The 108,533-nt window shown below is 31.0% G+C and overlaps 1 protein-coding gene across 2 annotated transcripts; it reads left to right on the plus strand.

Moving 5' to 3' along the window:
- Positions 1 to 3,669: 3,669 nt before the first annotated feature.
- Positions 3,670 to 74,247, plus strand: IntS6 (integrator complex subunit 6). Of its 2 annotated transcripts, none has more exons than XM_035374769.2 (15): positions 3,670 to 3,947; positions 6,151 to 6,228; positions 24,685 to 24,924; positions 30,562 to 30,745; positions 30,831 to 30,962; positions 32,520 to 32,761; positions 45,851 to 46,003; positions 49,167 to 49,299; positions 53,048 to 53,142; positions 55,805 to 55,915; positions 56,116 to 56,461; positions 58,312 to 58,448; positions 58,760 to 59,051; positions 59,218 to 59,466; positions 73,967 to 74,247. In XM_035374769.2, the coding sequence occupies exons 1-15, from the start codon at positions 3,831 to 3,833 to the stop codon at positions 74,161 to 74,163; spliced, it is 2,706 nt and encodes a 901-aa protein (XP_035230660.1). In that variant the 5' UTR covers positions 3,670 to 3,830; the 3' UTR covers positions 74,164 to 74,247. The 2 variants fall into 2 exon arrangements, with proteins under 2 accessions (XP_035230660.1, XP_035230661.1); XM_035374770.2 differs by having other exon boundaries at positions 3,692 to 3,763.
- The last annotated feature ends 34,286 nt before the right edge of the window (positions 74,248 to 108,533 follow it).

Below are 108,533 nucleotides of genomic sequence, written 5' to 3' on the forward strand. Positions count from 1 at the left end.
TGCATTGGCTTTGCCCATGTACCTATCGATCTATTTTCACTCAAAAAACATCAGAGAATTGCACAACCTCAGATTTTCCAATCTTCTAAGATCGAGCCAAAAAGAAGTACAAAATATTAACAATAAGCAACTTTAATACGAACCATATAAGAAAATTTTTTTCACTTACTCTTTTGAAGAAAAATGTAAAATCTTTTTGAGTGGTTTTATATATGTATATTGAGTTTATCTCAGGGGGAAATCCTTTTGGATCACCCCTCATCTTTAAATAAATTTACTAACTTTTTATACTCCATTTCGTAATATATGCAGAAAAAAGGCAAAAACTCACATGGGGAAAAATACTCTATTAAAAAAAGAACCACCGCATAAGAACATTCAAACCGCAACAGAATTAACTGCTCAAATTAACAAGTAAAAATTTAAAAAAAAAAAAATCAAAGCTTTCAGATTTTACATTACATCCAAAGAGGCATTTTTTTAACGTTTTGTGTGTTACCTTTCTTTATCCAATATAATGTTCTTTACACTTAAACCATAAAAATTCAGTTTAACAGCAATATCACAAAATAATTTTAAAATGACACAAGGCGATAACATCTAGTGGCAACAGAATAACAACATAGCTTCAAAAGACCGGGTTAGCTATATTGGCGCGTTTATTGCTCATTGAAAAACAATCGCCAAGCAGTGGGCTAAGCTGCATTTCAACCTTACTTTTTTAAAAAAAATGCTATGAAATGGAAGTTGATCTGTCAGCACTATCCTTATTTTCAGGGCAGATGTTTTTATTTTATTCGGCTTATAATTCCTTACTAAATGTAGTATTTCATCTCGATGTACTCCGTCTTTGATATGATTTAAATCAAATTCCTCATCATTATAAATATCACGAATACACATCAAATCGTTTTCTGGTTGCAATTTTCTAATTTCGACTATGCGTAATGTATGCTTTATTTTTGCGCGTGTTGAAAGAAATGTTTAATAAAATAAACAAATAAATATTTAGCTTTTTTTTGTAAATTTTGATGCCCTTTAGATCATATTTGCTCTTTATTTCATAACTTACAGTTTCATATTTTTAATTTTATAATTTCTGCATGCCATCATACCAGATTTAAACTGATGATCTATAATCCGGAAAAACCGATAATCCGGAATCGTCGAAGTCCCGACGAATCCGGATTAAAGACTTTTGACTGTATAATTATGTCTAGATATATTTAATAATAATAAGATAATACATTAATACATTTAATTACTATGAATGCATATTTCTTGCCTTTGATGAAGCAAATTTATCAATTACTTCAACATTGATCAAGTTGATCATTTCAAATTTTTCTCTTTTCACACTTAAAAATGCTATGTCACTTTGGCAATCTTGTCCCAGCGTTGGTTGGACATATGTCAAAATTAATTTTAATTTGCTGAACGAACATTCACAGCTGGCAATTGATGCTGAAATAGTAAGGAGTATTTGAAGTGCGACTCCAGGTTTATAAAAACATCTCCATGCGATATTATAAACGTAAGCAGTTCTAATGGAGTTTTAGGTTCAATTTCTTTTCTATTGTAGAGTAACATCTTGCAGTCACATTTACTTTGCAACAATACAATAATAAAATTTGAATATTATCTATCTCTTCAATTATTTTATCTGAACACTGGTAATAATTTCACTGAATAACAGACTCATCGAGCAGATGTTAAAAAGCAAAATGCACATCAAAGAAATCTATAGTTATAGTTAGTTTACAAAAAAGATATCCCGTCCCTTAGATACAAACATTTTTTATAATCTAATAAATCTCAATTACTTTCTATGCTCCAAAGTTCCATATAACTAACCCTATAATATGTTTCACATGCAATATGCTATCCCCAAATTTTTCTGCTCAGAGCAGATTGCCCTGTCCTCTAGCTAAACCACTGATGCCAAAACCATCAAGAACTGTAGAATCTCTGATATATAAAAGTAAAATCTATGACAGATAGGAGTGACTGTCCTTCGAGATTAAGAAAGAAACATAATTTGCAAGCTGTACACGAAATATTTACCCAGAGTTTACAAATCAAGTCATGCCAAGCTGCTTATGAAGATGGTCTGTATTTCCACTTTCACTATCATGGCCAGTACCAGAATCGGGGAGGAGGGGGTGAACCAGATAGCAAAATGTTTAGAATTTAGAAAGGGAATGGGCAAAAGAATTTTAAAGTAACAGAGAGTTTGCACCAGGTGGTAAAAGGACTAGCACCAATCCAATACAGAACTATTTTAAAGAAGTTAAACAGGTACATTTTGTAATAAAATGGAATCTCACATAATCATGATTACTAAAAATGTGGCTTTGCTGCGATGAAGCTCAGCTACCTCTTTTATATAATCTGACAGGATTGAAATTAGTTATTCTTATAGTTTCAAGATTAAGTAAGTTAATGTGCTAAGGATGATAAATTTAAAAATTAATTTTACAAACTTCTCACTGTTATTTTTCCTCACGATTGAAAAAGACTAAAATGAATTACACGCAAGTTTAAATTTATGTACACTGTATTTATTCGTAAACAGAAAATCCTATAATTATCATATAAATTTCTATTGCAAATAATAAATGTTTATGAAATTACGTAAATTTATAAAAGAGGATTCCCATATTTTTTATATTACATTAAATAAAATGTAAAATGATAGGTGTTATGATAGCCTAACACTTGAATGAAAGGATTTATGGTTATAAGGCAGTGAGTCATATGATAGTTGGAAACATAAACAATTTTGTAAAATATTTTAAAATATCTCTTGATGCTTATCAAATCTGAACTTTTAATGATTTATTTTAAAACTAAATATCATAACATTTTATGGAAAACTTATTTAAATTAATCATTATTTTATTATTTACTTTTCGAAACTGACTAAATTTTATGATTCAACAAATACATTACTTGAACCGTATGACACTACCTACTTGTTTTTCTATATATAATATAGTTCTACACCCTCATTAATGTAAAAAATATTTATTTCTGATAGTTTTACGTTTTTTATATTCTACATGCCAACCTTTCTTACTTCATTACGAAAGATTCTAAAAGAACACAGAAATAAACGAAAATAAAAATTCTGTCTAGTACCGTAACTGTATTTGTAATACATATTTATTCGTATAAATTTAGTTTTTGCTGCATTTCTCTCCTGAACATTAAAAAAAAAAAAAAAAAAAAAAAAAAAATAGACATGCACATAGCACATCCTTACATCACACATCATTATTTTCGCAAGCTATGATAGCATTTTAGCTATAAGTTCCTATCTTATGAATTATCCATTTACAAAATAATACTCATAAAGTGAAAGTTTTTTTAAACATGACTACTATCACAAGCTTTCGACATGTACAATGTAAAACACCAATAAAATTACGCAACAAGTATTATAAACCTTACAATTACTACAGCTATTTTAGTTCACGTCTATCGTCAAAAAATCTTAATTTGTTTTCTTGGCAAACGAACCAGTAAAATGATAAATTGCCAATTATAGCTGTCGGATCGTAGCTGGAGTTACGTAGCATAGAACACTCCCGCCAGATGTCTGCCAGATTCCCAACGGAAAGCTGACGCCAAATAACTTGGCGAGAAAGTTGTCGGCAACTCTTCCTACAACCCAAAAAATCTTGAACCTTTCCACTTCCACTCGTGAAGATTTCCTACGAGTAATGAGTTTCGATGTTGACACATAGAGAAGTTTTCAAATGTATTAGACCTAATATATTACTGTTTTTTGTTAATGAATTAGTTGCCAAACGATTTGTTAATACAAAATGACTATCATTTTGTTTCTTATCGACACAAGCGCTTCTATGAACCAGCGAACTTATTTAGGTGCTAGACCTACTCTCTTAGATGTTGCAAAGGATGCTGTTGAAAGATTTATTAAGGTTTGTTGTATATTTCCGGAAGTGGTCAAAATACTGTGACTAGTTTATAAGAAATTAAGAAAATGGGGTTAATTTTTGCATCTGCCCCGCTTTTTTATAACTTAACTTTAAACAAAAGTGAATGGGCCAGTGATTTTTTTTTTTTCACTTTTTATTTTCTGATTGCTGTGCCACGAATTTTAAATTGTTTGTTCATTAATATCCTATGCACGATCATTCAGATTGTTATCGTATCAAGAAATTGGGCACATCTTTATATATAGGCATATATATATATAGTCTCTGGTATTGGTTTGTTGCTGCTTCTGAACGGATACAGTCCCTGCACACTGATAATTCATTCAAAATTTCATTTGTCGTTGAATGAGCGATCTACTTTTGTTTTTGTTTGTTTGATACGCTTATTTGTTTTAATTGCAAGTTTTTTTTGTGTACTCCTTTTCTTTGGCTGGCACTCTTTAATCATTACTCACAATGTCTATCTTACTAGTAATATGATTATTATTATACACAAAGTATTTTACAAATTTGTAAATTTCGGGATGTATAAGTTTTATTAATACAAGTATATGTTATAGGATGTATGTGTAGTGCTGCCAGAATTATATTTAATCTAATAATTAAAAGTTTCTGTAGGCAAACTTGGTAAATATATATTTTAAAATAGTAAGCCAAATACATATGTACCTACATATATACATGAATACATCCATCCATCACACCTTTCTGAATGTAGTCCTGATAACAGAAGAGTACCTTTCATTTTCATTTTGAGGGAAAAATCTTTTCTAATAATATTTTATGTGTACATGCAATATGGCAGCAAAATGTAAAAGCTGTTGATCAAACTGAAAATAAGCTTCATCTAACAATATTTTGCTACAATTCTGTTATGAAAATACAGCCACAATTTTATAAATTTTGAGCTAATTTCAGGAACATAAAATTTCCTTTGTAAGAAAAAAATGATTCTTTGTGTTATATTGAGAGTCAACTGTTTATTATTTGAAATATTAGCAATATTCGCAGTGATAAAAGAATAAAATTTGTTTAATTGCATATAATTTCTGTTGATGTACACATTAAGAGCTGTTGCATATGTAATTATATTAATCATTGCTTGTAATTATATCAAATTCAATGAATGGAAGTATGAAATATAAAATGAAGAATTTTATTTTAAATTAGAAATGTTTGAATACTTCAGTTTCTTCTTAGCGACTTCAATCCATAAATTAATGAACATTACGTAGACTGAAAAAATTTAATTAAAGTATAATATGTACAAACTTTTGATAAACTTAAAAACTGCTCAGCTGTTTAAAAAAATTATTCCATAGCAGAAAGTAATGTTAATTATTTAAAACTATGTCTAAAAAATATCCACATGTTGTATGCAGATTTAAAATATTATGTGCATCTCTAATAATCATTTGTACATCTTTGTCAATCTCTAATAAGTCTTTAGGTGTTTTTTAAACTAGACTAGAAAATAAAGCATGCCCTGTTTTCATTTTAATCTATTGAGAAACCTGCAGACTTAACAACTTTATTTAAAATGTGTTCATAAAATTTCTAGTTAGGCATACCTGTATCAGCAAATATATATGTGATGTACCAGCTTTTGTCCGGAATAAATAGATTGGTGAAGAATCATAAATGTAGTCGTAGCTTATATTATCAGACGATAAGTTTAAAAAACAGGATCCATTTATTATTATTCAGGAGAAATAGCAATTACAAAAATCTGATCTCCGGAGTAAATTGAAAAGAATTACTAATAACTTTTTGTATGAAGTTTACTGTATCATTACATTAAAGAAAAGACCCCGATATTCTTTTGTGAGTCCTTTTATAGCCTCTGAAAAGACGGAGCTTCCAAGAAATGACATCAGCCATTCCAGTTCGCTTTAAATATCTCCAGAACATTCTATAACTGTACGTGTAGAAAAAGTGGGAAAAACAACTTGACTACGGGGCTGTGGATTTAATTCCACGTACTTTCACATAAGAGACCGTCGCCATTAAAAAAATGAAAAGAACATACAGTTAGAATTTTAAGTGTGTTCTTGACTATGGAATTTAATTATTACATATATATATATATTAGGTTTCTTTTTCTGCAGATTTTTATGACAAAATGTAATTTTGTATTGTTATTTGTTTCATCTGTGTGTTTCATTGTGTTATTTTGATTTTGTAGATAAGGCAAAGAGATTCTGCAAGTAGAGGAGATAGGTATATGCTTTTAACATTTGAAGATCCCCCTGGAAACATAAAGGTTTGTATCTTTCTCAAGTATATATCATGGAGGTAGGAATAAAAGGAAGAGCCAACTTTGCACTACGACTGAAGCAATGCTCCCAGGCTTTGCTCTCTAGATGGGGTATTTTTTTGTTTATATCCAAAGCTTCCTTGACAGCATTTTAATAGTATTTCCACACACTACAGTTCCATTCATTCGAACTTCTTCACAAAAGAAACATTCATTGTTGGGTGGATAATAGCAATTTGTATAGTGACATTTACGCAAAAGTCACATCTTGATTATTTTTCGATAACATGCAACAGTGATTTTGATTATGAATTTGTTTTATAAAATTCTAAGCTACAAAAGTATAGATTTTAGAAAAAATGTTATGTGTAAAGAAAGAAAAATACCTTATGGTATCTTTAAACTTGTATACGTCTTTTGATACCCTTGATAGAGTATTCGCTACTTTTATTTCATGTTCCGAACATTAAAATGTTTTAAATAAAATATATTCTTTTGTAAATTACTTTACTTGAAAAATATAGTGAATGTCAGGACCGGATTAGGGGTTTTTCCGAATTATAGATCATCAGTTTAAATCTGGTAAGATGGCATGCAGAAATTATACAATTAAAAATATGAAACCATAATTTATTAAATTAAGAGCAATTATGATCTAAAGGGTATCAAATTTAACAAAAAAAGCTTAATATTTATTTGTTTACTTTATTAAACATTTCTTTCAATGCGCACATTCTTTACGCTCATGCGTAAAGCACACACACAAAAAAACACCTTTTGACACCTTTGAGGTCCGAATTATAGATCATTCTGGATAATGGACGTCCGGATTACGGGCTTTGTACTGTGTATATAGGTATTTATGCACATGCTTGCAAAAAGCATGTATGCCTTTAACGAAATACGTAAATATTTATTAAATTATTTTTAAATGTATTTGGAAATGAAGCATTTATTCATTTATAAACTCCTGTGAATGTTTCTGTAAAGAAATTTAGTTATTAAATATATCTAAATTTATAATTATTATAAATATTATCTAAATACATGCAGTACAAAGACCGTGATCCAGAATCATCGGGACTTAAGTGATTCTGGATTTGGGATTTTTCCAGATGTTAGATAATCAGTTTAAATCTAGTAAGATGGCATGTAGAAATTACAAGATTAAAAATATGAAACCATGATTTATGAAATAATGAAGCATTTATAATCTAAAGGGTATCAAAATTTACAAAAAAAAAAAAAAAAAAAAAAAGGCTTAACATTTTATTTGTTCACTTTATTAAACATTTCTTTCAATGTAATTTGTTTAAGATGCTTCATTTTTTGTGCTAATACTTTCTCTTTAATTCCGTAGACAGGTATAATTTCTTGTTCAGTTAAAGTTCCATTGTTCAAATCTAATTGCTGTTTTGAGAATTCTGACTAATTTTCATTGAATTTTTTTTTTTTTTGTTTTTTTGTTTTCAATAAAGTCTTTGTCACTTTTTTCACTATAGGTAATGCTTTTTTCTGGATCTAGAACCATGCTACAAATTTTGTCGTCTGTTGACGGATGATTGGGGCATTGTCATCGCAATGAAAAAGTTCTGTTATATCATGTTATATCATCTACATTTATTTCCGCTTCTCCACATTTCTTTACAAAATCCATTTATTGGAAAATTTCATCTTTGGTTTGAGATATTCGAAAACCTACAAATCCGTGGCTATCATCTTCAACATCAACCTCACCATTGTAGTTGCCATAAATTATGCCAAGCCTTTTTAAAAATATCTGGAGACAAATCCTTCTACAATCTTGAGATGCTCCACACAACCGATTTTATACTAAAATATTTAAAAAATTCTTGAATAGTCTTGCCAATATTCAAGAAATTTAACATGGATTTTAAAAATGTAACTTTATATTTGCATTTCAGCATGCACATTATTCCAATATCCATAGGCTGAATAATGGACATACAATTTAGAGGAAAGAATAATACAGATACATTATCTTTCACTAAAACTTTAAGTGAAGTATGAGCCGAACAGTTGTCTGTAATCAGGGCAATTTTCGCGTCATCAGGTAAACCAACCGAATTAAAATGTTGCTGAGACTCGGGTATAGAATTATTTTCAAACCAATCATTCATTAACTCTTGTGTCATCCATGCTGTTTTATTTGCACGATATATAACGGAGAAAATATTCACTTCTTTAAATGCTCGAGCACATTTATTCTTTCTGATTATGAAACATGTACACCTGTACGTTCCTGCAGTATTTTCACATGGTAAAATTGTTAGTCTTGCTTTGGAATCTTTTGATAGGAATGACTTAGATGGCAGATATATATTTTGAAATATGGTAGAAAGAAAAACAAACCACAAATGCACCTTAGATGTTTATTTTTGAGAGTAAGTAGACGGTTGCCATTCGGCAAAACTAAAAAGAGCTACATATGAATTGACAAACATAGAGTGCAAGATTATTGCATTGCTTTGGCAAAAAGAAGTTTTATTTCTAACATCTTTGACACCAGTTGTAGTCTTTTCTGTAGATGTTGCCAAAGTATCCGCAGTACAAATTGCCAGAAAAGACCTGTTTCATCAGCATTGTAAATTTGTTCTGGAGATAACTTTTCACTGTTAACGAGTTCAATGAATTCATTTTTAAATATTTCAGCAGCTTCAGTATTATCTGAAGCTTTTTTAATTGCCTTATACCATGGTGATTTTTATATTTGATTAACCAGCCTGCTGAATGTATGCACTTACCTTTTAAATACATTTCTTCATGAAATATTTTGGCTTGAGCCATTAGTATAGGACCTGTCAATGTATGCCGTCACTGTAACACGGTCTGATCCATTCAGTCATCACTTTGTCATGATTGTCACTTTTAGCATAACGAATAATTTTTCTGTTATTCATTGCAAGTGGGATGTTGGAATCCACAAAACATTCCTTTTTCTGTTTTCATATGTCGTATATCGTTGACCAATGCCATACTTCTCATGTAATTTTGAGACTGAGATACATTTATCCATTTTTTGCAGCAATTCCACTTTTTGTGTAATGGACAATTGCATGTTTTCGTTTTGTAGATCCTGTTGCAGCTCCAGAATTAGAAATTCATTTCGACATAATCGGAAGTTCAAACTTTAATTTTCATAAAATTGCTGTAAAAATAACAGCCCACAAATGGATCAAATCAGAAAGTTAAGAAACAGGAATTATTCGCGTACATATCATGACATTGGCGATGAATGGCAAGTTGTTCCGCTAAATTTTGTCTTGCTTCTATCGTGCACTGAGCCTGAATTGTATTAGTTTAGTTATTTATTATACTTGCATCTATTTCTTTCACATGAGCTTATGAGTCCTGAATAAATAAATTGTCACTACTTAAGGTTTATCGAGGGCTGGCACTAGATATCTTACTGATACAGTTACTGCGGGTCTCAAATTCTGCTAGCAAGCACCTCTCTAAGTTCTAAATTTTGGATCCTAATGCTTTCCCTAAACTCTAAAAATTTTGTCATACCTTAGTTTTGTTGCTTGATGCTTATCTAAATTCCAAAAATTTTGTCTTTCCTAAATTCTGTCGCCCAGTGTGCTATACAAGCTCTGATTCTGGGTTTATGGTGAATAACATATCAGTTATTCTTAGTTAAAATAGCACTAAATGTAATCTGTTGGCCTATGAGTTTCATTAACGAAATTTGTTTTTAGCATATGAAAAGAAATTTTGGTTGAATTTTTCTCTCATCAACGTTTCTTAGCACATTTAACTAAAATCTGTCATCGCCAAACGTAATGTCAATACAAAATATTACCATACTCTTTGTTATTCAATTACTAATATAAAAAGATGTTTAGGCATCGATTCCGAGTCCTCACTCAAGTTGTCATGTGTTGATAAACTTGCAGTGATGAAACCAAAATATAATAAATAATGATTCGTCAGGTTGGCATCAGGGATATAAAATATTAGCAGGTGTAAAATCAACGTACTATTTAACACTAAGGATTTTATTTAGTCCTGAAGTGAAATTAAGAATCGGGACTCTCCACATGTTTTACTGTGGGGGGGGGGGAGGGAATCAATTTTGCATGCATACAGCATACCACCACCCCCCAAAAAAATCTGAAAGGTTTCAGATTTTAAATGACATCTAAAGGGACTTTTTTTTTAACATTTTATATGTTACCTTTATTTATTAAATATCATGTTCTTTGCACTTAAACCATAAAATTCAGTTCAATAGAAGTGATGCAAAATAATTTAAAAATGAGCATATCGTTAGAGTTTCCGATACACCATTCCGCGCACTGGAGATAAAAATGCCCTCCCCTTCCGTAAGTGTTGCCATTGCTCACTTTGAAATTGTTGAGTTTGTTAATCAAAATTTGTTAAAGTTTTACAAAATATGAAATCGATAATAAAACAAATTCCAAATTTGGGCTTCCAGATGCCCATATCGAGTTTAAGATTACGCTATCAGATGCCTATATTCACAGTAGGATTACATCATTCAAAATTGGATGGCTCTAGGTACCGTTGTTTTATCATAATGCGAGAAACATACATACATTTATGCAGATTCTTCATTATTTAATTTCTTCAAATATAATACAGGGCGGTAGTATTTGGTGGTAACGATTTGAAAAATGATACGCTGTTTATAGAGTTCCGACGCAAAATCACAAAACGAAAACAATAGCCTTCAGGACAAAGACCCTTTTGACTTAAAAAAATCATTGATGGTTTTGGGATCTGTATTTGAGATGACTCCAGATATCTGGATCTTGGACTTTGTACTCTAATAACCTTAACATTTAATTATAAACATAAATTGAAATTATTTTGACAAATACATTTATAAAATTATTTCACCAAGAATTGTGCGTATCGAAAAGCAATCTCTTGAAATGCATTGTAAAGCAAATTCTTTGAGATGCGTACAGTCAAAAGTCGTTAATTCAGACACCCATAATCCAGAATGATCTATAATCCGGATCTCAAAGCTAAAAACTTTCTGCGCATGCACCGCGTTCAAACATGCGCATAGGCGTTTATGCGTGTGCGGAAGACCTTTACGACTGCGCATATGCGTGTGCGCAAGCGCAGAATACGTTTTCGCATGCACGTTTAATGTATAACGGGCGGTATAAGCTACAATTGTCTATTTCAGTTAATGTTGATGATTGTGTTGTTCTTTAATCTTCGAACTGGATCCGGCTTATTACTTTTTTCAGCCTGTAAGAGCAATTTTATAAAAGTAAACTTGAACTTTCGATTATGTCAAATAGAATTTCCGATGCTGGACCTCCCAAAGGATCTACAAAACGAAAGTATGTTTCGATGTCCATCAAACAAAAAGTGGAATTGCTGCAAAAAATGGATAAAGACATGATGAATGTGACAGAGAGGTTAGTGAAAACAAAAAAAATTTCGATTGACAAGTTAGTCGGTATTCTCGGCAGAACAATTAACGGGTTTTGAACAGCGGAACTTTGTAACTGAACAAGAAATTATGTCTGTTTATAGAATTAAAGAGAAAGTATTATCACATAAAATGAAGCAACTTAAACAACTTACATTGAAAGAAATGTTTAATAAAGTAAACAAATAAATATTAAGCTTTTTTTTTTGTAAATTTTGATACCCTTTAGATCATAATTTTTCTTTATTTCATAAATTACGGTTTCATATTTTTAATTTTAGAATTTCTGCATGCCATCTTACGAGATTTAAACTGATGATCTATAATCCGGAAAAATCAATAATCCGGAATCGCCGAAGTCCCGACGAGTCCGGATTAACGACTTTTGACTGTACTTAAGGAAGTAGTAAAGAAGAGTATTAAGGTGAAAAAAGTTTGATAAGCATTAAAAGAATTATTTCCTTACATTTTATAATAATTCAGTTATAAAGGTTTAAATAATATTTTTAAAAAAAATCTTTTTTTTTTTTATTCCCTTTCAGAAATTAGTAGAAAGTTAAGTACATAGAAATCAGCACCAATATTTACGGTAATTTCCGGTAGAAATGCCGCGGCATTTACGTGTTTAAAACTTTAATTTTCAGCGGGTGCGGCGTTTCTACCCATGTGGTGTTTAGGTGCACTAAAAAAAAAATATTTCCTATGATGGTCATTGTATGTAGTTTGGATGGCCTTGTCATTGTGCATAGACTGGGTGCTGTTCCCACACAAAAGACCACTCAGTTGCTTTTTGCGAACGTTATTTTGTTTACATTCTTTACCTTGAACGGACCTACATGCCTTATTTACCCTAAACGAGATCTCAGAACAATAACATTCGTCTCCCTTTCAAATCAACATTCTCATCAGTTTGAATAGTCTCTCTCCTCTGCCATTCGAAGAATCTTCCAGGACCCATCCTCTCCCCACCCCTGCCTTTTCTGCAATTTTTTTCAAAGGCGGACACGGCTCCACCTGCCTCGCAATAACCAACTCTGACGTATTTTCCCTTCAGCATGAATGGATTTTTCTTGGCATTTTGCCAAATACAGATCCCGTCAGTTTGGGTACAAGTACTTGTTGAATAGTTTTTAATTAGGGAGCGAAAATTTTTTGAAAATGTCTCTAAACGGCACAGAAGCTATACATTTCTTACCTTTAATTTATTTTTGAGTTATTGTTTTATTTCATGCATTTTTCTTAACTGGTATGTCATATATCAGGACGTAGGTTGAGTTTTTGCATCTACACGGCCCACGACGATGTCACGTGCAATTTAATCTATTGCGGCGTTTACGCTGATGCGGCGTTTCTGTGTAATTTAAATTTTTTTCCCGCCATTTTTCTCAAATGCGGGGTTTACGCTGATGCGGCCTTTCTTCCGGAAATTACGGTAATGTATTTCGCTATTAAAATGAAAGGTGCTCTAATTTGAAATGAACCCAATAGAGCATTAATTATAAATTGACTAAAATTTTCTATTTAAAAGATACTTCAGAAGCTAAAAAAAAATCATGTCATATTTGAGAAAGTATTTTAAGAAGAAGTTCTGTAAACAGAAAAGAAATAATGTGCAATTTTAATATTAATAATACAATAAACTTTGATCTTAATTTTTGTATTCCTTATAACCAAATAAAATCAAATTACATTAAATTTTTTTTCTAATGTAATTAACGAAAACTGGTGGAAATATTTTATTCAAATTAAACTATTCCGGAAAAAGTATAGCATTTAATTCCACTCAGAATGCAATGTTGTTTAAAAATGTATGCTTTTTCAGATACGTAAAACTGTGAAATATTGTAGGAAAAGAAAAATATATATTTATACGTATGTTTACGACATAATTGCAACATGTTTACATCCAATCATGTCAAAACCCATTGATCTTAATGGTAAGTCACTGAATGTTTTGGTCTCCACAAGGAGATCACCATTGCTTGAAAGCAGTGCTTGGGGAAAACCAGTTAGGCCCTCTCCTCTTACTTGCTACCTCCATGGTATATATGCAGTTAAACTACTGTAACTTTACAGTAAGTTATCTGGAGAAAGTTTCTTAAATGAGAATATTTTTTGTTGAACAAAAATTGGAGTATAATTTATACACTGTGTATATTGTGAATTCTTTTCCTTACCTTTTAGTATTATGAACCAATATAATTTTTTTTTTATAATTTATATTGGTTCACAATTTAGAAGTAACTTTTTTATGTTACTTCTAGATTTTTTTTAAGGTGTAAGAAAATTTAAAAGTTTAATGGTTCTTTAACAGCGAAATTTAGTTAATCTAGAAATTGTTTTTTTTTTATAGTCCCTTCCCCACCCTTTGTTTTATATATTAGCAATTAACCTTTTCGCGACGGCACACCTTTGTTTAAGATGCTCGTGCGGGACAGAAGGGAATCGAAGACCGTCATTGTACAGGACAGAGGTTTTGCATCGCTAAGCCTAATTTTCTAAAAAAAAAAAAAAAAAAAAAAAAAGTTTCACTTCTAGCCTTGTAATTTTTGGTATCATTTTAGATTATTACTTTAACTCTTATATATGTTAAAATTAGCACTTAATAACGTTTTTCTTTATTTTACATGAAAATATACTCAAAAATTTCCTTATCTTGTAAAATAATTTTCGGAAGCGCTATTCAAATTATTTCAAAGTTTTAATTGATAAATTCCATAATGCAGTCTAAAATTAATAAAACAACACAATAAAGACTATTTACAGTAAAAAGTAACAAAATTTAAAATGAAGACTGTGGTAAATCTCGAAGCATGGAGAAGTATCACTTTTTAACTCTTAGAAAAAGAAACACTTTTAAATCTTTAAAAAAAGAATCATCACTCTCATCTGCGTTAGTAAATGGCTCATTAACCATACGAGGGTATTCTTCCTCTGATAAATAACGTCTTCGCGCCATAATAGATTAGAGATGAGACTTAACGAAATAAAAAGAGAAAACAACGGGAATATATCTGAAGTCAACGCGAAATTGACTGGGCTGTCTAGTAACCCTAAAAGACCGCATATAGTAGAAGAAAAAATAGAATATAAATCAGGCATGCGAATATTTATATTACCACGCGGCAATTTAAAGAGCCCACCTCTGTTTACGCTTTCGCTTCCCCCACCACCACCACCCTCGCAACAGTTGATGAGTAAAATACCAAAGTGAGACGGAATATATCAAACTCAAGGTCAGGAACCTAAAACTGTGTTCATTTCAAACATAATGGACATAGAATGCCATCTAGTGGCCTTCAAAAAAATGTTCCAGCTTAAAATGCGTATATGCATTACCCGTCCTCTGAATGCAGTCTCTAGCGATGTGTGGATGGGACGCCCGGCTGTAAGAGATGTTCTTAGGGAATGCGTATATGGGACGCCCGTCCTAAGGGTTAATTTTCTTACTGGAATACAACCATTTATGATAACAAGAGATTTTGTTACTTGCATATTATCCTCTCAACCATGAAAGTTGGCTGTCATTGAAACATGAAAAAAGAGCAAAAATCCACCAAGGTTACGTGAATTGTTTCTGCAGAATTTTGAGCCGCATTTCTCTCTACAGCTTCTTAAATAAAACATTCATCAATCTCTCTACAGAATCTGCTAAATAGCCACTGTTGTGCAAGAATTCGAATTGCTTTGCAGAGTGGCTTTCATAAACTTCTATTATTTTGTTAAGCCTGCTGATTTTACCCAGAACTCTGTGCAGAAGGCCACAGGTAACTAACTATTTTATTGGCCGTTCTTTTTCTCCATTCAGATTATGTTAAGAGCAGCTATGAATGACCTGGACTGCAGTCACAAAAATGATTCTATTAAGAAACAATTGGGGTTATATCAAACAAAAGTACAGATGAAATGAATATGTTGTGACATCATGTTTATCCAAAATTTTTGCTAAATCGCACTGCTTGGTGACAGTTTCACTTATGTATGTACTGAAATTACTATAGAGGCCATTTCTAACAGTAAGAGAATTGTTTAACTTTTATGTAACTCCTTTGTAGAACAGACTTGAGCTAAGCTCTCATGGACTGGAATGAAACTGAGTGAAATGAGCAGTCAAATTTTTATCTTTTATGCACATTTTCAGCAAATATTTGAATAGCTGTAAATTTTGCCCTCTTCAAAAACAATTTCTGTCTTTTGGGAATCTGAATTCTTCCATTATGTGTTTCTAGATTTCATGATTAAATAATATTTATTGAGTCCTGTTTGGTTTAGAAACCTTTATTTGGTGACTATGAATTTTCGTACAAGTATTGTATATGATAGCATAATAATAATGATATTAAAATCATATTTCAGGAAACGTTATTGCAAAAACTTTAAAATTTTTCACTTCCATGTTTGAAAATATCTTTAAAGTTTATGTCTGATGTTTTTTGCTTATTTTGATAGTCAGATTGAAGTAAGTTAACCAGTGATAGAGTCTCAAATTTCCTTTTAGCAGAGGATGCATTTTGTGAAGTTTGCTCCTTGACAAATAACTACAAATGGAGCTGCAAAACCAATTGGATCAAAAATCATTGCTGCAACATGCAAGACATAATGCTTTGTGCTCTTCAATCTCTTTAAATTCTCTAATTAATCTTGTTATATCTAAAGAAAATTTATCATTTACTGGATTCCAGTTCAAGCCTAAAACCTTCAACTGACAATCAGAAATACAAGTATCGTTAAGTCCATTCTGCATCCGCAATGACCTCAATTTCTCAGAATTAGTATTTAATTTTTGCAAAATCACCCTTGCATCCTTTAAAATCAACACAGCTTCAGAAGACAGCTTAAATGCATCTCCAACACTATTTCCCCCAAAATATAAATCATCTACATTCAGTGAAGAGTTCAACATTTCAACACATTGAGGTTTATTATTTCTGTACTGCTTTAAGTGCCTTTTTATTGTTGCACTTAAAATAAATGGCGATGACTTACAACCAAACGGCAAACGTGTCATACGCATTATTTTGTAGTCTTCATTTGTATTTTCTGGTAACCACAAGAACTTTAAAAATTTCCTATCCTCTTCGGAAATTCCAATCATCAAAAATGCTTTCTCTATATCAGCACAAAATGCAATTTTGAATTTCCTAAAATTTAAAATATCATCCATCAAATTCGGCCCAGTTTCTAAATAATCATTCAAAGAGAGATTTAGTTTCACTTTCGAACTACAATTGAACCCCCCCCGAACTTTAGTAGTATCCTTGTTGGTTCTCACAACTGCTCTGTGTGGCATGAAATACTCCTTATAACAAACAAGTTTCGTATCTTCCATTTACAAACCTCAAATTATCTTCAAATTGTTTGATCAAATTCTCATCTGCAATTGATAACTTATTAGAATCTGTAATTCCTAGCGATTTTAAATTCCATAACATCTGCATATCGGTGGCAACACAAAAATTTGTTGATATTATATTTCCCCAAATTTTATCCTCAGAATTATTTTGTATTCCCTGCAGTGTAAAGTCAAAAACAGTTTATATGCAGTTTAGTGTTTTGGTTATTTTTTCTACTTTCGACTCTTTAATGACGTCCCAAAAGTAATCTGCTCCTATTAAAATGTGAATACCTTCATCTGAAGCCATGCTTCCCTCAGCTAAATTTAAACCCTTTTGCTTAAAAATATTTTGAATATTTATATTGAGGAATGCAATGGGTGCGGCAGTAATCATTTCATCTCAATATATTTCTTAGGATCGTTCCTATTCCTCAATGTGAACTTTACTACACTGTAAGTTTTATTTATGGCTTTCGTAGACTCGAAAGCATAAACCGACAATCCTTCCTTTTGAATGGTTTTAAGTCTAAGGGCATCTGCCGAAGATTTTGCTATCCACGATCTCTCACTGTCGTTATGCATTAACACCCGACATAGTTTAAAGTTTCCTTTCGAACAAGCCAGGACAGTACAAGTTTGCAGTAAAGCACTGTCATTTGAACCCCCGATGAGACAAGCTACATTGAGTCACCACATTTGAATTCTCTTTCCCTGTTTCGACTTCAGCTGATTTATTACTATTTTCACATAGCATGGAGTGATGAACTAAGCTGTTGCAATTCTTGCTTAGGTAGAGTTTAGTTTTACAGAAATGCGCTGAATGGAATTTTGAGAAACAGTGAAAACATCGATTATCTCTTTTTAATCTATTTTTCCTTTCCACGACACTTTCATATTTGCAAAATTTATGTTCTTTGCTGTTACAAAATATGCAGTTTCTTTTAACATTTGTAGTATAACTAGCAGTTGATATATTTCGATTAAGATTAAACTTTTTATTTTCAAATTTCCTGGAATTACTTGTATATTCATTATCAAAATTATGATAATTTTCAGTTTTGCTACTAAATAAATATTTTCTTTCGATAGAGTGTATCTCTTTGTCTAGAGAGGTAAATAAATCCTTAAAATTCCAATCACTATCTGGATATGTTCTATTGAATTCTAAAACAAGTTCTTTTGGAATTCTTTTCTAACAAAATGGGAATCAATAAAGTGCTGAAAGATTTTGTTTCAACTCCTAATGACTATAATCTTCTAATTTGAGTATCAACTTTGTCAAACAACATTCTCAATCCAGTTAAATCACTTATACTTCTAATAATAGGAATTTTAAGTAACCCATTCAAATGTGTCTGTATCAGAGTATTCGTGTTACCAAATCTACCTTTTAATATATCCAAAGCAACATCATAATTTTCTTCTGTTAACATGAAACCTTTTATTAGATGTCGTACCTCCTAAATGTGACCTTAAATAATTAAATTTATCTATCTCTGTAAGATTATTGTTATTATGAATAGCACTTTCAAACTGGTTATAAAATTCTAGCCAAGAAGCAGGATCACCATAAGATTTATTGATTATCAATTTAGGAAGTTTAACTGTTTTGGTTTCTCTAAAGGTTTGTTTTTCTAGTGTACCTTGAGCAGTTGCGGGAATAGAAAAGTATACGTTACTAATATTCATTTCATCTTTCATTAATCTATCAATTACACTGGCTATCTTTTTTTTCCAGAGGATAATTTTTTCTGAATATTCCTCTGACACAGTAATTTCCTCTTCTATGTCATCACAATTACAGACTTTTCACTTCATTGTTTAATCGTTTTAAATTAGTTTCCTTATGTATTATTTGTGCTCGAAGTTTCTACCTTATTCGTAACATCTATCTCTCTAGAATCTTCCTTAATAAAAGCTTCAACTTTGCTAATTAACTTAGTTAACGTAGACCCAACTGCGCCACACATTCTCAACTTAAATAATTCCGACATTTTACAACAATTCAAATTTCAAACAAAACATCAAAACAAAATCCCACCTTCACTTCCTGCAAAATTCCACAAATTCCCAAACAAAGCTTGCAACTAAACCACTAGAATCCACAGCCTCCAAGACCGACTCGTCCTCACTTGGTGGCTAAACACATTTAATTATATATACATTTTAAATAAACATATTTAATTATATATATATTACATAGTACAGTTACATAGCAAATACATGTTACACAGTTCTTCACAACTACATTCTCAAAATCCATGCCACCTCTCGCTCAAATCGAAACTTTTCTTGCGCAATTGAGGTGTGCTACAACGCCCTCTGTGGGAGATCTGAACACATCTAATTTTTTACTTTATAGTGATGCATATCCTTTTTCACCATTATTTGAAAGATTCAAATTTTTTATCAGCTGTTTTCGTAAAAATTACTTTATATCAGCTGTTTTCGTAAAAATTGCTTTATATATTTTTCTTTTTTTAATTATTTAATCTTTATTCATTTGGAAAGATGACAAGTACATTGCTATGCTGCTTTAGTCTTTCTTAAGTTACCTAATACCTGGTACTACTGTGTTGATGATAACGCAGACTTATTTGATATCCAAAAAATTGAGATTTTTTGCAGCTTTGTTGAATACGTTTTTGCAGTTGTTTTTGCAGCTTTTCTTATCTAAGAAATTTTTGTTAGGGAGATGAAATGTGAAGCATTTTTCATATAACCATTCGATGTAATCTTCTGCCATTTTGTAGTGATAAAAATATAATAGTGATAAAAAAATTAGGCAGAAATTATACTTTAAGGGACAGAAAATGGGAAAGAAGTTCTACTTTTAAAATTTCTGAAGAAGAAGGGGGGAAAAAAAAAAGGACAGAAATTGAATTGAAAGAAAAAAAAAATTTTTTTTAAAGACGGGTTAGAAATTACACTGTAAAGTATTATAAGATACATTTTTGCAATGAAGTATAGCCAGCATTAATATTCATATTGTTATATCAAGAACTGGACTGAAGGAAAAGAAAGTTCTGTTGATTTTATATGTTGCTAATAGTTTTTGAGATAATGATTTAATAATGTGCGAAGTAGTAAGGTCACATTAGCTTTGGTCAAACACATGTGTATATGAATTTTTGATCATTTGATACCACAAGACTGCTATACTTATTTGCTTTCATTTTGTGTCAAAAAAAAAGCATTGGCATATGTTTATTAAGTACCCATTAGTAAAATTAGCTATCTCAAGTAAATGATATCATGCTAATATTTCCTGTAATGTGAAGCGTTATATGTTAATGGTAAAGAATTCCTCTGTTATTTATTTTTACTTTTTATAAATTTGCCATTGTTCAGTTTTCTGGTGCTTTTGTTGTTTTTTAAACATTTTTTTAAAATATGTTTATATCTTTACTTTGAGTCTCATAGTTTTTCTAATATATAGAGTAATTAGGTTTAATCATCCATTGCATTTCAAGCATTTAGATAAGTAAATAATTTCTTAAGGATCCCAAATATTTTACTGCCAGGTGGTCCTCAGTCGGCTTAAGCCGCCCCTCGCATTGCATGTTTTGCAATTTCACCCCATTTCCATTTGATCTCGCTTCATTTGTAAATTCAGATACTGGTACTCCACTGCCATGGTTATTTATGAATGACGACAATTAAACCTTAACCCAAGTAAACGTTGTTGCTGTCATTCAAAAGGCAGTCCAAACTTGTGACATGATATTAGGTTCAATACTAATTTCTTCAAGTATCATTGTGACCTACTTCCTGTATCCAAATGATTGGATTTTGGATAAAATCACCTAGATGTTGTCTGCAGAATTGTTTGCTTGACTTTTCACATTGCAACAGCAAATTGACAATATTCAATCAAGTGACAAATTCAAGTGCACTTGCAATAGATTCAGTTGAAATACTGAGCTTTTATTGTCTCTTATGCTTAATATCCCTCACAGGCCACGGTGAACACCATCTGAAAGACATGATGATGAGCTAACTGGTCAATGACATCATAATTAGAAGGCCCACATGTGAAAGAACGAGAAGTTTTTTCTGCCAGTTTTGAAGCAATATTTCAGTGATGAAGCTATAATTTGTGCTTTTTTACTGTTTTCATGTTGTTTAAATTGTGTTTTTCTTCCTTTAATTTTAAAATTCCAGGGGTAAATTTTTAAATTAAAAGTGCTGGATTACTGAACAGCTGATAAGGAATGATCATTGAAATCCACAACTAAAATAATAAATATTCAGGTATTAAAATTAAATAAAATATGAAAATAAATGGTACTAAATTAGTTTTAATCAATAATAAATATGTATGCAATTTAAATAAAAATATTTGATAAATAATCAAAAAAATTTAATGAAATAGTAAGAAGGTTAATGTTATTAAAACAGGATTCTTAAGATAAAAGAGCAGTAGACATTTTGAAGAGCATTTCATTTCCTCTACGAAGTATATTTTTCTTTAAATACTTCAAGGAAAGTAATGAAACTGCAAAATTTAAAACATAAAATCTACAAATAAAAAACTCAATCTATAGTCACTCTTATAACATACTATATACTCAGTGCAAATAACTTAGGAAAATTATTTTTCATTTTAAAATTTTAATTTGAAAAACTATCTCGTGCATAAATATTTGTATGTGAAAGCTTAAATGTTTAAAATTTTGGAGATTTGTGTCTAGTATAACTGTATGAATGTTGTGTATAGAAATTTCTTAATTCACTAGGCTAATTTGTACTGAAAAATATTCTGAACAATTTTATAATTTTTATGATAAATTGACCAAAAAGAAAGAGTATTTCTTAAAATGTAAGACCTTTCAAATATATTGTGAGAGAAAATTATAGTTTAGTTTTTTTTATTATTATTATTTGTCTAGAGCCCTACCAGTAGCTTAGTGATTAAGAGTGCTGGGAGTTTGATCCCAGGCAAATGAACTTTCTGTGTGCTAGACTTGTGTGCTTTTCTGCATGTGTAACATAAATACGAGTCAGTTTCTCTTAGAAATTCCTCCACAAAGGCATCCCTTCTCTTAGATAAACAATTCTCATTTGCTTTTGCTGTATTCAAATAATGTAACCTAACCAAATCCCTTATCGTGTAGTGATCAGTTAAAAGTATTTCTATTATGTATAACTTTCATGCTCTTTGTATACTAATTATTGTATACTAATTATTATTATAATTGTATACTAATTATTGTATACTCATTGTATACTAATTTTATATGTACAAAATAACAGACAAGCAACAAGTATGTATACTATATGTCAGGTGGCCATAAGGTGAATGGTATGTATGAAATATGGTAAAGTAAAATTGTCCAATGTCCATCTCATGCTGAATACAAGCAGGCACATGCTGAAGAAATGTCTTGATTCTAAATAATCATTCGATAATTATTTAAAATCAGGCATTTCTTTCCATTTGAAACCTGTTCAGTTTTAAAATGCTGTAAATAAGGACTTGTGGCTGTTGGAAAATCTAGTTGCCTTTATCGAACTTTCCAAAATTGCAACATGCAGTTCTTACTGACATGAAGTTTGGTCGGCCCTGCTATGTATTCGATCTATTCAGTAATGGCCTAGTGGCCAAATGACTATCTGTTCAAAGTTATATTCTATCTGTTCTGTTCTATCCAAAGTTCTATCTGTTTTTGGAATAAACAAAATACAAATTTTTCTTAACGTCAATAAACGTTATTAACTAATATAATTACAGTTATTGTTAATGACATCTTGCCAGCTTGAAGGCAATTTGGATATCCCATTTTTTAAAAAGGTTGTATCTTTTGATGTGAAAAATTGAACCAGTACTTATTAGATATCTTCTTCATTTTTGACTTTTTTACCCTTCAAAAAATTTCATAAGGACAAAAACAAGTGAGAGTCAGAGGGTGCTAGGTCCGGAAAATATGGTGTATACAACAGTAATTCCCAGCCTAGTTCTGCAATTTTTTGACGAGTCCCCAAAGCAGCATGTGGCCTGACGTTATCATGATGCCGTATAATGTCCTTCCTATTGAACATCACTGGCCTCTTTTCTTGGACGGCTGTCATTAAATTATCCAGTTGCTGACAATACTTCTTTGAATTGAGCTTTTCGTTCGATTTTAAAAGCTCGTAATATATTGGTCCTAGAATGTCCCACCATATGCACAATATTCTCTTATTCAGAGTCAAATTTGGTTTAGAGGTGGAAGGGCTAGGTTTTCTGGGCTCGCAATATGCCCTTTTCCTTCCGATGTTTTTGTAAGTAATTCACTTTTCATCCCCAGTTATCATACGGTTCAAAAAGGGCTTGATTTTGTTCTGAGCAAGCAGAGATGTGCATATGATGACTTGATCGTCTAAATTATTCTCTCTCTTGAATATTTCCACACCAATCTTATCTTTTGAATAAGGTCTGAAATTGTTTGCTGGACTGAATTAAGCCTTTCTGTCATTTCTGATGCTGTCAGAAAAGGATCTTGCTCCAACATGGTCTTAACAACAAAATTGAAAATTGAACCAGTTCTTATTAGATATCTTCTTCATTTTTGAGTTTTTTACCCTTCAAAAAATGTCATAAGGACAGAAACAAGTGATAGTCGGAGGGTGCTTTGTCCGGGGAATATAGTGGATACAACAGAAATTCCCAGCCTAGTTCTGCAATTTTTTGACGAGTCCCCAAAGCAGCATGTGGCTTGACATTATCATGATGCAGTATAATGTCCTTCCTATTGAACATCACTGGCCTCTTTTCTTGGACGACTGTCATTGAATTATCCCATTCCTGACAATACTTCTTTGAATTGAGCTTTTCATTCGATTTTAAAAGCTCATAATATATTGGTCCTCGAATGTCCCACCATATGCACAATATTCTCTTATTCAGATTCAAATTTGTCTTAGAGGTGGAAGGGCTAGGTTTTCTGGGCTCACAATATGCCCTTTTCCTTCCGATGTTTTTGTAGGTAATCCACTTTTCATCCTCAGTTATCATACGGTTCAAAAAGGGCTTGATTTTGTTCTGAGCAAGCAGAGATGTGCATATGATGACTTGATCATCCAAATTGTTCTTCATCTTGAATAATTTCACACCAATCTTATCTTTTGAATATGGTCTGAAATTGTTTGCTGGACTGAATTAAGCCTTTCTGTCATCTCCAATGTTGTCAGAAAAGGATCTTGCTCCAACATGGTCTTAACAACATTGTCGTTGATCAAAGATGGTTGCCCAGAATGTGGTTTATCAGAAAGGCCGAAATCAACTGGAAAATTTTCAAACCATCTTTCTGCATGTCCTTTCAAAAACTGTACCTTCATCAAACACTTTCAATAAATTTTTTCTACATGCTTCTGTAGCATTTCTTCCTTGTTGAAATTCATATAAAATACCATGGCGTAAATGAACTTTATCAGTAACCATGGGTACACTGTTGTTTCACACTTAAGACTAACGTGAATCAACTTAGTTTTAGTTAATTTGTTATGTCAGTATGTATACATTAAGGGATAAAAATAGAAAACCGAACATGCGCCAAATAAACATGTGCTTACATGTCAAAAATTGTTGTCGTACAAATGGACAGAACTTTCCCGTAAACCGAATATAATAGTAATGTATGCATTGTATAGTAGTTACTTGAAATAGTTATTATACACTAATATAGATTTTCTGTTTTCTTAAATTTAGGCTGGATGGAAAGAAAGTTTAGCTACTTTTATGACAGAGTTAAAAAACCTGCAGTCTGTAGGAATGACTACACTTGGTGCAGCTCTAAAATATGCTTTTGATTTGCTGAACATTAACAGAATGCAGACTGGCATTGATACTTATGGTCAAGGTCGATGTCCTTTTTATTTAGAACCTTCCATTATTATTGTAATTACAGATGGGGGAAAACTAACCACCACCCTTGGTGTGCAAGAAGAGGTATGTTATTCTGTTAATTTTTTTATTATTTTATATTTTCACTGAATATTTGAAATTATATTATTTCCAGAATTGTGTTCTTATTATGCATTTTTTTAAAGATGTATATACAAAGAAAGTATTTCTATTATGTATAACTTTCATGCTCTTTCATCAAGTAATAAACATTTATTGGTTCACATGTTTTAAAAAATACCATGTATACAGTTTTGTGTGAAAAATTGTACTTAACTAGAGTTTTTAATTGTGTTACCATGGTTATTATATTAAACAATAACTTAGTAATCTTCTCAATTTTAGATAATTTTTTAAAATAAATGAAATACTTACTATAAACCATAAATTATTTATATTATTTAGTGTTTAATATTTTAAATATTACTGGTTTGGCTAATCTTCCATAAGCAGAGTAAGTTGGCACCAAACTCTTTTCATTTCCGATGTCGAACTTTACATCGCCGTTTCATTTTGCAGTTGCAAAAAGAAATGACGATGTAAAATCTAACATAGCCAAACGAAAATGACGCTAAACACAACACAAACATAAATTACTACAAACTAAAACATAAATCTAAAATAAACTACAAAAAATTCAAGTCACAAACATGAAACTAAAAATTACAAAAATGCAAAAATAAACTGCTACAAAAATACAAAAATAATACACCAAATGTCTGTTCACTTGCATCAAAAAATTTCATGCCTACAAAATAACTGCGCATCATAAACTCGGTAAAATATAAAAGCTACTATCATCGTGGAATCCAACACACTGATCCAATTTTGCTCAACGCGTTAAACATTCCACATCTCTCGGTTGTGACATACAAAAACCAAAACTAAAATAAATAAATAAAATAACTGACCTTAAAAAACATTACCTAAATCAAATTAAATGAAAACATTTAAAAATTATAAACTATATGTCATCTGAAATCCAACATTCTCCCATCAAAAACAGCTTAACCTCCTGCAAATATTAAACAGTAAAACTTTTAAAAATAAACACAATATTTCAAAATTAAATTACAAAAAGAAAAAAAAAAAAAAACCTTCTGGCTACACTAATCTCACACTCATTACAATCACCAAAATAGAGCTCTATGTTTTCCACAAGAAAACATACAGCTGGAAACCATAACCAAATCAAAATCGTGCCAAATAAAAACTCTCTCCAAGTTTTGCACTCACTCCGCTTATGAAAGGTTAACCATTGGTTTTATATTGACTGAGGAATTATCAGAACATGAGTAGTTTGTGTGAGTACATGATAAACACACCCCTTTCACTCACACTACATTTTACCTGCATTAATATGGCTAAAATCCAAAAAAAAAAATAAATAAATAAATAAGTAAGTAAGTAAATAAATAAATAAAAATGAAATAAATAAATAAATAAAATAAAAATAAATAAATAAATAAAAATTCATTTAATGTGTGTTCAGAATGCCTAAAGCAAATTCTCTTCATCAATTGCATTTCTATTATAAGTCATATGTTTAGCTTTTGAATATGCAAATAAAGATACTTTCTGATTATCTGCATCCCAACATCAGCATTCAGTATTGCTGTGCTTTTGGCATATGCTGGAAAATACAAAGCCACATGTGTGTGCACACCACATGCTTGTTTGAGTACATGTAGATTTATGCTTTTCTAATTTAACCATTTCTATGATCATTCTAGTTTTCCTTTTAAATGCTCCTTTTTTTTTTTTTTTTTTTTTTTTCCCAATCATAACAAATTGTCATGAAAGTATAAAGTTTGCTGACTATTAAAAACAGAAATGTTGGATTTCTTCAAAAGTATGGCATTTTGCTGAATAATGAAAAATGTGAAAATTAGCATTCTATGAAGTTTTTCTTCTAATGGCTGGATTTCATGGAAATGTTGTATCAAAAACTGTGAGCAAAGTTTTAGAATGCTGGTTGGAAACTAGCTTGAAGAGGGCCATATCTGTTTTACTGCAACTGTTTGCTGTATTTGTTATTGGGCAACGGAATATATGTCAGTCAAATTCTGTGAAGAAGAATTGGGAATTCCTTAGCACAACAATCGATGTAATTACTTCTGACAAGTGTGCATGCCTAACTGTGGAAAGAAGAGCATAAAAAATACGTAGCACGTGATGCAGTTGAAGTAGACAATTTCTGTATGAGACATTAAATAAATGTTTCTCACCAAAGTCAGCAGTGAATCTGTAGACAATACATGGGGTATTGAAATAAAATTTTAGTAAAACATCAGGGTACTTTTCCGTTTCGCTGGCGCAAATCTCGCCAAGCAGACTTTATTGGCGACAACACACAGTATACACATAAAAAATGTTGACAAATGTTAGTTCTAAGAATTTCTTATTTTGAAGGGATAAACATTTTAATGTTGTTTAAAATTTTTTAAAAAAAGCCAATAAATAAAAACAATAAATTTGTAAAAGACATTAATTTGAGAATTTACTATGCTTTCATGGTACCACATCCTGATTCGGTGGTTCATATCACGTGACCCCAAGTGATCTCATCTCACGTAAACTACGCTACAAAAATCTAATTCTCTCAGTAATTATCTACATTGATTTCAAGTTAAAACTTAATTTGAAATACAAGTTTAAATGCAAGAATTAATTCAATTCGTACGAATAGCTTGCTCAGAAATTATGTAAAACCGCACTGCTTTACTTCGCTAGTGCATTCTCATTAGAATTGATGAATTTAACCCTTTACTTTGTCTTTTCTATATTTTCGCCATCGGGTGAGCAGTATGATTGCATCCTAATTCACTTAATTACCGCCCGCGAATGGCGTTAGAGCATAAAATTGAACTATCTGGTAAAAATTCTATGTAATTGTATACCAGTATTGAAAGAAACAATCAATCTGATAAGAAATGGCTGCAAATTGTTTTGAAAATGAAGAATAAAATGTTACCAGTGAGGATATTCCGTTTGGCATGGGTTGTACCATTATTGGTGACTTTATCGTCTGTGATGGCAAAACGGAAAAGTACCAACATCAGTTTTACATGTTAATGGGTTTTATGAATCTGAACTTTTGTGTGTTATACATAGTAGCTAAGAAATATTTAAACTGTTGATTAAAAATGTCATTTTGATTAATTTTTTGAAGAATAGGGAAAAATAATTAATATTCATGATTTATAAGTAAATATTAAGCTTAAATTTAAAATAATTTAAAACATATTAGGGATTATTCTTTTCACTAATGATTTTTTCCCCCACATCCTGTGTATGCATAATATAGTAAATCTTGCCACATTTCTATTTTTCTTCTCTGTAGAGTTATCTCGTGTCAGCGCTTTTTGATTGCAGAAATAAATGACACTTGCCTTAGTCTTAAAAATGCTTTTCAACTTTTGCAGACCAGTTATTCTCCATAATAATTTGTTATAATTAAAATTTCTATAATTACTGTTTCAAAATTTAGCTATATTGAATATACTATTTAAATCTGCTTCTCTTATGTAAAATTAGTAGCTGTGTGTTATAGAGGTAATATACAAAACTTAAGGATATGTGAATATATAATACCTGTTACACATTATCAGATATCAAGTATTGGATGTATGAATTATAAATCTACTAGATGGCAAGGTAGAGGCGTAAGTACACCACTACAAATTTAGAATATCTACCAAAGCATATTTTTATATATTGGAGTGGACAGATTATTTAGAATTCTTAGGAATATTGTAGACTCAAAATCTTTCCTGTTGATAATTGTATCTGTGGGCTATATTTTACTAGGAAGACAAAACTTATTAAATATTTAAGAAAAAGAAACTTTGCATAAAATTTAGTTTTGAGTATAATCAGAAATATAATAATCTGTCAGTTTGTATGACTTACTAATAGCTATTATTTTACATAAATTCTTAACCTCATTTTTTTGGGAGAGGCTCTGTGTAGTACTGAAGAACTTTATCTATGAAGAATTTCCCTATGATTAATAGGTCCACAATCCCTTATTTTTTTCAATAATGCATTCAAAAAAAAAAAATTGTAGCCCTTTTTTATTGACCTTAGATGTTTAAGTAGCTAACAGTAAATGCTACCTTTTATAAACAGAATGGTGGAACTATTTTAGCAAGCTTTTGTGGGTGAACATTAAAAAGTAAACTTTTGAGTAATGTTAATAATCATAAATATATGTGAATATGTGTGGGAAACGAAGGCAAATTAGAAGGTAATTAATTGTTATTCATTGTACTCAAAGTATTAACTAAACCATTGTAAATTAGTAAGTGTAAAGTTACGTGAGTAAATATTAGTTTATCATCTTGACTGTGTGATTGGTGAATTATATGCACTTAAAATATTTATGGAATGATAAAAGTATTGGATGATGGCAATTTATCTCCTCGGATGGGGAGGACAGCATTTAAAAGTTAGTCGTGTGCTTATAGTTATTTTTCAAGTAAAGGTAAGTATTATTACTAATGAAGAAAAAATGGTTACCATATCATTTTTGACTGTATAGTTTACAGTAATGGAATTTCATGCAAAGTAACTATAAGGACAGTGAAAAATAACTATAAGCACAATAATGGAATTCATGTGCTTATAGTTATTTTTCAAGTAAAAGGCAGTATTATTACTAATGAAGAAAAAAGGTTACCATATCATTTTTAACTATAAATGACTGTTTAGTTTACAGTAATGGAATTTCATGCAAAGATGCTCATATGGAGTTAGAAATAGGTTATTAAGAAAAAAGGGGTGATGTAAAAGAGTTTATCAAACTGAAGGGGGGAAATATATTATTGTTCTCCGTAAATACCTGAGTAGATAAGATCACTGAATGCTGTTATTTTGACCCAGGTTCAAAACTTGGTGAATGGATTGGCTGCATGAGTATTTTTGTTGTTTTTTTCCATATTTAATTTGATTACAAGGAGTATCTATTATGATCTGCCATGAAGAAGGCATCATTCTGATAATAGTATTTTTTTTTTTTTTTTTTTTTTTTTTTTATGTCAGATAGCATATGTTACAGTGGAAATTTATTAGAAATATTAAATTCATTTATAGCAACCCAAGCAAAAAATTCATTTTTCGGAATGAAAATAATATAGTTTCTTAATAGAAGGTGTTAAATTCTGAATGCTGTCAAAACTGATAAATTAGTCCATTTGAGAAAAGTCAAGATATAAAAAGAAAAATGTGTTCTCATTAGAATGAAGCATGTAATAAGCTTCATGTTGATTCACTTATTTTCCTTTTGGTAGGAAATGTGTTAAATAAAGCTGCTGTTGTTGTCTGGCTTTTGTAGATGTAAATAGGCTGATTTATTTTCATCTATAGAAACATATAGATTAAATAGAAATGCATGGATGTTTCAGTAAAAGAATATTATGCATCAAATGCATAGAAACTTTTATTTTGGTGATAATTTCACAAATGGTGCCATAAAACCTTGTTTGAAACAAAAATGAGAGCTTGAATTATATTTTTTCAGAATATTTTTTAGAATGAATAATATTGGATTAAATTTTTGTCTAGTTACTTAATATAAACTTGCATATTTATGTAAATATTTTTTAATGTTGTTTAATAATCTTTATCTTAATTTTCAGTAAAATCTTGACTGCTGATGTTTATTATGAAACTTTATTTTAGCTAAATCTTCCTATGCATTCATCAGTACCGGGTTCAGAATTGACCAAAGAGCCATTTCGATGGGATCAGCGATTGTTTTCTCTTGTACTTAGATTAACGGGCATTCCACCTGCTGAAAGAGAACCAAGTTCTGTCGTCCCTCCTGATAATTCACCTGTAGATGCTATGTGTGAAGTAACTGGAGGTAAAATCTATAGTATATAACTTTTATTCTCTTAATTAGCATTAATTGCATTTGTAAAGCATATCTATATGATTTTTTTTTTCAGGTCGTTCATATGCTGTTATCTCTCAAAGAATGTTGATGCAGTGCTTAGAATCTCTTGTTCAGAAACTTCAAGGAGGAGTAGTGATAAACTTTGAAAAAATTGGACCAGATCCTCCGCCTATTACTACTGAAGGTATTGTATTTAAAAAAAAATATATATATAAAAATTTGGCATCTTGCAATTTTTTTTAAATTTATATGCGTATTTGAACTGTAAAGCTTGTATTATAATGATATTATTTTAAAATTAATATACATAATATTCTAGTTTTTGTGATAACTGATTTTCAGCATATATTATTTTAGTTAAATTTCATTCTGTAGCTCTCTGTAAAATTTACTTTTCTGCCAGTTGTGTTTAGTCTTGAGAAAATCAGTTTTTTAAAGTTTTTGCATCATTTGCTCTAATTTGAATGTATTATTAAAAAAATCATAAATAGGGAGCATTTTCAGAAACACAATTTTGTAGTTAAGACTAAACACAGCATAAATCTTTCTACTATCAAGTACATTTATAGTTGATCAGGTTATTTTATCTGACATAACAATACTATGTGTATAACTGAGGGGATAAACTCCATTGAATGCAAGTAGTTTCATGCTAGATTCAAGCCTTGATAAAATGATTTCAGTGTGTATTGTGTGATTTTTCTCACACAATACACACTGACACTTAACGTAAATATAAATCAGGTTTTTAGTGTAAGTTGAAGGCATTTTTCTGCCAATGTATATTATTCTCGCATAATTTAATTCATTATTGTGAATGTAAGATTAAATAAGAATTTTAACCTTTAATAATGATGCAATCAAATGATTTTGTGTCCATATATTTAGCAATAAAAAGCACAAACCAAATAATTTTGCACAAGCCAGAGTTTTTTTGTTTAAAGTACAAAATCAGTTTAAATTTATACTTTCCCTCTCTTACTATATTTCTGTGCTAAGATTAAAATGTGAGTTATATCTTCATAGAGAATAAATTATATATTTATGATGGTAATTTTTTTATTAACAGACGTAATTATTCTTAAAACTGATTTCTAGCAAAAAAAAAAAAAATCTGAAAAATGTAAATTTTATATAGCATCCACTGAGATAGCATATAAAATTGATCAGAAACCACTAAGTTATAAAAGAGCTATATTTCTAAATTTTTATTTTTAGTTATTTACTTATTTTGAATTTGGTATTAAAAATTCAAATGCTATCATTTGATTATAACTTTCATTAGTTGTAAATGTTTGCACGTTTACTTACTATTTTTACTGTTTAGTCTCATGAGAATTGGCTAAAATGTTTTAGGCTTGAATATAATTGCCATTTTTCTATCAAGCAAAAATTAAATTAGATCAATATGACCTGCCTACTTATTTAACATTTTTATGCATTTACTCATAATTGTAGCTTTGTCATCTTTTATCTTGAGTTAATATTAAGTAATGGTTTTTGGTTACACATTGTAAAATTTTTTTATTGTGCTTAAAGAATAGTAAAAGATGTATTAAATCATACATGAGTCAATAATTATATATTGTTTTAAAATTTTCTTATTTGTTTCATAATGCTGAAAGGCACAAGAATGCATTTTTCTTATCTGGTGGTTTTATCTGTCATACTCTGTGTTTACTGTAAACTGTTCAATAGTCTTATAGTGATATTTTATATAAGAATTTTTTGTATTTTTTAGAATCTTTAATGGAAGACAAAATTAGCCACAAGCCTTCCTCACCAAGTGTTCATCCTAATCTTCCAAATCCACCGAATCAAAATGGTACAATCAGTCCTCCCTTATATGGATCTAATAATAATACATCTTGGCAGTCATGCCGTAAACTGATTTATGTTCAGAGATCGGCTCAGAAAGGATACACTGTTGGCCATTGGCCAATACCTGAGTCATTCTGGCCAGATCAAAATAGCCCTGCTTTGGTGAGTAAGGATGATGAAAATAGTTTAAAATTTATTATTTTAAGTTTTATATTACTCTTCACTATTTTGAAAAAAAAAAAAAAATGCAGATATTGTTATTAATTGTTAAAAATATTAGTTTGTTTCTGAAATAATCAGACTATGTTTCATAATTTGCAGCAATAAATGACAGTGGCTGTTTCTTTTAATATGTATTTTAGGCTCTTCATTTTTGCAGGAAACTTCTCATAAAGTAGAATAAAAAAAAAAAAAAAATTAAATGCAATAGTATTTGTATAATATAATTATTTCCTCCAGAGTAATAACTTTCTTTAACCTTTTTTTTAAAATTTATATTAGAAACTTTCTATGAATTGTTATAAACTGAATTAAAATGTGTATTTGTGCGTAAATTATTTGCATTTCAACTGCTTTACAAATATAATGGTGAATGCTTGAATTCATATAAAACTAAAAATGTCTTCCTTGGATTATTTTTTTCTTTATTAAAAGACGTTTTATATTTATATTAAAATGCAGATCCTTTGGTTTAATTTAGTAGTATATATTAGTAATAGACCATCAACATTTTAACATCATAACATCTATCAGCAAGATGAAGCTATTACAATTTCAACATACATCTGTATTACCAGTTTACAGTTATTTCCTAAGTATATTCTTCATATCTGGACTGTTCCATGCCTGTGCAGTGATACAAGAAAAAGTTCTTTCTGAAAAAATTTTGTGTCAAAACTTCAGTGTCAACATACATACCTACGTACTATCTGTACGAAGCTTAGTTTTCAGGTATCGCTCTAACAAAAATCAAATATCGTTCAAAAATCAGTGTGGAGCAAAAAATTAGAATAGCAGTCTCAAGTCATCTTCCACGATTTGAAAAACTGTACGGGTATCAAGAAGCTCACCTGTCACAAATTTTGTAACAAATTAGAATTTGTTACAAAATTTGTGACAGTAGACTTCAGTAACAAATTGCCTAATTTGTTACTGAAGGTTTCTTTTGTTTGTATGTTTTCTGATCAATTAAAATTATTATATTTTTTCACTAAAATGTTGTTTTTATTTCTATGCCTGATTATCATTATGGTAGAAATATTGCAACAAGAGCACCATAAAAAAAAAAAAAAAAAAAAAAAAAAAAAACATTACCGAACTGTAAGTGCACCATGTACTGAAAAAGTTCGGGAACCCGTTAACTAGGGAGGAAAATGAGGTGAGAAAAATTAGAATTATTTCTCATGCTCATTAAAAGTGTAATAATAACCATACCAAATAGACTGTCCTGTTCCTGAACAAAAGATGACGCAGCCTTGGATGCATTCTTTAGGAGAATATTGCATAACCCATGTATATTATGAACATTAGCTAAATTAATAGCTGAAAAACTTATATGGCAGAATGTCTGTAAGGTTGTTGAGTGTCTGCAAATTGTGTAAAATAATTTCTTGGGATGCCATTCAATTTCATATGCCTCAGCATAGGACGAATGTCATCTTAGCGGTGCACAATGTTAAAAGTATATATTGTATTTTTCTTATGTTATTGAATACTTCTTTAATATTATGGCTGTGGTCTTATTAATGGCATCAAGATTATCAGTAAATTCCAATGCAAACCATCTTCAAATGTCTGGCAACGATTATTTATGCTTTGCTGTTGATGAGGAGAGCTCTGAGTAAACCACGCATTATTGTATTTTATTATTCTTTCATAAATGTTAACCTTGCCAAATCTTTCTCCAAGAAAGACCTATTTTACCTCACATTCAGGGCCCACCAGCGGCCGAGCGGTAAAGACGCTGAACACTGGTAGTTCGGTCTGAGGTTCGAATCCCGCGAACAGGCTGGCTGCATGGGCGTTTTCGTGGTTTTCCCCATGTGTAACGTGTATACGAGCCAGTTTCCCTTAGAAAGTCCTCCACGAAAGGCATCCCTCCCCTTAGGCAGATAGCCCTCGTGTGCTTTGCCATAACTGAATAATCCAATCCAATCCAATCCCTCACATTCAGATAAAATTGCATATCTTGAAACAGGGTTCATAGCGCTCCTTACAAGTGCTTATAAGTCCTTATATTTGAAAATAAAATATAAAGGCTTACTTTTTCTTTAAAGCCCTTATTTTTTTGTTTGTAGTGCTTATTTTTTGCTTTTAGTGCTTTTTTTTTAAAATCCTTTTTTTTCTTTTTCTTTTTCTTTTTTTTTTTTTTTTAATAAACGTGCATTTTTTTCCCGTACCAAAGCCAAAACTAAATAAACAACTTTTCTATCCTTATATGCAACGTCAGATGGTGAATCATACTCCCGGAAATTGCTTTCCCCCCTTTCTCTGCATTAATGTAACCTATGGTGTGCACTAGAGTACAGACAGGTGCACATTGTTCTATTGGTCAAAGAATTGCGAAAACGGTAGAAAATTCCGGTACATTCGGTATTCTTTTCCTCCCACCCAAATACTACACACGTTTGGATTTCTATCAAGATTTTAATAATTTGCATTCTCGTTCCGCGTGGTCAGTTCATATTCATGTTTATTTTGATCGTTATGCTGAGCATATGCATGAATATTTATAATAATATAGTTGCAGTAACTGCTGAAGTATAGATAAACTTCCAAAAATGGGTGTGCTTTTACACAGATTAGTTTTCTAAGGAATAATATTCGGAATGGCTTAAATAAAAGGAAAGTAATCGAATAATCAAAATAATTTTTTCTTTTTTGCCTATACATTACACAGTACGGAGGTTGATAGGTTCTCCCCTTTCTCCACAAAATCTCTAATATTGAAGCAGCAGACTTTTTTTTTGTCACTGTCCAATCTGGATTGAATAGGACTAAAAGTTTTTTTGCGGTCTACCCAACCCAAGCGAAAATTGATTCTATTCCGAAAATTTAACGCAGTCTGTTGAAAATTAGAATCAGAAATACACCAGATTAGTAAGTCTCTTTCTTTTCCTTTATTTAGTTCTTTATTCTCCGAATACCGGCAGCTGTTGATTCTGATTGCATAATATCACATGTGGAAGAATTACGCCGCACGTATTGTGCAATAATGTTTGGGGTATTTTGCAGAGATAATTAATTTCGATGTTCAGTCTGAGATTTGTTTATAAACACTTAAAAGAGTTTTACTGTGCTTTCTAAGCAGAATATTTTTGAGTTCCGTTGGTGTATTTTTATATGATGCACATATCGAAATGTCAAAATCATTTATTTAGCCAAGAAATCTAAAGAACGGCTACAATCTCCCCCACTCCTCTTTTTCCAGTTACTATCCGGAATAATCGGCAATTTCTGAGGATGCGGGTTAGTTAAGCTTTTACTGTTAAAGGATGACTGCATGAAACAATTTCCCGTCTTCTGATTTCAGAATTGTGCCTCTTTTTTACTTAAATTACTTTGCTTGGAATATATGTTAAAGGAAAATTGTTATGCAATGAAAATTTAGAAAATGTTCAGAATTTTTATTTAAGTTAAATTATTTAAATATTAACATGAGTGGAAAAATAAATTGTATTTATTATTAGGTGCCAAACGAATACAATTAATATGGCTTATTATTTATTTTTCTATATTTTGAACTGAAATTTCATCATTAAATCTTGTAATATAGTTTAGTTCTGCATAGTTTTTTTTTCTCTCATTGTAAACTAATTCTGTAAATTAAACTGTCATTTAAAATTAAAAAAAAAAGTTAATTGTTTTCCATGGTTGAGGTAATGCTCATTCTCTTAATAAATATTGCATTGCTCATATTTTAAATTACAAGTCTAATTTTTCTTTTAAGGTTATGCAGTTGTGTGTAATGTAATTAGACAGTTGCTAATTTTTTCCTTAAAATGTGCTTGAAAAGTGCTTATAGGTGCTTATTTTTTTAACTAAAATGTGGCTACGAACCCTGTTGAAAGCATCTGGAGGTGCAATGTGAAAAGTTGTAACTGAAGGAGAAGGATACGTTTTGAAAACTGGTTCAGTGGTGTCAGATTTTTGTTTGTAACATCACAGTGATTAATTTATTGTTGGTCAGAGGAACTGATGTTACATAAATGGTAGACAGAGCAACTCAGCCTTTACAAAAGTACGCAATTGCCTAGAAAAGTTTTATGAGAAAGGTGCATTCTCTAAAGTTGATCTGATAATCAAAGAAGCAAATAGGTGGCTCTAAAACATTGTGGCCTGTTCATATGGAGGGAAAATATAGCTACAGGGTTCGTACGGTCCTTAAAAGTCCTTAAATTTTTCAAAAATGATTTTTGGTCCTTAAAAGTCCTTAATTTTGGTCAAAATGAATAAACGGTCCTTAATTTTGCTCATTTGACATTACTTATCATTTGCCATTGTAAGTGTGAATTGCGATTTCTCATGAATATGGAATTAAAATTACATGGCTCTTAACCAATCTGTTGGCGGATTTGTTAATTATATGAAAACAATTAGCGGCGATATAAAAACAATTAGCTACCCTAGAACGAAAGTATCAGTGTCTGATTGGCTATTCACCCAATCTTTCGAAACAGGTGTTATCCATAAATTTAGGCAGATCACAACGAAAGCGTTAAGCTGGAAGTTCTTTAAGAGGCGAAAGTGATGATGAAGGGGCTCAAGAAAAAAAAAAGGGGGGATTCTGAAAATATTTGCAAAAATTAGAACAGTCCCAACCTGGAAGGCCACAACCCTTCCGACGCCAATAGGAACGAGATGCCTGGAAAGTGCATTTTCAATAAACTGTGGCTTCATCTAGCTAATTACAAAGACTGGATATTGATGGATGACAATCCTTATAAGGCTAAATATGGTCTTTGTTTGAAGCAAATTGAAATTTCTAGAATGGGAGAGTCAGCGCTGAAAATTCACATGAAAGACAAGTTTCGTTTTATCATGTCAGTTTCTTTTTGCATGGTTTTGCTCAGCTTAATTTCTGTGTTTGAATTAAGCCATAAATTAATTTTTGATCACCTTCTACGGAGTTTATTCTCTTTTGCACATATATGTATGGGATATCAAGATTATGAGTTTATTTCTGCAGAGGGTCTGTTATTGATTTCGCGGGAAATCTGTTGGCTCCATTTCGATTTTAGGTCACCAAGGGCAAATTCGGTAACGCTAACCGAGAAAAAGTGAAGTTTGGAAATACGTTTTAAAGCTTCAATAGACAATTAAGTATTTGGTTTCATCCTATGCACAAGGGATTTGGCGACTTGTGCATAGATTTTGTTTTGCATAGACTTGTATGTGTTTGGGATGAGCAGTAATGGGACATATATGAAGTTTTAGCGATTAAAAAAAAACTGCTGTTGATAGTTATGTATTATTTTTGCTAATGGTGATACAGTTATTAGTTGAAAACAACTAACTAATTAAAAAATTTTAAATATATTTAAAGCTGAAAACAACTAATTGAAACTAATTATCCTGAATTAACTAGACGCAAAATTAACTTTCATGAATTACTAAAGTTATTGGGTAGAAGTTTAACTGAAAATATACATTCCGTATTATATATATATATATATTTATACAGTACAATGTCCGATATCCGGACTCGTCGGGACTTCGGCGATCCCAGATTTGAGATTTTTCCGGATATTAGATCATTTTAAATTTACTAAGATGGCACATAGAAATTATAAAATTGAAAATATGAAATTGTGATTTATGAAATAATGAAGCATTTATGATTTAAAGGGTATCAAAATTTACAAAAGAAAAGAGCTTAATATTTATATGTTTACTTTATTAAAAGTTTTCTTTCAATGTAAGTTGTTTGATTTGTTTTCTCTTCTAATACTTTAGACATAATTTCTTGTTCAGTTATTAAGTTCCATTGTTCCTGTCATTGCTGTGTCAGGAATTCCGAATAACTTGTCAATCAAAATTTTTTCTCTTTCAGTAACCTCTCTGTTACTTTCTTCACTGTATCTGTAGGTGTATTTTCTGGATTTAGAACCATACTACAGATTTCACCATCCATTAATTGATTGATGATTAGGGCATTGTCATCGCAATGAAAAACTTCTGTTTAACTTCCCTAAATTCTGCTGCCTGCTGCGGCCATGCGAGCTTTGGCGCTGGTTCTGGCTTTATGTGAATAACAAATCAGTTATTCTTAATTCAAAAAGCACTAAATATAATCATTTTTCCTATGAGTATCATTAACAAAATCTATTTTTAGCATAAGGAAAGAAATTTCTGTTAAATCTCCCCTTATCAACATTTTAGCGCATTAAACCTAAATCTGTAATCGGATAATACTCTGTTATTTGGCATCGCTGCATGAGTCATCACTCAAGTTGTCATCCGTTGATAAACATGCGGTGATGAAAGCAAAATACAATAAATAATGATTCGCGATTTCGGCATCAAGGATATAAAATATTAGTTGGTGTAAAATCAACAAATGTTTCGGTTTGAGATTATGCCAAGCAGATACGCAGCTATGGAGTCAAGTTACTAATCACACAAATTTATGATAAAATAATTATTTCTTCAGTAATGAGATATTTTATTTAGTGCCAAATTGAGATTAAGAATCGGGATTTCCGGCATGTTTTTTTATGATGAGGAAAATAATCTAATGCGCATGCGTAAAGCTGTCCCCTTCCCTCCAAGAAAGCCCTAAAAAATTGGTTGGGGGTGGCTTTGAGGTCCAGATTTTGGATCATTCCAGATATTGGATGTCTGGATCTCGGACTTTGTACTGTTTATATATATATATATATATATATATAGTAAAAATTTTCTTATTATATATATATAGATTTCTTATTATATACGAGGGCTATCCAGAAAGTAGATTACGTTTTGGAATAAAAAAATAAACAAAGTATAGGAAACAAATTTTATTATATACAGATGAAAGCCACACTCAAATACTACTTTTCTACATAGTCACCATACAAATTAAGGCATTTATCGTAGCGATGTACGAGCTTGGAAATTCCTTCGTCGAAAAATTCGGCCGCCTGCGCCTTCAACCACTTCATTACCTCTTCTTGCAGCTGTGCGTCGTCATCAAAACGCTGCATAGCCAGCCACTTCTTCATTGCTGGGAATAGGTGGAAGTCGCTCGGTGCCAGGTCGGGACTGTACGGCGGATGAGGAAACAACTCCCACTTAAAAGATTCAAGAACTTTACGAGTGACATTTGCCGTGTGGGGCCGGGCGTTGTCGTGAATCAACAAGATCTTAGAGCTCAACATTCCTCTGCGCTTGTTTTGAATTGCTCTTCTGAGTTTTTGGAGAGTTTGGCAATACCTTTGAGAGTTTATTGTAGTGCCTCTTTCCAGGAAGTCCACCAAAATTACACCTTTTCTGTCCCAAAAAACAGTCGCCATCATCTTCCTTGCCGACATTGTTTGCATGCATTTCTTGGGTTTTTGGGGAGAACTTGTGTGCCCCCACTGCATTGATTGCAATTTCGTTTCACAGTTCACATGTTTCACCCATGTTTCGTCACCAGTAACGATGCGATCGAGTAAAGAGTCACCATCCTTATGGTAAGCGTCCAAAAAGTTCAACGCTGCAGCCATTCGCTGATTTTTGTGGTCCTCTGTCAAGATTTTTGGAATCCATCTTGCACAAAACTTGTGGTAACCAAGCTTTTCGCTGATGATTTCGTGCAACAAACTTCGCGAAATTTGTGGAAAACTCAAAGAAAGTTCCGTTATTGTGAAATTTCGATTTTCACGGACTTTAGCATCGACTTTTTCGAGAAGTTCGGCGGTCACTATGCTGGGTCTCCCACTTCGATCTTCGTCGTGAACATTGGTTTGGCCATTTTGAAATCTTATGACCCACTGACGCACTCCACCTTCAGTGATAATGTTGTCCCCATACACTTCACGAAGCTGCCGATAGATTTCTATCGGTTTACAGTTTTTTGCAGTCAGAAACCTTATTACTGAGCGCAGCTCGCGGGATTTTCAATTAACGCAGACATTTCAAACCGTCACAGTATCTGAACGGAGCACAGCACGAACCTCTCACTAGCACGGCTAGATGCAGACTGAGCTGCGCAACGCTCTGACCCCAAGATGGCCGCGCTAGCCCCGCCCCTAGCGGACACAGACGGAAACGTAATCTACTTCCTGGATGGCCCTCGTATATATATATGTATATATTAACAAGCTAGGTAGTAATTACAATACTGAAAGACCAATTTGGTCTAAAAATTTTTTTTCCGCAATATGCTGCAAAATTAAGGAAATGAGAAATTGTAGAGAGCTCTCCAAAAAGTTACCAGGAGCTGTGGCTCGAAGAAAAAGTTCAACACATTTTTTTAAAAAACAATGTCATTGAAGGGTGAAAAATTAGGCTACAAGCAAAATAGAATGTAAAATACAGTCAAAAGTCGTTAATTCGGACACCCATAATCCGGAATGATCCATAATCCGGACCTAAAAGCTAAAAACTTTCTGCGCATGCGCCGCGATGGCACATGCACACAGGCGTTTTATGCGTGCGCGTAAGACCTTGACTACTGCGCAAGTGCAGAATACGTTTTCGCCTGCGCGTTTAATGTATAACGGAAGGTGTAAGCTAAAATTATCTATTATCTATTTCAGTTAATGTTAATGATTGCGTTGTTCCTTAATCTTCGAATTGGATCCCGCTTATTATTTTTTGCAGACTGTAAGAGCAATTTTATAAAAGTAAACTTGAACTTTCAATTATGTCAAATAGAATTTCCGGTGCTGGAACTTCCAAAGGATCTACAAAACGAAAGTATGTTTCGATGTCCAACAAATAAAAAGTGGAATTGCTGCAAAAAATGGATAAAGACATGAAGAATGTGACAGAAAGGTTAGTGAAAACGAAAAAATTTCGATTGACAAGTTGGTATTCTTGGCACAGCAATTAACGGGACGTGAACAGCGGAACTTTGTTACTGAACAAGAAATTATATCTGTTTATAGAATTAAAGAGAAAGTATTATCACATAAAATGAAGCAACTTAAACAACTTACATTGAAAGAAATGTTTAATAAAGTAAACAAATAAATATTAAGCTTTTTTTTTTTTTGTAAATTTTGATACCCTTTAGATCATAATTGTTCTTTATTTCATAAATTACGGTTTCATAGTTTTAATTTTAGAATTTCTGCATGCCATCTTACGAGATTTAAACTGATGATCTATAATCTGGAATCACCAAAGTCCCGACGAGTCCGGATTAAGGACTTTTGACTGTATATTAAACACAGTAAAATACTAATCGTTGGAAACTAGTAATGGCAAAAAATACAGTAAAATACCTATTGATGTGATAAGTGAAAAGTAAAAGCATATAAAAAAAAACCAATCGATGGAACAAGTTAAAACAAATAAAACAAACAAAAATATATAAAAATATAAAGCGGAAAATGGTAAATTAGCTGAATTCGAAGTCCAACCTGGCTTTTCAAGGGAAATTTCTAGTTAAACGTCGAACCAAGCTAACTCCATTACGTGTTTCGCCGAAACAGACAATTGAAACGTTTGCATTACAAAATTTTTTATTTAATTAGATAAATTGTCTTAAAAAATTTTCTTAGTCTCAATTCTCTGTTCCAATTTCCCGACGCTTCCGCACAAAATGACATATTAAGGTGTTAAAAGATGTAAATGCAATTACTATGTACAGCAATAACTAAGATAAAAATAAATAGCGGTCTGCTATTAGTCAAAATATACAATAACTTACGGGCTGGACTTGCTAGCTTAAAGAGTAAAACCTTTATAAATTTCAGAAATCTAAAATTAAATTTAAATGAAAACAAACACAGTGGGTCTTGCTAAGACCAAGTAAAAATTTTTTGTAAAGAAACATAAAAATCAGACCTGTGGCTATGCAGTCTTCTCCATCATGAAACAAAGCTGAAAAGGGGTTGTAATTCCCCTCTGTGTCCTTCAACGCTCTCCCACTCATCATGTGACGTAAGTAGGGGGAACAATGTACTGGGCAACAGCCAATGTGATTAGACTGTACGTTGGCGGAAACTTGTCCCTAGCAAAGGGGTGGGGGTGGAAGACGTGGAAAGATTTCAAAATGGCGTCAGTCAAGTTGTTTGAAGAATAAAACTTTTTCTAAAAGTGAAAATGCCTAATTCAGCTAAAATTACTTAACATGGCCGCAAAAGTAAGAGTAAAATGAAAAAAAAAACAGTCATTTGTTAATAAAAGTCGTAATTCTTCAAGCTAGAGGGTGATCAATCTACAATGAAAAACGAAAAGGCCCGATTTGTTAATAAAAGTAGTAAAATTGGCCATCAAAGTAATTTAAAACTGTTGCATTGCAGATTCTTTTTATTCTGAGTAGCTGTGAATAAATTGTGTAAATTTGGATGATCTTTTGGATTAAGGATGGACTTTTGGTTAAGGATGACTCTTTTGGAAATATTTGAATTCCAGTTGGTTAATTTTAGTGTTGAAAAATTAAATTCTCTTCATTTGTCATAAACTTTTATAAAATTGTAATCAATAATATGTAAATCAAGGTAGACTACATTATGTTGCACTGTATTTGTATTATTTAGTTTTAAGCATGTAGCGTAGATATTAGCAACTTCTATTTTGTTGTAGTTGTTAAATGCATTTCACAAGCTGAATGTTTTGCATTGAAACAAGAAGGTCAACAATGTGTCTTAACAATGGTACAACACTTAATGTCTAAATGTCCAATAAATTATTCTCTTATTCGAAATGCATCTTGTATAGACCTACGATTGATGGCTAAAAGTCCAGAAAAATCCCAGAACAAAATAAAAATAGTTCTAACGATATTAATGTGGAATAAACATGTTTTACAAGATGATTGTGATGAAATTCTGCTGCAGTTTGGAGAGTTTCTAGACAAAGTAGTTAAGACAAATTTACATGAGTTTTCTACTTTTGATCCTCAAAATCTTTCTCTTGACACATTTCTCATTTCTTATTTTCATGATTTTCACTATTCAAAAGTATGGAAAATAGTGAAAATGATTCTTATCTTGTCACATGGACAGACCTCTGTGGAAAGGGGCTTCTCTGTAAATAAAGCAATTGAAATTGAAAATTTAAGTGACTCATCATACATTTTCCAACACACAGTATTTGATTACATAAAATTTTCTGAAGGTATTCTTAATATCCAAATTAATAAAGAAATGAGATCAGCAGCAGCTTCTGCAAGGTCTAAATATATGCAGTATTTAGAACAACAAAAACCTTGAACTAAATCTGAAAATTCAAAGAGGAAAAGAAATATTATTGAGGAAGAAATTGATTATATGAAGCAGAAGAAAAAATTTCTTCAAAGGGACATTAAAGATATTAATGAAGAAGTAGATGTATTAGCAGATGAAGCCGAGACCAGCAGGAACATTGATTTGTTTATCAAAGCAAATGAACTTAGAAGAATAGTTAAAGAAAAGGAAATAGACATAAATAAATTAGATGTTAAAATATCTGAAAAAATTTCAGATTTAAAAAAAGTATAAATGTTTTGTATCTTTTATTGTATAGTTTATTATTATAGTATCTTTCAAAAAACCAAGGAAATAAATTGTATGTTTACAAATCTGTTATTTTAATCTTCAAAATATTCTTACATTGTGATTATAATAGTAGTTGACTGTGTTTAAATAACTATCAAATAAGTTAAATAACAATCATGTAAATCTCTAAAATATCTGCGACTGTTATTAGTGTGAAATACACTTATACATGTTTTTCAAGAAATTATGTTCCTAATTTAATGTTATCTACTTCATAACTTGTAGGGAGTTAGTTTAATTTTCAAATTGTTTTATGTTAAGTATTAAATTGAATTTAATAATAGTGCATAATACACACTTCTGTTAGTTTCTTAAAGTGAAATTACAAGCATGAAGTCGGTTGTATGGATAATAGCTTTATTCTATTCGTTTTTTTGTTTGCTGATAGGTCCTTAATTTTTTCTTTGATGGTCCTTAAAAGTCCTTAATTTTCATGTAAGGAAATGTGTACGAACCCTGAGCTAGTGGGGTTCTTCCACAGTATGGCAAATTGTGCTGAGAAACTGGTGAATTTTTTCTTCTTGATGTTCTGAATAGAGAGGCAACTGCACTGATGGCAAAAATCATCGACTATGTACAAGAACTGCTGATAGCGAAGAAGGATTCATACTGTTGATGAACATATAAAATGGAGGAACTGGAAAAGATTGATTAGAGATATGTTTAACATGAACCATAAATTTCATTTCTTTAATCCAACAATAGCTGCTTGCGCACAAAGTTTTGAAAAACTTTGGCATTCTTATTTAGTAAAGGAATAAAAATTTGCAAGGTACGGTTCACAGGCATCATGAGCCTTAATTTATGGTGTTCATCTGATGACATCCCTTGAGATGAGAAAATGCTTGTACTGCCATTTTAAAAGTAATCACGGAAGCATAACCTTTTGTGTGAGAATTAAGTGTAAACTTGTCAATAATCCTGAGGTCAACTTAACATTTTAAAAACAGGGGTTGTAGTAATAAGGAAGTACTCATCATTGTTTGAAGTATTCTGAAACATGAAAACTTATTTGAAATTGGAATGTAAAGTGAAGCTTTTGTCTTACTGTAGCATGGGATGTTCTTAATTTTTATTGAGGGAGGGTAAATGGATATTTCTATTTTAGGATGCAAATATCTAAAATCTAAAATCCATTGCATTTTTTAAACTTTGCAATATTTTCATGACCATTGCTTTTGTAAAGCTGACAAATACCTTAGATTAAAATCATTTTAAATCTTTATTAAAATTAAGCAGTAGATTTTTACATGTTAATTAAGATCAGGTGCATGGGAAGCTCATCAACTGGAATTTTAAAGGTAGACAAAATTCAGCTTAAATTGCTATTATTTAATAATATTTTTTTCCTTAAGAAGAAAATTTATTTTGCAGTTTTCTTGAAATGCATAAGGTTTTTCTATAATTAACAACAGTCAAAGATTAAATTTTCACTTTAATTAAATTTCAAAATGTTTGAAATTTTATGACCAGTTACTTGTGTGTTATTTTCCCCTGTCTTTCCAAAATTTGGTGCTCTCAAGATAGAAAATAATTTGTAAGATTATTCTAATTTGTTTTTCTTTCTGTGTTGCAGCCACCAAGATCAGCACATCCTATAGTGAAATTTAGCTGTGCAAACAGTGAACCTATGGTTATTGATAATCTTCCATTTGACAAATATGAACTTGAACCTAGTCCTCTAACCCAATACATTCTTTCTCGAAAGCAGCCAACAGTGGCTTGGCAGGTTTGTATATATTTTGAGTTGTTTGTTACATGTTAATTTCAGCTATTTTTAAATAGTTTAATGTCAGAAAGTTAAAAAAAAAAAGTTTACTTTTTTCAATTTATCAAATGATTTGAAATATTAATTGTTTTTAATATCACATATTTAATTTACTGGTAACCAAATAAGAAAATATTCTTCATCTTTTTGTAAATGAGAAAGAAGTTTCAGTAATGTAATAATGGGGATTATCCACCACATATATAAATGATGCAATAGGGTAAAACTGAATTTAAACTTTTATTTTTCTTTAGAAATACCGGTTTTAGTCTATAAACATGTAGCTGCAATATGTAATATTAAAAATAAAGTCTTGAATATTATTTGAAAAACATGTATTTAAGGTAATTTAGTCTTGTTTTAATGTTTCTTCACTATATGGTTTGAATCAGCTTGTTTTTATAATTCTTTACATGCTATCTCATTTGGGTCAGTGCAGAGCTATAATGTTTCGTAAAGTCCCCGAGAAGAGATGTAGATGTGTATTTTATACCTTGGGGAATTATTTTTCAAGCAACTTATATGGAGAAAATGTGACATGTCATATACCTGTTTTGCTAGCATACACAGAAATGCACAAAAACTATGTTTTTTAATTAGCAAAATTGTGAATTATTCAATGTCCAGCTAATTTATCTGTAACAAGATCATTTTTTGAGATGCTTATTGTTCAGTTATAAAGATATTTGTTCTGTAAGGAGATGTTAAAATATATAGATAGTAAACTAATAAACTCAGTGGAGTAACAGCCCTAATGGGCCAAGGCCTGCAGTGCCCCTATATCTGCTTTCTTGACCGTGGGCTCCGGGGTGCATGAGCATATGCCTTTATGAGATTTTTAAAATTCTAACATCCAAAAATGTATCTAGTCTAAAGACTTAAAAACCAGTACAGTCAAAAGTCGTTAATTCGGACACCCATAATCCGGAATGATCTATAATCCGGACCTCAAAAGTACAAACTTTCTGCGCATGCGTTGCGTTGACTAGACTTTTACGGCTGCGAATTTGTGTGTACGCGTGCGCAAAATACGTTTACGAATGCGCGTTTAATGTATAACGGACGGTATAAGCTAAGCTCTAATTATCTATTTCAGTTAATGTTGCAGATTGCGTTGTTCCTTAATCTTAGAATTGGATCCAGCTTATTATTTTTTGCAGACTGTTAGAGCAATTTCATAAAAGTAAGCTTGAACTTTCGAGTATGTCAAATAGAATTTCCGATTTATACTTACTAATATGCAACGGATCTACAAAGCGAAAGTATGTTTTGGAGTCCATTAAACAAAAAGTGGAATTGCTGTAAAAAATGGATAAAGGCATATCCTTTGTTTATCTAAACTTTAACGTTTGTTTATCTAAACTTTGTTTATCTTTAACGCTGCTGCGGGCGCACAATGAATTGGAAGTTGATCTGTCAGCACTATCCTTATCTTCAGGGCAGATGTTTTTATTTTATTTGGCTTATAATTGCTTACTAAATGTAGTATTTCATTTCGATATACTTCGTCTTTGATATGATTTAAATCAAATGCCTCGTCATTATAATTCGCTTCTGATAGCGAAGAAAGTAACAGAGGTTATTGAAAACGAAAAAATTTCGATTGACAAATTAGTCGGTATTCTCGACACAGCAATTATAGGACTTGAACAGTGGAACTTTGTAACTGAACAAGAAATTATGTATATTTATAGAATTAAAGACAATGTATTATCACATAAAAAACGAAGCAACTTAAATACAACTTACATTGAAAGAAATGTTTAATAAAGTAAACAAATAAATATTAAGCTTTTTTTTGTAAATTTTGATATCCTTTAGATCATAATTGTTCTTTATTTCGTAAATTACGGTTTCATATTTTTAATTTTATAATTTCTTCATGCCATTTTACCAGATTTAAACTGATGATCTATAATCCGGAAAAATCGATAATCCGGAATCGCCGAAGTCCCGACGAGTCCGGATTAACGACTTTTGACTGTATAAAGTTTTTAAGTTTTTAGACTGGATATAAAACAACCTCTTCACCCTCTTAAAAAATTAATAATAATAGTCTCAATACTCTCAATACAATAGTCAACTCTGAATTAAGAACTGATGTTCTCTCTATTATATAATTTTCTCCCAGATGCTGAGAAATTTCCAGTACCATCCATTTTTCAAAATTATTTGAAGGTATTTACGGTTGTAGTTACATTTTGGGATCAATTATAGTTATTCAATTACAGTTATACATGGACCAGATCAAAATGAGGCCAAGTAATTGTCAGGTTTGGCACTGGGGATTTCTTGTGAAATTTGGGGGGGGGGGAATTCTTCTCCAAAACCATTGCCAGCATTTTGCAGATTTTGTGAGATAGCCATTTACCTCAATGTTAAATAGACCTGCATCTGTAATCTTATTTTTTCAGCACAGCTTCATCTCTTGAGCCATTTCATGTTGTTTCATATAAGAGATACTGCAGGTTTATGTGTACTTTTGCTAAAATTAGCATATAGCAGTTAGCTAAAATTAACATATAGACAAAGTTCTAACAATACTTATGCATGAAATTTTTCTTTCAATGGAAATAAAAGACCTTTCTTTCCTAAATTTGAGAATCAGTTTTTAAAAAAAGGATAGTTAATTTTAATTCATAATTTAGTATATGTTAAATTAATGCAAAATTATGTCAATTAGTAAAAGATCTTCATTTATTCTATAATCGGTCAAAAAACTGAACGTCATTGAATAAAAATCAAATGTTTTATTTTAAAGTCCTTTTTTTATACTTTTATTCATTAATTCTGCATCAAATTCTTTAAAAAAATCTTTTTCTATGTTTAAAAAGGATATTTTTTTTATGTGTGATATTTGTGATGCATATTTTAAATCCAAAATTATTTGTTATTATCAGAAATATGTTTAATTGTACTGAGGTATCTCTCTTTTAATCTCATATTGACTTTTTATTTGACTAACTAGAGTTTTACCCTAGTGTTGTTGTTTATAATTTTCAAAATGTCAAATAAACTTGGACTTTGAAGTACTTTTTTTAATTAATTTCTTTTTGTATGTGTTGTGCATGTAATATTTTAAATTTCTATTTACAAAGCATTTAATATATTGATGTTTCAACAGGTTTTTGTTAGTAATAGTTACAAGAATAGTGAAGTTGATCATCCGTTTGGATACTTAAAAGCCAGTACTAGCCTTACATGTGTTAATTTGTTTGTGATGCCGTATAATTATCCAGTATTATTGCCTCTGCTAGGTATGTATTTTTGACATTTTAATTAATTTCATTTTTAGTAATTATTTTTGCTAGATTAACTGGAAATCTGTTATATTCCCATCCTTTGTGTTTCTCTGCAGTTGTATGTTTATAACAGCTCTATTAGCATAAACCAGTGTTAAATATACTACTTTTAAGTAAGTAAAGAAGTACTAAAAGCAGTTATAATTTTTATTGGAAATAAAGAAGTATTATGTAAAAAATACATTTTAAAAAATGTTTTTCTATTGTGTAGTGAAAGACTAGATCAATGGTCTCAAACTCAATTTGCATGCGGCCACATGCATTATCTGAAGCAGCTGGCAGGCCAGATTTTTTTAACACAAACTAAATTTTAATTTTAATTTCAAATTTTACTTACTAAATATTTATGAAAATATATATTAATAAATAATAATAACACAAAGGGGGGAAATTCAAATTTATCTGGCTTTTTATTTTATCTGTAACAATTTTTTGGGTTATATTTAATTCAGATGTTCTAGCAGATAAATATTAAATTTTGGGGATTGACATTTATTTCAAATAATTCTAATGTGTTGAATTAACTATTAAATAACTTATATTTAACCTAAACTTAAAGTAAACAAGTTGTGAAAACTTACCAAATTTTTGGAGACTTCCCCCTGTGGAACAAAACTTGAGAATAAATACCAACAACCTATTCTTTTCCTTTATGTATTAAATTTTTTATCAACACTAGGAAAAAAAATACATATTATTGCTTGTAAATAATTATACATTTCTCAGTTTTTACTACCGCTTGATATCTCTTGGTGTTTTGAGTTTGGTAATGTCTGTAGCCTTGGAGAAAAAGAAAAGTATCTTCATCCTGAATTACAAGATGTCAATTAGTCAGTCAGACCCTTTTGTCTGACTTGTTAATTTTCAATGAATTAGTGACTTATTCAAGGAAAGTGAAAGTATCAATTCATTAGGGGAAAAGGGAGAGTGGCATACCAGAATATAAAAGTTTTACCAACAAGCCTGGGGAATAAATTTATTGATTGTACTAACACCCTACCATAGTCTAGTCATGCGGCCCAGCATGCAAGCATACAAAGTCTGTACTTTTTTCATTTAACTTACATCGTAAATCTATCCATTCTGTTCCATTTTCATTCATTAGCAATCAAGCATATAAACACAATCCATACGTTTCTAAGTTTCCTTATTTTTAGCCAGAAGGGGCTAAAAATAAGAATTTTTTAGACCGTTCTGGCTAAAAGCTTCTGGCCTTTTTTTCTTATTTTTATTAATTTCGTTTTGGAATTTTGTGTTGAAAACTTTAAATGTTGTTCTACTTTTCAAATTGTGGCCTCCAAATATTAGAGCCCTGTATTATATTTTAAAGAAATTAAATAATGAAGAATCTGCATAAATGTATGTATGTTTCTTGCATTGTGATAAAACAACGGTACCTAGAGCCATCAAGTTTTGATTAATGTGCGTTTCCACCCAAATATGGGCGGCTGGAAGCCCAAATTTGGAATTTGTTTTATTATTTGTTTTGTATTTTGTAAAACTTTAGCGAATTTTTGTTTAACAAACTCGACGATTTCAAAACGAGCAGTGGCAACACTGTACGGGAGGGGACATTTTTATCTCCAGCACGTGAGACTGTATATCAGAAATTCTAAAGATATGCTCATCTTAAAATTATTTTGCGACGTTGCTGTTGAACTGAGTTTTATGTTTTAAGTGCGAAGAACCTAGTATTTAATAAATAAAGGTAACACACAAATCTCTTAAAAAAAAAAAAAAAAACTCTCCTTTGGGTGTAATGTAAAATCTGGAAGCTTTCAAATTTTTCTTATTATTTTAAATTATTTCCTGAGGTGCTACAATTAATGTCCTTTCCCCCCCCCTTAGCTTTTGCAAGTCTATCAGAGCATTGTTGTATAGGTATATATCTGCTTTTAGCTGTGTTCCAGCGCTAGCTTCAAACTCAGCTGTAATGTAATGACTGCTAAAATGTTTGGTAGTGCTTTTCTGTTTTCTTAATAAACATTATATTGCAATTCACTGCCTATTGAATTTATTCTGTATCAAAATCTATAAGCATTGTATAAAAACAAGTACGGAATTGAAATATTTTGGCGGGCTACATAAAATTTCTTTGGGGGCTGTCAGTTTGAGACTGTTGGGACTAGATCAGCATAAAGAGGAAACATGATGTGATTTCTCTAAGGGTTCTTAAGGTATCTTTTCATTGGCAATTATTTTCTTTTCAACTAAAGTATTTTAGGTAATATTATTCATAAATTATGAATCTCTAGATACTGGGAGACTCTAATGACATTGACAGCCAGTTTATAGATTGGAAATATGTCACCTGAAGCTAAAATAAGAGGGCCAGTTTAAATATCGAATAATAAGATTGTATGGTTTGTTGAAAGCATTTCTTTTGTATCTAAATTCTTCCATGGTAGTCCTTTTTGTTTATGCTAGAAATTTTTCATTAGCAATAAATTCATTTCTGTCATTACATCAGTAATCTTAATGCTATGTAGATTTGCACAAACCTTAAATCAATAAGAACAGCCATGACATGCTTTGAAAGTTCAAAGAACTACCTTTATTTTTAATAGATTTTAGAGGATTTAGCACTTTGTTATATCTCAAACCACAATATTAAAAATTTCCTCTTTTTCTACAATTACTTCTCATTTTGATTGATTTAGGTCCTCGCTTTTTAATGTGTTCTAAATTCATTTTATGCCTTTAATAACTGTTGCAGTTTATTCATTCTAATATACATGTGATATAAGGGACTTAAAAATGAGAGTTTTCCTGATATTTTCTGTCAATATGCTGTATGTTTTTTAGAGCTATGATCTCTAATATTTATATATTTCACTGAGCATTACCAAAAATGAGATAAAAATAGTGAAGCGAGAACTAAGCAAGTAATCAGAACTATTTAGAATTTGTAAATCAGGTATTGTAAATAATCCCACTTGTATGTTAGAGAAACTTTTAGCATAATTGTGATTATTTCTAATAAACCTACTAGAAACAGTTAAGAAATATTATTTAAGGGCAGAAAATTCTTTTCTAAAATTTAAAAAAAGAAAAGTTATTCAACATTTGTCAGCATTATTGTAGCAAAACATATGACAGAAATCTAGTGTAAAAATTTATGTCTTTGTAGAGAATGCTTTTTTGGGAACTGGATTTTATTTATATTATGGAAGAAAAAATCGTAAAGCACTATGCATTCAGATTATTTTCATAGAACTGAAAGCATGGATTTTTTAAAAAATTTATTTGATGTGGTTTATATACTTCATCCTAAAAGTACTTATTAATCATGATTTTTAATGTACCATTTCAGCTGCTATTTTCAGTTGAAAAATTAAAATTTGTAAAAGTATCTTGTAATTATTATTAAGTATCATTTCCAATTAGAGATGAAACAAGAACAGTAATATGATAATATCCTTTATTATATTTAACTCAATTTATACCTTGAAATATGGAAATACTGTTTTTAAAATTTTAAGTGTATACTTTGACAATCTGCATTGTGCTCTTTTTGAAATTTCATAAAGTTATGTTTCTTTCAGTGCTGTCATAATCAACTTATAGTAATTTTTTTAAGCTACTTACTATTCTACTACATAGATGTCGGCAATGTTAATAAGATTACAGAAAACTGACTAGAATATGTTTTGGAATATTGAATATAAATTTGCTGAAATACAAAAAATTTAATTCTATTTAGATGATTTATTCAAGATTCATCGATGTAAACCTACAAGAGAATGGAAACAACAGTTTGATAATTACCTAAAAAACATGCCATTATATTATGCAGCGGTGAGTTGCTTTGTTAGATAATTGAGATTAATTTCATTTTTCTTGTGTATAGAAATACATATGTATATATTTTTGGTTTGTTATTACTTTTTGTTCAAACATAATCAAGCAGTATGTAGATATTCATTTATTGTGCCATGTGCTATAAGAGTCATTTTTTTTTAATGAAAAGAGATGGTTTTTACATACAAACTTTCTTCAGTTCTGATTAAAATTTTAAAGTTTATTATAAAATGACATAGGTTAAACTTTAGTCAGTCTACAATCCTTTATCAGTGAAAGAAATTAGGTCTAGAAAAATATGAAAGCAGATAGAAAAGTAGAAGTATAAAACTGCAAAAAATAATTCACACTTGTGTAAAAAGACTAATATATAAGAAAACAAAAAATAACCTAACCAAATGTTTTGCCGACTTTAAAAAAAAAAATTAAACATTTAAATTGTAATTTTGCCTATTGGTCCTGAGAAATTTGCATTGTCCTGAGGAAAACATTTTTTGTGCAATCTTTTTCGCACTCAGATTTCTTGTGTATATTCTCGTTACATCCCTGAAAAGGCAAGATAATGTACATAAGATTTTCTTAAAGGTTGTGACTGATGTTCACAAGGTTTAGAATTGCTATGACTTTTCGGTTTCATTAGAAGTAAATTTTAAATTACTTCTCTTTGAGAGTTGAGATACGATAATATTTGAGCTATGTTTTCATACACATGTGTGTGCGGAATCCATCCAGTAGCAACTACAATAATCAAAACACTGATGATTAAATTCCATTAGCATTTTTTACTGCTAAATTAAGTCCAATAACTCCTAAGTCAATCTAATAAATCTACTTCTCCCATTCTTTCATTATAAATCTATATAAGGCATGACTGAGAGATGTTGGTTGTTTTCTTTTGTACTTGGCAAAAGCATTCTGCTTTACTTAGGGGATGGGATGAATAATTGGATTCTATGTAGTTGCTACAGCACTGTCTTTCCAGCATCATATTTATACTTGAGCATTGGTTCAAAAATCCAAACTTTCCTCTTTGTCAGTTTGAAATTATAGAAGATTCCAGAGGGTATCTTCCTGTTTGACTCTCTCAGATTGTTAGAGTTGCTTTAAAACCTTTATAGGATAAATCACTAATCAGTTTTGTGATGTTTAAAAAAAAGAATCTTTTTTGGAGTTTCTAATATGAGATAAAAGTTTCTGTACAGCTCTTATCCCAGAGGTGTATGTGCGTTTCCAGAATGTTTGCCACTCTATATGTTCATTGCATATAGATATCCAATTGCCATACAGAGCATCCACATTTTGTATCCAAAACGTATTGGTTTACCTTTGATGAACATTTTAGTTGAATGATGATCACAATAAGGCATCCTTGACTCAACAGTGCTGAGTTTTTCATGAAATCTGCCAAACTGATCCCTGTAAAGGATGGAGATGCAAGGAAGACTAAACAAAAAAGAGACACTTTTACATGTTGTACTGCTTCACATTTAGTGGCATCAAAAGTTTTAAATGTCATTTTTTTGCAATATCAGCAAATTGTGAAAGACACTAATGCTGTCATTCAGGATCATGCAAATTTGCTTCTTTATATCAAGCACATTTTTATCAGAATTTTTATAACTAATTTTTTTTCATTAAAACAACAACTATACAGAATATAAAAAATTAAATTTTTTAATTCTGGTTTATTTTCTTATTTTGGGGTAAATTTTAACTTATGCAGTGTCAAAAGTACTAGAAAGGCTGTTTTTTATGAATTTCTATACACCTTAAAATTCATTTCTGGTTCATGCCAAAAGTCAAGCATGCCCTTGATTATAAATAGTAATTGTTCAAAGAAATTTAAATAAAATTTAATTTTTAATTGAATTTTAAATTTTATGTTCCCATTTGGAAACATTGACATGTAAAAGATTGATTAATATTCCTGAAACATACTCCTACTTTGTATGCAAGGGTTTGGGATTTGGAGTTTCTAGATTTAAGAAGAATTCTAAGAGGAAATTTTTTTATTTTCACTTTGCAACAGATAAATTGCCATTTTGAATTTAAACATCTTTTTTATTGATTAAATTTGTAAAAATTGTTTAAAATAAGCCTTTTTTTTTTTTTTATTTCAATATGATGCAGTATCTTACAGTAATGTTTGTTTTCAGACATCCTAACTGGTTTCTTAATTTTTAATAATGCTGTATTCAAAGCAACACAAAAAGGCTTGTGAAATTTATGTTAATTTTACAGCAAACATTTTAAACAAGTAATAATGTTTTTATTATGTAGCTTATCAGTAGAATTCATAAATGATTTGTTAAACATCATAATCCAATTATTTAATTTTTAAAAATTTTGAGCATTTTATCTATTTTTTAATACTATATCAGTATATGTGGTGTATTGACTTTCACTCATTCCTGTTTCAATGTTTTATTATTATTATTATTATTATTATTGGAGTAAAAGTATTGATATGTTTATATGAAGGTAGAAAAGTTTGAAGTAGATAATTAAACTTTTCAATAAAAAGCTTAGTTCTCTTCTGTAAAATTTCTTAAAATTCAAAATTAAAAAAAAATACTGATAAATTTGCTGTTGAAATGCTATATAATTATTAATTAAAATTATATTGATTTCAATAAAATAAAATGTTTTAACTTTACAGCCACTTAAGCGAGCTTTGCAAAGAATGGGAGCTCCAAATCTTGTACCTGACACTATGGAGAACTGTTTAAGTTACAATGTACTAAATTATCTTAAAAGATTAAAAAATCAGGTATGTACATTTAAAAATTTTTGGAAGCAATCATTTTGCAATAACTGAATAGTTTTGTCTATCCATTCCAATAAAAAATTTCCCTTAGCTTGGATTTCACATGCATCTATTACTTTGATATATCGAATAATGTATTTCAGTTAATTGTTAGTCTCATCATTTTGTATTTGTTTTTAATCATTTCGTATCTATTCTTTTAGGCTAAAACTGAATTTGAAAAACTTATCTCAACCGTTGGAACAAAAAAGACAATATCAGACGGGATACGCGTCAATCCTGCGCCACAGCGCCCATTTGGCTCAGCCACTAAACTCACTGAAATGAATTTGACGCCACACTTAGTTATGAATGACAGATTTACAGCTCTGAAAAATGATCTAAATGATTTTAATCTTTTTGTTTTATATGTTAAAGACAGAGAAATAAAGCATGAAAGCTATAGAAATGCATATGATATTCCTAGGAATAACATTTTGGATCAGCTTGCCAGAATGAGATCAAACTTCCTTCAGTGTTCTTTGAGCCATACCCGACTTCAAGATGAAGGTTAGATCACTTTATTTTCATGGATTTTTATAGTCCATACCCTATATTTAAAAGAAAAGAGGAAAAAAAATTCTCCCTCAAACGGAATATCTTAGTACAATAATTATTTTAAGTTAGGTTGCAACAAAATATTTGTATTTCATATCTTGCAAGATTTATCTTAAGTTAGGTTACAACAAAATATTTGTATTTAATACCTTGTCAATAAACACATTATGTATACATACACATATGTATGTAGAATTCTGTGACAGTACAGTAAAGTTTAATAATTATATTAAAACCAATACTTTTTTGAAGACTAGGTATTTATTTTTAAGATATTTTTTAGAGGCTAGTGGCAAATTTTTAATTTTTTTCTGAATTTAACATATTCATTGAAGGATATTCCTATTTCATCAGATATAGTGTTTTTTTTTTTTTTTTTTTTTTTAATTTTTATTTTGACATTTTTAATTACTCTGCTGTATTTATATACAGAGTTATTTATACTTCTTTAAAGCATTTAAAAATTCGTAACAAACTTCATAACCTATTTCAAATTTTAAATGACTGAAATAGAGTTAGCTATTATGTTAAGTTACTGAAATAGAAGTAAACTGTTTAATACTTGGCTTGTTCATATTTGAAAATGTCATGGATATGTTACTGCTAGAATTTACTGGATATATTAGAAAACTGGTTAATGCTAATTCCTTTTCAATGAGAAAGTTTTCTGAAACCATTTCCATGAGTATCTCATTCAAAATATAAAAAGTAGAGACCCCACATTTATGAGGGTATCTCAGCCATGTGGATTGAACACATAGGACCAGGAGATGGTGTGTTGAGCTGTCACAATCTCTAGATGTAGTACCACAGGATTTTGTTCTTGTGTGGGTTATGTTTTTGCTTTCATTTCATCTAAATCACCAGGATTCTTGCTCTTGTATCACTGATGCTATAGCTGTATTATATTGACCATAGACATATTATCACACAAATCTCAGCTGTATTAACAAAGGTAGACATATTCAGAATTGTGAAATACTCAAATAAATAAATAAATGAGTTTACACCTGTTTCAGTATAGTACAATTTTATGTCATTTGCCTAGTTTATTTTTATGAAATTTTTTAGTTGTTTTATTAAACTTAATTGTATATAAAATTTTATATCTTTTTAGAAGTGTGCTATACCGAAGTTCATTGCTCCCCAGTGGCTAAGTGAATAAGACTCCTAAACACTGGCAGTGATGTTTTTGTGTTTTCCTCATGCTTAATATAACTCTTAGAATTCTTCTGTGAATACATACATAAAAAACAATAGCCCTTGAGTGCTTTCCTGTAACCAGTTAACCTAATTAAACCAAAGTTTATAATAACAAAATTAAAGGCAAAACAGGGAAATAGATTTATTTATGGTTTAGTGCTGTTATGTTCAATTGTATGTCAAAGCTTTTTGTGAGACTTCTGCCTACCAATACACATTAATGCTGCACTGTTTCTTTTCATTTATTTGTTCTAAGAAAATTTTAAAAGATGTACATTATTATAAAAACCATTAGTAAATTGGAAAGATATAAATGATGTGATTTATTTGGCACATTTTTATGAAAATGCACTTGATTTGTGCTACTGTCACTTCATTCTGCGTAAATATGTGTATGAATGTGTCTGTATAGCTTAAAAATAAAATAAATTTTATTTTGAATATTATTGTTTCCAAAACAAGATTTCGTTTTAAAAGAATTAAAGTGTAGTCTGTATTAAAGAATTAATGTGTAGAATATGGTTTACAGTTTTTTTTTTTTTTTTTTTTAATTTGTGTTTCAAATAACCCTGTTATCTTTTTTTATATAATTGCTGTAGATCAAATGCATAGCCTTCCTGTTGGTCAAATGGGGAATTATCAAGAGTATTTAAAGCGTTTCACCCCACCTTTACGAGAAATTGAATCCATTCCTGTTCGTCAGCATATGTTTGGTAATCCTTTTAAAATCGACAAAGTAAGAGTTTTGTCATTTCTTTCCTTTTTGGTGAAATTAGCGAGTTTACTTCCATTTAGAGAATTTATAATTATTTCCCCCTACTTTTGTAGGCTTTTATCACATTAATTTTTAAATGTTTGATTTGTGTTATCGTGCAGATTTTTTTCATCAATAGAATTAATTTTCTAGTGTTGCTAAGAAAAGTAAAAATAAATTGATCCTTCTTAACAGTGGATAAACTATGTTATTGCAGTTTTTAATATAAATTAGTGAGCATAATAGCAATGTGTTTATGTAAGGAACATCTGTATTTTTTCCCCTTTTTTTAGAGAATGATGGTTGATGAAGCTGATATTGATCTTGTTGGTGGCGGTGGAGGAAATTCTCCCATGCGAGGACAAAAAAGGCTATTAGATTCACCTATTGGATCTCCTAAAGCTAAACGCAAACCTGGTCCTTTACCTAAAGATTTTCCCGTTTGGCGACCCCAGAGTCCTTCACCAATATCCCCTAATTTAAACCATATATCATCAGAATCGCATATCATACCAATCACCCCCCCTAATGATGCAGATGAAGATATTTATGTTATAGAAAAAGAAAGACATGCTCCGCCACTTTGTAAGTTTCTCAGTTGCATTTTTTAAGGTTTTTATTATTCCTTTAAGAATACTTTCTTTTTTGGGGGGGAGGAACCCCCTTTTTTTAACATTTCATCAGTACAGTATAGCAAACATTCTATTTTAATATCATATTCATTTAATTTTTCTTTTTCTCTTCAATTCAGCTCCTTTGGAAGATGGACTTTTCATGTGGAATAATGGCCCTGACATGCAGGTCATGAATCATGTTAATTCACGCAATGTAGTGAATCATATTGACTCTTGGGGTGATGAAGATGTTGGATTAAACATGACATCTGTAGGACTAAACTGCACAAATGATATCAGCCACTATATGCAGGATTCTGTTTTTAGGACAGAATTAATTCGTGTTAGAAGTTCCCTTTTTAAAGAAGTCAGGAAACCAGGAAGGAGTATGTAGATATTAAAATCTTGAAATCTGTGACTGGAATCTGGTGGGGTAGTGTTTGCAACTGTAACATGCATTTATTCGCAGTTCAATAATGTTAAAATTATCAGAATTGAACTAAAATGTGTCAGCTTAAGTGGAATTGCAATTAAGTTCATATATATCAATTGATATTTTATTTAATATATCACAGACAGCTTAAATTCCCATCCAGAATATTTTTATATGATACCAATTTTAAAATTTTGTCAATAAATGTTGTAAAAATAATTCGCTGAAAATGAAATTGATGAATATTTTCTAATTTTAATTTTTATATGTTTAACGAGTCTGAACTATTTAGTTACTATATGCACCAAAGTATAAATTCTATTATAAAATTTACTTTTATTGTTTAAGTTTTACCAATAATTATAAAATGTATGTTAAAATATTCTAATGGACTGACTATCATGCCTTTGGCCGAGTACTTGACCTTCCACAGATTTTTTGTTTTATTCCTAATATTATTCAAAACATCTCCCCTTTTTAAAATTTTCCCCCTCCAATTTATGCTGGTTTCATATCTGGAGTCCTCTTTATGAAAGGGGAAACATGAAATAAACACACACACACACACACACACACACACACACACACAAAAAAAAAAAAAAAAAAAAAAAGAAAAGAAATGTCGGTACTTTTTGAGTACCTACACCTACACTGAAAAAATGCAAGAAAGTATTAACAAAGCAGTATGCACCAGTATTTATGTGCAGTGCATGATGTCAGTAAAAAACTATTTATATGACAACTCAGGTGTGAATGTAACACATGTGGACCTGCACTTTTGAAAAATTCAGTCGTCATTTTTACTGATAAGTGTTTCTTTTTGCATTTGTTTTTGTCATAGTGAATCATAATGGGAGTATAGAGTTTGCTGGTTGCAGAAAAAGAAAGGGTTACCTTTCTTCAGAAATGTAGTGTTTTTTTTTCAATAATAGGAAATGCAAAAGTTTGCATTCTATGAAATTGTATTTCTTAAATGATTGAATTTTATAAAAATATGGTGTGAAAAATTGCAAGCGAAGTTTTAAAATACAAGTTGGAAACTGGTTTAAGATAACCATATCTCATTTACAACAACTATTTTACTTTATTGTTTGAACAAAGTAATATATGTCATTGCAATTCCTAAAGAAATGGGATGTACCCGAAGCATGACTTTTGATTGGTGTAATTGTTTTCAAGAAGTGTGCATGTCTTCTGTTGGGAAAATATATATATATATATATAACTGAATTTTTCAAAAGTGCAGGTAGTTAGTACTGAAAGCATCATTAAAATATATTTAAAGGAACCCAAACAAATGTTTCTTCTCAAAGTCAACAAAAAGTGTGCGACTTTTAATGTGATGCAGATAATCAGAACGTAATAAAAAATAGTTATATTTGTTGTCTCTTAAGTGACTAAATAAAGTTTACAAAACTAAAATAAAAATTGCATTAAAATAAGAATCATATGCAATACTAAACAGCAGGCATAAAATTAAGAATGCAAGTCATGGTTATGTGAGCAAATGTTTATAAACAAAGTAATCACCACGAAAGAAGCTAACTAAACTGATAATACTTAGCACAGAGGAAACATGCCCCCCCCCAAAAAAAAAGAGCAAGTGGTATGAAATTTAATATAAAAGTATCCAGTGTACCTAATATACTTTACATGTAAGAAATAATAACAAATATTTACGAGTAAATTAATGAAAATTTAGTCAACTCTAGATGTAATGAATGAACTTGGTTACAGTAAACTTTGCTAAAAAAGTAGAATTTAAAAAAAAAAAAAAAAAAAAATGTAATTATAGTTTATTTCAAAGTAAACGCTCTAGTAAAAGCTTGAAAGAATGTGTTGGAAGTAATTCTGTAGACTTGGTCTGTACCCATTGAGTGCATTAAAGACAAAAGTAGGTTCTTGAGGTTCTTTTAGAAGAGGCTATTTTGTTGGACCAAAGTTCTATTTTAAGCTTTTATTCAAATAAAAAAGAGTAAATGTCATTTCCAAGAGTTGAGTGAGGAGTTAAGATTTTCTATTAAACCAGCTAAAGAAAATAGAAGGAAAATGAGAGACATAGCCTTTTGGTAGTATTTATTAATTCTCTGAAGGAGGTTCACTAGTCAGTACCTATTTTGTCAGTTCACTTCCAATTTTGAATATTCAGAATGTCAGGCATAAAACTTTCTTTGGAAGATAAACAAACATTTTGACTGGAAAACAAGAATAAAATTTTGGCTCCTTTGAATATAAGCAATCCTAGTGCAAAAGAACTTTTATTATCTAGTCAAAAAAATTTTGATCTAGCATTACTTCAATTATTTGCTTTTTAGAGATATTTAGGAACTTTTTAGGGACTTGTGTTGAAGACAAAATTTAAGCATCTAGCCAATTTTCTGGACAAGAATCAAAATTTTGTGTACTCAGAGGAATAGTTAGAGAGATGGAAGAAAAGGCATAACATCAAAATTGGAAATATCAGTGGAGAAATTAAATTTCTGGCCTGAGAATGCTGTGATAGTGACTGAGTTTGGAGTAACCACTACTTGATGATTATTCACTTGATGCTGTCTTTAGTGATGATGAGTCTGTGTTATAAATTGTAGCCATGAAATGAGAGAGATTTAACCCTTTAGAGATGGTGCCTTTGTTTAAAACATTCCCTCAGGATGGATGGAAGTCGAAAGGAATGCTTCCATAGGATAGAGGTTTTGCATATGCTAAGCCTAACTTTAGTAAAAAGATCACCCAAAAAAGTTAATGTCCTAACTTCATAATTTCTTGTACTATTGTAGATTATTACTTAAGCTTTCATACACATTAAAATTAGCATTTAATGATCTTTTTCCTTTACTTTACATGAAAATATATAAAAAAATTCTTAACTTGAGAAATAATTTTCAGAAGCGCTATTCAAATTATTTCAAAGCTTTAATTGATAAAATACATTAATAAACTTTTTAATTAATAAAAAATATAACAAAAACTATTAACAAGGAGAAGTAACATAATCTTTTGTGTGAACTGGAAGGTAGACATCCAGTAAGCTCAGTCTCTGACAAAATATCCATATGAGAATCACTAAAAATATCACTGTGTAACTCTTCAGAAAATGAATCATCACTCTCATTTATGTAACTAATTGGCTGATTTAATTTACCATGTGAGTATAACTTTCATCTGATAAATAATACTTGCTCACGATAACAAACGGAAGTCTTTCTGAAATAAAAAGGGAAGTATGTGAAATATAGGCGATAAAAGCAATGCAAAGCATAATAGAACCTCACATAGTAGTAACTAAAAGACCCTACACAGTAGCAAAAAAAGAATAAGAAAGGATTCAAAGGGATATCAGAAATGTGAATATTTATATCACGTGGCAAACAGAGCCAAGCTCTGTTTATTTACATTACAGCTCCTCCCCCGCAACAGCTGACACTAATGTCATGCAGAATGTTATCAAATTGAAGGTCAGGATCCTAAAACTATGTTTAGTTCATAAGTAATGGACACAGTATGCCATGTAGTGGGCTTTAAAGTATTCCAGAACACTGGCAGAAATGTGTGGCGGCCAGGAGTGAATGAGAAAACACTGTCACACCAACATGCCACCCATGAAGTGAATGTGTTTCTTGCTGCTGTGTATGTGTGACAGTCGCCGCAAAAGGGTTAAAAATGAAAAGTGTATTACTGGTACAATGTCAAAAAAAATTGAGTAGCCATGTTTATATGTATGAATATCTTAAGGTTATTTGAGAAGAAACTTGAATAATTAGAAAATTTAAGGATTCTGAGAGTTTAAAAACTAGCAAGCAATTCCTAGTGAATTTTCCGTTCAATGGTGATATTATCTATTTTTCAAGAACTTATGGAATCAAGAGCTGCGAGTGAAAGAGAAAGTTTTGCTTTTGATTGTAATTGCAGACTCATTTTCCCATTGATAGCCTCAGCAATATCAAACTAGTATTCTGGCCTACCAGTGCTACAACAGTTTTCTAGCCGATATATCAAGGTGCAATCAAACCTTTTATAAAAGAAAATTAACACTTAATTTAATCATCCAAAACTTATAAGGAAATTATATCATATTAATAAATGATTTGAACGTTTCTCATTTTGTTAACAGTTAACATAGCATAAAGGAATGTTTATTTTGAGAGCAAAGTAAAACTTTATTTAATTGGAATAACACTTCATAATTACCACAAGTCATTTTTGTATTTTTCTCGAGGAAAATTGCTTTTGGAGTTTTAGTTTTTGAATGTAAATATATAGTTTATGATGAAAACAAATCATATCGGAATGTTTTATATAGGAATGGAAAATCATGAAATTTCTGATATCTAGGTGATGTTTTCTGTTTATACTGTTTGTTAAATAGAAGTACAATTTAACTACTCATAAAATTCACAAGAAAGCATTAAAACTAGGCACTCATTATTTTCAATAATGAGATTATTTAAATTTGTTATATTTTGGAGGATTTACTTTTAATTTACATGTATTGTTAATTATCATTTTTATCTAGCTGTATGTTTAGATAAAATATTTATTTTACTGTTGCTACTGTTTTTAATTTTATTTTCTGCTTTATATTTTATAAATTGTAATTTTGTCATCTTACATTAATTGGTATCTGAAATTTTTAACTTAACATATCATTTATTATATACTATTTATGTGATTTATTTCCATAGCACAAGGATTCTGCATCATAGAGAGAAAGTTTATTTTATTCAGGGTTGGGCAGAAACAATTAGATGATTTAAATTTGGCTCCATGTTACGTCTTTGTAAATGGTACAGCAAAATGCATATAGCTTTTAAAGCCTTTGGTCATTATACAACAATAGTTGGTTGAGCATAGAGCTTTTGCCGCAAAAATGTTCTTCAAAAACAGTGATTTTACTACTGCCATGCAATTAGTTTTTTGGCAATATTTTGTCACTGGAAGAAATGTAAAAATTTTCATATGCCAAACAACATTGAATTGGGTCTCACAATTCAGATCTATTGCATCCATTGGCAGCATGAAACCACTTTATTGTCACTGGAATTGTGCGAACATCGGAAAATGTATGCAGAGTGTCACAGGGCTTTTTAGGCCAGGCTTTATTGCTCTGCTTGTCATCATTCAACTGCCTTACACTAACTCCTAGAACTGTTTGATGTACCTTGCATGAGGATTTAAAGTTCCATCCTTTTAAAATCCAAGTAGTGCAATAACATTTTATCTATAATTTGAATCAGTTGAATAATTTTGCAGGAACTTAGTGCAAATGATCAAAAAAGATGGTGCAGTTCCTGGATCACTTGATAATGTCCATTTTTATCCAAATGAATATGTCAACAAGCAGAACTTTAGATATTAGACAGTAGAGAATCCATGTATGCTGCATCAGAAGTCACTATACAATAGAAAAGTTACAACGGAGTGTAGTGTTAGTGTTTGTGGAGTGATTGAGCCTTACCTTTCTAAAACTGCTAATGGTCAGTCCGGTGAATGAGTGATGTAGTTCCAACTGAGTTTTACTATTGCCCATTTAGCATGAAATTCAGTGGCTGTCATTTGAAGAATTTTCTTGCAACATATCATCTCTCATTTCAGAGACATTGAGTGGCCTCTACAATCACCCAATTTAATAGCATATGATTATTTTCTGTGAGGCTATTTGGAAGATAATGTTTAAATCTGTTGACCTCTCATTATACAGTAACTGAAAGATTATATCCGAGAGGGAGTTCATGGTATACCTTACCTCCAGTGCAGTGACAACATTAATAACTTGAAGGCCCTCCTTAAAAAAAGAGTGTGTGATATATTCAGTAGTTCACTTCCAGTTATTTATAATCTATTACACTGTAAATTTACCTTTTTAAGAAACAAAATAGTTATATTAAAAAAATTGTCATACTTAAAGTTCATATGACGAAACTTGTCATACTTAAAATTCATATGATGAAACTTACCAAAACCAGCTGATTTATTTGACGCATTACTTTTGAACAACTGATACAACAAAATATCAAAGTAAGAAAGTTTATTGTCAGTTATATTTTCAGCTTGGAAAAAACTTTTTCATTATAGTTTATAAAAATATTGAAATTAAGTTTCTGTACTATAGCCTATTTTCTTTTTAATGCTTCGTTGTCCTTTCTTTTTCTTAATCAGAAATTCTTCTACTACTTTATTGATATCTATTTTTGGATTTTCTTCATGTTCAGTACTTAAAATTGACAGACTACTTAAACATATATTTGGGTCATTATACTACTTAAGTAAGATTATGAGTTTTAACTTGGTTAAACTTCTTTCACCTGTGATCACAAGTGATATTAAATATATTTCTAAAGCAGTGAACATGTATATTGTTCATTTAGTAATTTTTCAATTGCTTTAACATTTTTCTTCTGGCTTGTTTCATTCCTTAACAGTGTTCTAAAACATATGACTCAATCCACTAAATTTTCAGATAAATCTATTGCATACTTGTTTAACAAGATCAATGATTTTTTCTTTCAGTTCTATGTTTGCCAGCCGTATTAATTTTTGTGCTGATAAAAATTAAAGGTTTTAACAACAGTTTTCAGACCCATAAATTTGATATGAATCTGATTTGTTATGGCATCCAGTAATCCATTAAACACTTTAATTTCAAAAGATTTCACTGGTGGTTGATTCTGTTGTCAAATGCTAGTTCATCAAATGAGCATTTTACAGACCGCTTAATTTATTTTTCTTTAATTTCATAGGTTACATTCCAAGACTAAGCCAGTTGTTTTGGATCCTTCAAAAGAGCAAAAATATTAACTCTTAAAATTTTCAATTCATTATATTTAATCTTCTTTTTTTTTTACCTTATCTATAACTTTTCTTTTTAATCTTTAACTTAAAAAAAGCACAGTTTGTTGAGGTCTGCTTATTCATTCTGAAAAGCTTTTGATAGAATATGGTAATATAATTTCAGTCAAGTATTTCATAATAGATTTGAAGTTACTTTTCAAAGCCATTAGAAGATTATTATGAGATTGAAATCTTTTGGGGCACAATTATTTCAAACTCAAAGTATTTTTAGAAACATCATCATTCATATTAATAGTATTGTTTAACTCATGCCACAAAGGTAAACTTTCTCTGAAAAAATGTACCATAACAAAATTAGTAGATATCAATATTTTAAGAACATATGCCACTGAATTGTTTACAACTACATTCAAGTTGTACATAGCACAATGTACACTGCCGGGGGAAAATGGGACAGTTCTTTATTTCTCGTTCTACTAGGATGATTGTCGAAATTCAGCTTGCGTTTTCCTTGTCACAAAAGCGTGACTTAGGATTGTATTAGATTTATATACAGCATTGTTCTAATGTAGGTATTTTGACACAAAATCGGACTTTTTCTGAAATTACATGCCAATTTTTCCCCATATTTCATTTCTATGGCTCAAATTATGTCAAACCTGCAAGTTTTGTAAAAATTGCACAAGAAGTTTTTAAAAAATTAGCTCTCAAAATTTTAGCTCCTTAATGTTAATTGAATTACATTATTAATCTCTCTTTTTTTTATTATTAAACTTACTTGATTCCTTCTTCCAGAATTCAAAATTGAGGTTCATTCCAAATAAAATTCTCTAATTTTTTTATGATTTATTTAAAAAAAAAATTTTTTATAAATTTTTTGAAAAAAATTTGAATTTTACCCTATAAAATTCTTACCCTCATATTAAATTAGATGTATTTCTGAGCATGCCTACAAGGAATTGGAGTTTTTTATTCAAAATTTCCTAGGATATACGGGAATTTACATATTGGCACATTTTGAAATTTGGCATATTTATTATAAGCGATAATAATGCCAAATGTAGTTTACACACTTTGTTAAAATTATTTGAAATATTCTTTTTACCGTCCTTTTGTGTGTAGGATGCGTAAGATCTTTACAGCGAGCATCTACTATTACCTGTACTACAGTTAAACACAGTTGACTGTTTGCTCGTTTACAATGAAAAAAAAAAAAAAAAAAAGAAAGAAACTAGGTTACTTCAAATTAAGAAGTTCGTCAAGTGAATTATTCTTGGTGCAAACTAAAAAAAATCTGGCAAGACAAATTTTTGAATTCTTAAATTTCGCACAAAATTTTATGAAATTTAATATTAAGGTATAATTTGAGTCATAAAATCAAAATATGGAAAAAAAAATTGGCATGTCATTTCAGAAAAAGTCTGATTTTGTGTCAAAATACCTATATTAGAACAATGCTATATATGAATCTAATATGTATCCTAAGTCGAGCTTTCAAGACATGAAAAGCAAAATTTCAATTTCATCAATTGGCAGAGTACAATGGGAAATATAGAACTGCCCCCGCACCCATGCTTTTTTTGGTGCAGTGTTTATATTTTGCACTAAGAGCTACAACCTTTAGTCTTTTTGGAAACCAGACTGTTGACCATTTATTGTGGCTGCAACATCATAGCCTGGCCTCTTACATTTTGTAATGCAGTAAAAGTCCAGAAATCTGCAAAGCTTGGAACCAGAGGTTGTGCGGATTTTAGGATTTTGCAGATTTCAGGACAGAAAAGATAAATCATAGTATTCAGACTAAAAGTGCAAAATAATAAAGGCGTATTAGGTACATTTAATTAAATTATTATATACATTATTGCAATAACTTATTATATGCATTAAATTATTATTACATATATAAATTGATTATATTATTAATGTATTCTGTAGTCACAGCATCGAGGTTTGCCGATTTCGCCTCCTACAAAGATTTCCGGTTTCGGATTCCAGTGTTAGAATCACTCACTGTTTCTGTAAAATTTCAATAGCTTTTCTTTATTTTTCCGTATATCGTACACAATTGTATCGCAATTCCATGCGATTCTGCTATAAACCGAGGAGTAGCACCTGTCTCCCTCTTTTGCAGAATTTGCACTTTTTGCATTACCGTCAATGCAACGTGCTTACGTTTTTCAATGTTGCAAGCAGTAAAATCATAAGCGTGTTTCTTATCTCTCATTGTATTAAAAGGCTGAAATTAAAAATATTCTTAATTTATCCACAAAATATCCAGATAAAAAAATGGCAGCACTAAATAATCTTGTGAAATAACAGAGCTCAGAAAATACAACAACGTGAATTGTGAACTTGAAAGAAGAGTTGAGTGAATCATCTACTTTATGACTCATTATTATTCGGTAATTATGACGTCATTATTCAGTAAGTATTTTTTCTTCGATATTTCCTACTCAATATTGCGGTTTCCGGAACCTATAAACTGAATGTTTGTATTTTAAGAGGCAACGCAGATTTCAGGTCAGCGGATTTTCGGTATTTAACTGTATACTACTTCGGTATTTAACTGTATACTAAGACTTTTTTGGTTGCACAGTTTGGTAAAAACTGGAATTGAATCATTTATTTTCGATCAATTATGTTGTAATAGGAGATTTTGCTGATAACGTTACATATCAGTGCTTTTTTTATCCTTTTATTTTAAGATGAATGGATTCAACTATTATGGAGATAAAAAGGAGCTGAATGAATTTTCACAAGTAAAGAATCTACCACAGGCGTGCCTAATAAATTAATAATTTCATTTTTAATTTCATAATGGAAATACTTAGGGATTTTGTGGTTGTGATATGAGCTTTTAGAAGAGAATCATAACATGCTAAGATGCCTATTTTTTTCAAGAAATTTCCAGATTGAGGCCTGATTTTTATTAATGTTTCCTTGTGATCTTGGAAAGGCAAAGCACATGTAACCATTGTTTGGACAATGTCAATAATTATTGTAAATATGTCTTTCCACTTTCTCTGCTCATCAGAACTTCTCTTTGCAAGTGTTTGATATTTTTTCTGAATAGCCTAAATCAGACAAGTATGAAGATGGGCATTTACTAGTTCTATGCTTTTTTATCTTTTCACTGAGGCCTTTCGAAACATGAGTGCTTTCATGCCAATTTTGAGCTTCGTGGCTTTACTAAAAAGCCACCATGGTTCATAATTCAGTAAATGCCATTTGGTTTTGGCATATAACATAACCAAAACCTGCCTATGTTTCATCCCACTATTTTTTGAAATGAATAATAGTATGTGTGTGTGATTATGGCAAAGAACACTAGGGCTATCTGCCTAAGGGAAGGGATGCCTTCTTGGAGGACTTTCTAAGGGAATTGGCTCATATACACGTTACACATAGGGAAAACCATGAAAACACCCATGCAGCCAGCCCGTTTGTGGGATTCGGACCGAACTACCAGTGTTCAGTGACTTTACGGCTTGGCCGCTGGTGGGCGAATAATAGGATGAATTGAGAAATCTGATATTCTTATCTTTTTTGAAAAGGCCTCATTGGTTGGCAAGGCTTAAATGCTGAAATTAATTGTTTTGTTTCTTTACATAAAAGTTTTACATAAAAATTATCTGTGTCTATGTTCAGTGTTGATTCTGGAAGTAACATCATTATTAGAGCTTGGGTGAATTAACTTATTATCAAGATTTTCATTCAGAGAGGTTCTATCACTCCCTTCATGGGATTTATTACAAGAACTTTCATTAATTAGGTACATTATATTCAATAATTAATTCATTAACTTGAACAGTATCCCGATTCAAACTGAAATCCATCTTTTTTTTTTTTTTTTTTTTTTTTTAATATGTATATTTTTTAAGCTGTTTGGTGGATTCAGATTGTTGTTTTAATTTTCTTTTCTGGAAACTGCTTATGTACTCTTGCTTCTTTTCCATTATAACTAATAGTGTTCTCTATCTTGATGAGTTGATCTAAATGTCACATTTCATTCGCAAAACACAAACAAACATACTAACAAACCATACACTCTGAAAACTATAAACTGAGCAGTATATGTGTATTAACACCCAAAATACATCCAATTTCAAGAACTTCAAATTGCAAATGCAATGTTGAAAGGGATAGACATGTTTGTGCATGTGTGACAGCCAGAGAGGTGAAGGGAGTGGAAGGCAGTGACCTCATTCATCTATAGAACATATCTCGATGCTAGAACGAAGCTGTAAATGGAATCTGCACAGGAAGAAAGGACTTCAACACAGAAATGACCCTTGAATTTTGTATTTACAAATTATGAAATAAAAAATGAAAACATACCAAGTATATTAAGCGGGCATAATTTATTTTGTCTTAATGCATTATATTTTATAAGCTAAATATAAATATTAAAATTTAATAAGCTTGAATTCATGATAAAAAGTGTAACTTTTCCACACTATTATGGTTGACATAGTTGCCTATAAAAGTATTTTTTACTTGCTAAAATGGCCCCCCGTACTGCAGCATTTTCCCCGTCTGTACCATCACCAGTGCTCCAGTGGAGCTCATCTGAACAATATGATTTTCAAAAAGTGATTTTTTTATGTTTTTTACAATTCTTTACATAGTAATTTAATTTTCAATTAAAGTGTTCAAGTTGTTATTCTAATTATTTCTGCTCCACCCTGCCTGATAATCTTAAAAAGTTTGTTTTTTTATTTATATAAAAAATCTGCAGATGTTTTAGTGTCTTAATAAAATATATTGTTGAACATTAATTATATCATATATTAAGAACAGAAAGTTAAACCTATTAAAATATGCTTTTTTTACTGATAAAGGTATCAAACCATAAGTAATGTAAACTTTTAGTCTCAACTACATACAGAATAAAAAATGACTGTTATTTGTTCAGTGTATCAGTAACAATGTCAGATTTATATGTACAAAAAGACAGTCCCTACTTGGTCGCTCAATAAAATTCAACTTATATTTTTCATGTCTGAAAAGCATGATTTAGAGTAGTGTTCTTGAATTTGAATTGTATGTGGGCCGAATTTTTTTGTAACTAAAAAGCATTTTTTAAAAACAAAATTACTAAGGGTTTACCAGAAATGTTCCGTACAGTGAAGAAATTGGACTGTATGAAACTGTTTCTTTTCCCTTTATTTTAAATCAGCCAGAGTCATTTGGTGGGAATAGCATTACAGACTGTTTGTGAAGATGACATACTTAAAGATATCCAGAGACATTTGGAGTTTACAGAGTAGCTGTGAAAACAAGATATTTAAAGTTGTTCAAAGATATTTAGAGTATAATTTTACAAACAGTAACATTTACTAATTGTACTTTAAGTAATGGAGTGATGCAAGTGCTTTCTGGTAGCAAAAATCAATAGGGAATATATGTATATGTCACCTCCTAAATCTTCCTCCTAAAGTTGCCAATACTTCTGAGAAATTTCAGTAAAAATTATAAAAAATATATAAATACTTCAGTTTTTTTCTTAATGCGAAGTAATATTTATCACGTTATAAAACTAAATGTTTGTGAATAAAATCGGAACTCGAATTAAAATGTATTTTAATTTTAAAAGCTCTGATATTTGTTTGTATTTACTTTTCTGAGCTCAAAATTGTGTGAACAAAACAATATTACATTATTAAAACAATATTAAGATAATGAAATTGTGTATTATCATTTGAACAAAGTTCAGAGAAGTATTTAGAAATGGAATATGTGTATTGCTTCAAAATTTTAATGCTTTCTGTTAATTTGCCCTCTCATATTCAACTTTTGGTAGAATTACCTATTTTGTGTTGTAGTATTTTCACGTATACATGCAATGATAAATATCCCTTGCATAATGCTTAACATATACCTGCTTGAGTGCATGGGGATTTACACATTTGCTCAACATTCATTTCGCTAAACAGTATCCATTGGCTGTAAAAATGTAAATGTTAACTAAACTGTTTTTTTCTCTCGTAAAATTATAAAATGCTCCTTTACCCATGAGCTGTAAAGATAGCCAAACAAATGATTTTTGTCAATTTACCATGTCTTCAATGAGTGACTAACTTCCTGTGTGGATGCAAATGATTGTAAGGTGCTAAATTGAATTAGTATGAGATTTATTATTAATGATGATGATAATTCACACAAAAAATAGAAACTTTGCAACATCCTTAAAAATTTTAATATGTTTCTAATGTTGCAAAAATTCTTAATTTGACATTAGCTTTTATACTTGTATAAGTTAATCTATTAAATTTCATTGAAACCAAAAATAATCATTAGTAAAAACAGAACTGTTGCCAGCTTTGGTATTAGTACTGCTTTAAGCTCATGAACAATATATATATGTAATATTTTGGCAGTTGGGCACTCACATGAAGCTTGGCATGATGACACAGAAGAAGTTAGCTGTTTTGATTCCACATCTTTATTCAGTTCAAATGGCAAATCATTATTCTTTTAGATTCTTCAAGATTACATATGTGATAGTAATTTAGACTTAGAATTAACTTTAAATTTACTGCATCATACTATTTGAAGAAATAAAGACAGATGGGAAGAGCAGCAGGGGGAGAAAAGCAATCTGATGAAAAATGGCACAAACTCTTCATTTATAGTACTGATTAAGTAAAATGCCAGAATTTTCTCGAAAGTACTGGTCTAGGGGGAAGATCCTGAAATTGCTGAAAGTTAACTAGAGGTTGCCTGTTTGTATAGAGCAAAGGCATCGTATTTTTTATATTTTACATATATATATAATTCTAAAATTTATGTATAAAAAAAACTCAAATTTTTTAATATGCCTGAAATGTATTTGCTGTGATATGATGAACAATTTTTTAGCGATTATAATTTTAAAAGTTTATTAAAAAATATGTTAATTTTACTTGAATTAAATCTAAATTTCAGATTATGCAAAAAGAAAGTAAGAAAATTTGGTTAAAAATGATATATTTACAAATGTAAATCAAATTATATTAACATAGCAGAACTAAAATTTTTGAGTGCATTTTTTAACCCTCTCAGCTTTATGGCCGAAAAATTCCGCATAGAAGGCTGCCTTCTGTATTCATTATACATAAAAATTTCTGCTAGTTTTTAATGTATCTGATTTCGGTTTGGATGTATATTGGAAGAAAAGGAATAAAGATACAAAATGAGACAGTCATTTTTTAATTAAAATCAAGAAAATTCCACTTATTCATGACATTTTTGAAATTTAGAAATTTCAGGGCTAAACCCGTAACCCTAGGAGGGTTAATAAAACTTTCCTATGATAATTTAGTTACAGGATCAAATTCTGCTTGTTATTTCAAAAGTCCAATTTTTGTTTTAACAGGGACATATTAATGTAGTATTTTTAAAATATAATGTGTATACCTAAGTGTAAATGCATGTGCCTTCAAGGCATGACAAATGCAAGTTGAATTTTTGCCAGTTACCCAGTTAGAAATGAAAATACAAAATCGTTCCCTTTATAAGGAAATGAAGAAAACAGAGCAGACAATTAAAGCATTAAATTGTGGTAACAATAACTGGTTGTATACCTTTGTCAGTTATCTTTTCTGTGTATATTGTAAAAATTTTTTGGATATCTTAAATTTACATTTCTTCTTTTTAATATTCAAACTTCCCTTTTCTTCCAGATTTTTGTCAGCTTTTTAAGCAGTTGGAGGCAGTGGACAATAATCTTGATGTTCAAATTTTTATGGTACGGGAAGTCATAAATGAGGCATATAGGTTTAAAAGAAAATACTTAGTAAAGTTATTAGAAGACTTTGAACAAAATCTCCTGCAAAGTAGGAGAGTAACACATATTGAGCCACCTACCTATTCCAGGTAGCTAAGGAAAATAATTATCATGTGTATATAAAAATAAGATCCAATTTTTTGAATTATTTTATTAAAATGTCATATTTTACTAAAACTTCTGTTTTAATGTTTAGTCTTCAGATCACAAATGTTAAAAAGGAAATGCATCAACAGATTGCAAGCTAAATATTTTTAAAAGGATGCCCTTTTCAAAAATTGAATTAGATAACTGTAATGTAGAATGAATTAATCACATTTGTAATAAAGTACATTCACTTTTTTACCAGAAAAAGAATATGTAAATGTTAGCTGAATATAAACAGTTTATTACAGAATTATATATAATATGCATTTTAAGATCTGTTCAAAATTAGAAAAGTCTGATGTTTGTAATAGCTTTTTTCCATTTTAGCATTAATTTTAAGTACAACATAGCCACCTTATGTGCCACTTAAACTGAATGTGTTTGTCAACAGAAGAATTCCATATTTTTTATATATAAGTAGTTTATATTTCATTTTAATATCTTTATATATCCTTATTTCATATAGTTCACATGCTGGCTTCAAATAATTGCATTATATAAGATGTGCTGAGAAGCAGAAGCACTATCTGTAGAAATGCTATCATAATATCTTAGTATAATCTTGCTTTTTGCTGTGAAATATTCCCCCTCCTGCCCTTGTTCTTTTTTAAATAGACCACTTAATTTTTCACTAAAGATTAATGATTTTAAAACATTATCATTTGAATTTATTTCTGCCATGGGATTGCTATAAAAGAGTGTTTTAAGTTTTGGAATGGGAGGAAATTGTTTTTGATTCACATTTATTTGAATTTACTCTTTGTATAGTGTATCCAAAATAATAACCTTGATTTAGCAACTGATAACTTTATATTGGATATTGATGCTGAAAACAGATTTTGAGCACCAGGTATATATTAACACATTTTTCAAGTGCATTATGGTCTTTATTCTAAGCACTAAATATTGATATCTCCATTTCATTACTAATGAGAACCTGGTATTCTCTCTCTTACCATAGATTGTTTGGTTTGGAAGTAATATTTTAGCTGCATGTATCCTATGTTTATGCAACATTTATAAGATGGGAACTGCAGCTCACAAGTCCCGAAACTCGGAAGAATCCAGCAATTCAGTGCCAAAAGAAAATAATGCTGGTTATTGAACATAACAATAATTGTAGTAGTAACTGGAATCTAACCTTTCCTACATTTTAAACAGTCTATTTTTCCTTGGATGTGTATTTGGAACAACTTTTCCACTTGACGCCAATTTTTGACATTTTTTTTTTCCCCTTTCACATTTATACCCATCGTATCTTTAGACATAAAAAAAAAAAAAAAAAAAAATATGGCTTTCACAGCATTTTTTAATAAGTAGATACATATAATTTTCTTTGGAAAGAGCACAAACATAGCTTTCTATCATTGCTTCTTTAAAAGTGCCATTTTTCATGAAGACAAAACTGTCAAGCAACAGACATTAATTTATACTTTCAAAAGTTTAGTTGCAGTTAAAAGAAAGTTTCTAAACAGACAATTTTTTTAATAGCAAAGCAAAATCGTCTAAAAAATGTGCAGACAGCCTCTGTAAAGATCATGCTTCTAATCACTTTTACCAGTGGAAAGTTCTTTGACCTGCTAAAAAGGAGGAGGATGTCCTGAAAAAAATCTACCAGTATTAGAACAATTTAAATCTGGGACCACATATTTGTACAGAAGATTCACTTGCCCTGCACCTGTGCTACAAAGAATAACGGAAACTATCTAAAGCATTCCTTTGAAGACCTGTCAAAGAAATAAAATAAGAAAATAGTTAATGATGGCGGTTGGATGTTGGAGCAATTTTTTTATTGGACTAAAGTTTCAATTTTAAAAAAAGAAAAACCCCCAATTAATGGGTATCTGCCAGTTTTCCATAATTTTTATGGGAACTGCTTAAGAACTGCTATTTATTCTAAAGATATGCTGATTATTTTAAAATTAATTTGCAATATTGCTGTTGAACTAAATTTTATGGTTTAAGTGCGAAGAACATGATATTTAATAACTAAAGGCAACACACAGAATGTTAAAAAAATTCCCCTTTGGGTGTAATGTAAAATCTGAAATCCTTCAGATTTTATTATTATTATTATTATTATTTTAAGGTGCTAAAAATTGTATCAGTTTGCCGATTTGTCAGTAGATTTGTATAATCTTGGCAGACATGCAGATTGTCATCTAAATTTGTTTCTTTGTTACGCACAAAACAACGTTTTTCCTTTTTTGCAATCTGAATTCTGTTGTGTGCATTGCTTAGACTGGCAACTTATCAGCATTAGGAGGATTTTGACAGAAACTTGCCATACAGAAATTTTGATTCAGGTTTTTGTGAGTATCATGTAGATTTCTTAATAAGTACAGTAATGTTATTACAGTGTTGTTAAAACAACAATATATTAAAATTATGTTTAGCAGGGCTAAAAAAGGTATTAAAATTATTCTAAAATTAATTTTTTTTATTCTAATGTTTAATGATAAGTAATTTTTCTTGTGTAATTCTCTCAAAATAGTCAGATATATATGTTGATAATTCTCTCAAAATATTCAAATCAGTTTTCCCTGTTAAATTTATTTTAATCATTTAATTTCTTTTTCAAAAATCATCTGAATTTTTACTTATGAAGTTGGCAGGTACAGTACAAAGTCTGAAATCTGGAATGATCTAAAATCCAGACCTCAAAACCGCCACCAATGTTTTCTTCTAGGCTTTGCTCATGCACATTTGATTTCCCCCTCCACACATAATAAAACATTTGGAGAGTCCCGATTCTTATTTTCACTTCGACACTAAATAAAATACCTTGTTATTGAAGAAGCAATCATTTTAGCATAAATTTGTATGATCAGTAATTTGGCTCCATTGCTGCGTATCTGCTTGGCATACATCTCAAACAGGGTTCGTACGGTCCTTAAAAGTCCTTAAATTTTTTTGGAATCGATTTTTGGTCCTTAAAAGTCCTTAATTTTAATCATCTGAAATTTCTGTCTGTTTTTATGACTGCCATTTTAAGTGTGAATTAGCATTTTGGAGGAATATTTTTTGGCGATTCACTGACATATATGGTTATCTTTTAAATGGCTTTCATGGGTTATAATTTGTTTCTATTTCTAATATAAATGATGGGATACTCGAGTTTCTAAGCAAGAAGTGAAACATAAGCATTTGGAAATTAATTTTTCTTAATAAAGAGCTCTTAAACAAGTTTTTGCTTTTGGGGATGTGAATTCTTTTATTAAATGGTTCTAAATCTGGCGACTTGTCAACATTTTGGCGATTTTAAGATCAGTTTCTATAGAAAATTTTTAATTCTGAGATCTGAAAATTTGTAGACGATCTTTTTTTTAAAACATTGTAACATTGATAAATCTCATTAAAATAATAATAACATATTGAAATTATATTTAAAAATAACATTAAAATAAAACATTTTTATTTTTTGCTGTCATATTATAAAGTTTCATTTTGGCAACTTATTATACAATATTTTGAATCTGAAAAATACACAAGGCATAATGCTATAAAGCCTAATTTACGAAACAGCTTTTAGCAAAAGCAAAATTAGCTATGTAATTAATTAAAAATGTCTTCTTTTTAATTTTTTTCATAGTAAGCGTTTTTTCTATGTAATTGTCTCAGAATATTCAAAATTCTCAGAAAATGCATCAGTTTTCTCTATAAAATTAATTTTACACTTTTTCCTTCCTCTTTTTTTTTTTTTTTTTTTTTTTTTTTTTTTTTTCAAAATATTTCTGACTTTTTGCTGTTACAGAATTGGTAGGGATAATTTTTCTTAAGTATTTTAGACATTGCAGCTTGAAAAGTTTAGAAAGATTTGAAGGCAAGATTTATAGACCCACGATTCTAGAAGATTCGAGAAATATGTGACAAAATGAAAAATATCTTCATGGTATCAACACGTAATGGATGTATTTTACAAAAAGTTTGTGATAAATTTCTTATTTTTTGGAGGTCTGGAAGAACAATGAAAACATAATATTTGAATGTTTTACTCCTGATACTAGAATTGTTTTCTTAACCTGTTTATCTTCCCTTTATTTTCTCTACTTTTCACTAGACATAATAAGCATGGGAAATATCAAAAATGCTTCTAATCTTATCATTTAGGCAGGCATTATAGAAAATGATTTTTTTATTAATAAAGGAATTGAAAACTTACAATTTAAAAGATTCATCTAATATGTCAATGCATCATACACAGAGCGGGCACTAGGGATTTTCCACAAATAGAATTCTTTTTCTACTTTTAAATTTAGTATTACTTATTGATGTAACAAAATTTTAAAAATTGAATAATAAATTATCATTTTTAAATGCAAAAATATTACTGTGGTATCAAATTTACTTTTAACATAATTATTGTAATTTAAATCTCAAACTTATTATCAAATGTAATAAAGATATAATAAGACACTGTCTTTCTATATATATAAAAAGCAATTTCTGTGGATCCTAAATTCTGCTGCCTAGTGCCTTTTTAAATTCTGCTTCCAATGTCTGCTCTAAATTCTAAGAGTTTTGCCATTTCTAGATTTTGTTGTTCTGTATGTCACTAAATTCTAAACATTCTGCCACACCAGCTCTGTAACCGGTCTTTACCATATATATTTCATATTTTTTTATGAATATTCATATTACTAAATAAAATTAGCCACTTTTTCTATATATTCTAAATGCATTTACTGTTTTTTAGAATAAGAGAAATCCTTAATTAAATCCCAAAATTCTAAAATAAAAAGGAAATGTGTTGAAGAAAGAAACTGAATACATAAGGAAAATTATTCTTCAAAGATATGTGCAGTTATTATTATGTAAATTACCCAACTGTTTATGATTTCAGTTTTTACTATAATTTCCCATGTCTATTTCCTCAAATGATAGAGTTACTGAGCCAGATTAAATTTAAATTAAATTGTATAATCTTTGACCATTAGTCCACATTTTGATTTTGAATTTGACTGCTCTTATTTAATTACATCACCGTGAGCTGTATTTGATTTTGTTAGCATCAGAACATGGCTTTATGTTCTAAGTTCTTTTTAAATAAGAAGCTTCTTAAATAAGAGATTCTTTTTAAACCTTTGTCTGATATTGTAATTACTTTCAGACATAGTGATAATTTGCTTCACGTCTGTCTGGGGCTTGGGACTATTTAACTTTTACCAGATCAATTAAACCCTCATAGGTACTTTGTGAAGAGGTTGATAAGTAGGGAGATAAGCCCGCAGAAACTAGCGAGAGTATTGGTTTGCATATTGAGACAAATCTCTCATTGTTAGAGAAGATGCTTAATATAAAGTATCCAAAATGTTTGGGAAGGTTTCAAATTAAAATGACGAATAAACATTTTGTTGAGTGTTGTTGTTACAAAACATTAATTTTTTGTAGCTTTTAATGTGTAATTAATCTAATATCATTTAAGAATCAGTGTCATAAATTACATGTATTTTAAACTGTGCAGTTTTATTAGATTTTGATTTTAATAGGGCTTTTTTAACAAATATTATTAAAAAATAAAATTTAATAGTGGCCATGTAAATGCATAATGACTAAGGTTACCTATTTAACTAATTTAATTATTTATAACTAACTGCTTACCCTTAAAATTTATCTCTACATATTAAGGCGAGTTATTGCCTTTCATTAATACTCACTGTGGTCACAAGATAAAACACAAAAATGTAGAAATTCAAGTAAAACTTATACTTTGCATCTAGTGATACTTAAAATAATACAAAGCAACTTATCACCTCTGGTTGCTTTAATGGCTTATTGGAACCTGAAAGTATATGAACTGTGTTGCAACCCCTGGAATTTTACACAAAGCTATGACACTAAAGGCATCAAACAGAGCCTGACTAAATTTCAACACTTGCCAACCATGCCTTCATCAGGCCTTTCAGGTTTGTTCGAATCAGCATGTCTCTCTCTGAACAATCAGCAGTGGTGACAACATTCAGTATTTTGTTATGAATCATGTCGATTATGATCTTACTTCTCATTTTAACCTATTCCGCTTGACATAAAATCTAATACCTGCTATTTACTAAACCTCTAGACTGACCAAGTATGTGATAAAATGAGAAAAAAATCAGCATAAAGCTAACTATTAGTAAAACGTAAATGTCACTTATCTTCTTTCAAATATGCACAACTATTATTAAGTGTAAAATAGTTAATGCTTCTTGATAAATTGCATAAAGTTCATTTTATTCTCAAACTTATTAATGATTATGTTAATTTATGTTTAGTAATAATGCATACTACTTATGGATCTATTTTATTTTTAGGATGCTATTACAAAAGTGAAATTCAGGCATACAATAATATTTTTAATTGAATTTATTCAGTTCCCATTTGCTCATAGGTCCTTAATTTTTTCCAATTTTACACAAAGCTATGACACTAACTGCATCAAACAAAGCCTGACTAAATTTCAACACTTGCCAATCATGCCTTCATCAGGCCTTTCAGGTTTGTTCGAATCAACATGTCTCTCTCTGGACAATCAGCAGCGGTGACAACATTCAGTATTTTGTATGAATCATGTTGATTATGATCTTACTTCTCATTTTAACCTATTCCGCTCGACATAAAATCTAATACCTGCTATTTACTAAACCTCTAGACTAACCAAGTATGTGATAAAATGAGAAAAAAATCAGCATAAAGCTAACAATTAGTAAAAGTTAGGTACTTTTGGTCCTTAAAAGTACTTAATTTCTGTGTGCAGAAATGTGTACGAACCCTGTCAAGCCGAAATATTCCACATAGTTACATCGTTGATCTGAGGCCGACCTGGCGAATCATTGTTATACTTTCCTTTCATCACTGCATGTTTATCAAAACATGACAACTTGAGTAATGACTCATGTCATGTAGTGATGCCTCTCTCTCTTTTTTTTTTTTTTTTTTTTTTAATGTCAGTAATTGAATAATAAAGGAGTGTGGTAACCTTTTATGTTGACATTGCGTTTGGCGATGATTATAGATTTAAATTAAATGTGCTAAAAAATGTTGACGGGGAAAAATTTACCAAAAATATCTTTCCATATGATAGATTTTGTTGATGATACTCATAGACCCAAAGATTACATTTAGGACTATTTAAATTAAGAATAACTGATTTGTTACTCACATAAACCCAGAACCAGCGCCAGGGCTCGTATGGCTGCATCGAGTCGGAGAATTTAGGACCCACAGAGACTGCATCAGGCGGTAAGATATCTAGTGCTGGCCCTCAATAAGGTTTAAGTATATGGTGGGAATTTATTTATTCAGAACTCTGATAAGCCTTAAGCATGTGTAAGAATTAGACATAAATATAATAAATAACTAATACAATTCAGGCTTAATTGTCTCAGTGCGTGATAGAAGCAAGATAAAATTTAACAGAACAACTTGTTGTTAGTCGCCAAGCTCATGATGCATAGCCAAATATGTATAATGAAGGATAGCTAAATTTGATGATGATAGCTGCTAATTTTAAAGGTTTTCGGCTAATGCAAACAAAAGTAAAATTTCCCAATTAACGGATTTTGTAAAGAAATGTGGAGAAGCAGTAATAAATGAAGATGATTTAAAAGAAGTTTTTCATTGTGATGACAATTTTTCTCAATCATCAATCAATTAATGAGTTGCGAAATCTGTAGTATGGTTCTAGATTTAGAAAATACCGCTACCGGAAGTGAAGAAAGTGACAGAGAAGTTACTGGAAACAAGAAAATTTCAATTGAGAAGTTAGTTGGATTTCTCGAAATAGCAGATATAGGACTTCAACAATGTAACTAAACAGGAGATTATGTCTGTCTATAGAATTAAAAAGAATATATTAGCGCAAAAAATGAAGCAACTTACGTTGAAAGAAATGTTTAATAAGGTAAACAAATAAATGTTAAGCTCCTTTTTTTTTTTTTTTTTTTTTTTTTTTGTAAATTTTGATACTTTTTGCATCATAAATACTTCATTATTTCATAAATCACGATTTCATATTTTAAATTTTATAATTTCTACATGCCATCTTACTAGATTTAAACTGATGACCTAATATCTGAAAAAATCCCAAATCCGGAATCGCCAAAGTCCCGACGAGTCTGGATTTCGGACTTTGTACTGTATTTTAATGGTTAAAAATCCATAAAGTGCTCATGACAAATTGAAAATGTATAAGTGGTATTAATAGAAATTAAGTAGCCTTTACAGGCAGATTGTAGAAAATCTCATACTTTTTGGAGAACTTTTGGAAAAAATAGTAAAAACAAAGTTATCTGAATTTTCTACAATACATAGTTATTATTAAGGCCCTCACTATTTAAACATTGCCAAGAGCCTTCTTGTTAATGGATTGTGCCAAAATATCTACCCTACTCAGAGCTCTTCTCATGTTGAGTGAGTATCCCCAAGAGAAGATGGATGGACTATAACTAATTGTGGTTAGAACAGCCAGCTATTCGATGAAGGTTTGAGAAGAGTTTTGAGTAAGAATGCTGCTTTGGCTGAATTCTGCAAAAAGGTATTTAAAAATAACTGAATAAGAATCTCCTACTTTTAATCTAACATGTTTTTCTCGGCACATTTCTTTTTTGTTTATTTTTGCGATTTTAAGTATGGAAAATTCCAATAAAAAATTCTAATTGCTTTATATGGGCTGATATCTGTAGAAAGAAATGTTTGTGTTAAGATATTCAAAATTTACTATTTAAAAGATTCGTCCAATATCAATCAAAGCACATTACAGCATTTCATTAAATTTTCTGTATTTATTCTCAACACAAAAATTGTTAAAGAAATAAGATTAGCAACTTTTTTTTTGACATGTTGTAAATACATGCAATTTTTTAGAACAACAAAACTTTTTAATTAAATATAAAAATTCGGAAATAAAGAGGAAATTAGTTGCATAAAGTAAAAGAAAATTCTCCTTCAAAGGGGGATCTGCAAAAAGCAAAAGGAAATTCTACTGAGGATATTGATGAATCAACAGGTATTTTAGCAATTATGCAGAGAATAGTATGAACCCTGATTTGTTTTAAAAAAATGAATTTAGAAAGTTGCTTAAAAAGAAGGTTGATTTGTAAATTTAGCAGTTCATAACCTCTAAAGTTATCATGGCCAAATAACATCATTTTTTTAAGAAGAAAATAGATATTAGTAAAATGTCCCAAAAAAATTCAGATTAAAAAGAGAGAACTATTTTATAATGTTATGAATTTTTGCGTCTTTTAATGTAATTGCTCAAATATATTTTTTAAACCAATATTAAATAATATGTGTTATACTTTGTTTTTTAAAATACAAAATTTCCTTAGATTTTTGATTTTAATAGTACTTTTTTAATAAAAGAATTTTGTAATAGTAACTTTGTAAATCTTTAAAATATGTATGATTTTTAGAAGTGTAAAATATTTTATGTCTTAAATTATATACGTTATTTAATGTTAACTACCTGAAAACTTTTAGAGAAATGGGTTTTATTCTAAAATTTGCTTTTATAAATTATACTGGTTTAATAATAACACATCTTATTTATTTCTGTTTTATTCTTGGAAAGATACTGCAAAAGTGAAAAGGGTTACATCAACCATTGCCTTAATTATTAATTTCTGTTTGCTTAGAAGCCTTTATTTTTATTTGTGTGTGGGAGGGTTTCCTTAAATGTCTTTAATTTTTTTTTAAAGAAATGTGTACAAATCCTGTAACTGCATACCTTTTATTAATAGAGGTCACTATTTTCAATTTTGTCTTCATTTTTTCCACTGCTATATCAAAGACATAAAAAGCGTGGGTTTTGTGTATCCACTCTGAAGACTAATGAAAAAATCGCATTGAAACTGCATAAATTGCGCTTGGTATTTTTAGTGCTTAATTTCTTATCCCCACTTCCAAAGGATAAATTAAATTGTTTCATATATTTGTTTCATACTGCTAGATTAATTGATTGGAATGAAGTGAACTTGTTTCTTTAGTGGGGGAAAAAAAATTAAGTCTTGTTTGGGATTACTACATGCATTAGCATCTAACATGATATACATATTTCTAGAAATAAAACTACTTCTAGCAAACTGATGCCCTTTTGAAATCAACATGCAGAATATATGCAAGAAGAGTATAAATTCTGAAGTATAATAAAGGGTTGTCATTGGATATTAATATTTATATGTATTTGTATTTTCTTCTATTCACCATAATAGTATGGTAAATATAAGAAAATAAATGTGTTTATATTTTCTAAATAATTTAATTTTTAATTAGTTCTAGAAATGTGTTTTTAGGGAACTAGAGGGTACTGAATTTATCCTCATAACTTAGTGTCATATATTATAGGAAAATTTCTGGTATAACTTTCATGATTGACTTTAAAATATAGAATTAAACTTTAAACCTTGATAAGCTATTAAAACTTTAGATGTTCCTGAAACAAAATAGGAGGCAGAGAATTATAATCTTCAAGGCAAGATAACCTTTCTAATGAGTGATTCTTATTAGAAACATCTTGATCAAATATCTGCCCTTTCTTTTAGATGTATATTTGTAAATGTTACAAAAGATAATTATGCCAAATACTCTTATAATTTGCTTTATTATGTTTGAAAGTATGAATGCACGAGTTGTTAACAAAACTGTTGAGTGTGCATTGTTTTAAAAAAATTTGCATAATATATTTCTGAATTATTTATTCTTAAATTTATTTTGCATTTATACTGCAGACATGCTGTTATGTTCAATGGATCAAAACTTGTGTTTTCAGATTAGCATATTTCCATGTTGGTATCAGACTATTAAGTTTAATGAAACACACAATTAAAAGTTTAAAGAAATGAAATTTTCTGCATACTTCATAAAGTACTTATTCAACAGCCTTGCTTCAACGTGTCATATATGTTTATGTTCTTTAAAAGATTTTTGGTGTTAATTTTAAGTATTAAATTTTAGATGCTTTTCAGCATTTAAAATTTTTATTATATGTAAAATGTTATGGTTTGAAAACTAAAATGTTTTTATATTTACTTATGTAAATTTATTGTTTTGCCATTTTATTATCCAGTTTTTCTAACTTATCATATTTTAAATTTTACCAAGAATCAAAGCTGCTTATTAAGTTCAGTAGCTAAATGCTGTAATTATTAGACATAGCTCATTATTTTTTGAATCATATTCTAACTAATATAAGAATCACTTTTTTTGGGGAGGGGGAGTTGAAATGAGATACTTATTTTTAAATTGCAGTTACACTGCAGAAGGAAATTTTTTAGTTAATTTTCTGTTGGTTATAAAAGTGAAGTTTTATTATTATTATTATTATTATTATTACTCTTGTGCTTCAAAACATTTGTAGTTTTGTTCATTTTCCTTGAAGTAACTTTGAAATAGAACTTCTTTTATTATGCATCTGGAATATATATACATATGTGTGTGAGAAAGAGAATTTAAGTAATTTGAAACCAGAATAATTTGAGCAGAAAAAATTTGTATGTACATAAAATATAGAGGCGTCAAATAAGTTTTTCAGTTATTTTTTAAACTTTAAATTATAGGCTATTATTTATATATAGCAGTAATCATTTGCAACCAAATATCACTTAAATCTGGTATGTTTTTGCCATCTTTTAAAAATCAGGTTATGTGAAACTTGTTATTTTTATAAAAATTACAATATGTGAGAGACTACAGAAAGTATGTTTCGTACTTAAGAGAAAATCGGAATTTTATGCATCATTTATAAATTAATGTTCAAAATATTTAAATGCATTTTTTGTTTTTTCCCTTAATATGAATACATTTTATTGCAATTGCAGTAAGTATGCAAAGTTCCTAATCTCTTTTTTTTTTTTCTCCATATTTATTTTTAAGATGTTTAAATTAGAAAATATTTTGTGTTATGAGTCGTATGTTATTTAATATCAAAGGACTTTCTAGTAAATTTATGTGGAAAAGTAGTATAATAGAATGCCTTGAAATTTAAGATCAAAAGTGCATTCTTAATATCCAAATGTGTTTTATATCTAGTTTATTTGTATTCATTTTTTTCAGTTTAATTAAGCTTTTGTCTAGGTCTGAGTGAAAGCAGAATTTAATCTTTAAACTGCTGACTTCCTTTTCCAAATGTAAATTTGCATGTAAGAGAATAATCAAAATTATGATTTGCATTTTAAAATTGCTTTTTGAAGCACTGGTATGATTATGTGCTTACTATCTTATTTAGTATGTTTATATATATATATATTGTTAATGTTATAAAGTACTCCAGAGTTTAAAACAATTTATTGAAAAATATTTATGGCTAGACATTTTAAGCAATTTCTTCAGTATCAGTATATCCTGGTGTATTAATATGAATGGAAATATTCGACATGCTGCCGGTTTTAAAATACGCTTGCCATGAGATTCTTGAAACCTTATCAGATTTTCTAAAAATGCTACCAAAGGGCTACAAAAAGAATACATAAGTTATAAGCATGAAGAACCTTCCTTTTAGTTAAAGGAAATGAAAACTTTAAAGTTGTTTATTAATTTTTTCTTTTAATTGTGAGCACCTTTTTTCTCAAAAGTATTATTACACTTTTTATAATAAGATTTTCAGCTTTCAGGATACAGCATAAACTGCTTCTCTGTAAATTAATTCATATATATGTAAATATTCATCCTTTGTAAATATGAGACATTCATTATTTTGTAAACTATCATTTGCATGTTTGTCAATATCAGCAAAAGAAAACTTTTATGAGAGATAAATGTAAAAGAATTAATGTGTATCTCAAACTGACTTCTTCATTTTTAGTATGAGTATATTTTTACTGTGAATGATGATTTTAAAATCATGCAAACAGTGCAATAATTACTTTGAAATAATATAAAAATTTGACGTTTTACTGATAAAAATATTTAAGGCATCTATATTTACAAGCACATTTTTATTCATTGTCATATTTTTTACAGTTTTTCCATTTGAAGTGCATAACTTTAACATCATATTTTTAAATTAACACAACACTGAATGAATTCAATCAATTGTTTGTTATTTATGTATCAATTCTTTATATTTTAAGATTGTACTAAGCAGAGGGGCAGTCGTTATTGTTGCATAATAATATTGGTTAATCTTCATTTAAGGATATAGGTGGTGACTTTAGGAAACTTTTGGTAATTCATGTGAATGTGGCCAAGCTAGCTTAGGTCAAATTTTTTCTGCTGTCACCATTAGTTTATGTTTTTAACTGGACAAATCTTTAACTGAAGATTAACCATGAAATACCATGAGCAAACTCAAAGACATTCAAAACTTTTGTGATTCAAGAATTACATTTATCACCCCCTTTCTGCACCATAATGTTGGTTTATTGTGTGCTGCTCACTGGAATTTCGCATAAGTAAGTCTTTTAATACTTTTAAATGTTAATAATCAGTTGTTACTGCTACATAAGCTCTATCAGTGGGTGAACATTCAAGACTTCTGATGTTAGTTCAACATGGGTTGAAGCCCATGCAAACAGCAAAGGGGATTTTTCCATATGTAATGTGAATGTAAGCTAAATTCCTTTAGAAAGTTCTTCACGAAGGTATCCTTATCTTTAGGCAGATAGCAATTCCATATTCAAATAACCTAGGTTGTTGTTACATAACTGATAAATCTGTTTTTGATCAAATATAACTTTTTTGTAATAATTCGGCTAAGTATTATATGCAAACATAAAAGTAATATAATTAAAGTTTTTAATTTTGTTCAGATATTCAAGATAGGCAAAGAAATTGGACATCATCATTTTAAAAATTCCATTTTAGCTACTTCAGTAAAGTAATATTACATTTTTAAGTTTGCTACAAAATATATTTACCTTTGTAGTAAATGTGACAGTGTCTAGTTTGAAAGTTTTAAGAAAAAATTATTTTAGTACTGCATGTTTTGAATCAAATTATTAGAATTCAAAAAATATTTATCCAAGGATAATTCTTTCCTTATACTTGAAAAAGTTGCTAATTTTTATTGTAGCTACTTTTATTTAATGCATATATTTTCTCTTGAGATCTAATTTTGAGTGTAATAGTAGGAAGCCATCGGTCATTTTCCTTGTGATAAAAATTCATAATTGTGATTGAACTGTGCAAACATCTCACCCATATCAGACTTTAATTATTTTTCTTATCTAGGTTTGTATATACTTAGTTTAAATATCCATATTATATCAGGGGTATTTTTTCCACTCTCGAAATTTAGGTTCTACAGTTTACTGCTGTCTCAGACCTCTGGTAGTGAATATTTTATTTCTTATATTTCCTAGAGATGTGGCACACTTTTGTACTTAGGCAATCAAAACCTAAATTTTAATTAAAAGACAGTAATGTCTTAATAATGGTTAATGTTGTCATTTGTATATTGTTATCAAAATGCCGGAGTCCTCCCCATTTGTATGCGAAAACATGGAAAATAACTGCAAATTGTTATCTATCATCGATGCGGTTAATATGATCAAAATATTATAGGAGAAATTTGTTTTAAATTGAAGTAAAGTAGTCAGATAAGGTCAAAATAGATTTTAAAAATAGATAAAGGACAAAGGAATGGGGCAAAATCGTCAAATAGCTTGGTTTGGATTTTAGTCAACCATTTAAATATTAGGCAATAAAGCAAACTTATTTTGGCGACGATTAGGCACAAATCGTTTCTTCAGGAAATGAACAAAAAAAAAAAAAAAAAAAAAAAAACTCTGCAATTCCTCCCCCCCCCCTTCTTCCTAAAAAATTGGTACTCTTCTGTTATCGGGACTGGATTCAAAAACGTATGTGCATACACATGCAAATATATGCAACACACGTGCATACATACTTACATTTCAGAATCCAGTCCAGGTAACAGAAAAGTACCAAAAAGTTCCTTGAAAAGCTGTACTCCAAACTAAGATTGTTTTTTCTGCCTAATTTTAAATTTTTAGTGGTATGTTTTCTTCCAATCAGGAATGTCCTCTGCGCATTAAGGTTAGGTTACAGCATCGGTTAAATAATTTGCAAAAACGTTATGAGCAGTTCATATATGAACGTTTGCATTTCCTAATTAAAATGCTATGAAAATACCTATTTATGTTTCTAATTCCATTTCTATTTCGAAGGATATCTTTTCTGATTGGTTAATATCGTCAAAATAGCCGTGATCACTAAGTGGCGCCTACTGTGATTACAAGGCTCATATTTTTTAGAAGAAAAGAATCATACTTTTATTTTATTTACCACAGAGCTTAAATTTCGCTGGAGTCAAGCTCCAGGTAGCATAATTCACAAGTACAACTCAGTATTGCCAGTGTGGGAGGAGTTTCAAAGATGGACCAATGAGCTTCTATTGCTCTTAGGACGCTAAATCTTGGGAAATGTTGGATATGAGCTTATGTTGTAGTTTATGTTTAACTTTGCATTTGTTTCGTAGTTATATGAGTGTATATATGGCTCATAAATGCTGCTACCATTTTAGTAGAAAATCTCGCAGTGCTTTCATTTTATAAGTTTACTTAATCGTCAACATTTCACTTTCGTGAAGCGTATCACACACTGATATTCGAATTAATATTCGTGGCATATTATCGCTCTTTATATCGAGAAAATAAATATGATTAGCGTGGAATATCCAGCGTTTATTAACACCTGTGGAATAAGAATTCAAGTGTATAATTTTTTTATTGAACTGAGAATAATAGGAAATGTTACAGTGGATCTAGCATTTTTTTTATTTCAATGCTTGCATTCCTTTGACTTTGAAAGTGTAAGATTCGATGTATATATTGTGAATGATCTGATTATACCTATTGTTAACATTAGATTTAAAAATATTCGTTGTGAATAAGATAAATTCTTTCTGTTTGAAGCATATTTTGCAGACACTACGTTTAAGAGTGAACATTTATTAATGTGAAATTTAGCACACTAAATATGTAAGAATGCAAATTCGCTGAGCATCTTTTCATATAGGCTGCAATAAAAATTGCTAAGACTTCTACTATTTAAAATTGCTAAGACTTCTACTATTTACATATATATTTTATCTAACTTCGCACTGAAAATTTTCACAAGAAATCCCAAATGTTTTAATTATTTTGTACAGAAAATTGGTGGCAAAACATTTTTAAACATCTTGCTTAAAGCGCGGCAAAGGTCATGTGAAATGACAGAAATATTACTGTAAGTATACTCTTATATATATAGTACTAGCTTCTAGTATACTTACAGTAGGTCCATATTAGAAGCTACTCGCTCGGTGGCTGTACGGTGCACTTACGAAATATACCTTCTCGGGTTTTGAGATAAATCATAATTTTAGCCGGAGTGCACCTGAGCCCTAAATAAAAGGGCTCTGGCACTTCTTTCATGTAAGTGAACCCCAAATATAGGAAACCAATTTTATTTTAATGCTTTAAAAATCGGTTCTCACTTCTGAATGCAGGCCTGGTCTCGGACGCAAACCTTGGTTAGAGGTTAAGACTTGGGAAAGAAGAGCGTCTACCGACATGTCAAAGGCTTATTCACCAGGAAATGAACGAATGAGAGCAGGTTTAATTATTCGTTCCTGAAAGTACTAAAAGTGATCAACCCAATACACTAATGACTTCCTATTGCAGAGCTCCTGTGGACTCTGAACGAAGTAATCAAACGTAGAGGGCCACCTTTATCACTTGTATACAGGAGTCATGTTGTTATTGGATCGTATTCAGGAAAAATTTTTGCTGGACAATTAGAATTATATCGACAGGGCATGGGAGTCAGAAATTCTGGGACTCTTCTCGTCTTAATTTCAAAGTTACATTTTTCCGTTAAATTTCCGTCTATATCCTGATACTGTTTCTAGAATTCGCCTTTGTGACGCCTTAATCATTGTATCTTTTATCATTGGTATGCTGAAAAAAAGAGCGGTTTTTGTATCTATCAAACCTTGAAATAGTGCATTATATGTATAACCAGGGCTTAAACTTAGATGAAAATCAGTATCCTACTTAACTTCTGAGCGGAATTGTAATTCCAGCTGGAGCACCAAATAAGTCGAGGTTCGATAATTTATTTTTTTATTTCTAATTAATAATTTATTACCGTATACGATTACATAATTTCCGCACTTTTTTACTAAAATTGCATCACCAAAATGCAGGTGCAGATCAAAAAGCGTGTCGTTAGAATGTGCTTTTTCTCTTGAGTAATTTTGGGTGTAAATGTCATTTCAAACAGCCAAGTTCTAAGTGGAAGAAAATGACATAAGTAATAAAAGTATCAAATTTAAAGTTGTCTAATAGGTACCTAACATTTACAAACTTACTTTCTCCCATCTAGATGTATAATATAAATTACTCCGTTTACGTTTTCAACACTCAACTAAATATTAATATGATCCTCCTCATTTCCTAACTGATATATTATGATCCTGGAAATATTAATAAAATTAATATGATCCTGGAAGTACATGATGATCTTAGCTCAGACCGCTGCCCGGTAGGAGCGACAATGGGAGCTGCAAGTATAAGCTACCCCACTACTAAGACGTACACAGATTGGACGATGTTTCATAACGTTAAGAAGCTGCTCCCTAAACCAGGAGTACTTAAAACCCCAAATGACATCGACAGGAAAATTGACTCTCCCACTGCATGCTTAAACAACTCTTACTACGAGGCCACCAAAATCACTCAGAAGACAGATAAGCTTACTATGTTCCCTAAATTTATTCAGACACTCAAGACTGAAAGAAACTGGTTACGCAGAAGCTACAACACTACCTGGGATCCACACACGAAAGCCGAGCTCAATAGAATAAGCAAAAGGCTCAGTAAGGAAATACAGGATTTCAGGCAATTAAACTGAAATGAGAAAATCGCTGAGCTTGAGATGGATTGTGATGCTTTCTGGCGCTGCACTAAAATGCTTAAGCGCACGCACCAATGCGACAGGCCTGTAGTAGCAAATGGTATGACAGCCTACTCTGATAATGATAAATGTAAGATTTTCGCAAATCTCTTAAAGGAACAATTTAGTCCCAACATAACGCCATGCTATAATTCGTTTGCACAGCAAGTTCAAAAAGAAGTAAATGAATGGCTGGAGATGCCTACTGCACTTAATGCTAGCGGGCTCACCACTCCTAAAGAGGTTACGAAGATAGTCTCTAAACTTAATCTAAAGAAGGCCCCAGGCATTGACGGGATCACGAATCTCATGATTAGGAACGTGCCTAAAAGTGACATTACAAGACTCACAGACATCTTTAACGCTTATATCACATGTTGCTACTTCCCAGAAAGCTGAAAATGTGCAAAAATATTTTTGCTTACCAAACCCACTAAATAAAAAATCACAAGCCGATTAGTCTTTTATCCAATCTTACTGTGATATCTTCGTTTTGAAGTGTTGAGTCATTTAATTTACAGTAGTTGTCTTTTTGATTATTTATTGAAAACAATAACAACATGATTGAAACAAAATATGAAATATCATACGCGGCACAGTGCCGGATCTACACATCTTACCATATCGTTCCTGTGTGTCCTAACTTTATTTTCCCCTCGCCGTGGGAAAAGCAAACATCAGTTTATTTCTTTAGGGAATTTTAGTTGGAACATCCTCCGGCCCGCGACGAAGGTATTTATCATAAATTCAAAATCTTACAATAAAATAGTACATCTTATACTTTTACAAAACTTTTAATATGCAAAATAGCATGAATACTTTGTATATAAAGGACATTATCATCATACTAGCTACTACTATACGTTTTATCTTACTAACTACCACAAGCTAAATGCAAATAGAAAAGAAAGCAATTATCATCATTCAATAACTAACAAGTAACAAATTTCAGTTACCAAAGAAATACTAAATAGATACTTGAAAATTCTGAAAACAATATCCATATCTCTTTCCAAGTTCCAAATGATGTAGCATTTGGATAGGCCTTTTTATTACACCTGAAGAAGTTTTCACTGTGATACTTTTTACCTTGTTATCCCAGCCTCTGTGCAACTCTATCACCTTCCGCAGCTGCCGAGGTACATGACCAGCCTGGTGCGGTAAGGATGTTAAACGTTTTCCAGTTAGGAAATGAGCAGGAGTGAGAGGGAATGGCTCTGATGGATCATTGTAAACGTAAGTAAGTGGTCTAGAATTTAGAATAGATTCTATTTCTGTCAAAATGGTTTGCAATTCTTCAAAGGAAACTGAAGCCTTTCCTAGCACTTTTCTCAAAATACCTTTTGTCATCTTCACCATTCTCTCCCAGTATCCACCCCATTAAGCCGATCTTTCGACAAATTGTCATCTTATTCCTTTTGTATCAAAATAATTTTGTACAGATGGATCAACAATATTTCCATATAACTTCTTCAGTTTTACATCTGCACCTTTAAATGGTTTGGCATTACCAGAGTTTATAGTTCGGCAAACACCTCTTCGTGATACAAAGCGACGAAATGCTAGAAGGAAATGTTCGGTGCTTAGGCTAGAAACAATTTCAAGATGAACTGCACAAGTAAACAAACAAATATATACCTTGTCTCCATTTTTTGTAAACAAAGGTCCAGCAAAATCAACACCTGTGATTTCAAAGGGGTTCGCTTCATGAATTCTATCCGCTGGTAGTGGAGCAGTCACTTGAGTGCCCTTTTTAGCCTTAAATTTCCTGCAAACGAAACAGTTATTCAAGCCCGATTTTACAGCTTGTCTGCCTCGGATGATCCAATACTTTTCTCGAGTTTGAGTGTGTGTATCTAAAACACCAGCATGAAGCAAGTTCTCATGTTCTCTTTTGATTAGCAATTCAGTATATCTCGATTTTTTTTCGGTATAATCCATGGATGCTTTTCTTGAAACTGAAAATCAGAATGTTGCAACCTACCACCAAGACATATGAGTCCTTCTGCCGTCAGGATCGGGTTTAGACTATATAATTTGGAATCGGAACTAAGTGTTTCCTTGCGTGTCAATTTAATAAGATCCTTTTCAAACTCACTTCGCTGTATAAATCGAATCCAATAGCGTTCAGCAGTTAGCGCTTCTTTACACCTTTCAGAATTTCTCTTACAGATATTAATAAACCGTATGACGTATGCAGTGATTCGAAGAACCTTAGATAAGTCACTGTATCTGTGCAAATTTAACAAGCTATCGGTACGTTCAACGTATGTTGGTAAAGCAATACAGTTCTTTTTTCTCTCCTTTTCCGCTTCAAATGTATCAATATCAGCATTATCGGTATTTCTTCACTGTTTGGAACATCAACTTCTTTTAGCCACAAGGGCCCTCCCCACCATCTTTCATCATTAATTAAAGATCGTGCACTTACTCCCCTAGTAAGTTTATCTGCAGGATTCAGCTTTCCGTTGCAAAAATTCCAATTCGATGGATTTGTCTTTTCTTTGATTTTCAACACTCTATTGCGGACAAATTGCTTCCAATCATTTGCAACACCTCTAATCCAATGTAGACATATTGTGGAATCTGTCCACGTGAAAATGTCACTTTCTTTCAGAGAAGAAAACGTGGATCGTATATAATCAGACAATCGTGCGGAAATCAAGTTTCCTAGTAGTTCTAATCGCGGCAAAGTCATTTTCTTCAGTGGAGCTAGACGAAATTTTGAAATTATAAAACTTGCACATTTGTCATGATATCTGATCTTGAAATATGCGTTTGGGCTTGCGTCAGAAAATATATGTACTTCCAGCTGCTGAATCTCCAGCTCGTCAAAATATGGTCGAGGTATGACAAGCCTCTCAAGCTCGGATATTTCATTCACCACACCTGGAACATAGATTCCAATTCTGCTGGAATATTTTCATCCCATTTTAAGCCCTTTTCCCAAAGATTCTGCACTATCAATTCTAACACAGAATGGTGTAATTAAACCTAATGGATCAAACAACATGCCACATGCACTTAGAATTATGCGTTTTGTTGGTGTCACATATTTAAATTTTGTAAATTGATTCAGATCTATCTTCAAAGTGTCCTTGTCATTGTCCCAAATTAATCCTAATACCTTTAACGGTATATCTCTTTGATTCGATGGCGTCCGACATTCCATTTGGGTTTCCTTCCACCTTTGATTAAGGATAGCTGAATTCGAAGACCATTGCCGTAAATTCATGTTTGCTTCACTCAGTATAAATTTAGAGTCTCTTGATAGAGATACCGCTTCTTCAACAGTTGATGCCCCACTTATTAAGTCATCAACATAAAGTTCTTTCAAAATAGAACATGCTTCACTGTGTGAATTTGCATATTTGTTTAAATGAAGTCGTATAGTTGCTGTGAAAATAAAAGGACTGCATTTCACACCAAAAGGAGCACGTGTCATTCGTAAAATTCTGATATCACGACCATTGAAATCAAGTTCGGTTCCCCGCTCATTTCTCCATAAAAACTTTCGATCCTCCTCTGCTATGCCAATCTCTAAAAATGCTCTCTAAATATCAGCACAAAATGCAATCGGGTGATAACGAAATCTTAAAATAATTCTGAGCAAATCTGGATTAAGGTTGGGACCACTATCTAAACAATCATTCAGCGACTGTCCATTTCTAACTTTCGATGACGCATCATACACAATCCTAACTTTCGTACTTTCCTTTGATTCGCGTACTACAGCATGATGAGGCGTAAAGTAACAGATTTTCCTATCACAATCTCCATGAAATGCAACTTGCTCAATAATACCGTAACTTAACTGCTCATTAATTATTTCTTTATAACGATAATACAGATGCGGATCATACCTAAATTTATTATTTAGGCTTATCAAACGTCTTTCTGCAACTTCATAATTACTGTTCAATGTGTTACAACCCTCCTTCCATAATAATTTAGTTTCATACCTGTCATTTTTAAACGTGGTATTTCTTTCAAACCTATCTATGACATCTGCATCTGATCACGAAATTTCCTTTTCCTAATTTATTCCTATAGCCTCCAAATCCCATAAATTCCTAACTCTTTCAAAATCTGTTTGTCCCTTCACGGAGATATGGTTTACACAAGTCTTATCATACTCATAATTGCCATGATTATCCGATCCCATTTCCTTACCTTGGATTACAAACCCAAACAAACTGTCCGTAATAACTAATCGTGTCCCTAATCTTATGTTTCTTTCATATAAAATTTCCCAAATGTAACCTGAGCCAATCAACACGTGTATCTCTTTCGTATTTCCAATGTCGGCCTCCCTTACTTAGAGCCATATTTCTCACCCACTTTGAAGGAACTTCTAAGTGGTCATGCGTAATCGCATCAATTACCACTGCTTCTATGCGGAGCGTTTTACTTGGGTTGGTTCTATTCCGCAAATCAAGCTGAACTATATTATACTGCTGTTTAGGTTTACGCCAGGGCTTAATTTCTAAGATTAGAAGTGCCGGAGCCCTATAGACGACCGTCAGTAAAGAGGAACAAGAGTAAAGAAATAAATAAAATAACCATTAAATTCATTAATAATTTTAAAATTAAATAGTTAATTATTATAAAATTAATTAATAGCTATTTAATTAATGTTATTAATTTACCACAGTTATAAATTGTTATTTAAAAAATTAAAATTAAATAAAATGTAAAGAGATAAAGTGAAATTTTAAAACCAATTTCGAATATAATTTTATTGTTAAAATAAAATTTTCGAGATAAAATTACTGAAATTATTATTCAATTACATAAAAGAAGTGTCGCAGCATTCTTATTCAGGACTCCGGTGCGTTCCGACTAGAATTATGATTTATTACAAAAACTAAGAAGCACCGGAGACGAACCCTTGGGCTCCGGCCCAATTTAAGCTCGGATCGTAGGGAGCGAGTTCTTTTATCATCACAAAAATTAAATATACTTAAAGTATGATGAAAATTCAGGGCGAAACAGAATGAGGATATGAGTGGGTGGAAATAAAAAGTGAGGGGAATCTTGGCGAGAGAGAACGTTCTCTTTGAACGCGGCTCTCTGCTGATATAATTATAGCCATCAAGCAGATGTATGTCAGGGGTAAAATGAGTCCTGAATCTGACTCCTAAGGATGAAAGTAAAGTTGCTGGTTACGCTTTCCTCCCATTAGTGGATACTGTGGGAAGACGATGTATAGGATGTGCTTGAGCAGTTTATCTCGGTATTTCCCTCATATTGTACTCGCTGTCACTTAATGCACATTTAACACAAATTTTCCTTCATGCTAGGATAACAATACGCTAGATACAATGGCATGGCGAGAAATGTACGCGTTCCTGAACAAACTCCCGCGAATTTATTGCCCTTCTTAAAGGGAAAGGTTTCCGCATGTGAGTGAAGGGACTTTACTTGAATGTCTCATGAGTTCGTATTTCTAGGGAAATAGAGTATTGCAAGGTCTGCTTATTATTAAACTAAAACGTTAGGAATTCTAAATTTTTTTTCAATTTAAATTGTGGTTCAGTTTTATAAAAAAAAGTATCGGAGCTCATCTTATTTATGGCTCCCGTGCGCTCCGGCTGGAATTGGAATTTATTTTGAAAATTGAGAAGTACCGGAGCCGGGCTCCGGCGCAATTTAAGCACTGGTTTACGCTCGCTACCAAACCCATATATTTCAAACGCTTCACATCTGGTAGCCTTCAATCCTAAAGAGTCCGCAGTTTTCCTTCTGATAAACGTTCTGTTACTCCCGCCGTCTATGAACACCCTCAAAATTTCGCTCTTTTTATTTGTTTTTACTGTACTGCTGAATGCTTATAGTAAAACCGGGGACGACGCTTCAGCGCTCTCGGTTTTGTTTACAGATTCCCTTTTACTTCCTCCGAAGCAATGCAATGACTGTACCGCAGATAAATTATTGCCCGTTTCTTTACTATTTGATTCGGCTGCATTATTTATCGGTTCAGCCTTATCGCATATTAAATAATTGTGAGTTTTTTTTACATAATTTGCAGAGCTGGTCCTTTTTCCAGCAAAATTTTGAGGTATGTGTACGTTTCAGACAAATGTAACATCGCCCTTGTGATTTTAACGAATTTCTTTTTTCTGTTAATGGTAAAGGACATTTATGTGTTTCGTGAGATTTATCCCAACAAAAACTACACATTTCATTCGCTACGGCTGTTAAAGCAGCTGCTGTTGGAATGCGCGCTTTTGAAATGTTTCGTTTTGAGTCTACGTAATTTTTCTGATAATTTTGACTCGTTCCTCTATTACTAAAGGGAGTTTCATTTCGTTTAAAATTTTTTTGAATCTGGTAATAAAAAAGACGCTTCTCTTATTTCTACCTCTTTTCTCAAAAACCCAACTAAATGCTCTATATGAAATGATTCACGCGATTCGCGTTGTCTATTGTAATACAAATTTAGCTCTTCTGGAATTTTCTGTAGTATTACCGGGCAAAGTAAACTACTATAAGTTCCTGCTGCAACACCTAAAAGACTTTAATGATCGAATTTGAATCTCAATGGTATCATTTTGAATTTGAATCTTCGCAATGCTGGAATGTTCGCGCATGTCTTAACAGAATCAATCAGCAACAGTTTATTCATGTGCGAGCTTATAATCAAATCTAGCCTTCCGAATCTTTCTTTTAACAATTTAATTGAGGAATTATAATTTTCGTTTGTTAACGAAAATCCCGAAACTGCTGATAAGGCAGTACCTTCCAAAAAGGTTTTCAGATAAGAAAACTTCTCAACCGTACTTAAGGAATTGTTATTATGAATAGCTACTTCGTAGGAATTCCAGAAATCCAACCAAGAGCTACAATCACCATAAAACTTCCCAGTACTTAATTTCGGAAGCTTAACTACACTAAATTCGTTTCTTACTACTCGTTGTTCCAATCTAACACTTTCATTAACCCGAATTTTATTTTGCGAAGCCCCGTTAAAAACATTTTCTATATACCTATCTAGTTTCGTTTTCCATTGAATGCCGCGTTCCTGATATCCTTCACTCTCAGCAATTTCGTTTTCTAACTCATCTATACCAATTATCGTTTCTATTTCACTATCTAAACCCTTAAGATTCTTTATCTTTTCAAGCAACTGGTTTCTTTGATCATAAAGTTTTTGTTCTTTACTACAATTTTCACTTAAAGGTTTGTTCATTGCGTCTTAAAATTTTTGCCAAAAGATTACAAAAAAGCTGCCTAATGCAGTTTCGTTTCTGCCTTAACCTTTCAACTCGTTTCACCATGTTTGCATAAACTACTTCTGTTTTCAAAACTAAATTTAAAATCAATTTACAACAACTAAATAATCAAACCACCAACTATAAATTCAAAACTTCCTATCACATACAAAATCATAACACTTCAAGAACTGAATCTAAAGGGATCTACCTCAATTCCATGGTCGCGATTCAGAAACTTCCAAAACAAAGAAAGGTTCCCATTCCATCAGAAGGTTCGCAGTAATCCGTAATCACGTCCGGCGTTCACCAACAATTTTTGTGATATCTTCGTTCTGAAGTGTTGAGTCATTTAATTCACAGTAGTTGTCTTTTGATTATTTATTGAAAACAATAACAACATGATTGAAACAAAATATGAAATATCATACGCGGCATAGTGCCGGATCTACACATCTTACCATATCATCTTTCCTGTGTGTTCTAACTGTATTTCCCCCACCCCCGCCGCGGGAAAAGCAAACATCAGTTTATCCCTTTAGAGAATTTTAGTTGGAACACTTACCAAGATATTTAAAGGATTATCTTACAAAAATTTCAGCCCTACCTGCAATTCCTACCTGATGAACATCGATCTACATACGACTTGTTGAATTCATAGGATCCGCACTCCATCATAAAAGCTGCACAGCACTGCCCATGCTAAACGTGGCCAAAGCGTTTGACCGCGTCTCTCATGAGGGCTTAATCTACAAAATTAGTCAAGTTTAATCTTCCTAGAGAGCTTATCCTACTGACACATTGTTACATTACAAGCAGATTCTTCACTGTGAGCTGCAGACAGAGTCATTCTGGCTACAAGATGATCTCAGTAGGGGTCCTGTTTGGGGCCAATTCTTTACTTATTCTATGCGGCGGATTTTCCAAGGGACAAATTAAATAGGAACACGCTACTCACCTGCTATGCGGATGATACGGCGGTAGCAGTTAGATCAATAAATCCTAACACAGCCATTAACGTATTGCAAGATGTTGTACTTGATATTGAAGAATGGTGCTCAAACTGGAGGATTTCTGTTAATGCTGATAACTCTCAACTGCTTATAATTCGCAGGAAGAAATTAAAAGTTGTTATTCAGCCACTGTGCCTTTTTGGCCAGCGGGTACCCGCAGTTGACAAGGCCAAATAATCTAGGCATTTATCTCAATCAAAGGCTCACATGGAACACCCATATCAACTATGTAGCTAACAAAACTGAAGGTGTTGCGCAGCAACTGAATCTCCTACTTGGTAGTGTTCTAAATTGTACTTACGCAGGAAGCGACAAATTTATCTTTCCATTTTGCGACCTATCGTGTGTTACACCTTGCCAGTTTGGGCTACGGCAAAGAGCCAATGACCTGCACAAATTACAAGTTTTACAAAATAAAATCTTGCGCACCATTACAGACGCAAATTTCTATATTAGGAACAAACTACTGCATGATGACTTGAAGGTAGAATACATTGATGAGTACCTCCATAGATTAAACAGTAAATTTTATGATAAGGGTTTAAAATGTACTGCGAGCAATTTTAATGCTTCTTTAAACTACATATACGTCCCAGAAGATGTCACACTAAGACCATTTACTGCTCACAGAATGCAGGACCGCAATTTCGTCACTTAAGCACACACCTTGTTGCATTTCTCATTGTAAGTATCTTTAATTTACACTTTTTTTGTTCATTTTTCTGCAACTTGATGTCGCTACATTTGCACATGTATGTTTTGGTTACGAATATTTCTCATCACCTCTTTGATAAGTGGTAGTTAAGTAACGATTACCTCAGCTTGACTTTGCGCTTCGCGGCCAACGAGCCCTCTTTCCTACCTTGATTCATTTCCCGGCTGGGATTTAGTTGATAGTTTACACTGTGATGTTTGTTAGGGATTAAAAGAACAGATCTTATAAAAGGCTGCGTAACATTCAAGCATCAACACTCAGCGCGTATTAAATCCCGTCCACACGAGTACGCTCGCGACGTAGTTAACGCAATTTTTTTTTTTTTTTCGCCGGCGTAAATTCGCGTTACGCAGAAGACGTAAAACTGAGTTCGCTCCTGTTCAGCTTTTTGGTCCGTAACGTGAACGAACAGCCAATAGCCGACCGAGTTCTTATCACGTGTCTAATCTGAAAATCTTGCTTACCCGTTTCAATATGGCGTCAGAACAACACAGTGGCGTATTGAGGGGGGGAGGGGCAAGGGGGTGCATGATGTCCCGGGCGCCGCTCGTTGAGGGGCGCTAAATTGTCTCCCAACAAGATTTTCCGGAAAATTTCAGTTTTTATTTTGATCGATTTCTGGAAAATATATTTAAAATTAATAACTATTGTAATATAATTAATTATTTATTTTCTTGATTTGCCTGATAAAATGTGTAATAAAATGTTTGCAGTACATCAACCAAAACGTTCTTTCTGACCACTTTATTTCTCCAAAGTAGAGATATTTGTATTTTTTTAAATGAAATGCACATATATCTCCCGCTTTTTATTTTAAAACGATAACATGACCTTGTCCCGAATTTCTCAAACATATCCAGTTTCCAAAATCCGATTCCATAATCTGGAAATGACATTTTGTGAAAATCCTAACGCTTCCGCTACAATGGATTGCGTTTGACTCTGCTGTAAACGACTGATTGCCATTCTGGCTACCGATTCAACTAAGTCATCTTGCTGAGACATCGTATATTCACTGCTACGAAGCATTCAACGTATGTAAATTGTTTTTAATCTCCTATTACAAAAAGAATACTGCAGGTCGCTCCTTACTCCTTATCTATAACGCATAGTTTTTGACGTCACGGACTAAATTTCCATATTCCCAACTTTGTAAACGTTATAATTTTCCTTTATAATTTCTTCTATTTCCTTTTGTTCAAAAAGATTATCGATTATATGGTTATTTCATACCGAACCCACAATATTCCCTAATTGTTTTGAGCGGTGAATGTGACTGCATGACGTTACTCCGCAGTACAAAAGAAACGGAACCTAAAACAGCATTACAGATCTATAGAGAAAATGTTTTTCCAAACCTAAGAGTCACACTTCAAATACTATTTACTATTTCATTATCAAATGCTAGCTACGAACTTTCATTCAGCAAGTTAAAATAAATTTTCACATATTTACAATCAACGATGGGACAAGATCCCCTAAGTCATCTAGCATTTTTAAGTGTGGAAAGAGAAAAATTTGAAAGGATCGACTTTGATGAAGTAAATGTTAAAGTTTCATAACATTTCCTCAATGGGCTACGATATGTATTTCGACCACATGATGTGGAGCGGTTGCGCTGAAAGGGTTCAGCTTGGATGGCTACTAACTGAGCAATGTGTTTGAACAAATCACCAATTTGAGCCTGTAACGCCACAATACCTGGACCAAGAGCCTGCACTGCGTGTATTTGCGCTGGAATGGCCAGCTCGTGAATTGTATCAGCGATTGGTCAGCGCGCTGGATTGCAAAGAGAAAGGTGGTGAGTTCGAACCTCACCCCTAGGCATTAAATCAGTTAGCTTTTCTTATTTTGATACGTTTTTCTTATATTTAATCACGAATCATCATATTCTTATTTTACCTATTATTATTATTGTTTTTAATTTAGTTTAAGAATATGCAGTGTGAATAGAAACCATTAAACTCTTATGTAATGATATATCTGCATCTCTTGTATAAATTATCTCTATTTGTACCTTATTGCATATTTTATCCTGCACATAATTTCTCACAAACTGTACAAAGTTTGAACCTTATTCTAAATTCCCCCCCCCCAAAAAAAAAGCTGAAAGCTTTCAGATTTTATATTGCATTCAAATGAGCCTTTCTTTTTTTATTCACACGCACATACACCTTTCGACAGGATTTGGGCTACACTGTGCTAAAAATATTTAAAAGAACAGCATATCTTTAGAAATTTAATTGAATATATGATTTTATAGATTTAACTTTTTCTTCTAATTTGTGTGATAATATACAGAAAATAATCAAATTATAAAACGCTTTACTTATTACACAGATTCCTTTATACGTACTCCATACCACACATAAACAAGCAGACCAAGGGAAGGGCTAGTTTAAAAAATATGAAGTTGATTTTATTATGTGGTGGTTCAAGGTTTCAAGTAATTTGTCTTTATATACTGTATTTCAAGCCAATTTTATACACACATGTCCATAAATTAAGGATAATTCAGAGTCACGCGGAAATCGAACTCTAAAAAAATTTGTTCTGACGTACAGTATGAAAATTTTGGTTCTTATGTCTGCGTGTGCGAATGTAAAATCTTTCTACTGCAAACAGTAGTATAAAAGTACACAAGATTTTGCATGCGGGTCACCTTTTTACTTCCTTGTACGAAGTAAAAAGGAAGTATTGTAATCGCGAAAAGTTTCAGGCAGCATATTTCAACGAAAATATCCATTTTGACCGCTATCGAATGCAATTTAACGATGTTTTTGCATGATATCTGTACGTAAAGACAGAATAAAAGACTCGTTTCCTCTAAAAAAATTATAAAACTGCTTTAAAATTAATTCTGAAAAGAATTTTTCGTGGCGTCTGTAGTACGTACGTATCTCGCATAACTCAAAAATGAGTAGCCTCAGAAGGTTGGAATTTTGTATATAGGACTGCTATAACATGTAGATGTGCACCTCGTATTTTGGTTGCAATCGGCCGCACCAAACGTATATAAATATATTTATATATATATCCACTCTGTTACCCAGCTCAGTGATCTCAGTTTCTTTACTCTTATATGTTTGTAAATTGTACATTTTTTGCCTTAAAAATGATTGAATTATATTGTTTTTATCTTCCGGTTAAGGTTTTTATGCCTTTAGTAAATCAGTATGCAATATTTTAGAATTATCAACAATTTTAAAGTTGTTGAAGTGCCGCTAAGCTTTTTTTTTATATTGTTTACATTTGAAACAGCAGACTAATGGATTTGTTGCCAATCTAGAGAAACTTAGCTTCGCAACAACAAAGATAACAAAATACTCAGACAAATTGTTGACTCCCCATGGTTCGTACGTAACCTGCAGATACATAAAGAACTAAAAATAAGACCCATAGATGATCAAATTCTCACCACGAGCCACAATTTCTATGCTAAAATAGAACTTTCTCAATACGAACATATCCGTAATCTGATAAATTATGATCCTACTATAGAAATTGCAGCAAAGCGCCCAAGAGGCATCTTCCATAACAGCAAATGGTGAAATGTGTATATATTGTACATAGTACTATTATCTTTATTTTATCTTCATTGTGTCATTTTACCAGTGTCTTTGAAACTTTATAGACTTATGGACATGATCCGTGTACCTGGATCTTCAAAGCACTGATCTTATATTTGTCATTTTCGTAATCTTCTTATTGTTATATCAGAGACTTTGTAATATTGTGGACTTATGGACATGATCCGTGTACCTGGATCTTCAAAGCTCTGATTATTTATTGCTAGTGTAAAATGTTTTTCGCCATTTGCCACTTCGCTCAAATACCGCCGTCCCTATATGTACATAGTGTATAGTTACAGTAACTCATGTGCCTCAGTGTTGTACAAGAACTTTAGTGTTTAATTTCTCAGACCAAGACTTCACTGAATTGTGATATCTACTATTTCAAGATGCATTGGGCTGTGGACAGTTCACGGGAGGGTGACTCCCACGTGACTACCACTGTCCAATCCGTGTTTTACAGAAAGGATGAATTTGAATATTTTGTTTAGCTAATCTGTTGCACTTAGTTGTGCTATTTGTCTTCATTTAGATCGTGATATTAGTTTAATTATTCCAATCTAGATAACCTGTTTCAAAACTTGATAATTATTAATATTTCCAACATTTCTCATTGTACGCGTAAGCTGGTGACCACCCGCGTGACAGGCTCCTGCCAATCATCTCCCTTACTCCACCTACATTTCACAAAATTTGACAAGTTTCGCCTAGTTGGCGCGGCGTAAATCGCCTTAATTAAAAACTTAAGTACCAACGCCTTGGGGCAATTTACCAACAGAGACGGTTAAAGTAGCGGTTGACTACTAATTGCCGCCTAGCCATTGACTCGATTTCGATTTCGATTTCAAAGATAACGCCTTCATTTATTATTGCCAATTAAATAATGTTTAATCCTTTCTGGAATTTTTTCGAGGAAATAAGTGTTTAAAATTTACTTCGTAATTTTTAATATAGATATTTTGAGTTTTTATGTATTTTTGCCTTCTCGCGAAGTGAGAACTGAATTAATTGAATGAGAAATACTCAATCGTCTGTGAAAAACTGTTTCTTTTTTGTTTTATTTGCTTAATTTCTTTTATACATCATTCTAGCGTTATTATAGTATTGGAAAAGTATCTGTAAAGTTGGGATTATTATCTGTAAAGTTGGGATGCGAACATTACACGAGCGTATACGGTAAATTTCATTAATTTTTAGTTATTTATTTATTGTTTCCTTCCTTCTTGACAGTCTTCTATGGGGCTGCGGTACTTCTGATTTTAGAAAGGAAGTCATGCATTAATGTAATCCAACCATGGCATAATTTTTTGAGTTATTCTTTCAGTAGAAGAATGTATTTTTGAGCTTAGTTTCGCTTAAATATATATATGCTTTTTTAATTTAACAAACATTCTCTATTCGTAAAAAGTAAATTTAAAGTTAATTAAATTTTAAATGAAATTGAATTACAAATAAATGATTAATTATTGCTGAATTACAAATTGATTTTACTTTCTTGTTTCATTCATAGAATTTAGCTTAGCTACAGATGAAGAAAAGCAGCTTTCTTTCTTTTCTTTTTTTTTTTTTTTTTTTTTCATCAAGTTCTTTTTACGAAAACAGTGTTAAGTTAAATCCTAAATATTCTCTATAAGCGGAAGTCATTTTTCATGGAAGCAGGAATTCTTTAGTGAGAGAAAGTTAGCGTCCAGCAACATATTGCATTTAATTGTTTTAGACTAATCTGTAATTAAAAAATATAAACTTCTGTATATTTTCTTAAACAAAAAAAATTTTTCTTTGGTATTATTTTTTACCACGTTTTTTGGAAATTTTAAATATATGAATTAGTTGTATATTGAACAAATCGTTAGTGGCCGAATGAATAAAGCCATTTGCCGCCGGTAAGTCGACCCTGGTTCTGTTCAATTTAATGGGAATAAGCTAGTTGCATGTAGTGGCGTAGCATGCTTTAAATGTATTATGCTCGCAAGCCTAGGCGCCACTGTATATGTGATTTTATATCATCATGGAAGCTAATGCTGTGCGCATGAGCAGTCTTATTTGATGTGAACATTTCTTTGTAGTCTGAGTGGCACAAATCGCAAGTTCTACGTCGAGTTTTTTCGGTTATATTTCTTTTCATTCTGTGATTTCTCAGGAATAATAATATAATGTTATATTTAAAATTTACATTAGCCAGGGGTGATTGGGGTCCGAATGTAGCTGGAATTCTGAATTTTTTTTATTTTCGGAATCTTTACTTTCCTGATATGTGAGATATAAATTAGTAAATCTGTAAAATCATATATATATTTATATATTTTTTTCTAAATTTTGTATTAGAACGAATATATTATTCAGAGATTAATTAAATTTTAAAACTACTCTGAGTTCACCGATAGGTGAAATTTCTTTTCTGAAAAAAGTAAACTTGTTTTATATAGAAAAGTTATTTTTCCTGTTTGTCTTAGATAGAAACAAAAACAAACTGATAGTGTAAGGTTTGGGCTAAAGCAGGGCTCTCCAAGCTCCCGTTGCCCAGGGGCAACTTAAAAAAATGCGGTTAGGGATGCCGCATTATAAAATACTTCGCATGCAACTTTATCAGTGAGTTATAGTAGATATGGTATAAAAAAATTTATTATTTTTTTTATTTTTTGAAAAAATATCGAATTGCAAAAAGGTTAGTGGGAAATTTGAGGATGTTAATTTTCACTAACTAATGCATCAATATTAACTTTAATATTTGTTGTTGATAAACGAAGCAACTGAGTAAGTGATTTATCAAAGAGAGAAAATCTATATTTTGACTTCATGTAAATTTCATGTTGGAAAACCTGCTTTCGCAAGGATAACGTACTTCCCAGCTTTGAGCCCAGTGTAAACCCTAAGTTTCGCAAGTTTGAATATCCTTCTCCTGGCAACAACTTGAAAATGTCCAATCCAGTTTGAGTTATTTCTTGGTAAATAGGATCTGTTCTGCTTACGTTCTCAACAGAAATTATAAGGGGCTGAGTTAAAACTGAAATCTCTCTTTCGATTTTTGTTAAATCCCTAAATCCATTTCGAATTTTTCTGCAATTATGTCAATGTATTTTATGTGAGGTAAATATTAAACTTCCTCAAAATGCTCTTTACAACTTGGAATAAAAGAAAAATCTTTTTTTCTTCCTAATGAGGACTTGAAAAGCTTAATTTTATTCTTAAACTCATTTATGTGTCCAAATAAGTTGATATTATTCTGTTGTTTTCCTTGTAGCTTCAAATGCAATTCGTTAAGGTGAGATGTCAGGTCTGCTAAAAAATGATGGATACATTTGGTTTTCTAGTTCCGTAGTGTCGAACTTCATTTCATCTTTAAGTAAAATAGGAATCTCCTTACGTAGAGCGAAGAATCGTTGCAAACAGTTTCCGCCGCTTAACCAACGAATATCGCTGTGAAGTAACAAGTCCCCATATGTAGCATCTACTTCGGCCAAAAAATCACGAAACTTTCTATGAGTCAAAGTATGATTGCTCCTTCTAATAATAGTTATTTTAACAACCGCTTTCATAATATTTATTGAGGATTTTCCACATAAGGCCTCTTGGTGTCACATACAGCGTGTCATATGACACTTGGTGTTTTGTTTCAAGAGTCCTGCCAGTCATATTTCAGTGCCTGTCATAGCTGTAACTCCATGAGTGACAATACAGGAACATTTATCGAATACCCTGTAGTCTGACATCATCTTATTTATAGCTTCAAAAATATCCGTATGTCTCTTTCTTACATTAAATTCAAACGAATAAATTTTTAACAAGTTTTTTTAATCAATAATATAATCACCCTCGTTATTGAAGAATAAAGATAGCAAAATCAGCTGACCTTTTGTGCACTCAGTAGCAGTAGTTGAGTCTCGGAAACTTTATTGATGATATGAAGGATTTATCCATAAACAGTACG

Source organism: Stegodyphus dumicola, chromosome 5 (assembly GCF_044657685.1).
Source record: "Stegodyphus dumicola isolate Sdum_Otavi_A_Nest chromosome 5, ASM4465768v1".
NCBI lineage: Eukaryota > Metazoa > Arthropoda > Arachnida > Araneae > Eresidae > Stegodyphus > Stegodyphus dumicola.

What these genes read in the sequence shown, in the direction of transcription:
- IntS6 (XM_035374769.2), top strand. Translation starts at nt 3,831, where the DNA reads ATGACTATCATTTTGTTTCTTATCGACACAAGCGCTTCTATGAACCAG. An exon ending in ATCCCCCTGGAAACATAAAG is followed by an intron (nt 6,229 to 24,684) that starts GTTTGTATCTTT and finishes TCTTAAATTTAG; the next exon opens with GCTGGATGGAAAGAAAGTTT. An exon ending in TCCGCCTATTACTACTGAAG is followed by an intron (nt 30,963 to 32,519) that starts GTATTGTATTTA and finishes TGTATTTTTTAG; the next exon opens with AATCTTTAATGGAAGACAAA.